This window comes from Anser cygnoides, chromosome 2 (assembly GCF_040182565.1).
Source record: "Anser cygnoides isolate HZ-2024a breed goose chromosome 2, Taihu_goose_T2T_genome, whole genome shotgun sequence".
Lineage (NCBI taxonomy): Eukaryota > Metazoa > Chordata > Aves > Anseriformes > Anatidae > Anser > Anser cygnoides.
The window spans coordinates 117,705,769-117,827,996 of record NC_089874.1 but is presented as its reverse complement, the minus strand read 5'-3'; the positions used below and the strand labels follow the sequence as shown (position 1 = coordinate 117,827,996).

The window sequence follows — 122,228 nt, the reverse complement described above, 5'->3', positions numbered from 1 at the left end:
CAGTTTTGCCTTCAGCAGTGGACCTTTGAAAAAACTCTAAGCTGTCTTGAACTCACACAAATTTTGCTACTGGTTCTCTCAGTTTAGGTCTCTAGTTAATTCCTCCTCCTCTTCCTAGCCATGCAAACGTATATATAGAAGGGGGTCAGATTGATCTGTAGAGTTTTGTTTGTTTTTCTGTGTAATAGGAATTCCTTCTATACATTACTCCTTCTTACAGTGTTTTCTATTACTTGTGGCTTAGGTACTATCCAGTCACTGGCCCACCTTAGGGAAGTGCAAAGAGTTAGGTTCCCGGGCAACAAAAAATGTTTCCAGGGTGCTCAGATCTCCTTACTATACCCCGCACAAGCAAAGATTGTTTGGATGCTACCAGTAAGGCAGCAATTGCATTCTCTTTGAAAACATGAGATGCACAGATGTCAACTGTATCAAACATACTCTTTCAACTTCCTCTCTCACCCCAGGTAAAGGTGGGTATTTAGGATCTGATTCTGAAATGATCACTGCATCTCCCGTTGTTTTCCACTGGACTTGTAAATATTTATTCTGAAAATTAAACCTTTCATATAAAGGCAAGTCACATGTGGGAAGAAGGAATGCCAATTCATGGAGGAGTTTAAAGAAATGCTGACTAAAATGGCTTCACACTAAGCTTACTGTATAAGGTTCCGAATTTTACTTGGTGTATGCATCCTACAGCGTAAAGCAAACTAGCAGATTCATACTAAAATCAGTCTTTTTTTCATACAGATCCAATTCAAATGTTAGCATAGATATGAACTGATGATGATCTGAAATGATTTAAAAATAATTTTATTAGCAATGGAATAAATATACTGGGGATTTTGCAGCCTGCTGCATAAATATGTTGTTAAACCAACATGAGACCCAATCAATTCAAAATGCATTTAAGACTAGTTTTAGGAATTATTTTGAGTCCCCCTGACAATGCTTATGGTTTTATGGCTACAATTTCCTGTAGATATTAAAAAAAAAAATGAATGCCACCTGAAACGCCCATGCAGAAAAATTATGATATTGCATAACTGAGGCCCTGATCCTGAAGCAGAGTCGCTAACATTAATTTCTCTAGAGGTCTGATGGCTTCATTAGTATTTTGCACAGGAGGAGACTTCAGTAAGAGATCATACTAAAGGACTGAGGCAACGCTAAACATCAGAGAAATTATTATATCTAAAGTGTTAATTATACATAAGGTACAGTTAAAGTACGAAATAGTCTCAGATTCGCATGTTCTTGTGATTTGAATACTGTATGTGCAATAATGTATTTCAAGAAGGTTCAGCTATAGTACAGATAGGACACATTACAAAGTCAATTTAAGAACTCAAGTGAGACATTTAAATAATAATAGGCTTTGTGATGTCTCTTTGCCTGGAAATAACTGAATGAAATTTAGATAGTGTCTAGAAGTTGCACTTAAAAAATGTATCCTGTTCCAATGGAATGGGTCAGAGGGAGTTAGATTTCCACTGGTGAGGGAGAACACAAACAGGGTTATATTTGAAGACAGGCTTAAAAGACGTGTGACTAAAGCGAAGACGGAACGATTTTTTAATGAAAAATCAGTAATAACTGTTTCAGGTGTGAAAGACGTATTTCTTCACCGATAGCAGAATTGTATGATGCCTGGGAGCAGCATACGCCACGAGGCCATATCTATCCTGAAATTAATGCTGGCTAAGATTGCATTTAAAAACACATCTCCACAGACTAGTGCTCGAAGTCCTGGTGAATCCCAGTCTGACCTGATCTGCTTTACCGTACACACTGCGTCCAGTAACCTCATCAAACCTGAGCAAGTTAAAACCATTCTTTGGCTTTCCATATTTCAACAGCAATGCTTTTAGCTATTATATCACTTTGCACTTCAATAGCTCAATTCACTGAAGTAGTTCAAAGCATTCTGCAAACTTCATAAAGAGGAATCGACTTTGAAAAAAAAAAAAATCCACATTGTCTTTTAAAGCTAGCAATTCTGGTAAGTAGGATCTAACAGCACCATGACTGAGTTCAGAGAATGAAGGTTTTTCATGGGGCCGGGAAATCCCAGAGCCAGACTGCGTAGCTGAAGTACGGGCCCACATCAGCATGCAGTTCAAAGCAACCCAGACCCATTTAAAGCAAGCTAACTTGGGCTTGTGTCATCCTCTCTGGCTTCCACAGTCTTTGTTTCGTCCCACAAAGCGTGGATGAGGCCCGTTTGCAGCAGAGCAGAACAAGAGCGGATCTGTCTCGGCCCTCCTCGTGCCGGCACCAGCAGCCACAAAGCAGGCAGCGGCGGTTGGCCCCTTGCTAAGGGGCACGAGGAGGCACAGGCGGCTGGAGGGCTCCTTGCCACGGCTCCTCACGAGCTCACCCAGCCATCCTGGAGAGGGGTGCCACGGGAGATGGATCCCAGAGAGAGACCTCAGCTGCGGATGCCTGCCGTCGTTTTGCAAATCACTGGGAGGTACTGTTTCTGGTCAACGGTACAGCCTTACGTAGAGCCATTAAATGTATACGTATATATAGTCTTAAATACAGTGTTTTACTGCAATGAAATAGCTTTGACACAAAAGTGAACAAAGTAAACTTGAACACAATGCAACTCAGCCACCTGCGAGTTACTTGCTGCTGTTGAAGTTCCCCTGGTTTCTGCTGGGGATCCTGGATGTCAACAGAAAATGGTGACAGAGAGCGCTTCGTGAGACCTCCTCACGTAAGCTGTCTTGAAAGGAGAACCAGCAGCTGGTTTTCAGTTCTCCTGTGGCCTGAAGAGCATCAAATAGGGAATATATTTAATACTCGCACGCGCAGTAATAGTGGTAAAGAGAAACCAAAGATCTGCCTTCCACTGCTCTTCGTATTTGAAGTATCCATTTGGTTCATGGGTGAAAACTGCAATAACAATCAAAGTTGGCCTGTAATTTGATTTTTCTGAACGTAGGATGAATCTCACAGGTAAACTTCCTGCGCCAGGCAGGAATTTCACAGGTAAATTTCCTTGGCAGCCAGGCGATGTGGGGCAGCGATCCGCACTGCCCGGGTGAAATGAACTTTATCTGCTACCCGCGAGCGTGCAGGGGGCTTTCCGTCAGCCCCTATGCTCCAAGGAGGCCACAACCTGCGCTCGGGGCGCCCTAGAACACCCCAAAACCACCCCAAAACCACCTCCCCACACGCTCCCCGGGCTGCAGCGCCAGGTGCCCGACCCGGGCCCGGCGTGAGGCGCCCCCACCCCCGGTCGCGGTGCGGGTCCCCCCCACCCGGCTGCGCGTCGGGGGAGCGCCCGGAGGGTGGAGCGAGAGGGCCGGGCTCGGCTTCGGCGGCGGCGATCCGCGCTCCCCGCCGTGCGGGCGGGCGGGCGGGCGGTCGGGCCGGCACTTTCCTTTTCGGAGCGGGGAGGAGCGGCAGCTGCGCAGGCGTTGCTCGCACCCTGTTGATTAGTCAGTGCTGGGATGGCGCTTCCTGGGCCAGGCGCGGCGGCGGCGGGCGGCCCCAGCCGGTGCCGAGGGGCGGCGGGAGCAGCGGCAGCCGCCCGGCGGGCCTCCCCCTCCGCCTAGCCCGGCATGTCCCGCGGCGGCCGGCGCTGAGCGAGGCGAGCTCCGTCCCTCCCTCCTTCCCTCCCTCCCTCCTTCCCGTCCCGTCCCGTCCCGCCGGCGCTGCCCGCCCTGCCCGGGTGGGAAGATGGACCCCGGCCCCTGTCCGGGCTTCAGCCTGAAGGACGTCAAGTGGAGCGCGGTGGCCGTGCCCCTGGACCTGCTCGTCAGCACCTACCGGCTCCCGCAGCTCGCCCGGCTGGACAGCGGTGCGTGGGGCGGCGGGGGGCGGCAGCGCGGGGCTGGGGCCGGGCACCGAAATGGCCGGGGGGCAGCGGGGGCAGCGGTGCCCGGCAGCCGGTGTGCGGTGGGAGGTGCTGCTTCAAGGCCGGGGGAGAGGGAGGCAGCACGCCGGGCCACCCTGCAAATCCCCCTCTTCCCTCCTCCTAGGAAGGCTGCTAAAAAGCAGGGGTGGCGTGAGGAGCCCGCGCCGTCCCCCGATAACTTTTTGCTGCTGTTGGCGTGGGTGCCCACCTGCAGTTGCTAAGTGTGCGTGTCTCTCTCTACTCCAGGACGTAAGCGAGCAGCCCGGCAGGATGGCTGTGGAGCGGTGCTGCGCCGTGCCTGGATGCCTGCCTTAGGAAGTAACCTGCCGGCACGGACAGCCGGGGGACGGGGGGCACTTTTTCCGAAAACTCGCACGGCTGCGTCGCGGTGGCGTTGCGTGGTAGCTCCCTGAAACCCGTCCAGCCCTCCCGTCTCTGAGGGAATGCAGAGGGCAGCTCAAAACCGGGGTTTTTGCCCGGGTTTTATAATTCGCTACCCGGCGAGGTGGCCTTGTAGGTGTGTGATGCCGTAGGTCGGTTCTCTGGCAAAGTTTCCTGTTCGTTTGCAAAGTGAAAAACGAGCACGGGCATTGTCCTCTGTCGCTCCCCGGTGTGCCAGCGAGACCAGGGCTGGTTTATTGCTTAACTGCAGCTCCCGTCATCCGGCGGCGATTCGAGCCAGGGCTTTCGTGACTTTGTCCCTGGGTTGTGCAGTACTAGCGTTTCCTCAGAGCTGGTGCTCAGGAGCAGCTTAAAGGAAAGCTTCTTTGCCGTTTTAACTGCAGCCGGCTATTTTTCCTGCCGGTGAACGTGTATTGTCCTGTGATAATGGCCAAGCTGCTGTATCGAGGAGTTCCTCGTGGTAGTACCTTCTGTCACTGGCAGCAGCTAAGATGGCCTCCAGTCACTGCTCTTAAGGCTGTCAATTTGCTTGAGATTCCTGGCAGTGATTCAGGCTTTAACAGGGTATATATATTGATGACTTATTAATCTCCCTCTCTGTGTGATAGACTTCTTCCCGGTCTCCCCACTCCTCTTGAATTGCTTCACTGGAAGGGACCTGAAAGAGCTTTGTGTGGGTTTTGAGGCAAGGAATTTTTCCCCTCCACCCCTTTCATGGACTTTTTTTTTTTTTGGGGGGGTGTTGGGTCAGACCCAGTGAGAGGAATATCCCTGAACTGAGACAAAACGCTGCTGAGCCTGTGCACGGGCTGTTTGCTTCTGGTGTGCCACACTTAAAGCACGCTGAGCGCTCTTTGATCGTGTCCCGGGATGGCCAGACGGGTGGCAGCTGTCGGAGTAGCTGTCCTGTGAATAAAGTTTGACCCCACGCTAAGCCCTGCTAGGATAGAGCATGGAGCTAACGTGGCAAAGGGGCTTTGGGCTGGAGCTGGCTGAGGTGTGGCCAGTTCAGAGCGCGGGCAGAGGCTCTCGGGTCTGCTTTTACCTCCTTGTACAGACATACCTTTTAACCCAAGGGACTACAGATGGCAGACAAATCAATACTTTGTAGAGAACATAGGCGCCGTGGTCTCGGTGGTGCGAAGGGGATGCTTTTCCCATTTCCAAAGGAGGTTGTCTTGCAATACAAGGAAGCAGCCGCAAGTCAGCGCATAGTCTCCAAAAGGAGACAAGTGCGGTGTGCGTGCAAATGATGGGAGCACCTCCTGGCCCGGGGTGGGTGCTCTGCATCTCCCGCCTTGCCTTGCAAAGCTGCTGAGTGGAGCTCTGTCAGGGAGTTGCTTGGTGCAGTACTGAAGGAAATAAACATAAAATCCATTCCAGGTGCGTGTCATCCAATGCTTAGGCAGTTTAGGGCTACCCCTGTTAACAAAGTAGAGTCTTCTGCCGGTTTTATCGGGGTACAGCTCTGGTCTCCACACTGCTGAAGGCACAGCTTGCAGATAACCAACACGTCCAAGTTTTAGTTGTGTGGAAGTGGCCTTGTCTGTTCTTTAAGCATTGAATTCCTGCTGAGACCAGTGGAAGCTGCAAGCATTCGGTGCTGTTGGAAGTCAAACCACCTGTAGATGTCTGTCTTCAGTCACCTTTCGGTTGCGTGGTTGGCTATGCCGTCTGCAGCAGCGGGTTGTTTTAAGACTGGTTGTTTCAGTCATGGTAAGGTTTTGTGACAGTCAGAACTCATTTATTTTGGAGGACCAGGGTGTAGAGGGGGACTGAAAAGCTGGAGACTTACTTTCTTCAGAAGAGGCCAGCCTTACTGTGTTGTTTCCACGTTTCTTAATGGAATTTAGCACTGTACGGGTAATGTTCATGTATGATATGCACACAATATCTCCGTTTTTTCACTGTTGCCTCACCTTCAGGCCTTTCAGCTTGAAGGGGGAGGATTGGTATGATGAATGCAGTTTCCTACTTTGAGTCTGGATGTGCAGCTCCTGGAAGAATGCCCTTAAGTAGTTCAGTTTGATTTCTTGACAGAAGTTATGAAATATTTATGTGCACTAAATTTGGTCCTCTGCTAAGAAGGGAGGATTTTTCTTGATGATATGGGATAAGGGAGGAATGGGAGGAAGTAGTCTCTTGTGCTACATGAAGGTACAGTTGGAAGTAACTAGGCAGCAGTGCCTACCTTATCTGTCTATAAATGATAAATATGTGAACTTCTGCTTTTCAGGTGAAATTTTAGGACTGTTTAGTTGGGTTCCAGGTTATGCTCTTGGATGCCAAGACAAGTTTTTAAGATGGCCATTTTGAAGATGGCCTGACCCTCCAGGTTTTTTTTAATCGGCTTTGTGTTTCACTATTTTCCTGGTGAATATCATTAGGTTAATTGGGCAAACAGAGTACAGAATAAAGATTCTGTCACTCCAGAGAGGAAGCAAATGTTTTTCCAGCACATAAACTTAAATATTTCCAGAGGACAACTCAAATGCAAAGCCGCTGAAAGAGTACTAAGCACCATCCCAAAGAAAATGAATGAACTTTATGTAACGCTGCATAATTCAGAGCGGGCTGTTGCAGATGAAAAGAAGCAAGATCCAAAGAGTGAGAGGCGAGCGAGCTTTGTGCTGTGTTTTTCCTGCCCTCTTCCCCCGGCCGCCCCAAGTTGCATTGTCACAGCAGAGTCCCACCCCAGTGACACTGAGAGGCTTGTGTCTGGGGTCAGCGGGAAAAGGTTTTCACTCTGGGACCCCGCAGCAAAAAGAGCTCTTGTCCGAGCTCTTGGTCATTGCCATAAGGCAGAAGGTGCGCGTAGCTGGTCCCTGGGAAGGCACGGACATGCGTGCAAGCTTGGGCTGGCTGTCTTCAAGTTATCAGCAGGAAAGGCAAAAAGTGAAAACGTGACTGTTTTTTGCTAATTTGTAATGCTGAAATGATGCTGGGTATGATTATCTCAAGGCTTTAAATTTCTGACGATTATTTTTCTAAGGATAATTTTGGAGGGTAAATGAGAAATGCTATCAAAGATAAGATCTGGAAAATGTCGTTTGCATAGAGCTGACCTTCAGGCCAAGCTTTTCTTTGTAAGCTCACTGCTTCAGGCTCCAAAAGTCTGTTTTCTTGTACTTGGTGGGACTCCCCTTCACCCTGCCAACGCTGCTGTTTCCGCAAGCAGTTGGAAAGCAGACTTTGCTAGAAGATAGTTTTGACCCACAGGTTGGCTATGAAGAGTTCAGGCCTTGTGTATGAAGACTAAAGTTTCTGGGATTAAGAGGTTATCCTCTGGTATTTTATTTTTTTCACAAGGAATAAACATATTTGTACATGCCCTAAAAACGTGTTTGGGAAACCAGTGCTGTAGGGATCAAACATGGTACGTGGCCAGTTGGGGGAAGACCTCAGCTCATGGAGAAGCGGTTCCCTGCTGTGCGCTATGAAAAAATGATGGTGAATTTTTCCGGAAGGGAGTCTGAGGATCACTACGAGCCATTAAGACTCAGAAGGAAATTCTTTTCTCTGCGGCATATATGTGTGGTTGCTTTAAGACGAAACGACAGAACTAGTGGCTAGGAAAAAAAAAAAAAAGGAAAAATCTATACAATAGGTAACAATCTATTTTTAAAAAGGCGGTTTCTTTTTCTTACCCCTCACTAAACTCTTGTGAAGAGCAGTGCTGGGGTGAATAGTGAGTTCGTGCTGCTTGGCATAAAGACATTTTATTTACTGTAGGTATTCAGTTTCCCTTTTTCTCTCCTTTCACAACCTTTCACTGTGACGTCTGTCTACTCCAGGCACCTTCAGTGTCCCGTTGTTCCCTGCAGCGCGTTATTGTGGGGCTTATTCCAGTTCTAAACATCTTGAAAGTGAGCACCCTCGCAGCTTATCAAAGAACATCATACTACAGAGAACAGCTTGGCCGCGCACATAATGAAAATTTCATATTGCGTCACTCCACAAACGCGGGTTATCAGCGCGGCTGAACAATGCTTGGAAACTACAAAGAATCTTATTCTTTTAAGGTCTGGGTGCTGCTGTCTGTGCTTTAATTGTCTTGAATGACCTCCTTCTTTCGAGAAGCTGTTGCCGAGTGTCTCAGCAAGCCTGCTGTTGATCCAAGGGGGAACGAATCACGCGGGGGTGGGACAAGGCTTTCGAGTAGACCAAAAGGAAGTTTCAGATATGCTCAGACTCGGGGCAAATGCCACGGTCTGACTTCCCGCTCTGGGTATGGCTGTCTGTTGTGCTTCATCTTGGTAGGTGACACTTCTCATATGCTGTGCAGATAGGCAAAATACCCGTGTGGTGGTTTTTTGTTGGTGTTGTTTGGTTTTTTAACTTTCCAGTCTCAAGGTATGTTTTATCCATAAGGCTCAATTTCATCCTTTTGTGCTGAGCAGCTTTGAAACTCCACCTGCTTGCACTGTATGTTCTGCCTTTAAAGCATCGTCTCAGACTCATCTTGCTTTCTCTTTTTTTCTACTTTACCTTGTTGTCTGCTGTGTCTCCATCAGGACAATTGAATGAAAAAAACAATTGACAGGTTGCCACTAACCACTGCTACTGTTTTTTTTTTTTTTTTTTTTTTTTCCTTTTCCCCAGTTGGCAGAGATGTGTTCCAGAAACATTTTAGTGAAAAAGCTTTTAATTCATTTAAAATCTGCAGCTACCGAATGGTGTCTGTGAAAATTACAGTGCCCTCCTGGAGATGGAGTCCAGTAACTTGGCAACACCCGTTCCCAGGAGTAACACTGGCTTCCAAATGAGGCAAACAACAGTTCAGCAGCATACCTGTTTTACACCTAAAAATCTGTGGGTTGTTTTTTTGAGATGCTTTCATGTCTGGCAGTGGTTTCACGTGTACTATATGCTCTCTGGCCAGTATGCCATTTGCAGTACGCTGGATCTTTGGTTGTGCTGTAGGGCTGCTAAGATGCAAATAGTTGCCTTCCTCGTGTGGCAGACTTAATAAATGTTCAGATTTCTTACTGATGTGCATGATGATCATGATTTTGGCTTCTAAATGTGTGGCTCTATTAGACAAAGCCGCTGTGTATTTACCAGAGCAAACTCTTCCTGGCCAGTTAAGTAGTTCAGGTATTGGATGGTGAAGTGTTATTCTTCTTTTCTTAACTAGAGTTCAAGACCTGTATCTTTAAATCCTTGGATAAAGTCCTAGGGGAAGCTTAGTGTCTTGGCTTTTTTTTTTTTTTCCAATTTAAATTACGTGTAGCTTTTAGATAAGGCACAAGATGTACATAAAATGGGAAGAATTAAAGTGTCCTAAATGGTTAGTAAAACCCTTAATCTTAAAACAAATGTGGTGCGATGAATCACACGCTGTTGTTACAAAATATGGAAGTGAGGAATGGTACATGTCTAGTGCAGGAGAGGAGGGCTTTGTTGTGTTTTTTTTTCTTATGCTTTGTCTGTAAATGCTGTTCTGGGACTAGGTGTTCCTGCTTCAGTGATTACACGGGTTGGCACTCCCTGTAATGGCCCAGTGAAGGCAATCCAAGGGAGTACGCCAAGAAGCAGGGCTAGAGGATACTGGACAACGTGGGCTGGTGCTCCAGGATTCGATGCAAGCTGTGAGAAGAGCTGCGCCGTGTTCCAGTCATTCCTGCAGTGGTTTGTCAGCAGCAAAGGGCATGGGTGTTGCTGCATTTCCTCTTGGCATTAGGAGCAGTAAGTCGGCTGGATTAGGGAAGCTTAAGTCTCTCCCCTATAGGAAAATATTCATCATCGTAGTGTGCATTGCATATGAGTCAAAAGCCAACCTCCATAAAACGCAGTGAGCCAATATTTCACGTCGGAAATTTGGGCTCCTTTGGAATGAATTTTATGTGGTGCACTCAGCCTGCATTCTTCATACCGTTTATAGTGGGAAAAGCCCGGGGAGCTGACTTCGCTGCACCTTCACCTGCCAGCCAAGTCTGCTCCTTAGAACAGCCGATGCTGGGATTTGAAGGCACGGTGCACGAGCGTGAAATCCAGCTGGATGAGCGGATCGAAGAGTGCCTCTCTGCTGAGGACCAGCGCCACGTCTGCCTTGCAGTCTTTGTGGTGGTGTGTGCATGTCAGCATAAAACTTACAACGCCACAGCTCTGCCAGAGCACCTGCACTCTCGGCTGAGGCACGGCGTCGGCCAGAAGAGCTGCTCTGCTTCCAGACCTGCGGCACCCCGCGAGTGGAGGTGTTACAGAGGCTGCAGGTGGCGGGGAAGAAACGCCGTATCCTACAGGATTTGGTTCTGGACTAGGTCCATTGTCTGAAAAGGGATGCTTCCAAGCCTTGCAAAACACACTCGGCATCTGGATCGGGCCACGGCATGGACCTGATGTGAGTCCCAAGAGCTGCTGCTGGGCAGTCTGTGGAGCTCTGTGCCACTCTTAGGCAGCGTACACACACCCATCTGAGAGCTGCTCTGCTCTCAGCAAGAAACTCGCGGCGATTTCACTGTGGAAAGCAGCAAGGCCTGCTGTCGCGGCAGGGAGGGTCAGGCACAAATTGCTGTGAAGAGTTTTGGTGTGGCAAGGTGTGTAGCAAAGACCTGTGCTCTTTGCTCTCCGGGCTTTCTGGTGCGGAAAGGCGTTTGCCGATTGCTCTTGTGGGGCTGCCTCTGCTCCCTGTTTTATTCCCCTGCACCCAGACCTTGCTTCTGGGTGCGTAACCAAAAGGGGCGGGTTTGGTCATGGAAGAACGGTAGGGAAGGTACTCTGATGGTAGCGTAGGGTTGCTTGGAGCGTCCTCAAAGTGCTCATCTTCAGGAAATGCAAAATAGGCTTAAAAGTGATTTTTGTTTGTTGGGTTTATCCTTCCTGTTCTAATTTGTGCAAGTTGTAATCACGAAGAACTTGGACTTGTGCGTGTTTCCTTGGCCCGCGAACATGTCATGGGCTCCTAAAGAGAACCGAGGATTCGGTTCTGTTCTTGGAGAAGATTTAAACACTGTCTCGGAGGCTGGAAGATGCCCGAGAGCTCCCTTGGTTGCTGAAGTTGATCCTGGAATTGCCTCATGCCGGGGCTGAATCTCAGTGACACAAACGTAGATGCTATCTAAAACACAGCACGCTGCAAGAATATCTGCAAGGCGAGCAGGGGGAAGCCTTAGTGGCTGCCAGGAGGAAGCTGGGGGTTTTTCTTTGCAGCCCGAATGGGGGAACCCAAGCGAAGCCAGGGACCGAGATCCCTCGTCGATGGGGCAGCCTGCGCCATGTACTGCTCTGCTTTGTGTCTGCGCGGTCATGGCAAAACTTGCCCCTGGTTTGGGTGAGGAAATAACTCACTAGGCTGCAGTTCTTCCAAAAAGGACCCCAGGGCTGCGGCTGCTCGCCGGCTGGACAGCGGTCGCCTGCGCCAAGGTGCTGTGCAAGGGCACGCGGTGCTGGGTCGTGGCTCCGCTCTGCAACTCAGGCAACTGGGGTATTTCGGGGAGGATGGGGGCTGATCAGGGAGCGGTGGGCTGGTCAGGCAACCGAGGGAGTAACAACCCTGAGCTGTTCATCCACGAGGTGTTTTCTGCACTGCTGGTACAGAAAAAAATGAAAAAACTGGTCTTTGTAGGATGGCGCAGGGAACTGAGAGGGCTTTAGCTATATTCAGGTTTAGGTTGAACATTAACCACTCCCAGAAATTCTTTCGAAGTGCTAAAAGGCTGAGTCCTGCCGTGCTGGGATGGTGCTCAGAGCACACATGGCGTGCCTCTCCTCCCTCCTCCACCGAGGGGCCGAGCGCCCAGGGTGAGTCTCTGGGCGCACCCTGGGGTCCTGCTCTCCCCTGGACTCTGCCCCGATGTTGTGAGGCCTTGAGAGTCCCCAAAAGAGAAAAGAACATGTTCGACCACGTTGGGTTTTGTTTCTTTTTTGGGGTTTTAGGTCGCCATTCGAGCAGCGCGTAATAGGTACCTCTCAAATATGTGACATTTAAAGGGTCATCTGCCAAACTAAGCAGGTGAGAAAGTTGCCTGTGGCTTTCTGGACAAGTTCTCTGCTTTACAAAAATAATATTAATAAAAAAAAAAAATAAAACACTCCATAACTGCACAATAGTTCTCATCCTTTAGGGCAGTTCAAGAACACTTTCTCAACTCTGTAGGAGAGTGGAAAGTGACTGGCTTCCCTGGATAATGAGTACAGTAAATTAAACTATGCTCGTTGTGGGTCATTGTGGTCCCGGATCAGATCTTTTTTTTCTTTTTTTTTTGTGGATGTGCCATAGTTGAGCATGTGCTGGCCTCTTTACAGGATGGTATGTCCAGAGCTCACTGGGAATGGAATGAAGAAGTGTTCAGCCTCCGTGAACTGGAAAATCTCCTTGAAGTATGAGTCCGCCTTTCAAGAACAATTGCTTTGAAACTTTATTGGCTTCTTTCCTGAGGAAAGACTGTGCGTGCCCAAAACTGACCTGAGAGTACAAGTGGAGAAAGGTAGCTGTGTGTACCTTAGGCAGTCATTTCCAAGTTGTGCCCGCTGGCCTTCTCTGAGAGTCTGTGCCCCTCACTCAGTTGCTGAGTCTGGTGCTGGGCTGTTGGACCCACACAGAGCATGGTCTCCTTACATCTAGGTTTGTAAAAATCATACAGTCTAAATACTTAATTACTAATTGCTTCCAGGAACTATTTTAAAGTAATCCATAAGTCCTCAGATATCTCCTGCCATGCATTTGTTTTTCTGTTTAGCAGCTTTTTTTTTTTTTTTTTGCTTTTTTCCCCCCCAATGGCAATGTTTACATAATTGTCCCAATAAAAGCAAGCACCGAATATTCGTGTTGCTTTCTGGCACTTCACCATTTTGAGGATGAAAGAGGGAAGGTTGTGTTTGTGGGAAGATGCATAAAGGAAACCTTTTATCTGCAAGCAAGAACTTTTTTTCCTTAACATATATAAAATAATAAATAAAAAAAAAAAAAAGCCACATGTGCGCAGATCTTTCCTTCTTGTCCAGAAATCCTGTTGCCTTTTCTCATGGCTCCCTCTCAGGGCATGGTTGGGTTCCAGGAGCTGTTGGCTTTCCCATCAGCACCATTCAGCCTATGCCCCGCACTCCTGTCCTGCTCTGGTGGGCTTCCAGTAGGTGTTAGGAGTTATCTGCAGGCATTTCCAGGGTTGCTGCAAGACAAAACATCCAGTACAGCCTAGCAGTAGCAGAATGGAGCAGTGCAAGGAGCTTCTATAGGTTTTCTGTTGTCCTCTCTTGCTTTCAGATAGGACATTCCTCCTTTTCTCCTCTTCCAGCATTATCGATACGTTGCTGTTGATCCTGTCCTGTCCTCCAGCTTCTCACAGCTCCTGTGCAAACTCTGCTTCTTATTCCCCCCGTGCCTTCTTCTCATCCCTCAGCTTGATAAAATCAGGGATGGGAATCCAGGGCTTGTTTCTTGGCCCAGACAGCAGCGTGGTGTTTGGCTGTGGGTGTACCAGGAGTGACAGCTGTGCCTGTGCTACCACGAGTGGGAAAGCGTGCAGGGAAAGTCCTTTCAGACATTGCTAGAAATTTGAAGGTTTCCAGTCACTCTGACCAGAAATTCAACCTTCAACTAGTTGCTGTGGGAAGGAAACAAGTATTCTGGACTTTGCAGCAGAGAGGTGGTATATATCAGTGCAGATAACGTGGGATCTCCCTCGGCTTCTACTCTTTTTCATATGTTGACCTGCTGTTTGGTGTAACGTAGTGAAGACGGTTTTGCTGGCAGGACTCAAGCACAAATTGGAAGGTTTTGCATGTTGTGCTTCCTTTTCTCAGCCAGCACTGGCTGCTTGCTTGACCTGCAGCGAGCGAGTGGAGATAACTGTGTGTTTGTAAGAGCAGTAATAATCCCTGTCCATTTGTTATGTGGTGTGACTGACTGGAAGGAGAATTTGGTGTGTGTAAGCCACCGCTTGTCGTTGCTGAGAGGCCGGTTACTAAAACATGAAATTATTCCTGCTTCTTTCTTAACAGTTCTGCTCAGGCATCTATTTAGCAAAAGGTCAAGACGCCCCTTTTGCTCTCTGCAAGAGGCTATCAACACACAGACTGGCGAATTCCCGTGCTCCTGTCTGAGATATGTTTATGTTGTTTTCTTTATGGTCAGATTATTTCTGCCCTAGTCTCCAAATAAGGATCTGCATTATACTGATGCTTCCTGTATTTTCCTACCGTATACGTGAATCGGAGAGGTGTCAGGGCTATGTATGAAAATACAAAACGTGACCAGTTACGTATGCATGTTGTTGCAGTCAGTGAACCCAGGATGTGGCTGCAGATGAATAGCAAAACTGCAATACCACTGCAGCTGAATGTAGGGCAATCCAGAGGAAAAGATCATCTTTGTTGTGTGCTTTATGGGTTGCATTGTCAAATATCATTTGTGTTCCTGTCAATACGTAACGAAATATCTTAAGACCGAATAGCCTGTGGGCAAAGATAAATTTATCCTCTAGGGGAAAGTGAGGCATGATGGGGTTTTCTTCGCTGTCATTTCTGTATGCTGCTCGCCAAACCTAGAAGCTTTCCCTCTTCACGGGAGGTGCATTTTTTCTTTTTGTGCATTGTGAAGACAATAAAGGTATTACCAAAGGGACAGCGTTCTCTTATGTTTTATTAAAAACAAAGCCATTGTTTTTATACCTTAGAGTTGGTGTAGATTTCTCTGAAACCATAAGAATTAATCATGCTTGGGATTAGGACTGCTCTTGACCAGGAAAGAGCGAGGTGCAGCTCTGGCTGCATTTCTCACGTTAGTGTTCCCATACTGCTGAGATACTCCTCCTGTACCCGCACGTAACGAAAGCGAGCGGGTACCTAATTGCCCTTGGACACCTACAATCTCTGCACACGTATGCGGTCAGTCCAGATTTGAAGAGGAGGCATTGCCCTGCCATTTCTGACGCTTGTGTTTTACCAGGAGGAGCGGGACTGATGGAGCTGATGCATGGAGAGACGGAGAGCAGCCCCCAGCAAGCAGGCGCCACGTCCGTGCCCTCGATCGATGCCCGCGCTGTCCCTGGCAGCCCGGGGAGATGGGGCGGGTGGCTTGGAGAGCAGCCAGTGGGCAGCCCGGCTTCAGCACGGAGCTGAACTTCTCCTTGCTTTCTTCCAGCTGGTTTTATTCCCGTCCCTAGCCCGGCTGCAGAAATCGGAGGCAAATTGAAGATGAGTTCTTTCAAAGCCAAAGCAAACTACGCTTGAGCAGCTCCTGCGTTTTGGCTATTTTATTTTTAATTGGGAGTTTGTCCAAGATGCCCGAAGTTCAAACAGGGATCACTGCCGTGCAGCACAAAGAAGCACAGTGTCTCTTTAGGACTTGGATACATAATGAGAGGACTGAGCATGCTTACTTGGCTAGTATTTTAAAATATCATCTAATTATAAATAACTGACAATAGGCAGCTCCCCGGCTCTCATGCTGTGTCCAGGAAAAGTCTGAATGAATAGGCTGCTTTTCTGTCTGCCAGGGCAATCTAGAATCATATTCTAGATCTGAAAGCCATGAGGTTGGCAGGGTTAAAGGTTTCTTCATGGGCATCCCGAATCTAGGGAGCTCTAGCCACACTTCCGTGACCAGGCTCCAACCATCCCACCTGGGGAGAGATGGTTTCTGCAGCCGCAAAGTTGTGCAGCTGCCATCAGTTTCTCAATTAAAGCAACCATTTTGTTGCTGTACTTGGAAATAAATAGGAAGCCAATGAAAGCATGTAGTGCAATGCTAAATGCTGACCTCCCACCTCTAAGTATTAAGCTTCTCCAACTCGGCAGCCGATGTTAAACAGGCACTTGGAAGTGTATCCTCCAGTGGCCCTCACAATATTTATAGATGCTCCTGAGCAGGAGCTTTCTAGCATGAGGAATGCTTGCCTCTAGTAAAGGAAAACCTCAGCTCTCTTAATGAGGTATTTAAAAGAGCTGCTTTGGATGGCAGCATGCTGCTCAGAAGTCCCATTACTGCCATGCTTTGCTTTTGGTCAGGTAGTTCTGTCATTCTCTTAATCATGCTGATCAGATTGCTTGTGAAAGTTACTGGTTGGGGTCTTAGTCTCTAGATGTGGTGCCCTGATTGCAAGGCAAATGTTTTAAATCTCCTTTCCTTGCGTTTGCCAATGAGAATTAAAAAGGGAAAATAAACTAAACATTAGATCTACATATAAATTCCTGTCTCCCTCTCTCTACACTAACACTAAACTAGGCTGGAGTCTGCTAAACTAGGCTGGAGTCTGCCTTGCATGCAATGAAAAGTTGTTCAGCTTTTTCGTTCTATTAACCTGTGAACATTTTAAATGTAGTTGATACGGGATTCCCTGCTCTTACTCTTACGGCTTCAGATCTTAGGTAACTTCAGAAACAGAAAACTTTCTTCGATAAGAATCTTAGTTTTCGATTAATTGGGTAATTCTCAGATCATTTTTTTCCCTTCAAGTCTAAAGTACAACGATAAATAGCTAGCACTATTCCCGGTGTTGTGGGGTATTAGAGTATTTTAAAGAATTGCTGAGACTTTCTACGGTAGTTTGTAAGTAACCAGGGAAATGTACTGCTCTGTTGGATCAATCTTACAGCTAAATCTGTAATGCAGATACAACAAACATACAGTTACGTTTGATGTTCAGCATTAATAAGAGTAATTACGATAGTGACAGAAAGTTACTGTGTTTTGGAATGCACATGTTAAGAAATTGTTGTTCTGAGTGTTGTTTTGTTGTTATTTTTTTTTTCCCCCGTGTGGGGGTGGAGAGCAGGCTGTGTTGAAAGATGTGCTTTGGCTTGCTTGGCTGGAGTTCATACAAAGTAAGGTTTCTCATTCTGAGATGTTTGCTCTGAAGGCTTGAAACAAACGCAAACAAAACTCAGTGCAATCTGTGGTGTTACCCTTACTCTTTTTTTCCACTGGTTCTTTATGAACACAAAGAAAGCAAGTTGCCAAGGTTCAATCTGTGGGAGTGATGAAGGCGGTGGAGCATTCCCCACCGATGGCAGTGCCACCAGCGTTCAGCTTTGAGTGTATTTGAAGTATTTGTGCTCCTCTTCCCCACAGTAGGTCAAACAGGTTTTTGGAGACTCTCTGAGATGATGTCTCTCTGCATTCGCAGCTAGAGGAAAGCTTGTATTGGAACAAACTGGATTTTTCAGTGGATTAATCTGTCCCATAGCCTCGTAACAAGATTATGGTTTATGCTGATTTGTTGCAACAGTACTGGTATATCTAGTTGTTCCAGTAGCAAAATGCTAATCCTGAAGAAATAAATCTGTCTTCTTGCTGGCAGGCATAAAAAGAATAGGGGGATGGGAGTCTCTGCTCTCTTTTTGGGTATTAGTGGATGATAGCCCGAGTTCAGCATCAGTTGGATTGAAGCAATTTGATTGTATCTGGAAATACAGATTGGAAATTGCAGAAGCAAAGCCTTATCTCCTTTCTCTTGATTGTGAAATATTTAATGGTCACCCAAAGCAATGTTTGATCACAGTGCTGTGAGGCTGAGGGATTACAGAAGCGCAGGAAGCGCTGCAAGAAGTGGTTGGGCAGTCTGAGGGCAAGGCTCTCCTTGCCCCTTGCTTGAAGGTAGGGTCAGTGAGGCAAACTGGATGCCCTGTGGTTGGGACACCACTGAAAATTGTTGCAATGTGGCCAGCTGTAGCCAGCAACAGTTGTTCCAGCCAAAGCAAAACTCTTGGGGAGCTTGTCCTGAAGATGCGGCAGGAAGAGAAGCGGTGCTGTGCGGTGTGCGTTCAGCTTGATGCTGTGTGCTGTGGTGCTTGAAGCTGGGCTGATCCAGCATTAAGAGGGAGACAGAGTGACTTTTGTGGCCTGTTCCCAGCCGTGCTGTGGGTGCAGCCTGCCATGGACAGCTTCGGAGCTGTCTGACCATGCCGCAGGGGATCAGTGTGCTGGGAGCACTGACTGACTGCAGGCCGGGCCTTGGCCTGCTGCGCCCCCTCCATTGCCTTCCTGGCAGCGAGTGCAGTGTTTGAGCTTTGTGGCCTTTGCTACAATCAGGTTTGGGATTATGGATACTGGGCACTGCTGAGCATTCGGCTTGTTGAGCTCTTGGCTTATCTGTGCCTTGCCTGTGAAACTAACACGGGTTCCCTCCCTCCGCCACCCGAGGCTGAGGGAAGCATGATTGCCGGTACCGGGCCGTGCTGCGGAAGAGCAGTTTGGGTGCTGCTCGTGTGCTGTCAGACGAGGCCTTTCATCTGCTGGAAGATGTGGATCTCTTCAGTTGATGACACTTCAAATCAGCATTGTATTTCTTCTGAGAGAGAGGGGTTTGATAGGAATTTGAATCATGACAGAAGTACTGCTTGATCCAGGTAATAGGAACCAGCACAAACGAATGTGCTGCTGGAATGAAACAGTTAAACAGAGACATATTTAAAACTACTCAGCAAATTAAGAAAGGAAGCTGAAAAGTGAGGTTGATTATCAACAGTCCTTGATAAAACTGCAATTTTTTTTCCAGATCTTTGTGTTGCTAGCTCAGAAGGTTGTGCAGCTGGGGACAGAGACCTCTACTCCCGTCCACTGTGCTCAGACACAGATGAGACCACAGTCAGGCTTTCGTAATGAATTGGCCCTCTTTAAATTAAAAATTTAGTATACTACGCTTTATATCCCAGAGATGATTAAATGTTAATGTGGTTTTTTTTGTTTGTTTTTTTTTTTCCACCTTGCTCCCAGAATCACAGAATCGAAGGGGTTGGAAGAGACCTCAAAAGATCATCGGGTCCAACCCCCCTGCCAAAGCAGGCTCCTTAAAGCAGGCTGCCCAGGTAGGTGTCCAGATGTGCCTTGAATATCTCCAGAGAGGGAGACTCCACAACCTCCCTGGGCAGCCTGTTCCAGTGCTCTGTCACCCTCACCATGAAGAAGTTCTTGCGCATGCTGGTGCGGAACTTCCTGCGCTCTATCTTGTGGCCATTGCCCCTTGTCCTGTCCCCACAAACCACTGAGAAGAGGTTGGCCAAATCCTTCTGTTTCCCACACCTCAGGTATTTATACACATTGATGAGATCCCCTCTCAGTCTTCTCTTCTCCAGGCTGAACAGACCCAGGTCTCGCAGCCTTTCCTCATAGGGAAGATGCTCCAGGCCCTGTATCATCTTTGTGGCCCTCCGCTGAAACTACAGTATTTACCCATCTAGTTCACTGGCAGTCTGCATTTAGATTACACATGATCCACCCCCATGCACATTGTTTTGCTTTTCTTTAAACAAAGAAGTTTATCTGATCAGCTAGATAATTCTTACTTTTTTTTTTTTTTTTTAATGTCTGTATGGAATGACGAAGTGAGACTGATAACATGGAGAGCCTTTCAAGGAAGGTGTGTTTTGTTTTGTTTTTCCCCAGCAGTAGTGTTTTCTACAATTCAGTGCTCTTTTACTTCTCTTCCATTATACATTTTATGAAACAGTAACTCTTCCAAGCCTCTGTTCAGTCATAGTGACAAAAAAAGTAACATTTTCAATCCTTGTAGATTTCCTGTTCGCTACTGTTGTTAAAAGTGGGGTTCTTCATGTACCAAAATAGTTGTGAGGTTTTCTTTCATTCCTTTGTTAAGAAAAATTACAAGGATGTGAAATTTTTCCATACAAAACCCTATTGCTACTTCAAAATGGAAAATTCAGACGTTGTTCTCATCCTATTGAACTTTTTTCTCTGACCTACATTTTGACAAGTTTTATGTTTGCGGAAAGAATAGCACTGGCAGGCTGAACAGCTCATTGAGATTTGACTCAGTAACCAAATACACTGCCAAAGTTAAAGCAAGCAAACCACCCTAACTTAACACTTACTGCTCTTTGACATTGAGGTATGTCCCTATAGGAGTATTCCCAACAGATACACTGGAGTATGATGCAGCATGTGGAAAACAAAATGTTTGATTTCCTTCCTCCACCCTCCTTTAGAGTTCAGATATAAGTTATTTGCCATGAGGAGTACTTTAGTGAGCAGGTTGCATGATCTAGTATTTAAAGTAAATAGATATATATATGTCATTATCCTAATTTGAATATTCAGAGTTAACAAGAAGTCTCTGTTTCTTCCCCATAAATGTAAAGTCCAAACTCAGCATTATGAAAGAAGAGAGCTTTAACTGTAGGAAAAGAGACGCTTGTTCTGCTAAGGTAATATGACTGAGAGTTGGGGATGAACGATTATATGCTGTGATAGCATTGTGGTAGGTTGCAGGTTGGATGAATCTGTCCCATGTGCTGGTACAGCTTCAGTCTGTCTAAAACAGCATGACCATGAGATGACTTTAGGTGAAGTCAGTGCTTCTGAAGGAAAGAGGGTATTTGCTCATTTGTTTCTTTCCTTACTTTGATGGTCTGATGACCAGCTGCCTTCAGATGGTCACGTACCACAGCACTGCAGGTATTTGAATAACCAGTAGCATGTAGTCCAGTTCATCTTCCGAGTTGCCATGTCTCATTTATTTTTCCTCTACTACATGTATTTAAACCATCTTTGGAAGAGGAAACGCTGTGCTTGTGTGCTGGGAGGAGCTGCAGCTTTTACTTGCTGTGAATGTGCCAATGACTTAAAAAGAAACCAAGTTCATCTTAGGATGATACCTCTGTGGGAGCTATGTGACTAGCAAATACTTGCAGTAACACAAGTTGGCCTTTTCAGAAAACAAGACAACTTTTACTAGTTGACTGCTGTACGGTATTGTAGATTCTTTCTTTTGGAGTGGAAAAGCAGGGCTGGTATTTCTATTTGTGCTAGCAGTGTGACCTCCCTCTGACCTGAAACATCTCTGCACAGAGCCATGAAGTCAATAATGGTCTTTTTTTTTTTTTTTTTTTTAATAACAATGGGTTATAATTTCATTTCATCCTGGCTGGAGCTGTGCTTTGTGTTTTTGTGGTGCTGTAGGATAATGTTGAGGTGTATATTAACACATGGCTTGTTTGGCCCTCAGCCAGGGAAGGAGTCCCTTCTGCTTGTCCAGTGCAGCAGATACCGTGCAAGTAAGGCTCCTCAGTGCTATAATAGCATGATAAATAAATAAGCACCTGACTTCTTTCTTCTTTTTCTTTTTTTTTTTCCAGTTTCTAATCATTCTGTTTTCTGTTAGCTTCCAATTATTGCAAAATAAACCTTATTTTCTAGTCTCTCATGAAATGAGCCACGTGCTGACAGGTATTCCTAGTGATTTCATAGAATCATTTGGGTTGGAAAAGACCTCTAAGGTCATCGAGTCCAAACGTTAACCACATTTCACACTGGAAGTGCTCACCTGACCAGGCAGCCACCTCTTTGCTTTCTTCAAATTAACCCTTCGGTCCTAGCAAGTGCTGGTACAAGCTCCAGCGGGGGACAGTTGAAGCTACTCATTTGCTTGTCTTTTTGTAGTTACCTGGCTGAGCACCCACTGAAGTGGTTTTTAATGTTGCTGAGATTTTCCTGTATAATGTTATGTTATGTGATTGTGGAACATTAGATGGGGTAATTAAAACCCACCACCTACTTAACTGACCAAGGCAGCCTGGGTGATGCACTTAATTGTACAGCAGCTGTTACCTGGATGCAGATGGAGTTCAGACTTAATGAAAACACATGGCACAAAGTCTTGATGAATTTTCCCTGGGGTTTAGCAGGCATCTTCTTCACCAGCTATTTCACAGAAGTGATCTTAAGATTGTCACGAGCTATTTTCTGTAAGCCTTTTTGTTCCAGGAAGAGCAAATTCTGCATGCTTGAACTAATGTGCAAGGGACAGCATTAAGCTCGCTTTACAGTCCTCTGTGATGAATGAGATGAGAGGAATGTCTCCATAACCATCTTCCTGGCAGGAGCTGACGGTATCCAGTTCATCTGGCACGTGTAAATGCTATCTGTTATGTTGCTGGAACCTTGCATGGACTTCCTTTTTCTTTGAATTGCTCTTTACCTACTATTCTCATGTCTCCAGACGAAAAGCTTGTGTTTTAAAGGGAGTGATGTCAACTCTCAGCCAGGATGGCAGTGTGTGGCATTATAAAAATGTTTATGTTCATGTAGATTGCTGCTTATTTTTAGAAGTGTAGTTTCGGTGAGTGAATGAGTCATGTTATTCTGCACATTCTGCAGTGACTTGAATATCAGCTTCTCAATGCTAGAATGAGAACCCTAAAAGGTGTTGTTTTTTTCTGATGCTTTTTGTTTGATGTTTTTCATTTGTTTCATTATTTTTCTTTAGTGGTTAGTGTTGAAAAGTCACTGCTATCTTTGGCAAATGAGAATATGTGAAACCAGGGTGAATTTTCTTTCATGGGACTTGGCCCATTGTTGATCTGGAGGGAGGTGAAGAAGAGATGGAGATGCTCAGACCCTTCAAAACTGGAGGGTCTTCAGCTCTACCTCAGAGTCTTTACCCTAAACATTTAGAAATTGGGAAATGCCAAAGGAAATAAAAGTGCACATCCTCAGAAAGTAAGTGGTTGCTACAGCTTGCAGGGAGGTCAGTGCTTCCTTCACAAGAGATGTGCTTCCGTGTGTGCCGCAGCATTGCCGTGTATAAGGTCAGGCCCGACACGTAGCCAGCTACTGTTTCCTCATCTGGTTCTGAAAAACTGCAGGTGAGAACAGAAATTCGTCTCTGAACTTGTAGATTGAGCTATCCTGCTCCCAGTCTTGCTATAGTTCTTAACTGTTAATCTGAGATCGGAGTGTTTACAGCGACAGAGCCAAGGTTTGGCAAACGCAGGTGATACCGTTTTGGAACTGGAAAGAATTATGAAAGATGTATTGGCATTTAATGTAGGTGGTATTTAATAAGCATGGGAATCTAGATTAAGCAATTATCTTTTTTTTTTTTAATTTTGTTTTTTTAACTGTACCAACATGTGAACAATTTTCCTTTCGTGGTCAGCATTCCGTCTGCAATAGCCTTTGAACAGCAGCGTGCTTTGCAGTATTGGTGGTTTTTAGGAATTGTGTGGAAATGAAGTTTTGCCAATCATATAACTAAAAATTGCAATATGTCAGATTCAGAATGAATAAATGAGCAGCTGTTAGACGCTGCTTAGGTGATCTGTGATGAAATAGCCCGCATCCTGGTCCCGGTCACAGTGCTTATAGGATGACAGCTTGTTTAGGAACACCGGCTAACTTCTCAGCTCAGAGGTGTGAGGCTTTTATTGCGAGGCACGGTTGGGTGTCGATGCTTTATTTAGGATTTACACGCTGTTAGCGAATCATGAGTTTCTTAGTCTCGGGCATTATTATGAATAAAGTTGACTCATGTTTTGGAAAGGTAGGGAACTTGAGGAGGGGTGGGGAAATGCATGTGATAATTCATTGCTTCTGACTTTTATTTAGGAGAAAAAAAACACTCAAGTATTTGCCTGTAGATTCTTTGTAGTGGTTTAATTATATTGCAGGCATTCAGGGTGGGGAGGAGAGGGTGAGGAGATACAGCTAATCCATATTTGATCATACGAGACAAAACTGTTACTAAAGATGAGTGGCCTGTGCTCTATTTTCTCATGGCGTCTGGCTTTATGTAAGCAGTCGTGTAGGAGTATGTTGAATAGGTGAGAACCGAGTTGCATAGTTTGTGGATGTGAAGGCTGCTGACTTCTCTCCCACATAGCTGAAATGTGATTAATGAAAGGCTTGCATAACCTGTGTTACTGAGACGGGGGAAAATCAGATTGGATGCGTGTGGCTGTTTTGCAAGGTACGGTTTGCTGAGAGAAGTGTAAAGGGCGAAGCCCGGGCTGTGCTTGGGCCGGGACCTGAGCAGCACAGCCTGCTTCAGAGATGTCTCCTGCCTGAAAGGTTCATCTCTCCAGGAGGAGACTGCTCTAAAGGCACTGAGCAAGTCAACGGAAGAAAACAGAAGAGCGTGCACCACCACGTTCTGTTGTCTCATTCACGTTTGACTCTTCCTTGTACTTGTGTTTTTGCTAGTCCATTAATCCCTACAAGGAGCATCTTCCTATAAAGCCATGGCAGGCAGCCGGTCCACCCACAAAGACAGGAGACCAGGACGTGGTACCGACAGACCTGCCCTTGTGCAGGAGGCTTGCATTCCACCTCTCTCTGCTCCAGCTCCATGGAGAAGTACAGAATTCATTTCCGACTTAATCAGCGTGAGCGAATGATTGTTGTAACAGGAATTGTGGTTTCCAAGGCTCAAACAGAAAAAAAAAAAATGCAGCTACTTCCAGCTGCAGACTTAATTGGGTAGTCACTCTTGGGCCTGCCTTGGTAATATCTTTTTACACTCACCTGTCCCACCCAGTTTTAAGAGTAACCACTTAAACAGATCATGGCTTGTGAGCCACGGCTGGAAGCTCCTTTTCATAATGGGTATTTTTTTTGTTGTTGTTTTTCCTGAGAACGTCTTTCTCAGACTTTCGGAGGATGACCCATACTATAATTATTTCCCTGCAATCCTGGCTGGTACAATTCAGCCTTTCTTTAGGTAATGGCCTGAAATTATAACTACAAATTGTAAGGCGTAGAAAAGCATACCAGAGATGCTTTGTATTTTCTTCAAAATTTGTTTACCATTGTCAGTGAAACTAGTAAAATACTAGTTCTTCCCTTAGGTGTCATTGTTTGTGTTTTGTTGTGGGATGGAATAATTACTTGTTGCCATGGATTATAGAAAGCAGGAGTGTAAGTCTCTGAACTGAAACAGGAGTTTCAAGTAACACTGTATATTATTATCATTGTGTTTTCCCCGAAAATTTCAACTGTCTGCTGCAGTAAGATGAGGAGGCTTTTTATATCTATTAGGAGTTGCCTTGTAAGCAGAGAGCAGAAGATCACGGAATTGGAGGGGCTGGAAGGGACCTCAAGAGGTCATCGGGTCCAACCCCCCTGCCAAAGCAGGTTCCCTAGAGCAGGTTGCCCAGGTAGGTGTCCAGACGGGCCTAGAATATCTCCGGAGAAGATGCGTGCAGGATGCTCAAAGGCAGATGATTTGGTGAAATATAGTGGGTGCATGACTCCTCTAACAAATACCTGAAGGTCCTTCAAGATACGGAAGGGACTGCAGAGCTTTCCTGTGCTGCCTGGCCCTTTTGTCACTCTGCCCTAGGCCTTCCGAGGTCCCTTCTCCTGTGCTCCCAGTGCACTGAGGGTGCAGGTGTGGAGACACAGTCCAAGTAGCTCTTGGAAACCATCTCTTGAAATACTGTGCTTGCATGGTTGGAAGCTGCTCTCTCCGCTGTCAAAAAGGAGTAAAACTGGAAATGGGACCTCCACAGGGCAAAGAGTAACTGGTACTGGTGAGCTCCATATGCCTTGGGGTTGCCCACCCACTCCTTTAAGTTGCAGCCCCACGTGTGCAAAATCGGAACTTGTTTTAAGGTCTAGCAGAGCCTGGGAAGCCCTGGGACATGTCTGCCCCTTGATGGGCCGCAGCCACGTTGCTGTAGAGATCAGCCAGAGTCCGTCGGTCCGCGGGTGGCAGAGCAGTCGGTGGCAGTGGTCTCTCCTGACTTAAAATCCAGCAGTTCTCACACCCGCCAGTTGCTGTATTTTGATTCGTGTAGGAGGGTGATTCTTGATAGAATGAGAGCATGAAATCAGGCAGGAATGGAGTGTGCAGAAAGCGCTGCACGCCGTGGAAAAGATTGCCTGGCGTGGGCAGAAGGAGCACAATGGGAAGTCTCCCTCCTTTGTCGAGCCTGAGCAGGGAAACGTCTGCTGCTTGAGACAGAAAGTCTGATGCTTCCTCTGCCTTAAAAACATGGGAAGACAGGGAGGAGGAAGCGTAGTTTGCTGTAGTAGCTGAAAGGAATGGGTTTTGTCCAAATGTGATTCCAGGGCTAAACTGCTTGCTTTATTTCTGGCTGCAACAGCAGAGGGTCGGAGGGAGAGAGCAAAATGAAACTTAAAGCTTTGTTATTCTTGGCCTGTGGTTAGCGTCTACTAAGTGTTTCTGAAAGTTCATGTGACTGCTTTCAAGACACCTTGAGAAAGGTGTCTTGTAGTCTGTATGTGTAAGACCAGGAATGTAGGAGAGCGTTATGCTATGGTATCCCCTGCTGTATAAAATTTTGTTCATATGTCATCCTTGGTGTGGATATCTAGTACTTTGAGTAGGCTAATGTGGCTCTTGCAATCACTGGAAAACCAAGCGAAGCAGTGTTGTCCAGGTCAGGCACTGCAGTCAGTGGAGGAGGAGGGAAGGGTGCTTGTGGAAATGCAAAAGATTTGGGACAGATGGGAATAAAGGAGAGCCCTCTGTCTGGCGGTATTTGGGATGGACTTGACAGGCACCGGAGTATGAGAAAGAGCATTGCAGAGATGAGGTAAGCATGATCTGTGGGGGCATTTATCTCAGAGAAGACTTTGGTGCATGTTAATGTTTCCCTCTCTGCCCCTCCTTGTCCCATCTTTGTCTGACCGAGCAAAAAGTTGCTCTCCATCTTTTTTATAAGCCCTCTTAATTAATTTTAGATATATAGGAACGGCTGACTACCTAGTGACTTGCAAAGGGATGGAGTGACAGAGCTGATATCTCTGTATCTGCAAATGAGGTACCCAGTTACTTAGTAGTGATGAACAAGGTTTGGCTTCAGGTGGCTATAGGTTAGTGTGGTGCTGATCTGTTAACATATGAAAATGACTTTTCTCTTGATACCTCTGAAACCTCATAACTGACATGTTTATTTATAGCTTTCCTTTGTTTAAAAGTTAAGAAGTCTCAAGCATACGTATTAAGCGAGACAGGCAGACATAAACAGGGATATGAAAAAGTCTGTTCATGCAGAAAACTGAAAAAGTAGCCTGAGAGCCACTGCTGAGTAATCTAGAGTACATCTCTGTGGTACTTGTAGGCAGGCACTGTGTTGTTTTATGTTTGTTTCCTTGAAGACAAAGTGCTTACATTGCAAAATGAATACTGTTCAGAATTAAAACTTAATTGGATTTTTAAATATCAAAATGTCTGAAAAATGTGCAGTAATAAGAATAAAATGCTTATTGTGAAGTTTTCCTAATTCTATATGCAATTAATTAAAAAAAAATGCATCTGTTTTGCAGGAGAAACTGTAGAAGGCCTTCGAGAGAGTGATTACCTTCTGATTCATTCATGTCGGCAGTGGACAACAATTACAGCTCACAGTCTGGAGGAGGGCCACTACGTCATAGGGCCAAAGATAGAAATCCCTGTACATTATGCAGGTAAAGTTGTTGTTAATCTGAAATACAAATTCAAAGAGGATGAATCACCTACCACTTACATTGGTCACTTTAATTGATGGAGTGAAGCTAAGTCACTGATATTGGTGACCATGACCTTTTGATAATGCTACCAAGTGCAGGAAAAACTGATGTACTCCCAGGGGTACTAAATAGATGATTGGGTAGCATGCTTAGAGAACACACAGTGATGCAGAGGAATCGGTTTTAATTTGACCTTAATGAATTGCCAGCCTTTTTCACCTGTGAACATGGTAGCAAAAGTATGGAAGTTTGAAAATGCCCTGAAATGATCAAAGATGGAATGGGGTTTACTTAAATAAATGGGGTTTATTTAAAAATATTTTTAAAATCTTTCTGTGTTAAAAGCTAGGGAGCATTCATAACAATACTGAGGTTTTACACTGCTGCTCCTTGAGATTTCTTTGTTGCTGCCTGCCTCTTTGGATGATGCAGTAATACCGTTTTTCCCAGTAGGTAGGTATGGCACAACTAATCAATATTTATTTTACAATTTCAAATTAGTTTTGCTTTCCTAAGAAATTATTTTAATAACTTCCCACTGCTTAATGTCCTTATTGACAAGCTGAATAGAGCGGTACTGTCTGATTGGGGTGTGCTTATCTTGCTGCCGTTAAGATGCAAAAATGTAGAAGGCTGGGAAGTGTAAACTCAAAGAGCCACGGCTACAGAGCAAAGGTGTGTGCTTAGTACTGTGCTTTCTCTTTGTCATATAGTCAGTCGTCGACTGATTAATCAATTCAGCTGTCTTACTGTCTCTTTTTTAAATGTTGGTGTAATGAGGGTGGGATGAGTTGTACGAGAGCTGACTGAGATTTGCTTTATTCGCACCAGTGCTGCCACTGCAGTGATGCACTGCATTTAGTGATGGAACTTAGGCTGTTTCTCCTTGGAGCTGGCTTCTGGAAGGTTAATTTTTTTAAGACATGATTAAAAACTTTGGTCTGTTAGCACATAGTGTCATAATATACATGGCATTAAAATTCTTTGAATTTAACTTTTTTAGCATAAGCAGTTTCTAGTGCATGTGCTTAATAACCGTTCTTTTTTCACACCTCCATAAGCTTCAGTGCCATGGCCAGATAAACACTTTACTTCTTTCAGGCTGAATGGTGCATTTTAAAATTCTCACTGATTCCTGGAAGAACAGAAAATAAAATGGTTATTGGTGTAAAAGAAGGTTGGACTCCTAAGGGGTTTACTAAAGCTTGGTTCTTAATTTGTAAAGAACTTAACAAAGATCTGCGAGGCAGGGTTTCCTGGTTCTTCATGTTTCGTTCATGCTTGGCTTGATTTTGCTGATATCTATGTAAACTCAAAGTCTGTTCCCTAGGATATTGCAAAAACCATTGATGTGGTTTTCTTCCTGGCTTGTGTTAATGCAGGAAGAGTGTGTTTAGTTGACAGAACACATTTTGCTGTCAAACAACCTCCAGAAATTTTCCTGCTGTAAACTCCTCATTTATGAGATGAAAATACAGGAAAGTTCAAAATTGCCACGTAGTAAAGGCGCATGCTAAACAAGTGGTACGATCCAGTGCTGCCAAAGGAACCTCACAGAAATGGTCAGTGCTAACTTGCGGTATCAGATCATGCAATGTAAGTTTGCCTCTGAGAAAGGAGAGGTGTGTCTAAGGATGTGAAGGCTTAGCTAGAAAAGCACTGCAACCAGGTGCTTGGGTTCTAACCTCCAAAAGCATTCAGAGGTATCTTCCATACCCTAAAAATAAATTTATGCTGCCGTGGAATATGATACAGGGCTCTGTAAGGTAACACTAAGTGAGTTGTCAGGGCTGCATTGTGCAGTGCATGGGATCCAGAACCCCATATGACGTGCTTTTGGGATCCAGAACCCCACGTGAAAGCGGCTGTGCTTAATGTTGCTGCTGCAGAAGGCTTGTTGGGCTGGGTGCTGCCCTGATGCATTTATGCTTCTAGCTCAAGAGCCAGGTTGGGTATCTGCTCTGTGGTAAGCCATGAGAAGGCTGGGCAGTGGGAGTGCTCCAGAATCATGAACTTCTCTGAGCAGGATGTGCTGCTACCAAAAGGTAGGGTGTTCAGCTGGCCATAGCCTTGTGAGCTTGCTGGCACAGCTCTCCATTTACATGCAAGAACTTCCCATCTTTGCAGAAAACACAACTGGAAGAGGTGGCAGGCTGTTTTTATGGGGTTCAGCCATTAGTTTTTGGTTTTAGAGGTGGGATTTTATGTCTTCATACAACAATACAGTTCACGTACGTTTGCCTGTAAGTTTTGGATTATGACTGCTGATTTTTTTTTTGCACGCTTTCACTTTAAACTTCTGTCAAGTAAGACATCAACTACAAATACGCAGTTGTCATTGTTGCTTATACTGCCTACCAGAAAAGTCCTTAGACGTTGAATCGTTGAATATAAACATTTTATTAAAATGACCTTCCAGATTTCTTTCATATTTAATGCTATAATTTCATTCTCCAAGATTTTAAAGTAGCAGATTGTAGCATCATTTTGGTTGCTACTGTTTAGCAGAAAGGGAAGTTGAAACTGATTTTATTCCCCTGGGATTGTGGGTTTAAGTACCACAGAGTCATCGCTCGCATATATAAATACTAGTATAACGTAAATCTTATTTTGTTATTTGCTAAATCAGGTTTTGATACACTTATTAGACCTAAATATAATAAAGCCTTGTTAAAGAAAGAAAATGCTGTATTTTACATTTATGTGAAATTTCATTAACAGAACCTCTGTTCTGCAGTCCTGTTACTGGGAAGCTACTACCCCAGTTGTTTTGTTTGGGGGTGTCTGACATATAGTTAATTTTTGCTGTTGCTGTCAGAGAAGACTCATATATGACAGCTGTTAGTCTAAGCATTCCCTCTTGAATACTCTTTCCAGTCTGCTTCTCTTTAGAGTAAAAGCTAAAGTTAATGTAGCATCAAGTTTGATTCTCATGTAATTAAAAACAAATGGCTAATGTGTTTCTGACTCCTAAAACAAAGGAGGTCTTCACGTGTGTGTAGAATGAAGAGTGGATCAAAATTACTGTCCTGGTAGTCTCCTGTCTTGCTGTAAGAGAGCAGACTTCACAGGACTCCTGGGCAAACCACTGCAGCATACAGGCATTGCTTGGGTGTCCTTTCCCCTCCTCAAGTTCCCATAATTCACACTTGATACTTCTAACAAGGCCTTGCCTGCTCTCTGTTTGAGCTAGCTTTATACTGTTCCTGCTACTATATCCCTAATATTAAATTTCTACTCCAGAAATGAATGTGCATCACCTATACCCTCCAGCTGACAACAAATGTTACCCCTACTTCAGGCTGAGGCAGCGCTGTGTATCTTCACCTTGATAAACGTCTCCTGTAGTAACCTCTGAAAAATGCTGTTGTATGATCTGAATTTGGTATCTTGCAGAATTAAACTTCGCTGTGCTGCTTCTTGTCAAGACAAATGCCTCTTGTTCTCTGTGCAGAGGTAGCTGTGTGGGGAGCTGCAGGCGTTCGTGGCTGCTTCTTGCACGTATTCTGTGATAACTGAAAGTGATTGAAGCCACCGTCAGAGGCCTTGAACACCATGGGCCTCAGATGATGTCTGATCCTTCTTGTGTCAGGTTGTGGGGCTATAGAGCTCAAACCAAAAGCGCTATTGAGGTTTTATCAGCTCAAGACCCAGAGGTACCCTGCTCTGACTCTAAAGAGCCCGGGTTCAGGCTGTTGTACATGCCTGCGCTACGTGGCCATGGTTTGTTCTGGGTGCAGATCGCTGCTTCGGAGTTGGATGGAGCTGGATGTGGTTACCTAAACTTGCTGTACAGGTAAAGCAGCACGGAGGGCTGTGGAACGAGACACGAGTGTGTGCGTACTCTTGCCTACACAGCACGGCCTTTTCTTTCAGAGGCCAGAGTAGTATTGGTGAGCATACGCAGTGGAAAAAGAAATACTATGGGATGAGCTGGCAGCATCAAGGTTACTTTGCCCCAGATACTCCCTCCCATGTTTAATCAAATCATAACAGGGCCTTTACTGTTGTTTTCTAGTGCCTTATCTCTGTTGTTGTAACTGATGGTTCATTTGCTCCCTTGTCCTGTCTGTTAGTGGGTTTTCCCTTCTGACAGCAAAGATGTTCCCTCAAAATGATGACTTTATTTAAAAAATCAACCTTCCTACCACTTATTTTTTTTTAATCAGCTTTGTCCAGAGGTTGGAGGGAAATAGCTCTTGCATCAGTGCTGCCATCTGTGTGTTCGTACAAGGCAAGTAATAAAGAAAATACTTCTATTAAGACACTAGAAAGTAACACCCTATTCCAGGGTGTGCCGTGTTGTAACATATCCGGGGTGTTGGAAATACTCTTCCTGTGACCTCATGCCTCCCAGCCACAAAGTGAAGGTGTACAATTACTAATACAGAGTAATCACTTGTGCCCTGTCCGGCTGCTTACCTAAGAATACCGATAGCTTTCTTAATGTCTTTTACATGAAGAAATACACAGCCTCACCGTGTGAGCCTTCCCCAGGTGGGGCAGCTGGTGGGAATGAGTCAGAAATCCCTTCTCTGGTTTTTGAACCAGTGTAAATGAACATCCTACTGAAACCTGTTTCTACTAGTTTGATTTGTTAATCATGGCCGTGCCTCACTGCATCCTGTTAACACGGAGGAAGGCTCTCTCTGCAGGTCTTCTCAGGAGTGAACTTGCCTTTGCAGCTGCGGAGCTGGAGAACTCCCGGAGACGCTGCAACGTGCAGCAGCAGTTCCTGTCTCCTGTCCGAAGGCACGCCCGCCTCGGAGGCAGTTGTGCAGTGCCACCAAGCCTCCTGCTGCCCGCTCTGGGATGGTCGGGATGTGGACACAGAGAGGAGAGTGCTGAAGTGTGGTGTGAGTTAGGCGTCTCCTAGTTGTCTCGAGATGTTGACAACAGGTCAACCCTTGAATCTCTTCAAGATGTGAAAGTGTGGTGATGCCAAACACTGTTAGGTGTTTAGTGGTAGGTTAGCTCTGTTGTAAGTGTGCTCTGTGGCTCTCTTCATGGCTTTGGAGAGAAGAGCAGACTCTAGACTGGTGAATGTTCATCGATTAATGACTTTAGGGTAGCTATTGCCAGCCTGAATCACTCTGGGGACAGATGGGGTGCTTTGCTGGCCTAAGTTCAGTTCAGGTAGTGATGGACAAAGGGCCCTTTTACTCACCTTTGCCTCACTGCAAATAGAAGATGGTGTCAGGAAGAGGTAAACTTGTTCTTTTGTGTAAGTGGGGGAGTACAGCTCTGATGGAGTAACTTTTAAGTTCAAAGAAGTGGGTGAGATCTGGAACAGGGAGGGACACTGCTTTGGAGTAGGGAACTTACTTAGGTGAGTCCTCTCCAGCAAACAGGTACACCACTCCCTGATATGAAATGTGTTTTGCAGTTTAATTTGTGTTTTGCTTTGAACTTAACCTGGCACCCAACTATCACATAGTTCTGGGGCTTTTATGCTGTAAAACTGCATACAGCTTCTAGAGAACGGGGCCTGAATTCAGTGGTTCTGAAAGAGGCTGTCGTGTGTGTATGGGCTGGTGAATGATTAATGAGTGTGTGTCCTCAGAAGAAAACCAAGACAAAAAACAACCCCCACATTTAACCCCCCGGTACTCAAGTTTTGTTTTCGTTTTGTTTTCTTCAAAAAGGTTGTTTGATCTTAAAAGCAGTCAGAGGTATGAAAGCTTTTTTCACAGGTACTGCTAATAAAAACACTGCCACCAGCATATGGTCTTCATGGGTTTAAAACAGAAATAGGAGGCTTGTAACACTAAATACTTGATTTTTGTGAACTTTCCTGAGAACTGCAACCCATTTCTCCCCATAACTGAAGAGAAAAATGTATCTTCAGTATTAATTTATAAGTGTCATTGTAGAATGGTGCCTGGGTATTGCAGAATTTGTCTCTTCAGTTGGGAAGTCTGAGAACAGCAATCTCCAAAACACATCACATTGCTCACAGAGCACCATTCCATGTTTTCTCTGTCAGGGCAATAACTGTCTTAATCTGTATTTATCTACGTAGTTTTCTTGTTTGGTTTTTCTCTTCTTTTTCCTTGCCAAAGACTCTGTTTTTCTATTCTAGGGAATCAAGGCCTTGTGGTCTGTCAACTGTCTTCATATTCCTGGATTTTATAAATCTGTCATTGAGGAATAATGGGTGAATTGCTCTTCCATACATGAAACAAATCTCTATATTCTTAATTTTTTGTTTTTTTTTTTTCTCCCATAGACTTACTGTAAAGTTAAGCTGATGTCAGACTTGCCATGATTCACCATGGCCCTATCTGTTTGTTATTCCACATTTCTGTGCCTTTTAACCTTTGGCAGATGTCTCTCCATTGACCAGCAGTGCAATGTCAAGTCGCAGGATAAAAAATGCAGGCACAGAAAATGCTGGCAAAAATTTCCCATTGCTTTCACACCTCCAGGATCATATTCTTCCTGTTCCTTCATCCTTCCCCTGCCCACCAGCACCCAGTCAGATGAAGTAGCGGTATTTTACGTAAGTTTTAATGAAACATTCCACTTTTGTCTGACCACCTGTATTGGAGAATCTCTTCTACTTTGTGTTGTTAGTTTTTTTAACCTATTAAGAAATATGTGCATGTACATATTAAGGAATATGTACAGTACTAGCTTTCTAGTATTGTGTGCTGGCAGCTTCCCAGGATGCACGCTATGGATCAGAAACACCTCTTCTGTGCAGGGAGATGGTTCAAATGCAGCTTCTGGTGAAACAGCAGTGTACCATTCTTCATCAGGCAGAACTGCTGATAATCGTTTGAAGTACTTTCAACTTTGTATCTCTGAAATCAGCCAGCCTTTTTTTGCAGTGTCCCATTTCTTTGAAATTATCATCCTTATTAAAATCAGCAGGCCGTGAGGCAGACTGCTTTTCTCTTTGTATATATACGATCTTATGTTTACGAGAGACTTGTGGAGTCTCCCATCTACAGAATTTGTAGAATTTACTTGTCTTCCAGAGTGGTTCATATTCAGCATAACGGTGAAACCCCATTCAGCTCTGTCTGAGCTCCCATCCACCTCCAGTCCTGCTGCCTGGCCCGGCTGAAACACCTGAAACTGCCGTGGAGTCTGCAGCCATCACAGCCTGCTGCTCTGCGGTGCAGTCGGAAAGGTAGGATTAGTTCACAGGGTGGGATTTCTGCCAGGGATAGAGGAAGAGAGATTATGTCCCAGAAGCTCACAGACAGAGAGCACCTGATTTTTCTGTCTTCCTTTCCAACCTGGGAGAAAAGTTTGTGATTTGTAGACTCAAGTTTGTATCAAATTTGATTTGTTTCAAGAGATTTGCTTGGTGCCTTGAAAGAAACAAAAACTTGTGCTGATAGAGATATTTTTCTATACTGTTCAGTGACGTATTAGTCAGAAAGAGGTGTTTGTCTTTAGATACAGCCATTTTCCTTTTCTCTACTGTCTTCTGAGCGCAACCTTACCCTTGTTAAAAAGCCTAAGGTTTGCCTCAGCACTGAACTTCATGTTTTCGTGGTGAGAGGGAAAGGGAGTAGGAGGAGAGAGGAAAACTCGCAGCTTTTACAACTGCTGATTTGAACTATCACATGTTCTTCTCAGATTTCCACGCTTCTTGGCTGTTACTCCAAGTCTGCAAACTTGCAGCTTGCTGAAATTCAGCTGTGACCTTAGAAGCATTCACTGTAAGGTTTTTGTTTGTTTGCTTCAGATCTCTGGGGGCAGCGAAGAAGCTGATAGGAGCTGCATCAATTAGGAGAGAACTCTAGAGGCTTATACAAAAGAAATTAACTGGGGAGGATGACTTCTTAAAAGATTGCAGTTGAGGGAAGGTTAGAACAGCAGCCAGGAAACCAGTTCCCAGATGGCTGTGAGATGGGCGAAATCACATAGGATTTGCTCAGCATTGCTTGAATTACGTTGCCCTAGCTCTTGGCTGGTGGTAGGGTAGAGCACTGGGCTTATCTGCATGACAGCAGAAAGGCTGAAGCGCTCTTAAAAGTTGCCTAACACAACTGCTATGAAGCTCAGGGGAAAAGGCTAATCCACCCTGGAATCTGGCGTATATTTAGGGCTACGCTCAAGGTTCCAGTCTGCTCCCACGTTTCCAGCCACTTGAGACTGCCCTAAGTACTGGCTACGAGGAAGCTGGGAATGTGGCTCCTGAGTTCCCAAGAGGAAGCTGTTCTCTTCTTCCGTGAGCTGTAAATTAAGGCTTTAAGAGGGAGGAGGTACATGAGCACTGCAGCCTACCTGGTTGTTAACCTCCTGCCGGTTAAGCTGGAGAGGGACAAGCATTTCTGTATGTGCATATAGGTTTCCAGATAGGACAGCTGGAGATGGAGATATACCTGCAAAGCAGGACCCTATGTTCTTTGCCATAATACCTCCCTCCTGCATCCTGGGAGTGCGATAGGTGGAAAAACTGCCTATTTTAGGCATCATTTGGGAACTAGAGGTGAACTAAGTGTGAAGCTGTTTCATCCTTTCCTACCCTGAAGTAGATGTTTAGGCAGGTTTAAGCATACTGTTAGAAAACTTGAAGGATAATTAGAAGCTCAAAGAGAGAAGCTCTGTTAGCCTGTAGTCTATAATTGCAAGTCTGTAATTCGCACCTGTTTTCCTGAAGTAGAAGAGTGTGTGTGCATGTGTACATGCATATATATCACAGAATCACAGAGTGGTTGAGGTTGGAAGGGACCCCTGGAGACCATCCAGTCCAACCCCCCTGCTGAAGCAGGGTCATCTAGAGCACGTTTCACAGGATCACGCCCAGGCAGCAGACTTTGAATATCTGCAGAGAAAGAGGCTCCACAACCTCTCTGGGCAACCTGTGCCAGTGCCCTGTCACCCTCGCAGTGAAGTTTTTCCTCATGCCCAGCTGGAACTTCTCATGTTTCAGTTTGTGCCCATTGCCTCTTGTCCTGTCGCTGGGCACCACTGAAAAGAGTCTGGCCCCATCCCCTTGATACAATGCCTTAAGATATTTATATACAGCAGTAAGATCCCCTCTCAGTCTACTCTTCTCCAGGCTAAACAGGCCCAGATTCCTCAGCATTTCCTCACGAGAGAGATGCTCCACTTCCCTGATCATCTTTGTAGCCTTCTGCTGGGCTCACTCCAGTAGCTCCACATCCCTCCTGTACTGGGGAGCCCAGAACTGGACACCTCACTCCAGGTGAGGCCTCACCAGGGCTGAGTGGAGGGGCAGGATCACCTGCCTCGACCTGCTGGCAACACTCTTCTGAATGCATCCCAGGATACTGTTGGCCGTCTTGGCCACAAGGGCACCTTTCTGACTCATATAGTCACCTAACCTTTCTAGGTTTAATACCATCTATCTTAGCTTTAACAGCTTCCCCCTTCCCGGCACACACTGGAACAAGTTAATCTCTGCCACCTGAGAAGAGCGAGTCTCTGCACAACAGTTCACAGCAGAGAAAAAAGCCAGTTCTTCCACTCCTCGAAGTTTCAAAGCTCACAGAAGTGCCTTTCCCTGACACAGTGCGTGCTGGTAGCAGATGAAGATTTTTGCAGAGAAGTACAAACCTGAGTGTTTAGGGGATTGCAATATGGTTTATTGCATACTCTTTTTTTTAAACAAACATAAACTTTATTTGGCTGTCTCTTCTGCATATAGTTTTACTTTGGCTCAGGTTTGTCCCCTCTTTTGCTGATATTCTGACTTGTTGCACAGTCTAAATCTGCATGGGAATTTGGGATGGAAGAAATTGCCACGAGGTTTTACGATTAGCCTAGGAGATCCTATAGACTGATCCCTTTGCTCCTCAGGCTTGGAGAGGAACTGTTGTAGCTGAGCTAACATGGCAAACGAGCAAGCCAGAAATTACGAATGTCTTTCCCTTCCTTAAATACACAACCCAGCTGGCAGGAATCTGCAGCAGGGTTTCCCGATAGGTTGTGTGAGCTTTGGGGGGAGCAGCAGAGAAATCTGCTGTGCAGGATGATGTCATCTCGTGAATTTTGGGATGCCAGAGCAGACTTTTTTTTTCCCTGGAGCCAGTATTTGCCGCTCGAAACAACTGATAGGAAGTGTGGTAGGAATTCTTCAGTCAGCATCCTCCCCATGGAAACCAGCACACTTCACGTCTGGGAACGAAAGCCGGTCGCGTCAGCGCTGCCTATTAAAGCAACTGACATCACGGACGGCTTGGGCTTCGGCTGAGCTACTGTACCTATTGGTGCCAACAGTAAAATAAAACCGTGCTATTTAAGCCCTGTATAACTCTGTTTATATGGAGAATGTAATTTGTGTGTTTAATTTAGCCTGTGATCCAAGACGGTGATTCTGCTGTGTCAGGGAAAGGCACTTCTGTGAGCTTTGAAACTTCGAGGAGTGGAAGAACTGGCTTTTTTCTCTGCCGTGAACTGTTGTGCAGAGACTCGCTCTTCTCAGGTGGCAGAGATTAACTTGTTCCAGTGTGTGCCGGGAGGGGGGAAGCTGTTAAAGCTAATAGTAAAGGTGGCCATTTTTACCCGACTGGGAGCAGCAGAGGTAATCATCTTCTCCTTCTGAAGGACCTAAGCAACAGATGGAAACTGAAGCCTGTGCCGTATTTCCTCTGCAATGAGACTCAACTTTTCTTGTGAACCAGAGCGTGCGGTTTGATCCCAAAGGAAGGCAAAGCCAGGGCAAAGAAGGAGAGGCAGAGCACGTGTGTATACTGTGTAATGCGGGCTTTCATGAGGGTCCTCAAACTCGGAACGATTGCCTGGTGAGCCTACACGGACTAAGAAGGGCCTTTTAAATCCAACTACCAGGAAGGTTACGTTTACAGGGGAGTCACCTTCACAGCAGTCTCTTTGTCACTGGCTCAACCTTTTCTGGTCCATCTCACGTGAATTTCATACTGCAGTAGACTGGGAATAGCCAGCCAGGGCTGGCTGCCTTTGGGTGGCTGGAACAATTTGAGCCGGCCGTGGCTGTTCGCTGTTGCCTTGTAGCGCTATGCTCACCTGATCCCTCTCCTAGCAGGTGTGTGTGGGCCAGCTCACCACGTGAAAGGGCCCGTTTTTGTCACAGTGGCTGCACACGTGCAGAAGAAAGGAAGAGGAACAGGCCATTAGGATGCACGGTCACGCCTGAAGGTTTCTGAAGGTCTTCATCAACCTGATAGGAGCCACAGTTGTCATCTTCTGCCAGAAGAGAATTTTTTTTTACTTTATTTTTGCATTAATAAACTTTTAAGCAGAAGCGAGTATGGGATGTGTATCTGTGGGGGAGAAAGGGAGTGCAGGAGGAAGTAGCAACTGGGGAAAGCATCTCTGATAAAATACTGCACAGGCCTCTGCTATGTAAATAAGGGCTGTGTAGGCTCAGTGGGACTTCTGTGAAGCTGGATAGGAAAAATGAAATGTTGGTGAGACGGGTGTGCAGGGTAGCTTGCATAATCCAGTTCTGTAGCTGCTGTGTTCCTGTTCGTTGCTGGGGTTCAAAGGGGAGGGTGGGTGGGGAATTACGACACTATGACGCTTGCTGTACAAATGGCATCGCCAAAGAAAAATGAAGCAGTGCTGCGTTTGACCTTTGTGTCTGAGTTGAGAGATTCTTAGGAGTGTGACAGGGAAACCCAAACCCAGATCCAGATACTAGGAAGGATGTGCTCCTCACACAGAGGAGGGGAAGGAGTACAGCATATCCTGTGGTGTGCGATGAGGGATACTATGAATTCAAGTCTCGGTGTGACAATAAATCAGCTCTCATCTTCTCTAGACATTGCTGAGATGTTAGATGGGTGAAGTGATGGTTTCTTGTAACTGTGCCGGGTATTGGTTTTCTTGTGAAGCGCTTTCAGATCCTCCAGGAGGACAGTTGCTATAGAAACATACCAGGAATTTAGACAAACTTGCTAACTGAAAATTGATGGAGAACCCGAATTTGACTTCAGACTGGCAGTGTCTTAAAACAGTATGTAAATAGAAGAGACTGACATTTATAATAAGATCTAGTGTGCATATGTTCCCATCTGAAAAACTGCCTTATCTTAATCTAAAAAAGAAGCTTAGAGATGTATTTGAAATCTTAGGGTGGATTTTCTCTGGTGTTTCTGTTGTTGTTATTTCATATTTTGGCTTTTCTTTTTGACGCTTATTTTTGTCAATTGACCGTTGCAGGAATCCTGTGGGTGCCTCTGAGTTACTTCTGTTTCCCTGCTGGTGCGGTGTGCTGCTGAAGATGCACAGTGTGGACCTGAAGGCCCACCGGAGCTGCTCTGGGGGCACGGTTGGGAGCAGATGTGTTTGTGCTGCCTTCCCAAGCCGGGAGCACAGCGTGCAGGCTGCTCGGTGGCAGACAAGCTCAGCTGATCTCGTCGCCTTACCCTGCTGCAGTCGTCGTGCTGGGTGTGGGAAAGAGCAGGGGAAATGCTACAGCGGTACCGGGGAGGGAGAGGAATGAAAGGGAGGTGGTGGTGGTGGAACGAGACAATAGCAGCAGTCTGGGTGGCGATGGAGGACAGGAGCAGGAAGAGGTGGTGGGACTGAAGTTCTTTTCTGGTACCGTTTTAACAAAAAGTGGCTTTGCTAATCTCTATTTCTGGTTGGAGCTCTAATGACTAGAATTAGTCTCGTCTAGAAGAAAGAGACATATGGCAAGCAAATGGCCCTTTTTAATGAGCCTCCCACTCAGCAGTTGGCTGCTCATCCAGTTTGTGTGTGGCACTGTTAGAGCAGCGTCTTATTGCCAGGAAAAAAAAATCCTGCAACCTTTTGGTGGGTTTTCTTTTGGGAAGAGGGGGAACAGATCATAATACATGTGTTAGAGAGAAACAAAGCCTCATACTAGCTTCTTCCACAATTTGTTATCCAAACTATAAAAAAAAAAAAGACACAGAGCGTAGTTTAGAGAGCTGAAAAGCACCCATTCTTTACCTCTTACTGCTGGTTAGGTACCATATGTACCTCTTTACAGCACGTGGGGTTTTCTAATGACAAATAAATAACATAATGCCTGACTTCTGAAAGTCACAGTAGTCCAAAAGGCCATGTGATTGCAGCTGGTCTATCGAATCATACTAAATCAGTTCATGAAATACTTAATGGGAAATATGGTATTTGGTAGACAGCAGTGGGTGTGGAAGATTGATGGGACCATTGTTCCTAAACTGTAGGTGCCACCACTATGGGAGAGTGAGATTTATGATGACCATTCTTTGCTTTTGGTAATAGCTGTGTGACTGAGCTAAGAGCAATCCACTGCCAAGGTGTAGCTGCATAAGGAGTCATGCAAGTACCAACGTATTTATTTATTTATGCCAAACTTCCTCATGCAGCCTTATGACTTCATCTGAACTTGTAGCAAGGTCAGGCTGTCCTTCCACGCTTAACCTTGCCTGGTGAGGAATATTCAGTATGCCATACGCTATGGCAATGACTTTTAGTGTTGGATCTGATGTTTGTTGCACCTCCAAGTGCAGTAGGTTTTTGTGGAGCAAATGAGGAATGCTGTGCTCTGTCATCCTGCTGCTCACCTCCGAAGCACTGCTTCATCTGAGGTGCAGCAGTGCCCCTTTTCCTTCTGGTTGTGCTTTCCAACACATCTCCCTGCCACTCAGGGATTGCGTTGAAAGTGCAAAGTACTTTGCCACCTTCTGCTTGCAGCTGGGGGCTTCCCAGCCCTTGGCTACAGAGGGAGGGCTTGTTTTGCAGGCTGCAGCTTTGAGCAGTGCCACCACACGGTGGTTATGTTGGGTCCTTTGTCACTTCTAGGAAGAGCCTGGGTGGGTATTTCTACAAGAAAATAAGAGTTATGGTTCAAACCTGTGTCAGTGGGACTGCCTGTGAGAAGAAGGGGAGGTATGGGAGGTATGGGTGACTGCGGAGTATGCGCCCTGCTTCCCTGGGTGCTGTTTACTCTGTCGTTTGGTGCCACGAGTAAAATTCTTTCTGTTCCTTCACGAGAAGATGTGGAGCAAGTAACAGCGGTGATTGTGCTCATCCAGCTCTCGATAAGATAGGCGCTAGCTGTTGCAACTCAAAATAACTTCTCCGAGTCCATCTCGTTAGCCGTGCGGTTGTTATCTGAGCAGCCTGCAAACGGAGCCGTACCGCTGGCCTCAGATGCTGCCAGGTCTAGCGTCTGACAGACCGCTTGCAAAGCTGAGGACGAGATTTCAGCTGGCCAACACCGTCTGGGTATGTTTTTTTTTTTTTTTCTTGGAGGCTGTTAATCTGCAGTCTCGCGGGCTTTTCTTCTAGCTGCGTGTGACTCCTGCTCAGCTCTGCCTCCCCAGACCTTGCCTGGCCGCGGGCCAGCTGCGCGCGGTACTTGCAGCCCTCGCTGCTTCGAACTTCTGGGGACCGATTCCAGCAGGGCAGCACGGAGGGGAGGGGGGGGGAAGGCATTTGACTCCGTCTATTTGCCAAGTCACATTATCATAGTAAGGTGTGAGTAATAGCCACTATATATACACACACACACAAATGCCAGATCGCGCTGTGATTTGATTTCCAAGGTATCTGTATGCCAGAAAGGGAACTGCTTCCAGATACCTTTTCTTCATGCATGAGCAGTAAAAACCATTCAGTGTCAGTGTGTTGAGTTCTGGGGGACTGAGAGGGGGAGAGGTGTTTATTAAAAAAAAAAAATAATAATAATAATAATAATTTTGCTTTTAAGGAAGTTATGCACTTCCTTCATAGGGAAAATAACTGAAAAAGCAATACATAATTTTGCCAGTGTGGCTGAGATGAACTGTGTTTTTTTGCTGGGATGCATGTAAGGATTTTTTTAATTTCTTATAAAAAAAAATGCTTCTTGTTCCATTGTAAAGCATAAAGGGAATGTACGCTTTGATAGCAAGAGAAGTTAAATAAGATCAAGGAGGAGTTGCTACATCCTTACTGTAGACTAAGTGGTAGAAAGTTTTAGTAGTGACTGATTCTTTCCTCTCTGGAATAAACTAATCAGGGAGCTAGTTTATTTCCACTGTCCTAAATTAATCTGAAAAGGGCAGGATAAACTTAATGCAACTCAAAAACAGGCTTTTAAATTTTCTGTATCTGTGGTTACTCAAAAATAACCAAAGGAAATCTCTTTGATATGCAGTTCTCAATAAAACTACAGTTCTCAGACTCTTGGAACTAAATGAAATCCTAAAATACATTAATGTAAAAAAACCTTTAAGAACATAATTACTATGTTTGGGGGGTATGGGCATCATAGGAATCAAATGTGTGCCATCTGATACTCACTGTTGTCTGTGCTGATGATTAGTACTGATTGTTTGTAGGAGAAAAATTACAAGTACTGATTGGGGTCTTACCTTGGGGAAAAAAAAAAGTCTTCAAAATCTGAATTGCAAGTTTCAGCTATTGCTTTTGGAAAGGCAGCACTAGAGTAATACTTGATCATGGTCACAGTTTAGTTGGATCAGGTTAAAGCAGACTTTTTAAAGGTGGATTTAGGTGTTTTCAAAGCTCAAAATCTTGCCTGGATAGCTATTTGGAAGACTAAAATGTGGGATCTGATTGGTTAATGTTTGCCTTGGGCTGCAGTGTCATCGACTTCAAAAGAAATCAACGATAGAAATGTCTTGGGTTGGTTTTGGCAGGTGAAGTTTTTGTTTGTTGTTTTCCTTGGTTGGAGGGCTGATCTTGGGAGCTGAGAACAGTTTTGACTAGTGTTGCTCTAAGCGGTAGTCTCCCCTCCAGGAATTCTCTGTAGCAAACAAACAAAAATGTTTTTTAAAGAAATGTGTCCTTTTATGTGAGGAACCATTAAAATGAATACAAACGTACGTTGTTACCTCTGTCCTCAAATGTTTTTGTTTGTGTTTTTTTTGAGACTGATTTTAAAATAACCTTGTGTGCTGATTTCTTTTATTTGGGGTTTGTTCTCTGTGTGCAGCCACAGCCCTGTGTTATTGCATGATAGCACATGCCATATCGTGGTTCCTTAGACTAGACAAGTTTCACGAATGAATTGTGTCTACAATTAACAAATGCTGTAACTCAGAAATTGAATGATTGTTTTTGTACTTCTAGGGCTTACTAACCCTCATTGGGTAAGTCCTCATGAAGTATAGTCTTCATTTGAACAGCTCATATGGCTTTTATCCTGGTCATTCCTCTCTGGAGGAGAAAATCCTTCTTTTTTCTTTTATAGGAGGAGAGTGGTTATGGTTCATGCTTCATATCAGAACTTTCGGATAATATTCAGAGTAAGTGAAAAAATGAGCAGCATCAGGGAGTGATTAGATGAAGCTGGCTTCTCAGGTCAGAGGAAAGCTCTCTCTGTACTTTCTCGTAAGTAATTTTACAGAAGTATGTTATGTTTCCTGAGTTGAGCCATGGATAATTTTTTTTCAATAGGGTAATAAAAGTCCCTCTATTTTCCCTGGGAGCAGAGCTAGGTTACTGGTAAGGGCTCTCAAGATGAACCTGTTTCTGAGTATTTGAAAATACTTGAATTCTCTGGCATTCTGGTGATACTACTATAGTTCAGAAAGTGAGAAATATAAGGAAGCAATGTGGATGCCTTTCAGTTATTTGAATATGCTGCCCTGGATCTGGGGGCTCATTGCCATGAGAGAGGGGCAGAGGTTATGAATGGGAAGGTTTTCAAATCTTTTTGAGAAGCTATTAAGATTTGAAACTTAATTGAAGTTTCATGTTAAACTGTCTTAAACTTTGAAATAGTAATCTAGAAGCTATAAAAGAATGTCCATCTGTATCTATGTAGAAATAAATTGTAGCTAATCAGCTTAATGCATAAGGATGGATGTAGCAAATACACATATCGTTGTTCAGCTGATTCCATGCTAAACGCATTTCAGATATAATGGCAACAACAAAAACGTGTACCTACAAACTCAGGACATGTAAGTACAATTATTCATTTGAAATGCACTGAATCAGTCACTCCCCACAACCCCCAGTCATGGATTTATGGGTGTTGCGTTCTGGAGCACCAAATCTAGGTTCCTTACTCATAGCTCCTGCAGCTTGGAAATGCCTTAGGAGTGAAGAATAAATGTGTTTTCCACGGAAAAGAGCAGGTGCAACAGCATGTATAAAGGACTCTTATTATTTAATAAGAGCACCTCTTCTCATAAGGGTTGGGCTGCAGACTAAACCATATCCAATCAAATATTTAGAAACAGATGCACTCTCCTGTTGTGGCTCCTCTCTTCCAGTTGATGCAATTGCACTTATTAAAATGAGTTTATAACGATTAATTCTGTGTATCTTTTTACCTGGGGGAGAGGGCCACACCTAGGCTGTTGTTTTACATCAGTAGTCAAATGTTTGTTTTCATGGCCATGTAAATTAATAAAAGCTTTTATCATGAATTTAATGTTTGATACAGAAGTCATTAGACAGTACATGTAAAATCCCACAGTACTGTTTCCATAGACCTCTTTCAATCTGATGGTAGATCTTTGGATGGAGATTTTGGGGTTATATTTTCAGTTTCATTTATGAACTTTTATTATATTGGAAACATTGTTTGGAGTTTCAATTTGTGGACACCTCATAAATACAATGCTTGACTATTCCAGAATGGCTGACTAATAAAGATGACAAATTTGTCTGCAAACAGTCGCAGATGCAGGAGTTCACACTAACACAGAAATCAAACTTTGGGTGTCGACACCAGTATTCTTTTAAATAGTGTAAACAACCAGACAGATTATTCTTTGTAGTGATTTACAATCCCACCAGAAATTTGATTGCATCCAGATTATAATGCAACATACCCCCTTGAGCTGCAAAGTCAGAATTATTGTGTTGGTAGAGGTTGTTAAACTATCACTAATTTTTTACTGTCGTTTTGAGCATGTGTGTGGTATCATGTGAATGTTTTTGCCTGCACAACAACCTCATGTTGACTAAAACTTGCATAAAACTAAAGATGTGAAGAATGGCTAGAAGATTGCTAGACTTTGTATAGAAATTTGGTAAAATATCTCAAAGAAATAAAGCATTTCTTTTGTGTTTAGCAGACCCTTGTATTAGAATTTTTCCACCTTATGCTATCAGACTGATTTTTTTTCATTTTTCTTCCTTTTTTTTTTTTTTTTCCTGCAGTTGTATTGCCTTCAGGCATCAGCGACTGACCCGAGTTATATTTGGGGAGTTGATGTCTGTATTGTATCGATTGTGCTACTCCTAAATATAGCAAAGTCACTTTTAGACTGTTCTCTCCCGTTTGTTTTGAAATTATTCATGGATGTGTGTTCAGCTGTGATCTCTTAAGCACCACCATCCTGCACGTTCAATACGTTACTGGTTAGGTTTTAAGTAAAGGCATTCTTACCTTGAGAACTATGACAGGTCATAGTTTAAAGAATATCTTTGTGCTGTGGTTGATTAGAGAAAACTTTAATGATCTTTTTGAATAGCCATTAAACGTGAGAGTGGTTTCTAGGCCACTAGGTTTCATGTTTAAAAAGATTAAACACTTCCCCCTTTCACTGTGCAATTAACATGACCTGTAGGTTGTTTGGGCAAAGGTCATTATTACTTCCCTAATAAAAGTAAATAAATAAATAATACAGGGATATGGTCTTAAAGGCTGCTTTGTGTTAGAATAAAACCTGCTCAGGTCCAAAATGCTGTCAGTAGGTTTCCTGTGCCTTGTTCAGCTTTGTCAGGCTTTCCAGTAAGAGACTGTTTGTTGGTGCAGCCTTGCAGGGATGGGACGGGGCTGTTCTCGATGCTGTTCGCCGGGCGCATTGCTGCCCTGACGGGGAGCCTGCCTTGGAGGTTTGGACGTGGATGTTTCTCAACCATTAGGCCCGGTGGGAGGAGATGGAGAACTTCCGAGGGGAAGCAGGAGGGTGGATGAAACTGAAATCCCTCAAGGCTGGACTTGTAGCAAGGGAGGGTCATAGCCCCCATCTAGTGATGAGGCTTCTCGAGGCTGAGAGGCTCTGTATTTTTGTACAGCAGGTGGGGGAAGACGAGAAGGAATTTCTGACTTTAAACTGAAGTATTCATGGGCGTTTGTGCTGGAGAGACCCTGAATTAAGGACAGCAACTAAACTAGCCTGATCTGAATGGAGACCTGATGTAAAAAGTGCTTAGTCTAGAGGGGGGCATTTGTGAGAGCAGTTACAGTCTGGCACTGAGTCACAGAGCATTCATGGACACAGACGCAAAACTAGAAGAGCATCACGTAGCTGCGAAGGAAAATGTCTGTCCTGCCACCAACGTCCCAACAGCAGCAGCAGCTTTTGGCTGCGCAGCCCCAGGGTCTGAATCTGAGCTCCGTTGGCGCGCCTCATCTCCATCGGCATCCTGCAGCAACTGGTCGGCAGAGGTGCCCAGAGTAGGACACCTGTTACAAAACCTTCGTGTGCTATTTCTGTTTGGTAAACAGCATGTAAATCACTAGAGGAAGTAGTAAAGACAATAATTTATAATCTCGAATTCATGATGTAATCAGGACGCTTACAAGAGGGGATTTTGTAACCGTGCTTCCTGTTTTATTAGTATTATCTTGTATTGCAAAACTGTTCCTATTACAGCATCTGTTTGTAGGTGTGTTTATTCTTAAGGGTTGGAACCTTTCTTTCATCCACAAATTAAACTGTTAATGTCTGGTGTGTTTAGGTTACACCCATTTTGCCATTTCTGAGTTCTTGGAGGATTCCAGTCTGCTTTTTAACATTGTCAACCGACCATGTAGTGTCAGAACTGGTTTGAGTTTGATAGATATGATATTCTGCTTTCAGAACAACAAATAATCTGGACAGTCAATTTCCTCTAAAAATACTTAATTCCAGGCCCTTTTTCATCCCTTTCTTCCTCCTGCTGAAGCTGGCCGGTAAAAAGCCTTTGGGTCTGTATGGGCCACTTGCAAAAATAATAAAAAACATAGGTTTGACTTAGCAGTTAGTTACAGCCTGCCTTATGCCAAACATGTTGACAGAGTTTTTAAGCAGTACTAAAATCTAGCCAAAAAGGGCTTAAATCATACAGCTCAAGTATACGAATGTACAAGTTGTCAAGTTGTAGTCATAATTTCTAAATGGCCCTTTAAAAAATGTTGGTGATTTGCTTGCAGGTTTTTCTTGAGGAACTTTTTACTCCTACAACAGAAAGTTCAGGATTTCTTTAACGGGAAAGTTGTTCGGGCTAGATTTTATTCCCCCCAGCTTGGAACCTAATACACCCAGAAGTACAAAAGTGTAATTCCAGCAACTGGCCTTCAAAAATATAATTTTTAAAACATTCTAACCTCGTGCTGCAGAAAATTAAGGCTACATGGAAAAATATCGTTATGTACCTTCAAAAACCTCTTTAATTAAACTGAGTGGTCTTAATCTGTATGTAGTGGCAACTTCCAAATTAAAATAGTACTTGCATGAGTGAGTTAGAAGATGGAGCTATGAAACCATTTTTAATGACATGTACGGACCCTTCGTGCTGTAATATGTAGTTATTCTTTTCAAAGAAAAGTGAGCATCTGTATCACATTCGATTTCAAACTGGATTTTAGTAGAGAGTTGGACAGTGCTTTATTATTTGTCTTCTCGGAGCAGTCATAACATCCTAAGGACCATTTGGATACATGGGCAAATAGTGCTTGTAGAGCAGCCGTATCTTGAGCACCACTCAGATACGCAGGCAAATAGTCCCTGTGAGAAATGTTCACCCTACTAAAGGCACATGACAGGGAAGAGGAGGTGGCAACAGAGCACATAAATGTAGTGCTCCGGGTGCTGCGCAGATCTTGTTTGAGTGCCTGTATGATTTGATTAAAAAAAAAAAAATCTTTTTTTTTTTTTTTTTTAAAGCTGGCAACCTCTTCAACAACTGAGTGATGCTTCCTGCCTCCCTTTCTTGGTAGGGAATCTGTGTGTTCTGCCAGAAAGCAGCTGTCATTTGACACAATCTGTTCTGTGCTCTGGCGTAGGCTGGGTGCTCAAAGGGGAGCTCTGTTGATTCTTACACATTAGGAGATTAGAGAGTGACTTCAACCTCCCTTGGTTATTAGGGCTTAACGACCAGCTGCAGAGTGAAATATTTGGAGCCTGTTTCACTGGCTTTCTGCAGTGAAGCGGGTCAGGGTTATGTGTTGAAGGAGGGAGGGATATGCTATTCCGACATCTACAGATGCGTTAAGTGTATCGCGGTGGGTGTGGAGGTGGGAAAAATTGGGGGGATTTTTTTTAAGGGGTTTATGAAGTGGGATTATTAGTTGAAGGGCTAGGTCCATGTTTTTTTTATATGTATATGTAACATATATATGTGTATATGCTTGTGCATATATAAAAAAAGTGTATGTATATATATATATATGCAACTATGATTACTAATTACTGCCACCTCTTCTAGTGATCCTTAGCAGTTTGCAGTTGTGATGCTGCCACCGAAGACCAATTTTTTGTTACAGAGAACTGGCAAATAACAGGGTAGTAATACCAAGCTTCCTTAATAATAACAAGTGAAGGAAAAAAGTATTTCTGTAGAACAATTAAAGCTGTTGGGAAGGTAATCAGCACCAGAATCACATGCTAAAGCCTTGTTGCAGGGAGTTTGAGTTATAAAAGACTCTTGTATATGAGCTTAATTCTCTAAAGCCTCAATTAATAATTGGCAGTATGCAGAATTTTGCCATCTACCAGAACTTCTGAGAGTTCTGTCTAAAGTGTTTTTTCAGCACTACTTTGGGAGAGCCATTAGTGTTTGCCCTATTTGTGCATAATTAATTTAGTTAAAGGTTAAAGGCTGTGCTTCCATGACTCCTAGCAGAGTCACACCTACAAACAGATTTTCAAGTCTGATATGAAAGTAGCAATTTGGGGGTATATTAGCTACATTTCACTGAAAGGCAGCATAGCTGAATGATATAATGAGAACTGATTATTCTTTGGCACTTTTTCACTTCCACAGCTGACTGAAGAGGAATTATTTTTTGTAGTCTTTAGGCACCCTTACATTTGCAGTGTATGTGGTCTTAAATTGAGGAAGTCTTGCGATGAAGACACCTTTTTATGCTTAACATTTATTTTTCTGTGCAGAGAGAACATAGGTTAAGTGTACTAGTTAAACTGAAGTGATTTGAGAAAGTAATGTGAAAAATCAAATGTTAGATTGTTTCAAGTTCTCCACCGGTCTTATAAGAAAGATGACTGTATAAAATTTGTCCATTTATTCCATTAGGAAAGCTATAAAAGACAGTGAGCAAATGATTTTTAACTTGGAAAAAGATGGAAAATATACCAAAGAATGCAAACAGCTTAACAAAATACAAGTGTTATCTTCATTGACATCCTCATGCCTAGATGACAAACTATGGCACTTGCTTGATTTCTTTCAAAAGAAAAAAAAAATCTTGGTAGTGTTCATCTCCAAGTTGTGAAATTGAAGTTTGTCACAATAATTCGGAAAACTCGTGAGTTCCACAGACATTGTCTGTGAATGGCTCAGCTGTTCAACTTTGTTAGAGATCACGAGATCAAATCCTTCTTGCCTCTCTCCCACCCCCTTCCTTCTCTTCTGTCTGTAAAGACTGTTTTGTTTGTATAGTTTCTTGGAACAAAATCCACTGACAGCAGTCTATGCAGTAGATTTATTAAGCAAATACAGTAGCTCCTTCTGTAGCTTCCTTTCCTGTATCACGCCTGTGACCCTTGGAGTTTCTCCAAGATAATGTCAGTCCTAAGCATGATAGTTGGATACATTAATTATGCTTATGTGGAACCGGGTGTCTTAGACTTCATTCATTCATTGCTACTCTTCACAAATCTGCCAAGTTAACTAGTTCTGGGAGGTGTTGGTTCCAGAGCAAAAGGTTTTTAAGTTACAGCCTGTGGGACCACTTACTTTGTGGTCTCTGGAGAATTACCAGGTTGGTGACACCATCCTGTTCCTCATTTCCAATCTTTACCTAACATTTGAAGGTTAATAGCAGTGCCATTGCCTTATTACCTGTAAGCGGCAGCTATGCTTGCTGTGTTCTACGAGGTAGCAATAGGAAACTGGTCTGGGATAATTTTCTTCATTCAGCAATTACCTGTTCTGTGTCATTGGCCTGTTTTACTATTGTAAGACCATTTTGCACCATTGGCCCATGCAGCTATCGAATTGTTTGACTTTTTTTGTATATAATTTTAATCCTGTGAATGGTAGTGCCTTCATGGATGGCCTGTCTTCCCTTCTAAGGAAAAGCATCTTTCATCAAACCCATGAGGGCCACCCAGGAGGCTGTCTCAGTACAGCAAACTCATTAAGTTGGCAGGCAGACATGTGGAGTTGGATATGGTTATTGTAACTTCACCAGCGTGGCCTGACCACTTGCCTGCTGCTGAAGTTGTACAGGGTTCTCCCCTTAATGTTGTGTCTTTGTCGACCTACCTGAATATTTTTCAGCAGAGATCCTGGTATTTCTGCGGATAGTTTAGGCCTAATGACACAAAGAAACTGCTTTTCACAGTTGTGTTAGATGTGGTCAATGAACCAGTAAAAACCTTTGTTGCAAACAGTACAAACTTGGAAGTCTTCCCTTTTCCTTAGAACTCGCTTGTGCATTGAACTGTTCATGCTCCCGTCAAGCATCTTCCCTACACCTCTGCAGCAGAATATAGGTAATTGGTAGAAAATTAAATACATAGCAAAAATTAAGGGTCACACCTCACTGATTAAGCATACTTGAAACAAATACTTTATCTTTAAGGAACATGATACTCATCAGCCCATCCTCAAGCCAGTTGAGTAGGGTATTTCTCCCCCCTGTTCTCCTGTGGTAGGTGTGAGCTATTTAGTGTTAGACAGTCCTGAAAATCATCCCCAGCTGTGTCCATTGGGTATATTTTCACTACAGTACTGTATCAAAGTGAGAATTTAAATGAAAATCGAGTTGAGATAGTGACGGAGATGGAGAAAACCTGGCAATACTAAATGTTGATATGGTGAGAATAGGAAGCCTGGCAGAGTAGGAGGACAGAACCAGGTTTCAGTTGCTAAATATGTTGTTTGCTGTCAAGTTCTCTGCTAGTCTGATTCTCCCTTACTATGTGAGTAGGATTTAGAGTTCATTCTTCTTTAGAGTATTTAATATATTAAAACCGTAGCTGCTATACAGGCTGAAGTGTGCTTGCATCAAGAAAAGGATTACGCTAGTCTTGGATCATGAAACTTTTGTTTATGGGTATTCTTGATTGCATATTGACTCAGTTATGCCTAGCTGATTGAGATGACACTATACCAAATTAAAGTATTTGCATATTACTTCCGGACTAATCAAGAATAGCTTTAACTACCAAGTACTTGATTTTTGTCATGTCAGTACTCTGAAGCATAAAGTTTTTGTAGTGTGTGCGTGTGCGTTAGCTTTTACTTAACAAGAATGGAGAAGGGTACATTTCCTAGCTCAGAGTTTTTTCTGGAAAAATCATTTGAGAGGGGTTTTAGCTGAAGGTGGTGCTTGTGGATACTGGATTGGCTTTATGACTTTCAAGGTGTAGTTGACAAGGCAGTCTGTGGTGTATGGTTATTGCTGCCAGTAAAAGGAATTGTTGGGGGCCAGCCAAAACACTGTTATCTAGCTTTTACCAGGTGTGTTGTTGTTTGTGAGTTGTCTTACTTTACTAAATGCTTGCTAAGGGCTTTGCTGAAGACTGAAATGGTGTCTGTAGTCTTATAAATCAGTTTATAAACATATTTAATTAAAATCTGTCTAAGGACCTAAGGTTTATGGGTAATTACAACTGTTTTGCAGCAAATAAGAAAGATGTCTAACAATTTTGCATGGGTGGATAAATATAAGTAGGCTTGTTAGGGCATCCAAAAGAAGCTTAAATTCACTGATTATCCTCAGTCTGAATTGAAAGTAGGCGGTCATGGCTTGCAAGTGGTGCATTGGTTCGTGCACTTAGGCTGGAAATCCTGTCCAGGTGAGCCAGATTGAGGAATATGTGCCATAGTGCATGTTATTAACAGGAAAACTAGCTTTTGAGGGGTGGCCACTACCTTGTTGGAAGAGGTGAGGTGGTCTTGGCCTGCTGTGGTCACAGGAGAGACTCCAGCCCTACACGTAGGGCTGAGATTTCAGGATGGTGACAGACTACTCTTGGCCTAGCTGTAGCACAAGAGCGATGTCAGTGTGAAAATAAGTCTCGGGGAAGTACATCTGGTCTGGTAGCAGTGATAGAGACCCTACTGTAAGGACCCTCTAAACCTGCTCAGCTCCCCCTTCTGAAGGGTCACACAGTTTGGGTTGGCAGGCAGTCTGCATGATGCACTGCACAGGTGGGCCATGAAATCACTGAGGCTCTGCAGGGAGAGTGCTCCTCCTCTCTGGGAAGCAAAGAGATTCCTTGGGAGAACGTGGGGGAATACACTTCTGAAGTTTGGATGCATAAACCTGAGCCACTTGCTTCCCTGCCAAGACTGTCCGAGACCTATATCCCCTAATTACCTCTGGAAAACAGAGGTTGGTAATGCTTTGCAATGAAATGAGCTCCTTTGTAGGAGAATCATTTGAGTCCTTCTGTAAACTATAGGGTAGTTCTCTGCTGGTCTCAGAGAAGCAGGTGCTACGATGCTCTGATGCTCTGCAGTTGCTGAAAGATCTGAACTTTTAATGGCTCAGAGGTGACTCTTCCCAGTCCCGTGTTTCTGTGGATGCTGCGTCTAGCTGATGGACGCCTGAGGTAACAGCTGCCAGAAGGCCTTTGGGTAGCGCTCTGAGCAGGTCTGGTCCATTCTCTCTAGTCAAATAACTGAGATTTTTGCATAGCAGTCTGTGACCTAACAAAGTTAGAACATGGATACCCTGGAACAACTTATTTCTTCTTTCTCTGTGGAAAGAGTGAGAAGGAAGGAAAAATTCAAGCAGAAGAGGGCTGGTAGCTGTAGCGTTTGTAGGTACGTTGTTTCTCTGCAACAACAAGTTATATAGTGAGGCAAAATATTTTTGTTAGACCAGCTGGAATTGCATAAGATACAGTTGGAAAAAGCAGGCAGATTTTTGGGCACACAGTCCTTAGGGAGGAACAACTATTTTTGCTGTGCATGGGTGGGATGAGGCACACGGCGTCCTTGGTGGAAGGAAGAAATGGAGGACGGAAGCATCGAAGTAGGCAGAAAAAGAGGTGCTTGTATGCAACCTCTGATACAGAGGGAAAAGGAGGGGTTAGGAAGATTAAGAGCTCCTTACAGCCTCTACTGCATGGGGGGGGAGATGAGGAGTACATGGGGAACTCCGAAAATCTGGGAATGTGCATACAGAGAGCTGGTGTCAGATAGTGGAGGAATGCATGGTGGTGCCAGTGGGTACGTACAGCTTGCAGAGGCAACGAAACACATCTGCTGCCAATTCAGATACTTAAATTAAACCTCCATCTTAAAGGGTAAAACCTGACGCTGTTTCTGTGTAACCGGTCATTGTTGTTGCTCAACAGATAGCAGTTTGGAACAAGCTCAGTTCAGTGCTCTGCACACCCCGTTATTTTTGTAGCAGTGCTTTCTGCTACAAATTTCTCTGGCTCTTGGTGCTCTGACACCTGGGAAATTTTTCTTTTGTGGGAGGGGGCAAGAGAGAAGGGGAGGCTTCCTTTTTTTTATGGGCAGGAAAAAAAAGCCCTGTTAGAGACCTTCTTAGAGAGTAGCCAGCAGTGCTCACCTGAGCACAAGTCATCTCCGCTACAGTCCATGTTCTGGCAGGCTGGAAAAGTAGACCACTTGTATTGCAGGTGTGCCTATTGACTGCTAGTTTTTGAGGCATGGAAGAGGGACGTAGCCTGTCGTCCCAAATCTAAGTACCGCGAGGAAGGATGTGATAGGATCTGGGATCCAGTGGCTGCAGTAAAAACATCCAGTGAAGATTTCTTAAAAATAACCACGTTATCTTTTGGTTTTGAAGTTAGAGTTGTTTTTTTTTTTTTTTTTTTAATGAATTCCAATAGTATTTAGGGGGAAAAAAACAACCATTAATGTATCTCTGTACTGTAATATGTCCCTGTCTAACTGGATGTGACTTCCTAACCTCTAATCTAAACCAGTTCCTGCTTCAGAAGACTGAAGATGGTTGTTTACCATGTAATTTTACACTTAACTGATTGAGAATGGGTTAAAGAGGACTTTTGTTCTGCAAGGACTTCTCAAAAGCATTCATTTACTAGCTACCAGTAAAAGAAGGGTTCAGGGAGTGAGCTAGGTGCGTGATCTTACACTGCATGCATTCACCATCTCTTGATTAATGTGGATTAAAGAGGCCACAAATGCAAGATTTTAATTTAGGCACTTTAACCTTACGAAAAACCTTATTGGTGTCTTCTAATGAGTCTGAACATAAATATACTGTAAGAAAATTTAAATTCTCTAAATAGCACCCTAGCACTGTTTTACTTGTGATTGAATTCAAATGCCAAACACTATAGTTGTGATAAGCATTGGGTGCAAGGGAATAAAAGAAAATATGATATATTGGGCATGCAGTAGAAGATGAGCGTGTAAAGATGCATTACAGGCATATAGAGTTACTTAATGTATCCATACAGGGAAAAGCACAGCCGTGAGTCTATGCCAGAAAGCAAGTATTTGACCTTTCTAGATTTCTTTCAGTAGTCTTTACTGGGAGTCGTAGGTTTAGTCGTATTGAAGTTTAGGCAGCATCCTGAAACATAAGATGAGCCAAAAGCTTCTTAAAGATGCTTGTTGTTGATGGATTTTGAAGGGGAAAGAAGGGGGGCTAATCGCTTGATTTACAAGAATATTGGCTAGTCATCTATAAATATTTATAACTCAGAGCACTTTAGTATGTTGTTTCTAGAGAGGATTGCTGTTGAAATTAGTAAAGTGTTTCTCTTGGTATGCTTAGTAAAATAACATTGCTTCCATGAAGGACTCTGAAACCTTAGCTAAAGTTAGGTCCTTCCTGTCCTACAGCTGAGCATGGGAACACAAGAGGCAAACTGGAAAAATTATGTTTGTAGTAGAAAACAGTGTTTGGTAAAATGCAGAAAAAACATGTTTGAAGGAAAGGATAAACGATGTCCATTGACAGAAAGTGCAATTCATGTCTGCTGCTCTCACGTAAGATAGTAGCATCTTTCATTATGAATGAGTATGGTTTTAATGGGATTTACTACAGTTTAAAATTGCCCTTCCTTGCCCTGTCAGATTTGAATGCTGTTATGAAATACTCTATTTGGAGCTATTCAATAAAGTTTGCCTTAATTAGCCATTCAGAAATCAGCCGGGCTGAACTGTTTCTTAAATGCTGTACCTTTCTAGAATCAAGAGGACTACTACTCTAATTGCTAGTATTTGAAAGCAGCTTTGAAGATGCAAGCTGTTTTAAGGATGGCCTCTGCACTCAATGTGCCAAGTACAGGAGTTGGCTCACTTAAACTCCTTCCTGCTACTCTGGCTTACTGCTTTTAAAAGAGAAATCCAGGGATTTTATTTCTTTACAGAAAGAAGGCTACAGCGTGGCACAGAGCACCTTCCAAAACTTCTATAGATACATGACGCAAGGAAGAGATTAATCATTATTTGGGAGGCATCATTGAGATGTCACATTTTGCAGTTCTTAATTTTCTGGCTCATTTCTGCCTTTTATGGTATTACTTCAGTGTTTATTTCTATAAACTCTTACGTCTTCTTAATGCTGCTTGTGACTTCTTCCCTTAGGAGGGGGAAAAAAAAAACATGTTTGCCTGACACCTTTCAGAAGGAGGATATTAACAGAGTCTTCTTTGTTTTCTTGATTTCTTCTATTAATTTACTTGGTGAAATTCAAGGCCTGTGTCAGAACTTTAAGTGTATCTTAGGAGGTGACAAATAAAGACATATATATCGTTACTTCAGGCAACAACAGATTGTCATTCGCTACCAGTCTGTCTGTCCAACTGCGTTCAGAAAAATCAGGAATCTTTTTATTAAAATTAAGACTTGCCTCCTAGATTTTGTTCATCTGTTCTTTAGGATTTTCAGGACCCTTGCACTTACTTATGCATGATCCCTCTCCTGCCCAATTGCTTCACATTTTTGGAACATTTCCTTTGACTCCTCAGCTCACTGCACATTTTGCATTGCCCTCACTGCCCTTGTGTGTCGGCACCCCACTTGGAAAACTATTGTGCTGACTGATATTCATCAAGGACATCATCTATTCTTCCAAATGGTTTGGGAGTGAATATTATTTATAAGTTTTTCTAAAAGGTGGGCAGTATCTGTGTGATGAAGACAGTTGTTTTTCTATATAAGGAAGCTGTCTAAACTCAGGAATGTTTTAGAGTGTTGTAGTCTGAGTGCTCCCTGACTGGGTTTTTACAGTCTATTTTCGTATTGCTACAAAGATGGAAATCAGTGTGTGCAACTGAACCATTTGCTTGTTTACCAGAGTGATCATTGCAGGTGATTTTTTCCCAATTATGGTCCAGTTCTCTAAGATGTTCGACCTCATTGAAACTTCAAAGAATAGGGCAAATAAAGAACACCTTTCTTTTCCTGTTCCATACAACAATTGAGTTCATTTTCTTGTTTGTTTGTTTTAAGCTGTATTTGCCATCAGTTGCTGTGTTGTTGGGTTTGTTGTTTTTTTTCCCCTCTTCTGTGGTGGTTGTTTTTTAATGGTAGATTTTCTTGTTTTTTCTGAAGAAATGGGAAATAAAATGGCCATGCTGAGCTGGTTGGGGGTAACCAGAAATAAATCCTTCCCTTTCACCCATGCAGAGAATTGGGATTTGAGTAAATACTATTAGTGGTGTGTGTCTACCACTATGCTATGCATTTATTTATTCAGAAAATGACCCTCTGATGTGTCTGAAAATGAGCCATTCCAGTCACTGATGGTTGCAGTTGGAAAATTGTTGACAGCTGAAAGGGAATCCACTTTAGAACGAGAGCGTGAAAAAAGGTTGAAAGGCAGGCTTCAAGAACATTGCTGGCAGCAGACATCAAAGACCTTATTTTAAGCTGGATATTTAAGTACGGAAAACAAATTCAGTAATAGTTTACTTCTGTTTATAAATCTGAACATGAGTCAACAGTGTTGTGATGTTGCCTCAAGAAAAGGGGAGGGGTGACGTGTCTGAGATAAAACTTTTGGTTTGCAGGATGATATCATTCCGCTCTCTTTGCTCTTGGCAAAGCATCAGCTCAGTAGCGTCTTCACTGTCTACATTTAAGCTCCAGAAAAACTCAGAGAACTGAAAATCCAGAACACAGCAGCAAGGATAATCACAGACTAGGAAATGCAACCTCTGAAAGAAACTTTGGCTTGCTCTGTCTAGAGAAGGAGAAAGTTGTGAAGGGGTTTCAAGGATGTCAAAGGAATTATTCCCTCACCCCTCCCTTATGCTGTGTATAAGACAACACGGAGGACTTAAATTCTAGCAAGGGAGATGGAAGTGAGTTATTCCATCTCCATATTCCAAAAACTTTACCAAATGTGATGATGCAGCATACTGGCATGAATTGTCTAGACAGTTTGAGAAATGCTCCATACTGGATGTTTTTAAGAAGAGATCCAACATTAACTGGAATTAGTTTAGAGACAATAAATTCTGCATTGTAAGTGAGAGAAGGGAGGGAAATGAAAGAAGAAGAGAGAGAACCTGTAGACATCTGGTCTTCTGTTGTTTAAGAACTGGGGTTCTATACAGCTGCGTTTATATCCGTTCTTTCTCATCTTTGTGTTTTTAGTATTTTTTATGAATGAATTAAATGGCTGGGAAACAGGACGTTGGAAGTAAATGAAATCAGGTTACATATCGATCTGCGCTCAAACAGTATTTATTTCAGTACAGACAAATATAAAAATGATAAGTCCAGGAACAAAGAAATGCGAGTTATGCTTACACAATAGTGGAACGCTATTTTAAGAAGCACCAGTTCCAAAAATGGCTTGATTACCCACTGTGAGATTGTCTGATTTCTGTGGTAAGTGGCCCTAATGTAATCAATGGGTATATAAAACAGAGGCATACACAAATCTCCTTCTCTCTTTAGGACTGATGTGACTGCAACTGGAATACAATTTATGGCTGATTTTCACAGTGGAAGAGACACTGGGGGAAAAGCAGGGTTTCCTAGAAGAGGCATAAACATGATAGGCTGGAAAATAATACATTGCTTGCAGGCTCCAGGGGGTTGGAAGGGAAGTTAGTTTTATTCAGCTGTGGTCTCCAAGTGCTTTCCCTTATCAAAGCTGTGAAATTAAGCTATGTAATGTAAGAGCTGAGTGTGCCTGTTAGACCAAGTCACAGCAGAACTAGTAGTGAAAGTGAACAAAATGTTAGCAACGACCTTGAAAAAATGTGAATTTGAGGGTAGAACTTCCTTCCCTGGAAATATTTCAATCAGAATCGAAGGGGGAAATTTTTCTTCCCCTTGGAAAAAGCAAAAATCCATAAGCATTAACCCCAAAGAAATAATTCATTGCAATCCTATGGCTTCTGCTATCAAAGAGATTAGACTTAGATGATTACATTGGCTCCTTCTGGTTACATGATTTATTTTGCAAAATGGTGGGGGAGTTAAATGAGAGATTAGCAGCTCTCATGAGAGTAGAAAGAGGGTTTTCCCATGACTGGCATTCTGTAATGTCTCTCTACAAGTGTCTGTTTTAGTCTTTCTGCCTGTACTTTGAAGTTGTTGGTGTTTTTTTTTTTGATTGTTGTGTCAGAGGAACATCTTTAAGCTCTTTTCTTCTTAGAGCAAGGAGGGGATTGTCCAGCTACCATCAAAGAAATTCCTGTCAGCTCTTGTTTTATTTTTATTTTTATTATTTTTATTATTTTTTATTTTTATTATTTATTTTAATTTTATTTTATTTTTAATTTCAATAATTGTTTCATTTTTTGCTTTGTCTACCACCACAGTTTCTGGAGTCACATTACTACCAATACAAGTTTAAATCATTCTTAATGAAGAAAAGCAAGAAAATACTATACAAACGCATCCTGAAAGCTAAAAAAAAAAAAAAAGAAAAAAAAAAATCTGTTGAGGAAAAACTGGAACCAAGCAGTTGGTGGTGTGGATATTTCTCATGTTAAATATATATCATGACTTATTTTGGGGTAGAGGAGGCTTGGCTTACATTTCCAGTGTTTGTTAACCCTTTATAGATAGAAACATGAAAGTATGACCACTTCATCCTGAGGGAAACAGCAACAACATAATGTATAAAGGGAACCGGCTGATGTCAAGGAAGATTGTTGGCTTCAAAACGATCTCGTTGGCAAACTTCTTTAGCCGTGAACAGCTCTCCACAGATTTTAGTGTGCCTGGGATTAGTGACCCACAGAGTCCAAGAAATGGTCAGTCGGATAGCCAGGGGCTGTAGCTCGTGATATTTGAGGAAAGCTAGAGGAAATTCAGCCTGGAGAAGAGGGAGGTCGGGGGCGGTCTTCCACCAGCCAAAGGGGGCTTGTAGAGAAGCCAAGTCAGGCTCCTCTCAGAGGTGCGCAGTGAAGGGGCTGTGTATGAGAACGTGTCTGTATTCAGATTCACTTTTTTTCTCTATTCCTGCTAGGAGCCTGGGGATTTGTGTGGGAGGTTTCTCTCCCCCTCCCTTCTTCTTCCTTGTATCCCTCCAAAATAGCGCTTTCTAAAGTTTACAAATGCTGCCAGGAGAAAATTTGGCATATGCGTATAATTTAACTGTTCACTTATTCCTAATTGACAGGAATATGCTTTTAAAAATACCAAGAATGTTCTCATTTTGCAGTTTGTTGTAAGGTTTATTTTGTATGTAATTTGTGACTAATTGGCTATTGCACATGGTGAAACTATTTTGAAATGAGATGCTTTGATTTTTAGTCACTTTTGTTGATGCAAAGGAATTTTTCTGCTTAGCTGTTGGTATTTTCCGGACATTTCTATTAATGTTTGAGCCTAGTATGGGCAGGTCTTGAGTTCATAGCTGAGGTTCACTCAACAGATGGCCTTCCTTGGCTAACTCCTCTCCCTCTCCCTCTCCCTCTCCCTCTCCCTCTCCTCTAATTCTCCTCTCCTCTCCTCTCCTCTCCTCTCCTCTCCTCTCCTCTCCTCTCCTCTCCTCTCCTCTCCTCTCCTCTCCTCTCCTCTCCTCTCCTCTCCTCTCCTCTCCTCTCCTCTCCTCTCCTCTCCTCTCCTCTCCTCTCCTCTCCTCTCCTCTCCTCTCCTCTCCTCTCCTCTCCTCTCCTCTCCTCTCCTCTCCTCTCCTCTCCTCTCCTCTCCTCTCCTCTCCTCTCCTCTCCTCTCCTCTCCTCTCCTCTCCTCTCCTCTCCTCTCCTCTCCTCTCCTCTCCTCTCCTCTCCTCTCCTCTCCTCTCCTCTCCTCTCCTCTCCTCTCCTCTCCTCTCCTCTCCTCTCCTCTCCTCTCCTCTCCTCTCCTCTCCTCTCCTCTCCTCTCCTCTCCTCTCCTCTCCTCTCCTCTCCTCTCCTCTCCTCTCCTCTCCTCTCCTCTCCTCTCCTCTCCTCTCCTCTCCTCTCCTCTCCTCTCCTCTCCTCTCCTCTCCTCTCCTCGGAGGTCTCAGTGCTCGTGGCTGCTAACCTGTGAAACCTGGATCCCGCTGCTTTACGTCCTCAGGCGCCCAAGTCGGGAACACTCACGCTCATCCGAGCAGTTGTCCCGATGCGCTCGGTTTTCTTCCTCCTTCACCCTTCTTGTTTTCTTCCATCCGGGAACTCTTCCCTGCCTCCCTGCTGGTTGCCTCTGAGGCTACTCAAACATCTGCTTGGTTTTTCAAGGGGTGACCAATTAAGAGGAGAAAGTAAGCTCTGTGGCCTAGGATTTTTTATAAATAAACACCCCTTTGCCTATTTTTCATATAATCTCCCCCAAAATATCCGTGCACTCAAACTTTCCTGTCATCATATGTAGTAACCCTGATAAGTTTGAGCCACACTGTGTCCTTTTCAGTACGTGCTGTTCTGTATTTCCCTTAAACAGGGACATTATGTCGTTCCTTGGGAGTCCGTCAGTGTGAGCTGCCAGACCTGGGGCTTCAGGCAGGCGTAGAAGGAGAAGGCTCAGTGGCCGCCTGGGAGAGATGCCAAATAGCTTCTTTCCTGAGTCCTCACCTCTCCTTTAGCCCCGTTCCTTGGGGTATAATAGATGTACTGCCACCGGGCAGTGTAGACTTCCCTTTTGTAGCTAAAGGACTGTTATTTCGGAGCTTTATAGTAAAGGTTTTAGTTTGTGAACATAATTCCTTGCTAGATATTACCAATAATACCCCCAATCTTCTTTTATCCCCTATTTTATCTTCCACGAGTTCTTTGTTACGGTACTGGTAACACCACTTGCCAAAAATTGTTAGAAAATGAAAAAAAATCTCTCTCAGTGCAGAATTTCCCAGAAGAGTGAACTCTGGATTGCTGCCCCATGTCTCATGGCTATGGGGTCACTGAGACATACGTTCTCCTCGGAGGTGAGTGTGTGAAGTGCCAAAACCGTGCTCTTGCACATTTGAACTCTGAAACCTAGAGCTCGCAAGTGCCACTTTAAGATGACAAGCTTCTTAAATGAAATCTCGGTGTTCTCGAGGCATTCATGGGACATTACTGCTTTAGCGTGCTTGAACAGCTCTTCGCTGCGTCACACCTGCTTCTTGCACCAATATCCAGCTTTACAGCAAATGGCAAAACTTTTTTGTTGAGAAGGAGCTTCTATCCTGTTTACGAACAGCGATCTCCTGCTGATTATGGTTTTCTTTGCTTGAAATTAAGGTGTTCTTTTTTTTTTCCTGTTTACTGTATAGTACTTGAAAACATTATCATTTTAGCGAGCTAGCAATCTAACAACTTTATCCTTTACCATCTAGAAGTGCTGTGAACTATTTAATATTAACGGAACCATTTTACCAAAAGTCCCATCTCAAAACAGATTCAAATATAGCTTTACCCAGCAAAGCCATGGAAACATTTATTTTTTTGTTCTTCAGCTGGAGACAAATGTTCTGTTCTCATACCATGTGAAACTGGAATAGGTTCAGGTCAGGCAATGCATTTTCATTCTTGGAGGCTCCTTGACAATTTTAACTCCAGGCACTTCCCTCTCCAGCCCACTCCTTTCACTCCCAGCTCTGAGAATGAGAATTCCTTCATCATCTGGGAATTGCGCTCGCATTTCTCTGGGCCTTGATGGATAAAAATCTGTTAAAACTTTATCGAAGTGGAACACATTTAGTATGTGAATTGTGTTCTTGGGTGTTAGATATAAAACTATTGACGTGCACCAAAAATGGATTTTGGTGGGAATTTTCTTCTGGGATCCTGTGGGTGCTTTTACATTTCTCTCTGTATTACTGACTTTGTTGTGGGAAATATTAATCTGTGTGAGTCATGGGAGATCAGCAAGCTTTCCTTGACTGTGATCTAAAATGTCACTGATGAACCCTAAAACCTTGTGCTTAGACAAATGCAGCTGTCCATTAGGTTGCAGTGGGTGCTAATGAGCCCTGTGAAGCAGACCCTTGGTGCCTTCCTCTCCGACCTTCACCCAACATCTGACTGGGAATCTGTTTGGTGTGCTACTAACTGTCTCTATCCTGGAAAGCAAAGAAATACCCATACTGCTCGCTTGTATAAACTACCACGAGTAGAAAATATGACGTAAAAAGTTTTTACCATCCCTTAGCAGGGATGAGGCATTATGCCCCAATGGGACTAAAATCAGTTATTTGCTTTATTCATTTCAAAATTGTCCTTCCCTCGCCGGCGTACAACTTGACAGTTCAAGTGGCAGCGAAGGCCTCAGAAGGCTGTATTGTGCTGAACAAAATGAGGGCTGTTCTCCGGAGCCCGGTCCCTGCTACACAGGGTCCATCTATACTGAACGAAAAAGAATAAGTAACAACAGATTAGTTGTGCAGGGAACCACTAAATGCACTGCCTATATGGAAGATTTGGGCCTTTTCTCAACATTGAATTCATCCACTGCTGAAAAGCTCTCCCTTCCCCCTCCAGTAGTGCTCTGTGAACCCACACCTTATTTTTTCCCTTTATAATGTTTGTTACAGAGGCTTTCTGTGGTGGAGGTAGCTGGATATTTTTCTCATTAAAATTTATGCTTTGCATAGTTACCAGGTCAGCAAACTGGCTAAATAGAAGCAAGGAGGATTTAGCAGCGTCTGAGCCAGCCATTTACAAATAAATCTCTTGGGGTCTCTAATCGCTAGCGAATCTAGCGATCACTTTGATTTGAAGGGAGATTAAGGATTATAAATATTATATAAATCTATTTTTAGCTTCACTGCTATTACACAAAAGCGAAAGATTTGATGCTACTTTTTGGTCCTTTCCTACCTCCTGCAGCAAGGTAGGAAGATTCGGTCTGTCAGCAGGGGATGTTTGTTTGAGCAGCCTGATGTGAGTATTAACAGCCATCTTCTCCGAAGTCTCAACCTGCTGTTAATGTGCACGCCGAGGGTCCTGGATGTGCAGCTGCCAGCAATGCTGGGTTTTCGGTCCCATGAAAGGCACATGAACCCAAAAAGCTGGATTCAGAAACTTCCTGGTTTCCCCATTCCCTGCCCCCAGCCTATTTGTGGAGTTAGTTCTGTTCCGTTTTTGAGGGATGAGAGTATCAAACAGGTCTGGGATACAGACCTTACACTAATGTGAATGAAAAGGTGGCTACAATTAAGGATAGAAAAAATGTGAATTATTTCTACACTAGTCATACCTAGTGCATGAAAAAACCTGTCAGCGATGTAGCAGGTAATGCATTGGTACGGAAGTAAAGAAAATCACAAAATGGGGCAGTGGAAAGAGAGGGTTTGCCTGGTAAACTCTTAATTCATACAATTCCTGGATGGATATTTTCAACTTTCGTAGCTCTTTGTCTTAAAACAAGTCCACAGACTATTGAAAGCCGTTTACACATCTTTCTGGCTTGCTCTTGCACCTGGTATGGAAAAATGCCTTGCTGTGGCTTGTCATCATCTTCCTAGGCACAAGGCTTTCAAATGGGAATAGACATTGCCAGGGTGAGTTTATGTGGGAAGAATTAAGTGCTTGGACAAAAGGTGATGGACTTCATGGTTGGACATGCTTTCTCCTACTGGATGTGTTTTGCCTTTTCACAAATTGCATGTAGCCTCTTCCTGGCAGCCAGGAACTTTGCAGGGACTCTGTGGAGCGTTGTCACACAGAAGTCCTGGGGATGCCCAGCAGCATCCTTTACTTCCACCTTTTACTCTGTTCCCCTCTTCGTCTGTATTCCTGAATTGCTGCTGTTTCTCCTGCAGTTGGTATGCTCCCTGAACGTTTTTCCTCAACGTTTATTTACCAAAAAAAAAAAAAAAGTGGCTCTCATTGTTTTGCTTTGCCAGGTAAATTTAATTCAGTCACAGAAGAAAGTTGGCATGGGGGGGAACATAGCGGTCAGGCACAATGACCCATGTTTCTCTGAAACCTTCATTATTTGGTGGTTTTAAATATTAGAAATAAAATTCTGAAAATATATGTAAATGTTAATGAAACTTAGCTAGGGTAAAGGCATTGAGGTTTGCCTACAAATGCTCTCTGTCAGTGCAATGTTTGTTCTTTGTACTGTTCTTAGAGCCTGCTTTAAACTTTTTCAGTGGCTTCTGGATTTCCCCTTGATACACAAATAAATGTTCAGTGCCGATCCTCCCTTTGATTCTCCATATCAGTTCTGATGCCAAGTGAAAACAAAACTCTGGTGCGTGTAACAGCATAACTGTGTCTCTGCTCCTGCAGGACGAGTCCTGACAGGGTGGGAGATGCAGCCACAGCCCTCTCCTTGCCACCAGCCTTGGGGAGAGTTTGTCGTCCAGTCAGAAGAGCCCAGAAAGTCAAGGACAAGACCTGATCCTTGAAACCTGTCTCCAAGGCGTCAGCTGTGGCACCCAGGGCAAGGAGAAAGGCAGGGCTGAGGATGAATTGCAGCTTGCCCCTTCCACTGCTTTGTACAAGGCCTTTGAACCCTTGCCCCAAGGGGAGCCAGCGTGCCCCTGCGAGGCAGGGGGGTCCTAACAATGCACCCCTTGTGCTGGCTGCCTGCTCTTCACGCTGCAAAATCGAGGATTATCCTGTAAATTGCCTGGTGAGAAGGAACCCCCTTCTGGTTTAAGAGTGATCTCCTACTCAGGATGATGGATGGTGCTGGAATAAAGCAGTTTAATTTTTAGAAAACTGTCGACCCTGAAAGGATTGAGCTATTATTTTAATTACTGTAATGAGCAAACACTACTTGAAAGTCATTAAAAGAACATATACATAGCTCCAGATACTGCTGCCTGACATGTATTGATGAAACTTTTCTTTAACCAGAGGGATGCAGGTTAATTTTTTCTCTGCTAAATCGACAGCATCGTGGGTAAGACATTTTGCTGTTGCTTTGTACTGCATTTCCATCACCAGGAAATCTGTAGTCAAATGCAGGCTATTAGTGTAAGTATGGGTGAACGTTGCAAGTGAGCATACATAATGATCTCTTCATAGCAGTTTGAAATCGGAGTTGGCAGACTTAATTTCAGCCATACCATCTTTTTGGGGGCATGCTGACCTGTTGAAACTATTGCAGGAACATATTGAGTTCAATTTGAAGTCGGGTGTGGTTTTTTTTGTTGTTGCTTGTTTTGTTTCCGTCTTAATTGAAAGGCTTCTCGGATCCATAATGGAAATTCCACACAATAATCAGTGACTGCAAGCTGCATGTAACATGTAAGATGTCTATACTCAGGCATTTCCTGCCCTGCTGCGTTTGAAGCAGTGCCTTGAAATTTGCTTCCCACATTGATGGTTCCCTGGCCATAAGGTTGTGTAATCAGCTGCTCTGCCCCAAGGATCATTTGGAGCAGTTCTCCCTATTTGTGTATATACGGTTCTGACTGGGGCAGAAAGATCGGTTCTGTAGCTGGGATGGGAGAGACCGGATTCAAACCAGCTCAAAGGAAACAGTAGAGGTATAGTGCGAATGCAACTTGCTCGCCAGTTTTTAAGGTTATTTAGCCCGACTTGGGGGCACTGAGCGCACATGCAAGCGTGCATCTCTTCTGTGGGGACTGAGAAAGCATCTCAGAATAGTTCTGCTGCAGACAACAAAGAAGTAACACTAAAACTTCACATCTGTACGAGGGTCAGAAACATTTAACTGAGTTCCTGAATTTTGTGCATTCACCAAAATATTTTTTCATAGAAAGTTTAAGATCCTTTGGAAAGACACTGCTGTAAAAATGGACAAACAAATTGCCAGAGTAAAGTACAGATGAGATATGCAGGCTTGTTTTCCTCCTTCAGAAAAACACTGTTTTTATTGGTGTAGAAACTTTGTAAAAATAAAACTTACAGAAAGAATTTTTCGGTTGAATCTGCTCATATGGTTCTCCTTAGTGTGGGTGTTCAGCTCATAGGAGCTGGAGTGCTGTGCGTTGCCCAGACCTTCATGATGGGGAGGTTTCTAAAGCTGGTCAGTGACAGCAGACAACAGGTCTTGAGGATGACGGGTGAGCTGATCCAGCAGAAATTTTGTCTCTTTCTTGTCTTTACATTGCATATGTGCAGTCCTTCTATGTGTTTTTCTCAAGGACACAGCCCAAACTGATGAGCTAGCACTATATATAGTGTTGGAGGAATTACTTAATGAGGAATGAGATCCTAATTGTGAAGGAGGAAGCTGAAGAAAATTTAGGATATTGGGGGAAAGAAATTCAGATTATTCTTGCATCACCATAGTGCCTTCGCCTGTACAGAAAGAGTTGTCCTATTCTAACACATTTTTACTATTTAGAGGTTGAACTCTGCTGTAAGGATAGATCAAATGATCCAGCACTTGCTCATTTTCCCCCACGTAATTTCCATCAACACTGCCTGAGTTCGGCCGTGGAGGTGGAATCAGATTTCATAAGGGAAGTGAAAATCTCATTTTCAGACAGATGTTGGATATCAAAAGCAGAAACATGTTAGAAAGCTTGATCTTTTGAGCTATACATATGGTTTAATTTTTCAGTAGAAAGTGTAATTAAATTATTTGGTGTTCCTGGATTAGCCCGTAGTGCTTTATGCTATAATCTTGCATAAAGACTTTAATTGTGTGGTTTTGCTATTTCTGTTGTATGTAAGCTGCTAATTCCGTAGCTTTTCTGTTGTGAAGGATTAGTATCTGGCTTGGTTTATTTTTGTTGATCATTACGGGGTGATATGGTCATAGATAAACTCATGCTCTATTATTATCTGGGAACAATGCCTTTTAATTTTTATTGATCTCAATAGAAATAGTAACTCTAAAACTTTTTTAACAGTAGATGAGGAAAAAACATTTTAGTGGCATTGATTTGTTCACTGTAAGTTTCACACTTTTACTATGAAATTTTGGTCATACCAATTTCCAGGTATACTACTTTTAGAGGAGGATCACAGCTGTTATTTTCAACATATTCCTTCGTTTGCTTTTCATTTTCTTCAGAGGAAAATAATTCTGCAAGAGGGAGAGGGGGAACAGGGGGAATTGGGACATCCCATAACGTTTTTCAGGGGAGAAGTAGCATATAAAGGACAAGGCTAAGCCTTTGGCTCCTCACAAAGATGTGTGCAGCTTTACAGATCAGCTTTCTGATGTGGCCTTAGACTTTCCCCTGGTAAATCCTGAAAGTGAGGTGTTTTGGGTCTGCCCACACAGCACAATGAACGTTTAAGATCACAGCATGTCCTGGCTTGCCTGGTTCACAATAGTGGGGAAGCGGGAGCAGCTCAGCATGTGGTAGCAACCAAGGTTTGCGTGCCTGGAGTCCCTGGAAGACTGACTGCACTGCTGAGGATTAAAGCCCGTGCTGCTGTATCTGTGTTGCTGCTGTCAGGCGTGCTCGTTCAAGGAAGCAGATGTCTGTGATAGCGTATGTGACGCTTATATGCCTTCACTCTGTTGAGATACGCCAGTCATCTCTGCTGTGGAAAATGGAAAATAGCCACCTTCCTATCACATTGCAGACGTTTGTCACTTTGTGGTGTTGGGCTATCATAAGGCTCGTTTAATGTGAATCAGATGGAAAGTACATAGAGTGGTTTCCTGACTCCTGTCCAAGACAAGTCTTGGGTCAGCTGGCATGCAGCTTTGTGAAAGTTGGCTCAGCTGAGCCTTCTTGGAGCTGCCAACTGAGATGCATGGTCAGCCATGAAGAGCTCGTAGCAGGCAGGAGCACAGCATTAGGCTATGATGAAGAATAACCCATAAGTAAGGTGTTAAGTAACTTCATAGGTATTTAGGCTCCCAATGATTTGGTCAATTCAGACTGAAGAGTCGCTGTGGAAGCTTGCATATTGTGCACAAAGAGCAAGCAATTGCGAGGAAGAAAGGTGAGGACCCTGGAATTACCCCCTTTGACTTCGCTTAGCCAGAAAGCATCCTGCTGGTAAGGTGACACGGGTCCGACTCCACCTGACTTAGCTGAGCTGGTCACTGTCTGTCCAGCGACTGACCTAAACGTGCTGTGTATCAGTTTAGTTAAATGGACATTGAAACTGCATGTCGATAATAAACTTGTTAGTCATGGGTACAGGCAGAGCAATCCGTGCCTCTGACTACTTTCTGTGAACCCAGCAGGTACAGTTGGCCAAGTGTACAGGTGGTAGAGTCACTTTCAATGGCAGGGTTTGGTGCCCTCAAGGCTACTCAGTGTGGTAGACCGCATCCAGCTCTGGGGCCCTGAGCACAAGACCGACATACGTGTATTAGAGTGGGTCCAGAGGAAGGCCACAAAAAGGATGTGAGGACTGGAGCACTTCTCCCACTAAGAAAGGCTGAGAGCTGGATTTGGTAGTCTGGAGAAGAGAAAGCTCCGAGGAGACCTCACTGCAGCCTTTCAATGCTTACAGGGGGGTTATATGAAAGATGGAGACACTTTTTACAAGGGCATGTAGCAATAGGACAAAGAGTATCAGTTTTAAGATGACAGAGGGTAGATTTAGATTAGACATAAGGAAGAAATTCTTCAGTAAGAGGCTGGTGAGACACTGGAACAGGTTGCCTGGAGAAGTAGTAGATGCCCCATCCCTGGATCCCTGGTGTTCAAGGCCAAGTTGAATGGGGCTCAAAGCCCCATCCTGATCTAGTGGAAGGCGTCCCAGCCCATGGCAGGGGGGTGGACTAGATGATTTTTGAAGGTTCCTTCCAACCCAAACCACTCTGTGATTCTATTAAAGTGTGAGAAAAGTGTCGGGGTGCTTTCTTGAAGCAGGTGATCCTTTTCCAAATGATTTGCAGCATGGTAATTTCTGTACTGCTGCACATCTGTGGAGGCTCAGTGTGTGGGAGGCCATGTGTGTTGCTGGGCTTTGCTCTTGCTGGGTGTGCAGTAGCGTATTTGAAAAAGAAAGGAAAGGATGTTTTTATGAAATTACTGCTTCAAGGAGTGCAATTCATGTTGTTTGAAAGGTACGGTTTCTTACTGTGTCATTGCAGCTCTGCTCCCTATGTTCAGAAAACTAAACGGAAATACTCATTTTCCTGAAAGGAGCGTTAAGCTGGTGAGGAAACTACAATACTCTGTGATAACACTAGCAAAGACTGCTCTTTTGACAGTTTTGTGTTTTGAGTTGCTTTTAGCTTGATGTACCAGTCTTTCTGGTCTCTAAGCATAACCTGTTCTCTCTTTCTCTCTCATAACACTTACAGTAACCAGTTCTAAGTGTCTGAAACCCTACTCTTTTTTTTTTTTCCCACTGCGTTCATGGCTTCTTCACCACCTTAAATCTGTGTGCTCACACAAACTGCCTAGTGTTGGTTTAGTTTCATTATTCAGTGACTAACTTTTTTTGCAGTCCAAAGATATTAATAGTATTTCTCAAAGTCCAAGAGGTAGCTTTAGGATCACCTTGTTTTAAAGGAAAAGTTCTTTCATAGAAATTTAATGCACAGAATTTCTGTAGAGCATTTGCAGCTGTTAATGTTAGCTTGTGTACTTAGAAATTAGTATGTAATAACATATCTCATGATAATCTAGCAGCTGGGGAAGTCCATGTGCATTCAAAGACAAATAGGGGACCAGCCACTTTGATAATTACCACTTCACAGCCCTTTCTGGGAAAGGCTACAAAATGGAATTGGTGCAAAAATGGCTTTCAGACAGAGATGCCCCAAGCCAGGATTAATGAAAAGGTTTCATTGGAAACACAGACAAGATAAATATTCAATATAATTTCAGAAAGCATTAGCAAGCCTTAGTACAAGTCTTAAATCATGAATTATCATTAACATGGAAAAAACAAAATCACCTGAGTGCTCTTCTAGAAACACTTGTAAAAATTAAAGCATCCAGTGTGTAGTCTGTAGCATTTATTTTCTGTCAAGCAGTTTTAGGCCAGGCTGACTCTACTAACTGGTTTCATTTGGCTCTCAGCAAGTTGGCAGACATCTTACAAGAGGGAAAAATTTGCTGGGCATCCTGTTTGTTTACACCTTTTGGGTTCAGCTGTAATCATGTGAACTGCAAAAGAGAGCTTTAGATGGTAACCAACTTATTTGAGAAATGTTATTGAACCAAGTAATGAACTAAAATGTGTGTGACGGAATGCATTCAGAAGAGCTGTGGCAGATGCAAGTCTTGCTTAGATCTGAATTTTAGATTTATTGTCTTCATCGCTTTTTTGAGGAGAAATGGAAATTAAGTGAGGTAACAGTGCTGAAGCAGTATGCTCTTATTCACCATCTCTACACACATCTTTTCAGCTCATCTGATTATTTTTTTTAGTGACACGTTCATACATGCTGTGAACATACGCCAAAATCTTCATTCTTAAAATCTGCCTTCATTCATCTTGAGTTGCTATTGAGAGCTTTCTTGACTTCGTATATAAATTGCACAACCCTGAATCTGTGTTATCTTATACTGGAAACCAGACAAACGATTCTGACAGACTTGACTGCGTTTATGTAGTGATTGAAAAGATGGCTTACCACATGCAGAATACAGGTGGCAAAGCACCTTCTGCTTTTCAGCTGAGGTGATGAAGTAAATGTGGCTGCTGATTGTAAATAAAAACGTTGGAAATGTTTGCTGTAAGTTCCTTTACATGCTTAATAAATGATATTCCAATTTATGGATAACAAAATATTGGGGGCATAATTTATTACATGTATTTCATTACAGTGATTTTCAGATTGTCTATTATTTTGGCTTAACGCTTGTTTAAATTCACTGTAATATAATTCTAGCTGTAGCATTAATATATTTAACACTGAATATTCTCTTTGACAAAAGACTTCAGCTGAGTAAACCGGATCTATTGTGTAAATAAGGAGTTTCTTTGGAAATTGGCTTCCTTTCAGTTTGAAATACTTTGTCTAATTTGTTCCAGAAGTAAAGTGAACTTGTTTTTCAGAGTTTGCTCATGATTCCTGGTGGTCAGAACTATAATAAATTGCATTCTCTCCTATTTTATACACTTTGTAAATATGTAAGCTAAGATACAGGCTGTGCTGGGCATTGAAAAATAAAAAGGGATAGTGCCTTTCATAGGAAAACTGAAAATTGCCTAGAAAAACAAAATTGCCTCCCTTCTGTTGTTGATACCCAAATGTCGGGAACTGTTTGAGCAACAGGTTCTCCAGTAATTTGCGTAAAATATTTCAGTAGGTTTAAGTTGGGGGGCGGTAGGAAGGGGGGAATGCAGAGGCTCTGCTAGGGATTGTAAACCACATGTGTATTCAGCGAGTAAATGAGATACGAGCTTTGAAACAATAAGCTGCTCTATAATGCACAGACGTTCTTTCAGGCTACCAAGCCCAAGCTCTGAAGTCTCTCTCCACATTGATAAAAAATGTCTTAACTCTGAATGAAATATGTTTATTCTGCCTCATAAAAAGCCCTGTAAGTTACTAAGAGCTGGAGCTGCTGACTCAGTCATTGTTCCTGGTTTTTAAAACTCCTCCCATTCAGTTAATTAAAAAACCTGTTCCTGAACATGAAACAAAAGCACTTTTTATACGGTACTGGGCTATGTACATTTTCAAGATTTCTGCTCCGTGAATGCAGTTTTTCTTTAGCTTTGTGTCTCGCGCTGAACGTGCCTGCCAGAGGCCGGGCTGTTTACATGGCTGTCCTTGTCAGCCGGGAGGCCTTGCTGCGCACCGGCCTACACTTGCGCCACGGCCTGTGTAGAGGGGGACGGGGTCAAAACCTGAAGGGCACAAAAGGCTGCTCAGCAAGCGAGATAGCAATGAATGAAGTTAAAGTCAGGCCATAGAAATGGAGATCCTGGTGTGGGAGTAGCAGGAGGAAAAAGTTTTGTCAGCAAGAGAGCGGAAAGAGAAGGTGGTGGGCTGGTGACTGCAGGCAGTGTCTTTGCACCGGGGCAGAAACACTCGTAGCAGTGTAGCTGCATGTTGGTGAGCGTTAGCTTTGTAAAATAAATAAAAACTGTTCTTGAGTAACACGAAGTTAATGATTAAGCTTAGCAGTTGCTGCTGTTACTTTAATAAAAGCTTTGACTTGCCAAGAAGAAGAATGTGTATGAAGTTGTTTGGAAAAGTGCTTCAGTTCTGTCAAATGTACAGAGATGGCTACCACATCCTGAAACTCACGGCTAACGTAGATCCACAAGTTGCTGGTTTTGAATACCTGAAATCCGTGTTGTGACCAAAAATGTGCTTCTTCATTTCAGCACATCTTAATTTCTTCCTTATAACTGCAACCATGATACAATTCTGAGCAGGCCTCACACAACGATTGGGACCTGATAGTTTCTGAATTGCAAAAGTTTGCTTTCTTCAGTGCAATGAACTTTTGGTCCTCTAAAATGAGTAGCCCTCTTTCCAAACTCAGTTGTTCTTCTGGGAATGACGTCTCTTCCATCTGTCCGTGTAAGATTTCTTCATGGGTGGTGGACAAAATTCTTTTTGAACGCTGTCTTTTCTCTTAGCCTCAAATAAATGTTCTCTCTTACTTGTGTCCATTAGTAATAAGGATATATATTAAACTATTTGTAAGCACAGTCTGTGTTTAAAATACTCTAATTCACTATCAGTACAAAATTCCTCTTTACCTTTTTGAACAAATTGAGATACCAAAAGTAGAAGAATACTAAACTGAGCTCAGGTTGTGAAATACTGCTACTTTTAAAAAACACTCTAGTTTCTCTTCTTGACGCTTCAGTTCCGTAAGAAACTGAAGTCCACTATACCAACCAAGATGGTAAGAGTGGAAGGGAAGAAAGTCTTCTTCCCCTGTGGATTTCCCATGAGAAGGTGTCCTCTGAAGGGAAGGAGGGAGCTGGGTTTCTGCACTCATTTGGGATTTGGACACACACAGATTATGAACTACAGCTGCACCATTGCTGGTGGCAACATCAGCTCAAATCAATGTTAATGAGGAAATCTGTGATAAAGGTAGAATTTTTTTTCGTTGCAGCTGTGATACAAAATCATCTCAGTATGCCTGGCTAACTTGTAACAGGTATTCTAATATGGCCTGTTGAAGCCTGCTTGAAACTAGTAATATTCATTTCAAATGTTAACCAGGAGTTTATTCTGTTACTCTCATCTTAGCTTTCTTCTCTGCATTAATTAAATGTTAATCTGTTGTAGACAGCCCTGTTCTTTTAATGAATGACTTGAGACTGGTGTCTACTGATGACTGGGGAGGAGATCACCTAGCTAAGAACAAGTCTAAAGGGAGATTAAGTCTGTGCTGCTCCTTATCTTTAAATGTAGGTAACGTATTTCACTAAAATTGGAAAATCTACTTGGGCAGAATAATGCAAAAAATAGTTTCTGAATTTACATTTTCAAAAATCATCCATATTTTCCAATAAATATTAATACAGTGTTTTGGTGGTTTTGGTTTGTTTTGTTTCGGGTGTGTGTGTGTTTTGGTGATTTTTCTTCTCTTTCCATTCAGTGTCATATCTGTCATGTTCAATTTCTTGGGCCAAGTAAGATTCTGTTAAGGTACTTGTCTGCCATCCTAGGTAAGGTTCGATCCTAAACTTCGACTTGACATATGTGAGCTGAGTCACCACTCGTTAGGACTGATCTTTAGCCCTGAGTCAGTGTTAATGTATAAATGAAGGTGACGTATTTGCTAAGTAAGACAAGCGATTCAAAGTACAGTAAGAACTATTCTCACATACTTTTTCACCTTTGGTTCTAAGTCATTTTCCAGTCTTTCATATAGAAAAAAGCAATTCTTGGTGGAGGCTTCTGTTAAGTGAGGGGCACATTGTCTTTACCTTCATTTCAGATCTTCTCTGGTGGCAGGCAGTTCCAGCAGACATTCTCATAAAGATTCTGGATGCTGCTACAGTAATCAGAGCTGTTAGCTTTTGGTGACTTACCATTTTCATAACTGAGGTGTAGGTGGGCCTCCACTGCAGCATGGAAGGAGCAGTATGAACAGTCACGTAAGAAAAGCTTTTGTCAACAGACATCTGCTTGTAAATAAAGTCATATCAACACTGTGTCACATAAGCTCTGGGTTGTTTTAGTTGGGCTTTCTGTAACTTTTTCTCTTGATGCCTTGTTGTGCTGCAATCTGAGTTAGCTCTGCTGTTCGCTGGGAGAGCATGCCATCTTTGTGTATGTGTGTGTGTATGATCTTACTTTTCAACAGGAAACCAGCAACAGCTTCTGTTAGTAATAATTAAGAAAGTCAGACAGTGCAGTAGTCACCAGACTGCTCTGCATGACCACTGGAGTGTGTGAACTCACATGCAGACAGAAAGCTGCCTATGGAGCATTCATGGTGTCTGTTGGCAGCACGTGGGAAAGGAATGAAATGATAATTACAAGTTAGATCGATGTTAACCCAGTGAGTAACTTGAATTTAGTTAACTTCTTACAGTCCAGACACTCCAACATGTGGCCTCACAAAATGGAACGTTTCATTGTGGTAATCTATTATTTGTGATGATAATAACTTACGAAAGAAAGGTTAGAGGTTAGACTTGTTTTCCCTGTCTGTCTCTTTACATAATCAGTAACCTAAATTTCCCTCTCATGCAGTATCTGTTAGTTAAATCTACTTTATACTATCATCAGTCATCATTTGAACTGATTTTTCTTTGTTATGCTGCCAATAGAATCAGATTTTTTTTTGTTGTTATTCCACTTAAGAGTCATAGAAGTAAGATTTGGAAAAGAAAACGCTGGACTGTATCATCTCCTTCACTTTAGCAGCACGGGATTAGAGGTTTTGATGAGAAATGCAAGCATTGTGTTGCTGTGTGGGAAACTTGGTTGGATTCCCTTCCTCGATCTCTCAAACGGTGTGCATACGTGCAGGCGCTGCGTCAGTGTGCTGATGCTCTGCTTCGACATGTCTCACTAGGTTGTGATGCTTGACTCATTCTGCCATGGTTGAATGTGTATTTGTACAGCAGACATAACACAGAGAGGAATAAAGGCATTTAAGGCTTCGAAATCTTGATAATACTTCCGAGAAGTAAAACTATTCATCCGATGGTCTCCTTCCCCATAAAGCGTTGCACAATCTCTGACTGAATGTGCCATTGTGCCTTGCCCTCTGCTTTGCAGGGCCATAAGTTTAGCTCCAGTACTCTTGATGAATTCTAATTGTATTGTGTTTACTTAGATATGTCCCTAGTTCATGTTTCATCTGTGTTGTTTGGTTTTTTTTTTAGTCCATTCCCAACATTTCCAAAAGACTGGGGACAGATGGGGACACGGCAAGTCCTTTTCTACCCCCTCCTCCCCTCAAGAAAAAGTACAGACAGGCAGCTCTTGAAGAACAGAGGCCGTACTTCAAAGCCTGTTGAATAGCTATTTTATGGTGATTACAATGTAAGAATCAATTGTAGCTTTTCTGGTTTGTGGCCCAGTTGTTACTCCTTGGAAGCTGTGTACCTGAGACTCTTGGTTTGTATTTTCCCACTGTATTCTCTACCCTTTCATAGCCTCCTGCATGCTTTCAGCAGACTGCAATACACAAATAAAGAAATTCTTATGAATAACTCAGAAAAACTTCTTCCTTCTTTACACCCTCCCTTCCTGCCTTTTTTTGTATAGCTCTCAGAAGCCGTCAGCATGGCAGATCGGGATGAATCCGTACCATTGAGTTGTCTTCCTCTTTATTTGACTGAGGCTATTAACTTACCAATACATCATATCCATGTTAGTTTGCTGGCAGGTCCCAGTCTGAGGTGAAGCTGGTAGCTCCTTTGATGGGGAACCCCGGGTGAGGCAGCAGGGGATTAGCTTTCCTGTCCTCTCCATGGGCACTAAGCTTTGAGCCTGTCTGAACAAGTTGACGTGAGGACTACTGTCTGCTCCCGTTGTTGAACAAAGTGTTCTGTAATTTCATTTATACTTGGGCTTCCTCTCCATAATGAATCTTTTCTCACTCCGCTGTCTCCTCTGCAGTGGGGTCTGGGAGCTCTTCTGCTCCACAGCACCTGAACCCAATGGTAATCTTCTGCCCTGTGGAGAGCTGTGAACAAGCTCTGCATTACAGCAAGCTGGAAGATGATAAAAGCAAAGGAAGGCATTAATTTCCCACTCACTTCTGCATGTCTGCCAAACCATTTCTTATTTATTTAGTAATACATCCCCAAAAGAGCTACAATATTAATGTTGCACCGTGGTTCCAATTGGTCACACAATAGCTGCATCAAAGATCAAGACAGGTTCTTTTTTGTTCTCCCTTTTCTCAGGTCTAGACACCTACAAGCACTGTCACACCAACGCTCCTTGAAACGACAAAATGTAGGCTCTGTGCAGAAGCATTTGGGCAAATGTCAATTTAAATTTAAAAAGATGATTAAAAAAATATATAAGGAGGCTGGAGTGGCTGAAATTGGGACTGTGTTCCGTGTATTATTTTAGAGTCTTGGTTCGCCATGCTCATTCTTCACCAGCTGCCTTGTCTGAGGATTAGGTAGGGACAAATAACTCTAGCATGTGACAGCTGATGGGGTGAAAAGTGAGTAAATAAGCTGACGTTCTCCCTGGCATCTAGTGAGCCACCTCTGTGTGCCCTCCTTTACCACGTCTTATGTACTCTCTAGCTTTATCCTATTCATCTCTGCTGAGTTCTGTCAAAGATCACCCTTTTGCAGTGGAAGACAGTTATTTCCTATTATCATGATGCATGGGAATGCTAAAAGATGTAGACAGAAACTGTCTTTTTTCCAAAATGGTGGTATTCTGGCAGGTAGAGAGCCTTTTCTCTTTGAATCAAGTCTGCTGTTCTTTGAAATACTGAAACGCAGTCAGCAGTCAACAAATAGTATGAAACATAAACCTCTGCAGTACTTAGGCTACCCTGCTGTGCTGTCTGCACATTCTTGGGAAGCACAGGGCTTCGCATGTAGACTCACATAGAGAGATGTGAGACTTGCTAAATAACCAAAGCTGCTGAAAGACAATACAACTCCTGCCTCCTTAGAGAAACATTTACCCGTGAACACAGCTGAACAGATGTTTTGGTGACCTTCCACATTTTCTGCTGATGACATGCAGCTACTTTTTTTTCTTATTATTTACAGAACGGGGAGATTTTCTTTTTGGATATGCAAGTGAGAGCATGTAAAACAGATGGACTATTTGGGTGTGAAGAGTAGATTGGGGCTAAAGCCAGTGGACCTTACAGAAATACCTGAATGAGATGGGTTGCACTTGCAAGAACCTAAGCAGTGGAAGTGGCAGAAGCAAACAAAAGTCTGGAAGAGGCTAGTTAATGACCCAGGGCAGATCCTGCTCACAAATGTCTGACTTCTGGCAAGAAGGAAGATGGACTGGTCTCCTTACTCATTTTTAATAAATGCTTCCATAAACTGGGGGATAAGCCCTGCTTTAGATCTTTACCCACGTTTTATCTTTCCATATTCATTTCCATCAGTAGTGGATTTACCATCTCTGCTGTAAGTACCTTCACACGGAAATAAGATTTCATCATCTGTGCAGATAATATATACTAGAATGAAACTGTTCCAATAACCTGTCTGCCAGAGGCCAGACTGAAAGATAAAGAGATATAAAGCTTGCAGTAGTAGTTCATTACTCCCTTGCACTTGGCTGCAAAGGGGTAACCATACCTGCTCAGTGGACCATGCAGATATAACAAATCTTTGATCTCTCTGAACCTGCCCTGATTTACTAGAGGAACATTTCATTACTCTTTTTCTACCAGTAAGAGGGAGGAGGGGTGCTGCTATAATTGTATAGCTTTAGTTTTAGATTTACTTTTTTTTTTTTTGTTAAATTCCAAATTAACACGGTTAAATTGTACCGTGATTTGTTTAAGCCTGCTGTCAGTCCTGTAAAGTCTCTTGATGAAACCTTGTCTTTGGTGAAGGATGATAAAATTTCACTTCAACTTGGAATCGAGACAGACTTATGTCCATTTGACGTGTATTTCAAACTGTTTTATGGCACTTTGAGTAGAGGCTGGGGAGGAACATAATAAGAAATTCTCTCCTTCCTCCCCATTAGTTAGTTACTTGACATCTGGCTTAAGTGTGTATTGCAGGCCCCTCTTCTGCCCTTCTTTCTCTCCTTCCAATAAAAAAGTCTGCCTTTTTCAATGAAGATATAAATTTAAAAAAAGCATCTATAGAAAATGTGGAGTTATAAATGATCTTTTCCAAAGGCGAAGCATTTCAACATCCAGTCCTGACAGCTTCCATGCACAGAATGCTTCTTGATTTCATAACAGGAGGAGATTAATGCTGCCCTTCTATTATGTGCTTTGGGATCTGTATGTACTCCTCTGTAGTCAACCCCCTCGTGAACTGCTGCTTATTAGCAGCGAAGGCACAGACAGCTTTGTGTTTGTGCGGCTCAGCTGAAGGAAGGGGAGGATGACACAGATAGCTACATAGATGGTTCTGAGCATCTCTTTGTACCGAAGCAAAGCTCCAGATGATTTTTTTTTTTTACGAGGACATGTGCAAGTCTGCGGTAGCTAGCAGACCCTGCTCCCAGTTGCTCGCAGCCTTAAAGAGTTTGTTCTGTGGTGAGGAATTTGGGACCGTTCTGTAGAGAAGTTTGGGTTCTGATGGGTGACTGGTTTGGGTTCTGATGGGTGACTGGCTTTCTTTTTGCCACCAGACTATCTATTGTTAAATATATCACAGTTGTAGTAAAATAATATTGGTATGCTTCCAGACTGAGGAACTAGAGGACCTAGCATTAAAGACCTCATTCAAAGTGCTGGATGAATATTGCTCGGATAATGCTATTATTCAAGATGATGTTTTCCTCCATTTTTCATGCGAATTCATGCCTTCTTGCTGCACCCAGCTCAATTCCAACTTTCAAGCAAGACTTCCTAATTTATTTCTGGACTGGCAAAATGTTATCACTGCAATACCTCACAGTTTCAGAAACTTGTGGAGCTTCCATGCAGTGTTGTATTCAACTCAGCTCTGTCTGTAAGGGCGTTAAATCAGAGGTAACCCCACTGGGTTTAGATCTGTCTGAGGTGACTAAAACTTGCAGTGGTGGTGTTTGTGTTTTTCCTCAGGGGACTCTAAGTATAAAACGCCATTATAAATTGTAATCACGGCTTGCCTTGAATAGTGGCTACAGCTGAGAATCCTGAAAATCAGACTCCCAGATCCCAAATTGGGCAGTCAGTTAGGGTCACAGCCAGGTTGTTAGCTGAAGAGGACAACAGTGCTCCCTGAAGAGCAATTCAGAAGAAAGCAGGAAAGAGCAACAGCCTCTGGTCAACCCATCGAGACCACGATGTGACGACCTCTGTAACATTTAAGAATGTCTTGCCCGTAATTTCTATTAGTGAAACATGGCCTTGGGCTCTGTGCTCTGGTGTGGTCATTTCTCTGCGCTATCAGGCGCTCCCTGGTGCAGCTCACAGCCCCTCTGCTGCGTGATATCCTGGATCCACGTAGGTAAAGGTCTGCCTGCTCTCGGTTCCCCCACACATCTGAATTTCTTTTGTAGGAAATTCTCCTCCCTCCTGGAGGGAGGAGGACCTGCAGAGCTGGGAAAAGCATCTTCCTCCTAGCTAGGATGTGGCTGACAGGGAAATCCCCAAACCAGGACTGCACCGTCTGTATAGTGGCCTGGGGATTAAACAGTGCGGTTCTTCTCTCTTCATCTCTCCCTCTCCACGCCTCGTGCATCAGTCACACCACAACTTCAGCTTCTTTTGCCAGAGTACCTCCCTGCTTGTTGTCCAGGGGTGCAGTCTGTACGGCCCCTTGATTGCTTTGCACCAGAACGGGCTCAGAGCAGAGTGCTGAGGAATTCAGCTGGAGGATGCTGACACATTTCTGCTGAGCATGCGAAGCATTTTTTTCAAATGCCCATCTGCTATGGATTTCCTCAGGCTATCTGGAGTGTCTGCCAGGCAGAACAGCTTTGGCTCTCCTGAAATTTCTGCTCTCTGTGTTGGAGGCGCTGTAAACCCTGTGGAAGAAGAGTTTGCAATAATATTTTCAGGTAGTGGGCCTGTGTACTGTGAAAGTTTTAGATACCTTCAGTAAGCAATTAAGCTTACAGGGAAGAAATTTGGAGCTACTAAGCCCAAAGGTAACTCTTCCCTGCTCTGGGCATCCTTGAGCTGCAGGTTCCTCCTAGAGGCACAGGAGAGGAGTGAAGGATTGCTATAATTGTTCTCAGAGCACATCTGCCGATGACCTCTGTCAAAGGCAGAACCTTGCACAAGGCAAACCCTCGGTCTGACCTGGTGAAGCCATTCCTGCACTGTATTACAGCAACGTAGTTCGCTACAGGAATGGCTTCACCAGGTCAGACCAAAGGTCTGCCAATTCCTGCTACAGGAGCATTAGCGTTGGTCTTTGAAGTACTTCAGTTGTCTTGGCTGAACTTCAAATAAAAGCGTGTCCCGAAGCAGACACGGAGTTAGTTAGGAAAACTCCAAGGCAACTGATTTTTGAAGTGCGGTGAAGTTTATTAAACAATTGCAAAACAGCAAGTGGGAGATGTCAGCATCTTTATCTGCTCTATACAGCACCCCAAGCCCTGCTAATAATACTTTAAAGTTGCTGTGGTCACTTCAGAAAGAAATAATGTAGAGAAGGGAATTAAAGGAAGTCTTTTGGCTTAAAAGCTGATATTCAGGCTACAACCACAGCGTTCAAGCATACCAGTTAAGTGTGCCTCGGCCTGCAAGGTGCTGGGGCTGGCTGACAGGGAACTCCTGGTCTCTCCGGGTGCGTGCCTGTGCCCACGCCTGGCAGGGCCTGGGATGAGCCTTTCTTAATGGGGCCTGCTGAGCTCCCGAAATCCTTGGGCGTGGGTGAGTCCCCAGGACAGATGGCAGAAGCCTCAGGTCTGATGGGGGTACGTAGGAGCAGCAGAGTGTGGTGCACAAAAATGCTGAAGGAGCGAGAAGCTATTTCTGTAGGTGGCTGGCGTCCTGACGTATCGGGTGAATTTTCATGAAGTCGAGCGCTGTGAATAATAATCCAGCGGCTGGGTGCCTTGCTAATTTTAAAACATGGTTTACAGAAGATGTGCAAACTGTAGATTTCAGTCAGACTTTTTCTCATTTTCTCAAGTTGTTTCTTACAAGGAGGCCTGCTGTGCTGTTCTCTCACTGAGATCATCCTTCAGCTTAGTGCTAGTTAATGTTTCTGAACTTCGGAAGATCCCTCCACTGACTTGTGTCATATAAACAGCAAACGTATCTGTCTGAGCTTTCCATTAACACTGTATTTATAAAAGAAAGCTTTTAAACTCTATGTTCATGACATGCAGGAGTGATCGAAGTGCCTGGCTGTACTGAGCCCACGGCGCTTCCCTCCCTGCTGGTTCTTGCCTCTTCCAACACTGAGCATATGGCCTTTTTTGGGGGGGAAGGCAGTGAGGAACGCTTCTTCCTACTGCTTTTCCAAAGGTGACCACCTGCAAAAGAATTTTAAGCGTGTACGGTTTCATTTCTTGCCATGTTAAAAGTTCTCAAAGGGCTTAGCTCGTGATTAAGGAAAGCTAGGTGCTGTTCCACTGTTAGGGAAGCCTAGGGGAAGAGGGCTGTAGCCCCACATTTTTTCATAGCTGTTTGATGATGCTAAAATATGTATAAAAAAAAAAAAGAAAAAAGAAATATGTTTACTGTTTTGAGGTTTTACTGTAATGGGTGTGTTTTCTTTCTGTAAAGCTTCTAATGTTTGGGGCCAAAAATGCTATCTGTATAGATACTGTTAGAGGGAATTAAGTACACAAACACAGACGCCTCAATAGTTATTTACTATTTCTAGACAGCATGTGATAGAAGGATCTTTTTTAATTTGACTTCAGCTCCCACACGTTCTTCTCGTCCTGCCCTGGTGGAACTGGGTGCCTTTCATGGCAGGTTCAGAAGGCTCTTTGCAATCTTTCATTTCGTATTTTGGCTGCTAATAACCGGAAAAATTGACCGAGCAAAATAGTGAAGAAGTTGAGCCAGCAGTTGCCACAGTGACAGTTGTCCAATGTAAATATCTTACAACTCTTCTGTTTATCATCTGTTTTCAGGGCAGTTTAAGCTGCTGGAACAAGACCGAGATATTAAGGAGCCAGTGCAGTATTTTAACAGTGTGGAGGAGGTGGCTAAAGCATTTCCTGAACGAGTTTACGTCATGGAGGAAATAACATTCAACGTTAAGGTAGTCCCTGAATAAATATTTATCTCTGTCTAAATGATTAACTGTTACAACCTTTATATACATGGCAAGTGAGCAACGGCACTGTGTGGGAAGTGTGATTTTTAAGACAAACGAGTCTTCAGTTCTGCCTTCTGCGGTGGTGCTCTTCAGGATCATTTTTGCAGTGCTAAATCAACACGTTCTCTAAGGGCTCTCCTATCCTATGGCACTTTGGGGAGCAGTCCTGATGATCTATCCAATAATTCATCTAATCGGGATGCTGCTGCCAGATTTTAAACAAATGTTGCTTGTTGCCCCTTTTCTCCTCCCCCCTCCAGCAGTCTGAATTTTATTCTCTGCTAAGCAGCAGCTGCTTAAATCCCTGTCCAGAAAGCCTTATTCTCAGATAGCCTGCAGAGTGAAATGATGGGGTTGCTCCTCTCAAAATCACTGCAGCTAAGTGACATTGCGAATAAAACCAACAACTAACAAAAGACAGGCTTGTTGTGTGTGTGTGTGTTTGTGCATGCACACCTCTTGGGCTCATCATAGGGTCAGCAAGCCCACGAGAGGGCTTCCCATCACCAAACATTGTCATGTGGTGGCACAAGACAATGACAACGTGCTCCTCACCCTTGCCTTACCTATATTTCCAGTAAGACACCACACAAGGTAGGTCACCTCTGGGAACAGAGCAGAGCAGCCTTCAAACACACCTGTTTTACTTCTATTGTTACACCACCTGAGGCTGGTTGAACAGCGTCTTAGAGCTGGGGTGCACTGGTGCATACCCGCATTGTGTACTCCGTGAGGGAAAATGGCTGATGCTGCTGGTGCCAAACCAGTACAGAGTTCCCTGTTCCTGTGTAGTGCTGTGGGGTTTTTATAACAATCTTTTAATGTCCTTTTTCTTGCACTGCTAGAGCTGGGGGACATCAGCTAGTCTGCAGTTTTTATAGGTGTGAAACAAGATTGCTGAAAACTGCTGTAACCGTAAAAGCTCATTAGTTAATTCATTTAGTGACACAGACTCGTGCCTTTCAAGACAGTAGGTTGTTTTCATTTATGCTGTCAATTAACCTGGAGCCATGTAATGGAGCCTTTCACAAATGAAGACTCTAGGAGAAAGTTAAAATTATTTTTGTATTTTAGGATATAATTAGCCAAATCATGGCAACAAGAAAATTTCATTTCTACCCAGGAAATCAGTGTTATCTTGGAGCTGCTAGCTTTATCCAGTGCTGTGCCAATATTTCTCAGTTGATCTATGACCAAATCAAGAGTGTGGCACGATAAAATATGCAGCTATGATTTTATAAGAAGGCTTTTAAAACTCTAAAACATTGTGTCTTGAGTTTAGCACAAGTGTTCTTAAATCTCTGTCATTTAGCAAGCTCAGAATTAAGCATAGCCTCCTGTTAGATATCAAATCCATTTTAAAAGATATTATAGTCATACCCTTTCATCTAAATAACAGTAATAATAATCCAGGTTTAACCTAGTTAAACAGTTATCTTGGCAGTATTTCTCCTGGCAGTTTTTCCTGTTTCATAGAAGTCTGTTCCAAGGTTGTCATCTTCCAAAAAAATGAATGAACTTAACCGGACTTGTTAAGTGTTTAATAACTCCTTATATGCAACAGAATGACATACACTAAAATTTTAGTATAAGGGAGATGGTGTCAAACTGATTTGAGCCAAGGGAAGAATACTAAGTGCAGTTGATTTCTGTCCAATGCAGTGTGCAATTTAAATTCAGAGAAGTGTGTCAGAAGGTAGCTAATCTGATGCAAAAAGAAAAAATGTCTAAAATGTCTAATGAAGCATTTAAGGTGAGGAGGAATCCCGAAGTCTGGGAATTCTTTCTTGTTCTAAAACACTCAAAACTTCCACAGGTAATTTTTGAAGGAACAGCCTGTAGAGTTACAGGATGCCACCGGACAGTCAGTGTAATTTTGTCCGTGCTTGTTGAGGTCTGCCTGAGCATGGCAATGTGCCACTGCTGTGGTTGACTCTGTGCGAACCTTACTCCTCCTTGTAAATCCTTTGCTGCTTAGGCAGGATTTTGCAGCAAGCTCTGTAGTTTAGAGACCTACCTTCTCATTATGCTGTGCCATGGCATCTTCTCCACGGGGGTGGTTTTATTTTAATTTGTATATTCATTGTCAAAAGGAAGAACAAGCCACCTTACCCCGGGGGAGGCAGAGGAGATGAATCTCCTATCCCTCCTTGCTGTTTCCCAGCTGGGCAGGCTTTCTGAGAAGTGTGCTGGGGCAGGACGTTTAGGACCTGTGCTATTTGTGAAGGTGTGCTGTAATGGATGCTCAAGGAGTGCTGGGAGTAGAAGGTAGAGTCCCAAGTACTTTTCACAGAATAGCAAACTAGAATTTTAAATTAAACCAACTTTTTATAATGGCTAGAACTACTTCTGTTAGTTCCTTTGGATGTGCATACGTATCGGTACTGTGCTTGTATACGCAAATGGTTGCCTCACGTACCTGGTCGCCAGCGGCATCTACGGGCACAGTAATTCAGAGTGATCTGGGGATAAGCTAATGGCACTCAGTCAATAGGTATTTAATCTATTCCTAAATGAAAATTAGAGGCATTCTGTCAATCCTTCACTGAACAGATAGCTGATGGCCTTTTTTGTGTTAATAGTCAATGCATAATTGCAGAGAATTTTGTTTACATGACAGCATTACACTACAAAGATGAGGTTTTTCTAGCTCTTTATGTTTGGAAGAAAAATACTACTAAGAAAGTTGAGCTATCCCAGGGCTGAACCAACAACAGTAGGTTTCTGTAGCTGGATGCTGAGGTCCCATATAGATAGCAGTCTGTGCAGATACCCAGGAAGCTATTTGCATTAAGACTGGTGGAGAACAAAACCTGCAAATCATACTGAGGTAATTCACAAAAAGTTCTCCAAAAAAGGAACGATAGGTCTGACAGAACATCGGACAAGCCATGAATTCCTGCACTCTAAAAAACAGCCCACTCGGTGTTCCAGGATCCTTTAAATCTTCTGGGATATCATTTTTGTCCTGAAGATACCATTCCATCTCCTTAGAGAGGCTGTGAAACTGTTTGCAGATAATTTCCAGGATGGAAAAGGTACATGAGTTTGAGTTAACTAGCCTCATGATTCTTTTCTTTCCTATCAAAGACGTGTTTTGGTTGGTGTGAACTTTGATAGCTGATTTGTTTGATGTAATCCTCTTTTCACACTGGTTTAACTGCACTGGTCCGTACAGTATATAGTTGATCTCCTGATTTGGTTGCAGTCCTGTTGGCCCTAATAAACTTTCCCTGAGCTTCCAAAGAGCACATACTTAGAAGGCTGTGACCTACGCGGGCGTTTTGAAGTGCTGCAACAGTGACTTGATGAAATCAGCCTGTGTGCAGGTTTGCAGGCAGTTGATAGTACTGCATTTTGGGAATGAGTGCTTCGGTCCCCTCACCATCCTGCGGCTTCATGTCAGCATCACGAGCCTGCCAACCTCTTTCCTCCAGGGTCTGGTGCGTAGTTTGGGCTGAGAGAGAAGCAGAGCTGCTGCTTCCATTGCCTTGTGGTAACTTGTGCTGGCCTTCCTGACATCCCACATCAAGAGGGGTGTCATGTCACAGCTCTGCAGTATTACCTGTCACATTTCAGGTCATTATTTTGGAACATCGATTTATCTGAGACATCCTTAAAACAACACCAAAGCCAGCTTTTAACATAGTAACCAGGGCAAAGTCCCTGCCAGCTGGGAGGCAAGCACACATACACTACCACAATAGTTGTGCTTGCTGGTTCCGTCTTGTGAGACAAACATTTATAAAAGAAAGGAAAATGGGATGCTGTCACAGAGAATTTAATCAACCTCCTTGAAAAAGTTTGCTTATTTTTTCTGTTTGTAGGTCTTCTGGACACTGTCTATTTTATATTAAATAAAAATAAAAATCTTTATCCACTTCTTATGCCCTATAAAAAAAAAATATATGCTCTGATTGGTCCCTTGGCTTTAATAGTAAAAACTGCATGCAGTAACTGTGCAGCAGAGGCCTCATAGTTTAAAAAAAGAAAAAAAAAGAAAAGCTCTAGGAAAAAGTCCTAACTGTGAATTTTTACTGGCAATGTGATGCTTGTGTTGCTCTAATAAGATCTAGCAGGTATAACAAGCTATATAAAACTACAAATCATTTTTATAAGGAGTTCTTACATGCCCAAGTGATTAAAGACTCCTGCTTCAAACTATAACAAATTAGAACAATTGGAGCTCGAGACAGGATATTGACTCAGGTGTTATCAAAATCTATTTCTGAGTTAACCTTTCCTTAAGCAAAAGAAACAGTATGCTTGAGCTTTCCCAAAAGAACATGTTGCCTAAATGATCGTTCATCATTTTGCTGATGCCTGTCTTCTGCAGTAGACATAATTGGCTTCTGAATGGTTATTGAATTGCAAGTTTAGAGCGTTATAGTGACTGAACCCGCTGCTGCTTTGTAATGTGTTTGACAAGACGTCTGTCTGTAAGCCAGCAGCCTTTCTGGTCATCCTCCTGGCATCAGTACTGAACCATTAGTGTGGATCAGCATCTGGAAGGTGGAGGGTATACGTGGTACGGAGTAGGCTGCTTCTGGTTGTGTGGGTCCCCTCTTCGATTCGGAGTTGTTCGATCAGAGCATCTAGTGGTTTCTAAATGGCTTTGCAGGGCAATGTGGCAGACACTGCCTCAGAGCGAGGAGCACTGATTGCTCTCACCTACACATGAAAATGAAGATCAGCTGGGAAGGGCAAACGAGGGGTGAGGGAGGAGTAAAACTAAAAGACTCACTGGTTTAATGTGTAAAGCAGCACTTGTGGGGACAACAACCAGGAAGAGAAATGTGTTTGGGGAAGGGTTTATTCCAGGGTGCTCCCAAGGCTAAGAATTGGAGAAGACTTTGTGTGTAACACAGCGTCCAGAGGTATGGTAGGTACAGCTTCAGGCTGTCCAGGCTCTCTGAGCGGTGACATGAAGGTGTGTAGGGGTGCCTGAAGGTACAGATCCTGTTGGGTTGGTGCTGGAAGCTTAGACGGCAGAGGGAGCCGAGCCCAGTGTGGTGGTGTCCATTGTGCCTTCTGTAGTAGTTTTTAACATCAGGGGGTCAAACACAGGAAGAGGTTGCCCAGACAAGATGTGGATTCTCCATCTTTGGAGAAACCGAACATTTAACTGGACGTGGCCCTGATCAGCCCACTGTAACTACACCTGCTTCGAGGAGCAGGTTGGACTAGATGACCTCTGGAGGTCCTGTCTGGCCTAGAGGGTTCTACAAGTCTTACCCGATAACCTGTGCTGAAGTCCATGGCCCTGTTTTTGATGGTTTTGAAAGTTTTGTGGCCACCGATAAAGTAAAATGTTAGAGTGAGCAAGACAGAGCAAGTTTGATTTTCATAGGTCTCTGCTGCAGGGATGAAGTAGAGGTCATTTAGCTGTGTAATTTGGGGATTAAAAACTGAGAGATATCTGCGCATGTGTTTCTAGATGATTTTAGAGGGTTTGCTATGTATGGTATGAAGGAGGGATGTGTTTGTTGCTAACGTACTGCAACAAATATTTACCTACCGGGTATGGTTTATAGATGCTAACTAGCATGTGGTAAATATAAAAATAAAAAATGAAGTAACCTCACACAAGAAGAGAGGAGTTAGCTTGTTGGACTTTCAGGACTTATATTTTAAAATATCCTTGGCCTGCTGAGGTGTACCTGCAGCCTTAATTTCAGCAGAGTGAGGTTTTGGGAATCGATACGAAATCAGAGTTGTGCACTCGTAGACTTTTGGTTTCACTTTTTCAGTTCTTTGTTACAGTTTTGGACAGCAGCTGGCGCCTAACAGATTTTTGTTCATTAAGAAGAGTGCACAGCAGTATTTTTCTCAGAGTGCCAAACTAGAACAGTGGCACGATTCTTCTTCTGCTCCAGCATGGCAACATTCAACCACATTTGTTTATTATTACCCTGTGATTGCATTGCAAAAAAAAGGAAATAATACTTTCCAGATTTGGGGATTTAGAGTGATTTTGTCTTTAAACATGTCCAACACAAAAATCCCCGTGCTATCAGCTGGTAGAAGTGGATGCCTCTACTGAGCCAGCGCTTGAGGAGCCCTTCGAGGTGAAGCTCTGCCAGTCGATCCGCTCGGTGTCTGCACAGCGCCGTCCTTGTGCAGGGGCTGTTTGTTTGGGACTTGCTAGGGAACCGCCGGTCGGCAGAGCAGCAGAGCAGCAAAGCCGTAGGTGGTGACACCTCCCTCGCTCCTGCCGTGCAGGGGGCGAGAAGAAGCCGGGACGCTGCCGGCTCACGTTAAAATTACGGACGGTGCTGCCCGGAGAAGCCACCCATGGGGATCTGTAGTTACTAGAAAACACTATTCTGACAGAACATGCCCTTTCAAGAGGAGAAGGGGGGACTGAACAGGACGTGCACAGAGCCCTGTGTGTCCTCAGCCCCCCGAGGTCAGGGCTGCAGCGCTCGGTCGCGGTTTTGAGGAGAAAACAGCAATAAGCGTCATCCCGCTGTTATCGGCGAAAACATCCGAGCGCTTTCCTTTCATGTCGCCGCGTTTCAATATATTGTCTGGCCGGTGGTGTAAGCTGTGAATGGGTATTATGTACGATAAAATCCTAGTGGTTTCCTGGATTAGACCAATTAGTGTTTGTTTAGATAATTCAGGGCTTGAATGGCTTCCTGTCAGGAAGCGCTGAAGCTGAACTGCTCGGGAGGCACACCTCTTTTGAGCCGCCTGGCCATTTGCTCTGCGAGGCTTCCAGAAGATAATCATGGCTTTACAAATACGGGTGAGCTGCAGATCGTGTCTTACAAGGGGAAGATTATTTACAGCACTTCTCAATTATTAACTAATTGGAATTACAGCCCCGATTTCATGCAGTGGCTGTGCTGTGATGACATCCAATTCTGAAGGCTGGAATTTGAACTTCACGCAGCTACATCAAGTCTCTAGTGGCTGTGTAGATGAGGAAGGAATATGTTATCTTATTTACCTGTGTTACCTTATTTTTCTACCTTGTTTTTTTTGCATTTGCAGTTTTTTTTAATACGGTCAGTATTCCTGAATTAAACAGTCTGTAACAGGCCAGTAGTACTTATCTGATGCACCTTCCTTTATGGTCAAGCATCTGCTGCTGCTGAGGAAGAGCTGGGCGAGTTCTGTTAGGTCCCTGAAAAAGGCCTTTCACATTAAGCCACTCAAATAGGAAGCAGAGCAATCTTGTGCATGAAGAGTTATTCCAGTGTTAAGGAAATAACTTCAGGAGCAAATGAGCCTTGGACATCTGTTTCGCTTTTTTTTTCCTTTCCAGTACAATTTCCATAGTAGAAATGCACACACATGGCTGTGCATATGTTGTTTAATCTCTTAAATTGTAATTATGATCAAAAAATGAGGAAGGAAGTGTATGGAAGTGTATGACTGGAAGAGCAAGGCAGAGGGGGAGTTAGGCCTGTGGGATAGAACCAATATCTTTCACTTCTCCTTCAGGGACTAGATGTCATCTGTCATTCGCCCTAGCCTGGAAGAGATTATATCAAAGGGATATGCTTCATCCGTAATGATGAGATCACCTTCTCTGCTCCTCAGGGAGCTGAAGACGGTGGAAGAAAAATGTTTGCTTCCCTCAAGAGCCTGGCAAATAAGTTACAGCAAAAACAAGGGGGGTGGAAAAAGATACGCAAGTGAATCCAGACAGGCTCTCTCAAAGCTGTGTGACATAAATGAATTTGAATTGCTGGGATTTGTCTTTTCTTTAGAAGTTGGTTGTGTTTGTTCTCATGCCTTCTTTGACAGTTCCAGGTGGCTGCTTCTCCTCAACTAAGATGGAAGAACGTGTAAAACAATAAAAAAGTTACTTGGCCAAGCTTTGGGTTAAACGCCTCACACTTGACTGCTCAGCTGTTCAAATGAAATTAGTTTCTCCTAAGTCCAGCCTTAATAGGTTTGATATGATTTGGAATATTGTCTTCAGTGAGGGAAAAACAACTTTTTATTGCTATTTTGCAGGTGGCTTCAGGTGAATGCAACGAAGACACTGAAGTTTACAACATTACCCTTAGTACTGGGGATGAGCTGACTTTAATGGGGCAAGCAGAAATCCTTTATGCAAAATCTTCTAAGGAGAAGTCCCGACTCAACACCATCTTCAAAAAAATTGGGAAGCTTAATTCAATTAGCAAGCTCGGCAGAGGCAAAATGCCCTGCCTCATCTGCATGAACCACAGGACCAATGAAAGCATCAGTCTCCCGTTCCAGTGTAAGGGCAAGTTCAGCACCCGCAGCCCGCTGGAGGTGCAGATGCAAGAAGGTGAGCACACAATTCGCAATATAGTAGAAAAAACCAGGCTGCCTGTTAACGTGACTGTGCCGAGTCCGACACCGAGAAACCCTTACGACCTGCATTTTATCCGGGAAGGGCACAGGTACAAGTTTGTCAACATTCAGACCAAGACTGTGGTGGTTTGTTGCGTGCTTCGTGGCAACAAAATTATTCCCATGCATTTTCCCTTGCACTTGACGCTTCCAAAATTTACCCTACCTGACAGTCTTGTGAAGGGGGAGCTGTGGCACGAATCCCTCATCCAGCACTGGTTTAATATATGCCAGGAACAGTTCGACATAGACGAGTATTCCCGTGCCGTGCGCGATGTGAAAGCTGACTGGAACGAAGACTGCAAGAGCCCGAAGAAAAGCCGGTGCAGCGGGCACGCTCACGTGCCCAACTCGCTCAGCTACGCGCGGGACGAGCTCACGCAGTCCTTCCACCGGCTGTCGGTGTGCGTCTACGGGAACAACCTGCACGGCAACAGCGAGGTAAACCTGCACGGCTGCAGGGATCTGTGTAACGAGTGGGCCCTCTTTTCTCACGATGCTCTTCAGTACCAGGATTCTGGGGACAGTAGCAGCGACTATCTTTTTCCTGAGGTTAGCGAGGAATCGATGTTTCTGCCTACGAAACCAGAACTTCCTTACGAAGAGCTGTGGTTGGACCAAGGCTCTGGAAAGCCTGGAGAGCAGCCTCTCATTCGCTCGCTAAGTGAGAAGAGCAAATGTGACAATTACAGAGGGTCTTTCCGATCAAAGTGTGGCACTGCATCTCTTCCTGTGCCTGGGACCGTCGGAGCAACAACAAAGTCTTCGGATGTTTCCCTACCTCCACCTCCAGTGCCTCCCAAATCTGAAGCAGTAAGTCAGGGTGGTTTATGTCGGTTTGTTTCTTTTCCAGCAGATAAATGTTTGCTTGGGAATTCTTTAGGGAAGACTTCAGTGGGGTGGGGGGGCACATGCAGGGCAAGGAAATGGTAAGAGGTGTGCAATCTCCAACCAACTGTAAGTCCTAAAAAAAATCAGATTATATTTAATATAAGTGATCTTGTAGTTTAATCCTGATACTACCAGGTGATATTTACTGCTTTTTTGCTCCTACAAACAGGATCTAAGAATTTTTAGGTCACTTCCTTCCCTTGCTTTCAACATCATCTCTCCACGTGTGTTCTGTGTTTTCTCATATTTTCCCTGGCTGAAGTGTGGGACGTGAACATGTGTGTGGGACATGAACCCACTTGGAACTGCCACAGGTTACCTTAGTGTGTCCATCTTTGATTAACAGGCTGTAATGACAGCTAGAATTTTTACAGATTTGCAATGTTTGTTAATGAGAGATTGTCTTCCTTGCTAAATTTGAGGGAATATTAAGTGTCATTATCCTCAACTACACTTTACCAAAACAGAGCTAACGTAATCACTCTGTAGTGTTTATTGAAGGAAAATATGTTTAAATAGGAACTCTGCGGAGTTCAGAAATTAGCCTTATAGAAGACTCAATTTTAAACAGAACGCATTTCCTGACCAAGGGTTCCTAATGAAAACCTGGGAGAAATCACTTTTCCAAACCTGAGATGTTTTGGAGTGGCAAAAATTAAAAAAAAATGTTGTACCTATAGGAGCTTATGTGGGCTTGGTGGAAAATCCACCTGTTGCATGGTCCCTTGATACAGTCCTACACATTATTTTAAAAGAAAAAAAAAAAAGGGGGAAGAAAACTTCACCCAGAAAAGAGTGTCTAGGGATCTTTAGCAAGATTAAATGATACACACCTAGATCAAGTGAATCTTGACAGATGCTATTATTTGACAAATCAGTAAATCGATTTTGCATTTTTTTTTGATGGCGTTTAAATAAAGAAAAAATCCCACTTGCAAATTTCACAGTATTTCCAAAACTATGGCTGCACAATAAGCTGGGCCACACCACACTGCAGCACACCGTGGTGACCCCATCCCTCTGCCGTTGCAATCTCACCGTCTCGGCAGTGCTGGCAGCAGCCTTTCCATCATGAGGCAGGTCACAGCCCCGCTGAAAACCTGATCTGGTTGAAAACTGCGTTTTATTTCTTTGTGCTGGGTTAGCTTTTGGTGAACGAACGTGCTGCTCCCACCACCGGGCTATGCAGCCGCTGGGGAGGCGCGGTGAGGAGAGGGGAGGCACAACTGCCAGCACAGGTGGGGAAAGCACAGCTGCAGCCCTTCAAAACTTCCCCAGAAAGCAACCGCAGCAGCTTCAGCAAAGACAGGGAAGTCAAGACACTACATCTCCTTAGCACAAAGAGCATTTAGGTGTTATATCTGAGTGCTGGAGCCCAAGAGCGCTTCCTTGCCTTCGAGGTCAGGTATGAGCCGAAGCTTTGTCCAGATGGTTTTGGAGAAGTGCCCTCTTGCACCGTGTCAGGACGAGGTTCCCCGGCAGCCTGCGCTGATGTGAACCGCCACGGGGCTGATCCCACCCTCCTCCTCCTCCTCCTTTCCCAGCCTCATGGTCCTGGCTTCTGTTTTGCGCTGGCTCTGGCACTCCTGTGCCTGGGCAGGGAGCCAGGTCTGGATCTGGAAAACAATTACTTCCCCGCTGGTCTCTGCGAGCTGACCCGCTTCGGCGCGAGGCCGCAGGAGCGACGGGGCCAGGGCCGAGGAGCAGAGAGGAGGGCGCGGAGGAAGGCCGGCGGCTCGCAGCACAGCGAGCTCTTCTGGGGACACGGGGTGGCATTTGGGGTACACGCCTGTCTCGTGCGTTTTTGTCATGTCTGTCTTACCAAAGCTGAGGTGATGGGCATGAGTGCTGTCAGCAATTTCAGCACAATTTCCTAGCCATGCGGGAGAACTGATTTCTGCTAACGCCGTTAAATGGCATTTAGAGGTGGGCAGGGGCGTAACCTCGTAAAATAAAATAAGAATCGCACCTCTGTAGATGGGATAATAATTTAGAATCAGTTCTGTGGCTTCCTGGGACGGCGTTGGAGTGAGTATCAGTGACAGACCGAGTTCATCAGGGGGCTGGGGCCAACAAGATGCTTGCACGCTTTCCTTGCAGGGTATTTATAGAATAAGTAGATCTCGGTAGCTGCTGGTGAACATGAGGTTTAGTCATCACTCCCTCCAGAATGATATTCCATAGCGTTTCTCTATAAAGGTTGGCAGGCAATTGTATTTTTGCAATGCACTAAATTTAAAATATGTGAGCAGGAGCTGTTTGTAGGAGAAAAGGAGGTTCAGGTGTTTCAGGAGCCCTTCTGTCTTTCTCCTCACCTGCAGGGTGAGGCGGTCTGATTTCTGAAATACCTTTCAGAAAATCAAAGCGGCATGAAGGGGGAAGAGAGAACGAAAATGCCCTCTGAATTCGGGCCTGTAAATCATCAATTGCTGCAGTCCCAGAGCACTAATCTGCATAAAACCAGAGGCTGTTTTCCTGATGGACTTACGGCGTGTCCGGGCTGGAGCGTGCCGGAGGTTCACGCTCCTGCAGGCGAGGCACACTGCGCTGCGTCACGGCGGTGCCAGCAGCGGGGGGGTCACCCGGGCTGCTCCTTTGGGGCTTGTGGCACCCAGGAGGATGAGACGAGCTGCAGTGCTGCCTAAAATCCTTGCGGCACCTTGCACCGTCGGGACGGGTCACCATCACCGGGACCTCCGCCGAAAGGAGCGTTGGAGGCTGGGAGTGAAAGTCCCGGGGCTCTCGTTGCACATGCACTTTATCTGTATCTGGCAGCTGCGTGGCATCGAGTGCTGCTGGGTGAAAGAGTGATTCTTTGTAGTAACAGCAGTCACCCAGGCAGTCGTCCTGTCACCCTGACGCCCTTCCCCTCCTCTCCCTCCTCGGTGTCCTTACTTCTCGTTTGGACCCTGCAAGCGCGGATCTCCTGCGAAGCTTCCCCTTGCTCTTGTCGTTTTAATCTGCAAAATCTCCTTTTCATTCCTCTGCTGCCTTTCCCGAGAGCTGTGCCTGGCAGCTGTAATCGCAGTCTTGTGACAGGGACCAACTGGGACTGCAAACTGGTATTATTTACGGCCCAGTTCTGATCTGCAATCTAGGTCAGCGGAGGAGCTTGGCATAGTTCGCTCTGCCAGTACCTCTGAATGCCAGCAGTCTTCCCAGGAGAGAATTTCTTTAACCTCTTGACCATCCGCTGTGCTCCGAGAGCTCCCCTGAATGGTCTCTGTAACCCCATGGGCACATATTCGATAGCATGCAGTATTAATTTTGCCTAGTCTGACTTGGGGAAAGAAAAAAAATAGTCCTTAGGCATCCTTGGGGCACAGCACTAAAATGGTTGAAGAGTTTTATGCCTGAATTCAATAACAAACATGAATAAAATTGATTCTTTTTCTTTTTTCTTGAAAGAGCAAATAAGAACCCTTAGAGCAAGATTTATTTCAGTATTTTTTGTTGTCAGGCAGTTCCTCTAATTTTGTCTTGTTCTGAATTAGGGAAAAATGTACTACAATGTCCCAGTCCCCGATTTTCCATTTTACTTAAGTACTAAACGGGTTGTTGCATTCTGAAAGCACTGAAGTGGATTGCAAAAGGTTCCGCATTTATTTTGTTTTTAAATAAATTAAATCACTTTAATTGCTAATTATGTGTTGCAGAACTGCTAAGATAACTTTTAGTTCTGCAGCGTTGTTAAATTTAAAAATAAACTTTAACTTTCCAACACAAAGAGAATTTCCCCATTCTGGGGCATCTGAGATGATGTCAACCAAGGAGACCGTGGAGATCTGCTGCTGCCTGGGGGAGGCGGTGAGTCCTCAAAATGCTGGCCTGGCAGCCTAATTCTCAGTACCCTCACGCACCTCTAGTCCTGCTAAGTAAAGTTGCTCTCCTTGATACGTCCTGATAAGATTAAGGTCTTCATCGTTTCTATTGTGGGGATAGATCCTGGCATTTTGCTCCTCCCTGTGCAGGACAAAACTAAATTTTATATAAATGGTGCTCCGGTCGTGTGTTTCGAGCTGGAAAGTTAGCTGGCTACAATAAGTAGACCTGTTGGCTCTGTCCCTAGTGTTTAATATTAGTCATTTCTGAAGAAATGTAGACTGAAGACCTGCGGTATTTTCATAATGCAACTCATGAGTAGTTTTTGCTTTATACAGCTTTTCAGCAAAAGTCCTTGTAGTCCCTAATCCATTTTGTTTGCTTTACCAAAGCTGTCCACTGCTACCCTGATCCTAGAAGCAAGGTTCGTGTGGTCTGGAAATGTGGCTGGCAACAAGAGGTCCTTCCGCTTGAAATCCTTTCGGGTGCCTTATTTGAGCAGCCTTTTCCACTCCACACCTTTTACCTTGTACAGTTTGTAGTTAACCTTATCCTGGACCTCTTTGGCAACGGCAGAAGGACTGAAGCTCCAAATTTGAATCCCAGCATCCAAATAACTGGAACATTGCAGTCTCCCAGTTTGAACTCATCATTTATACACACAGAGGAGGGCAAAGAAAAAGGGACTTTTTTTTGTTTTTGTTGTATGGTGTGCTTTTTTTATATATATCTATATATAATTTACATAGTGAAAAGCAGCTCCACACACCTGCTACATCAGGTCTGGCATTAGAAGTGTGCCGTGAAAGTATGCCAAGGACAGGGAGCACAACTGGTGGTGCTGTGGCCTCTGCTGGGCGGCGCATGGGAAGGGAGGAGCAGCCCAACCACAACAGCACTCTCACAAGGAGCAAAGGGCAAGTAGCAGCAGCAAGAAGTGAGAATGGCCACCAAGAACAAGTCTGTTTTAGTGCTCTCCTGCAGATAACTGTGTCCTGGGTACATCTGTTAAGTACATGATGCGTGTGCTAGTCCTTGGGGAGGGCTGCAGGGAGTTATCCCAGAGCTGGATGGCTGGGTATCGCTGGTGAAGTAAGTCAGGAAACATCAGAGTCTGCTGAGATCTTTTCATTACGTAAGCTTGGTTTATTACATCTAAATAAACAACACTAATAGAATTTAAGCTTAATGAATTGCTTCTTACAGAATGTAAAATATCTGGAACAGTCTGTCTGGTTTTGTATGTTACTGGAAGGTTTTTTTATATAGTTTCATTGCTGCTGCTTTTTAAATGAGTGGATATCAAGCTACTTCAAAGTACCCCAGAAGGATTGTTAATAGCTCTACTGGTAATAAGGCATTCTTTTGGTCTTCCTTATGACAGCCACATACTGTTGCAAATGTATATACTTAGCATCATTTTTCTTTTCCCCTCCCTTTTTAATTATTTCCTTTCGTGGAATAAGCCTGAACCAGATGTGTTTCATCTGGCTGAGAGTGCTGTTGCCCAGATTTTCTGGCTGCTTACTTACGTGTTCTTCTTTTGTACAGGTGAAAGAGGAATGCAGGCTCCTGAATGCTCCCCCTGTCCCACCACGGAGTTCAAAGCCATCCTCCACCAGCCCTTCCATCCCTCCTCGCACAGTCAAACCTGCACGACAACAGACCCGCTCTCCCAGCCCTACCCTGTCCTACTATTCTTCAGGACTGCACAACATGTATGTGTGTGAGCCGTGAGAGCCCCATGCTAGCACTTGGCATTTTGAGAAAGTTACATGTAGCAGTATTGAAGCTGCTGTAATCTTCTTGAAGGCACTTGTTTAGAAAGGCACTGAGTCAGAGTTGCTGACTTTTCTTGAAATGGGTTGTCCTATCACATTACTTCTAAAGAATGAAGAGGAAGCAGAGCTCCAACAGAAACTATGGTTTATTACATACGACGTAGCAATTTATATTAAATGCCTGCACATGCTGCTATAGGTAATCTCACCATACAATGGCAGAGACTATTTGAGTGGAAAATACTTTACGGTTATGTATGTTTCTTGAGTGGCATGAATCTTGCAACCAGATTAACTCAAAGGTGGTTTTCAGGAGGAAATTCAGTCCTATATGCATCCAGTGCAACCAGCTCTTGCTAACTGGGGGCACAGAGGGGCATGGTGATCAGGAAATGTTTTGTGCCAACTATATGTGAACCTACAGGTGGGTGTGATGGAGAACGGAGAGGTCAGCAGACACCACTGACTGCAAAGTGAGGTAACACAAAATGCAGCCAGGCAGCCTGTAGATCAAACCCACTTCAGCACAAACTTAAACCACAGACTGGAAAATCCACTCAGGCTAGTCGAAAATTGAGGGTGGATTTTGAATTACATGGCATATCTTTTTTAGCAATGCAGTGTTCTTCCTTTGCCTTGAGGAAGTGTGTATGCCTTTTGAAGCCTCACCTCCTTCTTGACTTGAATGTGTTGCTGCCATTAGTTTTGGTACCTCTTCGGTTTTGTTTCTAAGAGAGTACAAAGATAATGCCTGTCCGACTATTATGAATTGATCAGAAATGCCACTGCAATCGTTTTAGTCTAGATGCAATTGGTATAACAACTTATACTGGAATTGCCTTTCTAAGCCATACTGCATATTTGCAGCTTAGTGTTGTGTATCTGGCAATGATCACTCTAGATCAAGGCTACTCATTTATTTTTATGAAAGCCTGTTGGGTAGTTCTGTCAAGGTCTCCTCCACAGGAGGTTGAGCACAAGACCTCCCAGAATTTGGGGCCCACCAAATGCTGTTTTCTCTCCTCATAGCTAACAATACGTCTGCCTCCCAAGAAACCAGAAAAACAGTGAGAGGTGTAGTTTCACAGGAACGCAGGTGATATTATTTGCCTGGGATTTCACAAAATTTGTATTAAGTTCATCTGCAGCTTGGGTCCAGTCCAGATATCTCCGTTTTGGTGGCATTGACCTAGTGCTGCAGAGGAAGCTGCTAGAAAATAGGCACCGTGTGGAGAAACCAGATTGCTGGTGAAGTTGCTTTTCAAGTCTTGCCATTTTGATCAGTGATCTTATTCTCTAGATCATGAAGGGTTGCAGCCAGTATTCTCAACAAACAAGAACAATATGATTTCTCCTTATTGACCTATTAAAATGCCTGTAAATTTTAGGTTTCTCTTGCATCCTTTGGCATTGAGTCCCAGTGGGTTAATTCTGGTAGAGGATGAGTAAGAGTAAGGAAGCACTTTGAAAATGTTACTTCATCAGTTTTCCATAATTCCATTAATCTTTTAAATCATTAAATGTTCCAATTTCTAATATCGGATTAGAGAACAGAAGCAGGATCAATCATTTTAATTCCTCTGTATGGTTAGTTGTTTATAACACCTCATTGACTGTCTACTCTGAATTGAACAGCCCAACACCTAGATCTGTGAAAAAATGCCCTTGAATGTGTATGTTACACCAACTGGCCTTTAAATGCCAGATATGACCAGTGGATGGCGTATCCTTGTTAAGAGTTTTTAAAAAGGTCTATTCTTAATGTTCAACTGCTTTAACTGGCAGCCTTGTGCAGGAAAAAGGGAAAAGTTTGGAGAGCATGGAGTGGAGAACAGGTGGTTAGGGAGGGAAACTGCCTATGGTAGAGCTGAGTTTAATGACTGATTTTCCGGTGATGAAGATTAGATCTGCTTTTATGCGTCTGTCCTTTGCATTTGAGCTGGGCAAGTCCAGGTTGGCTTCCTCTTTCACCCTCGGAAAGCTGTGGCAATCTATTCAAAACCATGCTCTTTTTTGAAAGCTGCTGCCCTCTTCAAGCAGTTTTCATTGAGCTGTCACAGAATAGTTGCCTAGTTTATTTCTTCAGTAATTAGTTTCCAGGAGAGAGAGGTGAGTAATTAAAACAATTATTTCAACTGTTGTTTTCCCTCTTTTGTGTTAGGTAAGGATTTTATAAGTCTGTTAATTGGTTTTGTGGTGTTCTTGGCTTAATCGGCCAGAATTCCAAAGATCAACCAAATCCTTCAGACTCTCTTTTAGAAAGTGGCATAAAAGCAGCAAACATTTGCTTTTGGTTACGGATTGCATGCTTCTGTTAGCATCTAAGTCTTTTGGGAAAACTTGGATATAAACCATCAGTTTCCTTGGACAGGCTGAGCTTAATTTACTGCCTGGAAGTAGGTCAGGCTGACTTTCTTTAGGTGCCTTTGAAAAGCAAGTGTTTCTTTGTCATGACTTTTTAAAGATGAGGACAAACAAGTTACTGTGGGTTAAGCTTAAAGACTGGTATTTCAACAAATGCAGCTAGGTCTACTTAGCCTTCCAGGTAAAAGTCTTCCTTTGGCAATAAACAATGATGTACTCTGTGTTACTGTACTGTAGCAGGTACAATTCCAAATGAAAATACTGGCCCCAAAACACAGGTCATCTCTTATGTCAATCAAGCTTGTGTCTAGCGCAATGGTAACCTGCCCCTTTTGCGAACTTTTGCCTACTGCGACACATCTGCAGTGTATAAATACAAAATGCAGGATTAGAAAATCTTCTAGTATACATGAGGCTGTTCCTTTACCGTGCTGATATCCCTCAGGAGTTCAGCAGAGGAAAAACTGAATATTTGGGAGATGACACAAAACTGAATTGAGATATCTTTTTTTTTTTTCTGAGCTCTAAGAAGCAAGACATGAGTCTTCCTCATGAGGCTTTTGGGTACATCAGCATCTTGTCAGGCTTGTAGGAAGAGTAAAAGAACTGTCAGCGTGGAATTCAAACGTATTGTTAATTCCAATCCGAAACATTTTGCCGGAGGAAAAAAGACTCTTTCCTTGTGACAGCCACCCTCTGGTTTTGTCAGATGATTTATAAATTTATTCAAATGCCACTTTTTTTTTCTTTTGTGCTAACTACAACCTTTCTGCTTTGTTCCTAAAGCAATGTCACAGAGAGCGACAACGCGAACCCAGCCGAGAGCAGCACACCTGTTTCCTGCTACCCTTGTACCATGATGAAAACCGAATCCAAAGAGCCTGAGAACACGATGCCTTTTGGAAGCCCTTCAACTGAAGCTCTGCCTTCTAGGTTATCTTGGCCAAACCATTTTTCGGGAACTGCGGAGGGCCTGAATAGGAGCGATTTCCTGCTCGATCCAAGCAGGAGCTACAGTTACCCCAGACAGAAGACTCCAGGCACGCCAAAGAGAAACTGTCCAGCACCTTTGACTTTTGACTTCGATGGGTGTGAGCTCCCTGCGGGGTACTCCCAGCTGACCCCAGCAGAGCTCACTAACACCATCTCCAGCTGTCCAAAGTCAGCAAGTTACTCTCTAGACTGCACTGATGAGAAAACTCTGGGAGTCAGCAACACAAAGCAGAGTCATTCATGTCCTGCCTTACCTCCTCGGGCACCGAAGCCGAGCGAAGAGAAACCAGTTACAGACATGGGTCCCTTGCCACTAAAAATAGATGGTGCTGAGGAGGAATCGAAAACTGGTTCTCCGGACCTCTTGGAAGATCAGTATCTCGTTAAAAAGGGCATGCAGGATACATTCTCTGTGTCCTATCCTTTCTCGTCTCCCCTCCACCTCCAGTTAGCACCAAGGTCTTGTGGGGATGGTTCTCCCTGGCAGCCACCCACAGACCTTTCTGGACTCTCCATAGAGGAAGTGTCTAAATCGCTGAGGTTCATTGGTCTGTCAGAAGATGTCATATCATTTTTTGTTACAGAGAAGATTGATGGCAATTTACTGGTTCAGCTTACAGAAGAAATCCTGTCAGAAGACTTTAAACTAAGCAAATTGCAGGTGAAGAAAATACTGCAGTTCATTAACGGCTGGCGGCCCAAGATGTGATGCTGACTAGTTTTTAGTGGAACTGTACGAGATGTGCTAGATGCACTTCAGCTCATACATCACTTCCTGTTTTTTGCACTAAAAGCCCTTCCTGTAAATAGTAGTGGAAAAATTCTTACTATGCAGATAAAAGTTTTTGAGTGGTGAACGGATTTTTTTTTTTTTGTATGTCAATAATAAAGGTAGAGAATCTGCAGAGGTGTGCCTTGTGCATCCCTGAACATTCAACAGCTGCTAAAAACTGGACACTAAGGGAACTTACTCTGTAGTCTGTTAAGACTTACTCGTATTTATTACTGAACAATTTGATGCTGAAAGACACATACCAATCCAGTTTACAGTTTTGTGTTAACTGCAAAAAAATGTATTTCTTACGGGATTATTTCTGTTCAAATAATATTTGGCAACATGCTGTGACTTTTTTCCTTTTCTGTTAACAAAAAGCATGTTCAGATATACAAAAACATGATTTTGACACTACATCTGAAAATGTTAAGAATTGCTGTGAAGTGCCACTAATACACTACTCTTGCAGCATATTTTTATTAACAGTATCTTCCTGACTACCTGTAATGTGGGTATGTTTTCCATGTTACTTTGAACAAAAAGAGTTAAATGTTTAAAAAGAAAAGTCTTGCTTAGCTCAGTGCCCAAAGGGGAGGGAGAAGGGGGATTTTCCTACTGAGCCACTCTGCCCTGGCCAATTAAAAGTTTATGACCTGTGGATTTCAAAAGTTGCTTTTGTAGTCAGATGGCTGCAGTCAGCAGCACGACTTCGGGTTGTGCAGCTTTCTCATGGGAAAGGCAGTCCCCTGCACAGACCCTTCCCAGCAGACCCTGCCCCTCGCAGCTGCCAGCACATCCATCAGAGGAGCCTGTTAGCGCGGCCCTTCCATTTGTCTTGCTCTGGCCAAAGGAAACCTGTTACGTTTCCTCTGCTGCTGTTACGACCATCTGAAAATGTGCTCCATGCTGCCGTGCTATTCCTGGAGTCGGATCTGTGTGGGAAGGTGATAGTACTCCTGTAGGATGCCTTTGAAATAAAACGTTGGTGAGGTAGGAAGGAACAGAAGCAGTACGTGCCACGCTGATAAGAGGGGGCCAAGTGAGAGCTTGGGCCATGCCTCGGGAAATGCTTGTGATGTTCACCTGTCTTACTTGCAGTGGACTGGGAGAACATGGGTGTCAAAGTGGAAGGACTGTAGCATCATTAAGACGTGCTAACTCAATTGCCCAGATGCAAAAATTTGTCTGTTGGTGCCACACAGAAGCAGCAGTCAGAAGTGAGGGCAGACACGGAAAGGGGGTATGAGGCTGCCCCTGGAGACCTTCTGAATTTACGTGCAGAAGGCTAGAAATAGGATTGACTTTTGATAATCTGTTGCTGACATCCTGTGGTTGGCAGAGCTCTCAGAAACATGTCTAAATAACCTCAGAACCCCAGGATCCCCTGCGGATCCCCTGCCTTTGTAGTGCTGAAGGCAAGGATTTGTGGAGGCCCTCAGGAAAGTCTGTAGAGTCCGTCTTCTGCAGCTGCATGTCCCGGGTCCTCAGGGGTCAGAGCCAGGGAAGCTGGAGCAGCTTCACCTTGCTCTGGCTCCTTCACCCGCTGCAGATCAGAGCCCTGACTGGGGTGACACCATCACCTGCCTTTCTTGTTTGGAAGGACAAAGAATCTCTCTTCCTTCCAGGGCACGTAGTGGGAGCGTCAAGAGAAAATAGAGTGCAGGGACAAAAAAGACAGTCTCATTTTGCCTGTTTTCTCAATTATACGGACTCATTAAAACAAATGTGGAACAAGTGGAGCTTTCTGTTGCCTGGGCAAATTTCATGTCATGTCTCCATGCCGAAGCCAGGATGCATCATTTGTCTTGCAATAATGCAAACCACCAGTTCCCAAGCAGAGAATAAAGCGCAACTGGATGTGGGTACCAGGAGGCAGTGAGCCAAAATCTATCCCAATAGAAAAACCCCAAGAGTTCATAATCTTAATCTTTTTGTTAATGTATTGACTTTTAGCAACGGATCGATAGCTTTTTCTGGATGCTTTTTAATTAGTGTCCTAAAATATTTTAACTGCAATTAAGACTAAGTCAAATTCAAGTACTGTTCTGTTGTGTGTGCTTGTTGGTAGGCACATGCAAGTTAAAGTCGACTGTTTTTTTAACCCTCACTATGTCAAATGAACATTCAAATCCGAAGGGGCCAGATTTTAAATACCGGGTACCTCTGTTTTCCTTGGCTTGTTAATTCTGGGTAAAAAAGTAAAAGCTCTCTCTCTCTGGGATTGTAGTCTTGATAATATTAAATACTTCAAATGGCCTCAGGAAGTTGTCATCCCTGAGAAAACAGTGATCCTTGGCTACAGATGGTTACCTATCATTATCTGTGCTCGCCTGCTTAGGACGTTTTTTTCTTGAAAAAAAAAAAAAAAGAGCCTGGTGGAATCCGCATTCATGAGTTTGCTGCATTGACATCCTGTATCCATAGACCAAAATAAAGCTGGCCTGTAGAAAGGCACAAAAGTGTACCACAATTTCAGAAGCAGCTGCAAGGTACACAACTACAGCTGAAACCTCTAGGTGCACACTTGCTATCGATGTCCTCCCAGCAGTCTTGTTCTGGCTTGGCACTGCATACTTATTTTTATGCATAGTGTGTTAGCATTTGACCTTTACTGTGGCCCTGAGCAGCCCATCACCTTAACTTTCCAAACCTTTTAAAGCGATTTAGGTGTTCCCAACCTAAATGTGTTGTGTGAATGATGGGACTGCAGCATCGAGCCACCTGCACAAATGCCCAGGCAGGACTGAAGCTTCTGTTCTGGTGCCTTTGGTACTGTAAAAGGTAGCCTGAATACAGCAGACCGATGTAACCACATCAGTCCCACAGCAAGTCCCTGGCATTAAGGAGAAGGTGACACTTGTGAAACGGGAGAGGAGCAGAGGAGTCCTTCAGGCCATGGCAGAGAAACATGCAGTCTCTTTATAGAGGTGGGGTGTAAAACCTGGAGACCTCAACCTATAAAAGGTACAAAATGCAGCACTACTTACGGTACTTCAAGATGGAAAGGCGCTTCAGTGTTCCCACTGTGGTTAGAAAGATCTGCAGGCTCTGAGGAGTATCCCTGTGGTACGGACTTTCCACCAGCTGATGCGAGTAGAGGAGACAGCACTCCATGTTTGATCGGACTTGCCTTCGCTGATTTTAGTGTTGGTCGCATTGTGGTGCTTGTAGCCGGTCTGCTTCCTTGTTCCTCACGTGCCTTTAAGGGCGCTCGTTGTGATTTTAGAGACATTTAACGATTTGTGCACTCATGCAAGTTACTGACGCGTTTTGAGCCTAAACAAGATGCAGGTTGTGGCCCCGTTGGTGTTTAACCTGAATAACGCACTCAGCCAGGTCTGTGCTCTGAACACAAGTTCGTAACTGTATTAAAGACTCCAGTTTGTCACTGGCAAGTGGTACAAGCTCTGTCCCTAGCCATCCAAGTGGTCTGTAACTCGCCTCAAAGACCAGCAGTGCTCCTGGCTTACATCTGCGCCAATAACCCGAGCGGTACCCTCGTGGCAGCCGCTCGCTGTTGAGGTGCTGACGTGGGCTCCTGCACGGCTTTGGTGCGAGCCAAGCAGCCCACGCACGGGGTGATCCTGGGCAGCACAGCCCCGGGGCTGGCAGTCACTGCTCCCTGGGGGCGAGTCCTGCTTTGGAGAGTGTGGAGTTCAACCAGGTTGTAGGGAGCTGTGCTGGGTGTCCTCGGGGTCCAAAAGTGGGCTCTGGCCCGTTTTGTCTGCTAGTAGAGGTGTAGCCATTGTGTTCAGAGAAAGCTTGTCACGCCACAGTGGGCTGAAGAACCCTTATGTTTCAGAGACGCCCTGCTAAAATAGGCCAGTCCTAACTTCGGATTTCTTTCCTCCTTTTAAATAAATGCAAGGCCTCTGGTGCTTATTTCGTTAGTGGTGTCTGAAGTTGTGTGTTACTGTCAGGGTTCTTGTTTGTCTGGGGGTTTTGGTAGCAAAAATTCTGGCCCGTTGTTATGTCAGGAGATGTCTCTTTATCCCACACCAGGAAACACATCCTTTCTATGCAACATTCTTGCGGCACAAGTACTGATGTTGCCTTCAGCTGCAAAAGCTAGATTCTAGCAAAGGGGCTTTTCTGGAGTGGAAACACAATGGGCAAGGGAAGGGACGGGGAGAAAATTTGAGGGGAAATGCTTGTTTCCTTTAAACACTTGTGCCTAGGATTAAGATTCTTCGTATTGCTGCCTGTCTGGCTAACCAAAGTTATATTGACATCAACTCAAAATGCCTATTTGCATTCTTGCTGTATTGTGCAAATTGCCTACGGCTAGAAATTTAGAGACAGAAAACATTTGGTCCATCAAAATTAGAAGGAAAATATACTCTGAGGTGTTCTTACAGCTAGAAGCAAGGGTTTGAAATAAATGTGTATCACACTTTTTTTTTTTTTTGCAAAACAACAGTTTTATTTGCCATTTTAATTGACTTTATTCCACAACAGTTTCAAGAAAAACAGTGTAAATAGCAATACTGTTTCAAAAACAGCATATTTCCATTCTGTCTGTAAATACTTGAAGTGTTTTCTCCTCTGTCTTCTTGAATCAACTCCTCGACTGCCTCCCCGCTGCACAAAGCCTGCTGGCACCAGTTCCTTGCGTGCAGGGGGAGAGCAGAGGCTGTATGTGCTCAGTGGGGTGCCCGTGGGCCAGGCTGCCTAAAATCCAAGCACCAGCCACCTGGGGAAGGACAAGGGCTTAGCCCTGCTCTCCTGGCTTGTCTCTTTGATGCTCTGCAAGCTGCAGCGTTCCCACGTGCGAACTGGAAGGTACCAATGAAATCTTAACCGAAGCAAGGGGTTGTCCATTTTATTTGCGGTGTTAGGGATGTCAGGGCAGTAAGGAAATTCAGGCCCCTTGTCGAGACCTAGCAATAAATGACTCTTTCTTTGTTATGTCTTAAGCTTCTAATAATCTGGAAGTTGCTCAGACTTTACCGTTTCTGTGCATAATAACCAAATTTTCAGAGCAAAAATCTGCAGAGTGATTCTCTTGACTTGGACAATCTTCTGAATTATATTAAAATTATCTGTTAGTTCTTAGTTCTTTAGATTCACTTTGGGTAGGTCAAAAAAAGGAACATTTGGGAAAGAAAAAAAAAAAAAAAAAAGAACAAAAAGAAAAGAGAGAGAAAGCCCCAAAACTTCAGCTTAGTACATTTCCGTTATAAAACAAAGCATGGTTTTTGTGGAATTCTGTGCTGTTTTGGGCTTTTGTGTAAAAGGCTGAAGGCAGATTATTATTTAAACCAGGTGCAAATAAATATCCCTGTAATGTATATGAACAAATTTAAACCGTGTATTGTAAGTATATAAACTGTATATTAAAGACACTATTTTCATGATACTTTAAACGTGTACTGAGTTTGTTGTACTAAATCATTTGGGTTGCACATGCTACATAAAGTGGTTGTTTTTCATTCAGTAATTTCACAGACTTATCCTCCTGCTCATCTCAGTACAAGTCACAAATAACCGCTTCTCAAACACTGAGTTCACAAAGTAGGATGGGGGCAACTGAGAAGAGCAATCAGGCTTCTGTGTTTAACCTCTCAAGACGCATCGCTGGTTTTCCCTGTCTTGTAATTTTGCTTGATCCCCTGTGCATCAAGAAGAGCTGTGCGTTCCCCAAAGAATTTGTTGCCACACAGCTTTCCTGTTTCCAGCAGACATTCACCTAAAACCGTATTTTCCTGAGCCCTCAGTCTATTATCTGTATTTTAGAAAATGTATTCATTTGTGGTTTGGATATGCTTTTAAGCACAAGACCATGCGCAAGTATTTCTGATTTGCAAGAAGTCTCTAAACCATGTATTGGCTGGGGAGAGAATTAGAGAAAAAGCAATGTTCTCCTCTAGGTTGCCTGTTTACGTTTCCTCCAATATCAGCAACAGGGGAAAACGTCAATTCCACAGCCATCCATGTGTCGTGCGGATAAGCTGCTTGTCGTGCCAAATTCCCCTTCGGCACAAAGCTCACTGATGCTAGGCCAAGAGAAAAGTTCTCTCCAGCACAGCAGTAGTTGTGGAGGGTTTTATGGTGGGACTCGTTAATATATGTTTATGAGAAATAAAGCAGGGCAGGATCTGCCACAGTGGTTGCCCTCAGATTTGAGACAGATGGGGTCTGCTTGCCTCCAACCTTCACATCTGGGATAGGCGAGCAGCATGTGTGGAGGCAGGATGCGCGCAGGGCGGGGGCGGGAGGCAGAATTGCTTTCGGAAGTCAACTGAAATCTCTTTGCTCACCAAGAGCAAAGCTGTCTAGGACACATCTCCGAAGAGGGGGAAGGAAAATGTTTAGCTTTTTTTAATGCTGCCATCGGTTTGCTCCAGGCTTGTGCAAAAGGGTCTGATGGGAAGTGTTTGGTGCGTGAAGTGGAAAGGCTCTACCCGCTGCAAGATGTGGCCGTCTCCCTGTCAGGAAAGTGCTGTTCGAAGGGAGGCATTTTCTGTGTACATGTTATGGCTGTCATCAGCCCTGACACCAATCTCCTATCTGCCTCTAGTCACCGTGGCTACCTGTAAATACCAGTTGGGATTGCAGGCCGGGGAGCGGCCTGAAAACGAGGCCCTCTTCCTTTGGGGAAGTGCAAGATTAACACCCGTGGGCATGCCTCCCCTCTTGGTACGGCACACTCACCAAGAAAACCTCCTGTAGGTCTTTCAGGTGAGCAGTTTCCCCTTGTCCCTCTCACAGGCGCTCCTGTCCTTGAGCTGAGATGCTGTGGCCTTCAGGATGTGTCAGGAGCCGGCCGTCCCGTCCTGCCACGCCATGACGAGTGGCCCAAGTGCTTAGCTGTGGCTGACTGCGCTCACTCGGGTTATCAACAGCCTGTGACACTCGTCACTGTGCGCTGTTGCCCTGGTAGGAAGACGCTGTGTACCACCAGATGCCCACGGCCTACACAACCGCTTCCTCCTGTGCAACTGAAAGCTGCAAACCTGGGCACAGCGATCCTTTCCTCTGCTTCTTGGCCCACCTGATGTAGTGGATGGTGTCCCTGCCTATGGCAGGGGGGTTGGAATCAGATGATCTTTAAGGTCCCTTCCAACCCCAGCCATTCTATGACTCTGATTCTTCCATGCCATGAACAGACGGTAGGATTAGCAGCTGCTGAATGAGCAGAAAATCTGGGCTGCCAGGGGCAGCTGCCATTAGGTGGTTTTGCCCAGGCCCTCAGCGCTGCTGGACCAGCTCCCTGGCAGCCTTGCTCCCACGCCAGCATGGTTTTTAGGGATTCCCTTGGGATCCCTTGCTAAATGCTGCCTCTGTTGTATGGTGGGCATTGAAATGGCAACTCTGGTGGTTGCTCAAAAAGTCAAGATTAATTTTATTCTGCATACATATATATATTTTTTTTCCCTCTCTATGCTCAAACAAGGCCAGTTTTTGTTGAATGTTGACAGTATTTATATTTTTATTCAGTTGCCAAGAACCGGTGCTTATCCTTTGCTAGGATAAAGCATTGCTACCCATTTTCACTCAACACAGTGAAGAGCTGATGTGAAGAGTGGGTTTGACAGAGGGCTGTCTTTCTCCCCATTCTCGCTGTGAAATTCCAAAGGTGGAAAGCTCAAGATGGGCATCCAGGCCACCACAATGTGAGCAATAGAAATATGACCCAAGTCCTTATGTATTGCTCAATGAGACCTCAAAATGCCCTTGACTCGCAGGCAGGACAAAAGGAATCTGGTGCCAAACACGCTTGGATTAAATGAAAACCATTCCTCTGAGGGAGTCTGGGGTAGGAGGAAGAAGAACAAAAGAACAAAACCGGGAGGAAGGAGAAAACACATTTAAGATGCCAAGTCTGAGGAGGTGGCAAGGAAGCGGAGGGAAGCGTGCTCTTGCTTCGTGTAGTACTTGTACGTGCCACACAGGGTCAGACCGGCACATGGCTGCTGGGAGATGAAACCTGCAGTAGGGGTGGTGGAGAAAGACAGATGGGGTCAGGGAACTCATCAGGACTCATTGCCAATCCCATAAATGCGCTGCCACAAGAAGGATCTGTTTTAATTCCGCTGCTGCTGTTCCATTATACAGCATCAACAATTACTCTTAATGAATACAGGGGTCGGCGAGGCAGGTTGCCAGGGCCCGGTTTCCAGTGGGTTCATGCAAACAGAAAGCAGGAGGAAACTCTAATGGGTCGACACTGGCAGAGCCCTGAAGTACTGCATATATCTTGACTAACCTTATTTGTTTAACTGCAGATCTGCAAGCAGGAGAAACATCTGACAGATAGAAATGATCACAAATGCTAGTGCCAGACAGCTTCTGCTCCTGGCAGGCGAAGCATGGGCCATCCTGGTAGCCGTCCCTCCACGTTCCTCCTGAAGACAAAGGGTATTCTTGTTCCTCAAGCAGTCTGGAAAATCATACTGGATTAGCATTTCTCCCTTTGTTAACAAATTAGTGGGACTGCAATAGAGAAAAGCATGTCTACATCTATGTCATGGACATCCTCTTGCCTTACTATTGATTTCTTGAATGTTTATCTTTTCTGTTTCCTGCAATGAAAGCCAATGACAGTTAAGCAGTCTTCTCTTACCTATCCAGTAAGCTTTCCAATAGCCTTTTTTCCTTCCTGAGGAAAAAAAAAAATCTAAAAAAATCTTAGGTACAATCTTAGGTACATATTGTTTCTTCTTTTGATTCTTTTCTAATACTGCTTTATTTTATTCTTCTTGAAAGAAGAAAGTGTGAAGTCATGGAATCTCCCCATGAATTGAGCTTTGAGCTTTACAGAGCTCAATCTGATCTGCTTGTGCAGTGCCAAAAGCTCGGACTTGGAAACTGAACCTCCGCGGGAGTGCGGTGGACCAAGCATACAAAACTGAGAGAGCAACAAAACAGTACAAAACAGTAAAAAAAGTACTTCTTTCCCAGTTCCTCATGTGAAAAATCAACCCATCCCCAAGCCCACTGTACGGCATGGTATTTTTGCTCCTACCTCCCTGAAAGCAGTTCGTTTTTTCCCCACTCTGGGGAATACTAAGTCACCCCCAGCTACCATCTAGCTGCATGGAATTCAGTTTCACAAGCACATATCACTTCATTTATCTTTGATAGCTAGCAGCTGGAATTTGATTTTTGTAACTTGGCCAAATAGCTTGTGTTCATATTTCCTTAAACCAGTGTTTTTATAAGAAAAAATGTGTACCTGAATAAAACCATATAGATGATCCATGAAAATTGATATAATTCCAACTGATGGCTTTAAATAGAAAAATTAAAGGGCATAACATAAGTGAAAAGGAATATATTTAGGCCTCAGGTTCTTACTCTTATGCTTGAAACCGTAAGGCTGATCCAGAATCTTCCCGGAGCCATGAATTTACATATACAAGGTTTAACCTTGAAATTTCTTTTGGAAAGTCTTATGTTTGAAGTGTGGCAAACCAGTAGTGAGGAGGAACTTTCTAAGAGAGAGGAGAGGCCCCTCTGCCACACTGCCATCTCCGAGTGCAAAGGACCCACACACAGAATAAAAGCAAGCCTAGGAGAAGCCACGGTGGCTCAGCCCGAGACACATGGATGTGGCACTAAGGGACATGGTTTAGCGCTAGGACTCAGTAGGTCAGGTTGATGGTTGGATGATCTTGAAGGTATTTTCCAACCTAGATGATTCTCCGATTGTATGACTGGAGAGAAAAAAGCCCTCCCAGTTCTCAAGAGAGGCACTTTATACCCACTCATTCACATGGTTCTGAAGGAAAAGTCCCAAATACAAGGATCAACATAAACATTGTCCTGGACCACAACCTCAGCACCTTTCAAGTTCTTTGTGAAACCAAACTTACTGCGTGAGTTTCTGCATTTCTTCCTCTGACAAAATTCACCCTGAAATGAAATAGGATCTTTTGAAGCTAAAGGGGATTCCAGCCAAGAAATTGAGACAATGTTCATCAGCAAATTCTGACCCAAGACATTATTGAGCCTCTTAGGCCTGTGTTATACATCAGGAAAATTGTTTCCAGAGAGCCGTTCTCCATAGCAGCCACAGTTTGTTGCTCTCAATTTTGCCGCAAGCCAAGTCCATAAATGCATTTTAATTGATATAATGGAAGAGTTGGATTTTTTTTTTGAAAAAATAGATTATAATTCCTTTAATTTTGCTGAAATATTATTTCTGATACAATTTTAAATAGGATTCGTCTAGAAGGCTTTGCAATTTCTTAATTTTTAATGCTTACCACAAGCTGTTTGAGATGAGAGCTCTTTAAAAGTCAGAGCATCAATAAAAGCTGGCTGGCCCCTGATTAGCTCATTTTCTGCTAAAGCTGTGTTGCATTACCGACTGCAGGTGTGCGTATGTGTGTGCACCTGAATGTATGTGTGCATATGCATGTAAGTAAAAAAAATCATGAATAAAAAATCTGCTACTTGCCTGCTACTTACTGTGCAGCTCGAGCACTTCTGCAATACCGAAAACACGAGTTTTTCTAGTGTGTGAGAGCAAGCAAGTGAACCTGCCTGACAGACAGGAAGCAAAATCTGTTTGTGAAGACAGACTGACAGTTCAAGAGCAGGGAAACGGGAAAGGGCTGATCCAGCCTCCCTTTCAACTTTGCTTAATAATGTTTTTTTCTCTTCTAAGAAATCAAAGATTATATTCACACAGGTAAAGGGCTTTTAAATTTGATTGTTTTAACTGAGCTTCTTCATGCAATTCTCCATTTGATTTAATTCTATTTAGTATGATAAATGCTTTTGAATCTGATTTTTTTTTTTTCATTTTCATGTATGAAAAATAGAGATGAAAGATTAGCTTCTGGCGACCTGCATCAAAATCTAATTTGGCTGGAAACGAAATGAATTTGGATTTAGCTGTATCTCCTGGATAGTTCTGCTGCAACAACAAATCTTCATAAAGTTAAGCTGTCTCTGCTCAGGGAGTGGAAGAGGTGCGTGTAGCTGAGTGGGGAGAAGCTGGCTGCCTGTGCCTGACTGTAGTCAATGCCATCAGATCCTCAAAATGTAAAGGAATTTAGGATTTTAAAGTAAGATTACTGTAGCAGCTTTTCATGGTTTAATTATTTTATATTGGAGGCTGTTGAATGATGCATTCGGTGAGCTGATTGCTTTTCAGAGAGCATTAAAAGATTTAGTCTCTCCCTATTTCAAACGTTTGGAAATGGTCGTGTTGGGATTGAAGGAAGCTGTGGAGCAAATCATGTCTCTCCTCCTACGCCAGCAGCTCGCTTCCTTGGTAGCTTGGGCTGTGTGGAAGGAATTGTGACAAAATGTAATTATTTTGGATTTAAGCTTTGTTGTAGCTCCGTCTGTGTTTTTTCTCTCAGCTGTGTAAAGGCAATATGCACCACTTGTCGGGGGTTTTAATCAGCGAGTGTTAGTGTGGTGCTTTCTGTCTGTGCCGCTGGTGTCGCTGGTCCTGCCCAGAAGAAGGGAGACAGCACTTGTCCCTGCAGGAGGGTATCCTCCAGGCTTGGGGTTGTTATATTCTGGGGTGAGCTCCAGGTCAGGGTAGTAAGGGCATGGAAATAACAATACAGGCAGCTGAAATGCCGTCGTATGCTCTGCTCCCTTCCTTGCCATACGGTTGTGTGACTGCAACTATGGGAGCCGACGTCCACCCTCATTGACCCAAGCGAGGAAATACCCGAATATCACCCATCCCAAGAGCAACCAGTGCTTACCGCATTGCACAGACTGCATGGAAGGTACTTACATTAAAATTAATTTATTTTGGAGAATGTGCAGGAGGAATACACACTCACAAACATCTCCTTGCATGCAGGTGATTTTGGCCGACCAGCCCTTCCCAAGGCATTGCCGGATGGCATTGCAGCTGGGTGCATCAGCAAAGCAGCTTTTCATCAGGATCATGGTGTCAAATAGATCAATTATTACCAAAAAGCCTTGAGAGTTTTCTCTTAAGGACCCACTCGCCAAGACCCCATATGTTTTGGAGCCAGAAACTGGGCTTGGTTCCTGTTTGAAAGGGCGATGTGCTGGGTCTGTCTGGGAGAGCCTGGATGCCAAGAGCCAGTTCCCCCAAGCTCAATGCCCGAGCAGGCTGATGGTTTCACAAAGCAGAAGCTGAGGTGGCATTTCCCTGCTTTCTGTTTTACAAATTAAGTTTCCAAGATGATTATTTTTTCTCACCCCGCGGGGTTTACCAGACTTGTCCGATCAGTGTTTGGGAGAGCGTCTGACAAAGCCCAGTAGCCCGACCAGCCTTTTGCAAACAAAGCAAAAAATCAATTGTCCTCTCTTGTTCCCTCAAAGTTAGCCCTAACTCCGAAATATATCCTTTGGTGGGATGTCCCACGCTTCACCGAATACAGATATCCACTCCACTAGCATTTAGGGATAAGGAAAGAAGGAAATCCCCGGTGCTCTGCAGCTGTACTGCGTCGTTCTGGTTCTTTTGAATTCTGATGTTGAAACTTCATTAAATCCTCTTCTAGTGTGGATTTCACTTGCTAAGCCATAGTAAAATGGATAAACCTAATAATTTCTTTGAATTTGATTCCACTTGTACATTGTCTTTCCTAAGCAGCTTTCAGTGTCATGAAAACAATGGTCCAGTATGTATTTAATAGTTAACCTATATAATAGTTAATCTCATGACATTTCTCTTAATCTGAAGGAAAATACCCGGGACAATAATGCTGGCTAATAATATCAAACTGACGAGCAACAAAATAGCACCCACATTCTCAGTTGATGATGTGGCAAAGATCAAGAAATTCTGCAAAGCTCAGACTAAAGTAAGTTATAAATTGCACTAATACCAGCTAATGGATAATGAGATTCCATTCTAATGTTGGTAATGTGCAATGTAAGTGTTTGCTGTTTCTTAAATAGGATATCTTTGACCATTTAAGCAAGTCTTTAGCACCAAACATTCATGGCCATGAGTATATTAAAAAAGCCATTTTGTGTATGCTACTTCAGGGTAATGAGAAAGTTCTCAACAATGGGACATGCATTAAAGGAGACATCAATATCTTATTATTAGGTAAGAGCATGTAGAGTTAATAGTGCATTGATAAGTTATTTTATTATCCCCCCTCCTCATCATGCCAGTGTAGTTCTGTTATGCAATATTAGCAAGAAAATAAAAGCCAAACCAGTACAAAGACTCATTTTGTCTCATACAAGAATGTTTGTTAGTGTCTTAGGATCAATTTATTTTATCCTTGGGCACATTTTTACAATTATTTCTGTTTTGTCCCACACTTCCCTATTTACTTGACATCTGTTCTATGTTTCTAGCTAGTGTTGGCATGAAGTGCAATAGAGTCTAATCCTGCACTGTTTATTCGGGCAAGACACCCACTGCTTTCACGAATGGGCTTTGGTTTATTGCTCAAGTTGATGGAACTGTTCTGCTTCTGTCACTTGTAGGCACGTTGGCTGTTCAGTTGTGACTTCGTTTCTAAATGCTTTCTGTTCAGTACTCATAATTGAGTTACATTAACCTGACAATGCTAACTTGCTAACAGAGAAGCTCCTGGCAGATGTACTGGTTCCCTTGCAGAAATCAAGCTCTACTGAGATTCAATCAAATTTCTGAGAACTTGCTTTAAAAAGGGACAAACCTAAACCAATAATCCTCTATTTGAATACGCCCTTTCTCTCTTGAAGAGAACAACTTATATGCTGACATACTGGTAGCACTGAAACAACTCTTCATCCACTCTGCACTACATTTTAGCCGTGTTAGTACAGACAGAAATTGCCATGATCTGTTGTTACCCAATGACTTCATGTCAAAAGAGCTCACTGAGGGCCTGAATTACCTTGCCATGTCTCCAAAAATAGTGTGCACAGAGCCACATTTATAGACTGGCACCCAATGACATGCTGATCTGCCAGGCTTTGTAATCCAAAGGACTATCCAGTAAAGCTTAATAAAGCCAAGAGCTGCTCCCTTAATAAAACAGAGAGCTGGATTGGACAATGACATACCTCTTCAAAATTTGGAATGAGATCTTAAAGAAAAAAGAAGGTAAAAAATATTATTCTGTGAGGATTTTGAAGCAAGAATTTGAAGAAAGTATAGTTTTATAGAAAGCATTTCTCTCCGATTCATTGAGACAGCAGGATTTCTGAGGAAGTCTGTAGTATCTACCTGTATTGCAGTGATGTCTAGAGGGGTGGTAGCTATGTAAAAATAGTGTAGTAATATATATATTTATCCTTAAGAAAGCAGCTATGGTTCTTTTAAATATCTGTTTACATTCTTGACCTTAGGAATGCCAGCTTCTCCTTCTTTCCTTTTTTTAGTATGAGGCCAAAGTGAGCGATTGTAATACTTATACTCCACTAGTGTTGGTGTAACCTTATCACTAGCTAATACAAATTAGAAACTAATCAATGGTGCAAGACTTTCAAGTTTGCTAAGAATCAGGAGCGTTCTGGGGAGGAAATGCTAGGAAAACAAACTAAAACTCTAAATACGAAGGATTTCTTATAAGAGCCTTTCAGCTTTGAGAACTTTAAGGCTCAAGCATGTGTCTCTGTAATACTTTGTCTACTTCCAATGGCCTGAACCTCTGGTTTTGGAGATCCTGGTGGAGCATGGCAGGCTCCTGCACCTGCAGTAATGAAAGGTGCTGATTTAATTTGCTTGCAATTTTCTCCTGTTCTGAAGTTCAGCTGGAGTTGAAAATTACACCTCATGACGTTTATATGTAGCCCGTGTTTTCAAATAACATATGAAATAAAAGGCTGCAATCTTAAAAAAAAAAATGCACCAATGGTGTTTTAAGTTATTAACAAGGTTTAAGTGACTGCTTTAAACTTCAGAAGTTTTGATCTTCATTAACTGAAAAACAGAAAAACTCTGCCACTTCTCAATATCCGTCTCAACATTCAGGTCTCACCTTATACTAATGATTTGCTTACAACACTTTCAGAGTCATCTTCCTCCTTGTACCAGGAGGGTGGTTAGAAACACTGAATAAAAACTACTTATGACAAGTATCAAGTGGTAGCTTATCAATGCTTGCTGCCTTGATAACTGCATGCTGGCTGCATCAAACTCCTCTGGAGTTTGCAGGACCAGGGCTAGCATCTCCTGACCCATCAGCAGGGACAGAGCCACTGGCCATCGGGGTTTGGGGGCAAGGAGCAAACAGTGTTTCAGGGCCAGCCAGGGCTGTGTTCCTGGTCGTGCAGGCACCCCTGGGCTGAAAGGCATTGCTGGGGCAGCAAGGATCAGATGCACAATCAGGCGCTGGTACATTGCCTTTTCTCAATTCAATTTACTCTGAGCTCTTACATCTCCGAATAGTCCTGATTTAGCTGTCTTTCCAATAAATTGAGGAAACTGATTTCCCATTTCCCAGGGGCACTTGGGCAATTAATTGCAAAAATGCTTTGTAAGTGCAAGAACATTTATCTCATTCAAGTTCATTCCTCCCAGAGATTAGATGTCCCAAGATTTGAGTTTATCAGTGTTGCCATCATCAGCAAATAGTTGATGATTGCCCCTGACTCCCAGCTGAGAGGTCTGGGCCTGCATCCTGCAGTCCCTGACCATGATGCTCCTCCCTCTCGTGTTTCTTTTGCACATCCATGGAGAGGAGTCGGGGCCTCAGCTGCTGGGACCCACAATATTTCCCTTTCCGTAATAGCTTCCTGTGTGTTTGCATAGGGCACGCTGGGTTGTTAAACATCACCGGAGCTTCAGGTTTGAAGATAAACAGCCCTGCTGCAGCTGGGACAAGACCTTTGGCAGCAGGAGTCCTGCTGATGTGTGGCTCCATCTGAGACTACCCAGGCCCTCAGGAGTTCGTGGTCTCTTTGCACACAGTAACTAATGGCGGGGGGAAAACATGCAAAAAATATTTTGACTTCATCAGTGCCTACTTACATTTCAAATGCTTGCAGCATTCAAAAGCTTGTGACAAAAGCCTAACATGGTGGGAAGGGAGGGCATGTTTGTTGCAATATTTAATGATATAAGGGAAATAAATGGTGTACTCATGGGTACCCCACAAGCTATTCAGCCGAAATTAATCATTCATGTATATGCTGAATAAAATGGTACTATAGAAAGGATAGGATTTCTCTACTGCTTACAAGGCTACTCCATTTTTGCAGTGCTCTGAGACCAGTGTGCAAAAGGCTTTGACCCTGCAGCTGAGGGATGGCGACGAGCTTTGTGTTCCCCTTTAAGAGGTGATCTTCTCATGGCAAAATATTCCCTATATCGCTTCCACCGGCAGCAGGGGGTCCCCAGGAAGGCAGTTGACAGCAGCTGTAACTGCTGATTAAGAAACTGATGCTCAGCCTTGCATTTCCAAAGATAGCAAACTTTCTGTCTTTCGAGCTCTACAGCCCTCCTGTCGTGCGCCAGGCCCTGCACTGCTGGCTGCACGCTTGGCTCCTGCACCGCGGACCTGCCTTGGTGCCACCAGCGTGCCCATCCCTCCCTATGGAGATGCTGCCCAGGGAAAAGCTGAGAAGCTGCTGCTGTAGGGTTGGGTTTGCTGGGCCCGAGGTGGTGGTGTTTCTGCCCCAAAGAAGGAAGGTTAGAGCTGGGCTCAGCCTCAGATGTCACCAGGCCAGACCTGGATGCTAACCTTGTTGGCTATTCTCTGGCAGTGTGTCCTTGGTATTTTGTGTAACAAAGCCTTGAAATAGTCCCAGTGCCACCCTATTAAGGAAGGTGAAAGGATTTTACAGCCAAAGAATAGAGAAAAAATGTCATTTTTAGCCTAGTCCTATTCCACCAGATCACTGAGATGCTGTGGGAAGCAAGACAGAAAGCAAATGTGTAAGTCCATCCACAACCAGTCTGAGAGTGATCTGACACGCACTTAGAAAAGCAAGTGGCACCGCCATGTCTGGGCACCAGGGTGGGATTATAGTTAAATGAAGGCGTTTATACAACTCTGCTAGCACAAAGGGACTGGAGCTTGTTCATCTGAATCCCAGCCTGCTCGTGTATTCAAAGCTGCTCTTGTGCTCATCCCAATCACCTTGGGGGAAAGAAAGGCAAATAAACCTCTGTTCCTCCTTTCTCCATAGTTCGGTTCAGAAGAACCTTTGAGGTTGCTGGGACTGCATTCAAAATGAACGCGTCTGTGGCAATTTGTATTTCTCAGAAATTCAAATTTGTTCCAAAGTTCAGGCTCCATTCTCGGGGGAAGGCGACTGCACGCTGGTGCTCTGCCTGCCTTCCATGGGCAGGGCTGTGGCAGCACGGGAGGGCTGTTGCCAACCTACCGGCCACGCAGGGTTGCTTGTGGGACCACTCAGGGATGTGGCCAAGAAAGCCACACAGCTCGGGGTCTGGCAAGGGGTCGTGGGTGTGGGATGGTGGCTTTTCCCCCACAGAGGGCAGATATTTATATCTGCCCCCTGCAGCAGCCTGTGGAGGAAAGGGCGCTCCTCAAGGACAGCAGAGCTGGCACCACGGGGAACCACCGTTGGCTTTCTCCTCGGCAGAGGCCTTGAAAGGTGTTATGCTTCCAAGTTTTTCTTCATTCTTGCAGCTTCCAGCAATGAAATATGTTTTTTGTGATGCTTGTGCCAGTGAAGCCTTCGAGCCATGGTGCTTGTAAGCATGAGAGGTGTGCATTGCTAGAAGCTAATGGAAATGGGCTTAAAATGGAGGTGCGTAGTGTCAATTGCTGTGAGGTGGGAACCTATGGAAGGTGGAGCAAACCGGTGGGCTCCTGAGCAGCAGGAACTGTTTGTGCTTCATGTTGCAACACAGCATCTGCTTGGGAGAAGTGGCCCATAAACTAACATGCAGTGACCCATAGTGGCGGGTTGCTATCTTAATTTTATCCTCTCCCTCTCCCTCTCCCTTTCTCTCTCTCTCTCTCTCTCTCTCCCTCCTTCTCTCTCTCTTTCAGAGCTCTTTTTCACTTAAGAAAAATCATATTTTCTTATCCCAGTGGCTTTTCTTTTTCCACATCCGTGCAATCACAGATGCCAAAGCTTAAGCATGATCACTATTCTTTCGGCCAAGGCAAATCTGCAGTTGTCGTAAGTGCCTGCAGAGATGACTCTTTAACCAGCTGAGATAATAGATACACTCATTTTCGGCTCCTCTCCTTAATTCCACCTTACCCAGACAAATCTTTGCTAATGAAGAAGGCATAAAAGTAGCAGCCTGACCTTTCCAAGTGGCAACAGAAACACTTACCACAATTAATAAAGTGAAGTTTACCAAACAGTGTAATAACTACTAGGCTTAATAAGCTAACAGCTTACTTAAACCAAACTGAAGTCCTGACGTTATTTTGTGTAACTCATCACTCTCTGTTCTGAATGAACAAACATCATTTACATGAGTGAAAGCTGCCGCCAAGCTCTGGTGTTCGCAACATGACAAGATGTATGAAAAAAAAAAAAAAAAGCACAGATGAAGAGGGAGACGTGTTGCTAACAGGATTTGATCCCACACCCCCCCCCCCGTCATAGACGACATGGATCCAGATGGTGCTAAAATAAAAAAAAAATCAAGGAAAAATGCACACACACAGAGCTCTAGCAGAGCAAGATGGCTGGTTCTAGTTACATGTTAGTAGCCTCTCAGCAGAAATGCTATCACTAAGATGTTAATCAAAATTTTCCATCAAATTGTTCAGAGATAAGATTCAAATCTGATAAAGAGCACACAACTACATTTTTCCCATGAGTATTTCACTGGAAGAGCAATAATGTTTATGTATTGTATGATTAAGCACTGCAACCTTGGGAAACAGTGAAGTTTGGTTTTGTTCTTTAAAGTTCCAGACATTCAAGTTAAACATCTTTGACGTTATTTTGTCTTCACAGGAGGTGAAGTCAAAGGCAGAGATCAAGCACGGAACATTTCATCCCAATTGGAGGGAGTTTAGGAATTATGAGCAAGTGAAAATGAAAACCCGTCTGCAACCTTTTTGATACCAGTTACAGTGTGCTTGATGTAAGTAATGAACTTGACTGGGAAACCAAAATAAAACATGCATTTTTAAAAAGAAATAAGGAAGACAGAGAAAGAAGACACTGGAGATGGTTTTGAAGAATTTTAACACAAAGGAGACTGATCTGTGTGCGCTCCAGCAAATTATTAATTTGTGTGTGGGTGGGGTGATCAGTCTGAACTGGGGTGGTAATAGTTATTTTTACCCAGTTCATTCTGTTGATTCTCAGAAAGAAGAGAGGACAAGGATAGCAGCCACGTGGAATATGTCTGCTGCAAAGCATTCCTAATCTCCTTGCACGGAAGGAACTATTAAAGCTTGACTTTAACTCTCTCTGTTGTAATAAACTAGAATATAAAATTGAAAGAAGTGGGAAAATGAGATCATCATATATTTAATTTCTTCATAATTTCCAAACACAATCAGAGCATAATACGGATATTTTGCCATTACTGCATCAAATGCTACAAAAGTCTCTAAGCAACCACTCTAGACCTGAGAAACAGCAATTGACTGCACGACTATTCAGAAAAGGCAGGTTGTTTGGCAGTTGTCTTCTTTTGATACTTGACTATCTGTGCTACTGGCAGTAAAGACAGATATATTGAAAGTACGGTCCAGGTAGACAGGAGACTTAAGATTATATTTAAGAAAAATCAAAGCTATTTTAACAGACAGATAGAATCTGCATCTTAGGGTAAGTCCCTGAGCTCTAAGAGTGAAAAAATGGAGAAATACCACTTCTCTGTTCTGATATCACAGGCAGTCTGCACCTAAAGAAAAGACACCTCCTGACTCCAGCCCTGCACACTGGAACCTTGCTAGAAGCCTGAAACTCCTAGCTGACATAACTTGTGTCTAGGATCAGTCCCTTTTTTTTTGCATTTAGGCAGGGCAGTGCCAGCCAGAGCATTATGATTCAGTTATTTGCTACTCGTGCAAAAGCTAAACTGAGCAAGCCGATCCATCTGTGTGATGCAAATAGCACTGAAATTGGTCTGGTTTGCCTGTAACAGGAATAGGAGGCTGTGCATAATGTTTCGCATAGATATTAGGTAGTATGCCTAGATTTTCTGCAATTGAAACCTTTCTGAGGTTCTTGAAGAAAGACAAACGAGTAGATAGAGCAACTTACCTTTGCTTTTGTGTTTGTGTGTATGTATGCATGGTTTTTTTTTTCCTCCAGACCTGAGCCACTGGCTAGAAATGTATGTATTTGTATATTTATTTATTTCTAAGCTCATGCTGTAACTCCTGATAGACTCCACACTGGGGGATGAGTCACACACACAGCTCAAAGTACAACGCACTCTGCTGGCTCTGGCTGTACTGTACTGACAGCCCAGAGCCCAGAGCAGGAGGAGCAGAGAAGAGCAGAGAAGCCACCATTCCTTTAAGCTGGGGTCTCTGCGAGGGGGTTC

At 43.7% G+C, this 122,228-nt stretch overlaps 1 protein-coding gene and 1 long non-coding RNA gene across 4 annotated transcripts; one reads left to right on the top strand and one right to left on the bottom strand.

The window, feature by feature from the left end:
* Window positions 1-1,555: 1,555 nt before the first annotated feature.
* Window positions 1,556-3,400, bottom strand: LOC136790176 (uncharacterized). Its single transcript, XR_010829662.1, has 2 exons — window positions 3,273-3,400; window positions 1,556-2,777 (listed from the first exon to the last, which is right to left on the bottom strand). It is a non-coding gene; the product is annotated as an uncharacterized lncRNA (long non-coding RNA).
* Window positions 3,401-3,481: 81 nt separating this feature from the next.
* GAREM1 (GRB2 associated regulator of MAPK1 subtype 1) lies at window positions 3,482-107,259 on the top strand. 3 transcript variants are annotated; one of them, XM_048049375.2, is made up of 6 exons: window positions 3,482-3,814; window positions 27,243-27,383; window positions 82,743-82,873; window positions 90,902-92,080; window positions 97,532-97,698; window positions 100,912-107,259. In XM_048049375.2, exons 1-6 carry the CDS (start codon window positions 3,694-3,696, stop codon window positions 101,825-101,827), a joined length of 2,655 nt encoding a protein of 884 aa, XP_047905332.1. In that variant the 5' UTR covers window positions 3,482-3,693; the 3' UTR covers window positions 101,828-107,259. The 3 variants fall into 3 exon arrangements, with proteins under 3 accessions (XP_047905332.1, XP_047905334.1, XP_013040388.1); XM_048049377.2 differs by lacking the exons at window positions 3,482-3,814; window positions 82,743-82,873 and having other exon boundaries at window positions 27,244-27,383; XM_013184934.3 differs by lacking the exons at window positions 3,482-3,814; window positions 27,243-27,383; window positions 82,743-82,873 and adding an exon at window positions 83,687-87,807.
* Window positions 107,260-122,228: the final 14,969 nt, after the last annotated feature.

What these genes read in the sequence shown, in the direction of transcription:
- GAREM1 (XM_048049375.2), top strand. Translation starts at nt 3,694, where the DNA reads ATGGACCCCGGCCCCTGTCCGGGCTTCAGCCTGAAGGACGTCAAGTGG. An exon ending in TGCCTCCCAAATCTGAAGCA is followed by an intron (nt 92,081 to 97,531) that starts GTAAGTCAGGGT and finishes TCTTTTGTACAG; the next exon opens with GTGAAAGAGGAATGCAGGCT. An exon ending in TCTTCAGGACTGCACAACAT is followed by an intron (nt 97,699 to 100,911) that starts GTATGTGTGTGA and finishes TTGTTCCTAAAG; the next exon opens with CAATGTCACAGAGAGCGACA.